Source organism: Acartia tonsa, chromosome 2 (genome assembly GCF_053477335.1).
Source record: "Acartia tonsa isolate MP-2025a chromosome 2, ASM5347733v1, whole genome shotgun sequence".
Lineage (NCBI taxonomy): Eukaryota > Metazoa > Arthropoda > Copepoda > Calanoida > Acartiidae > Acartia > Acartia tonsa.
In genome coordinates this window covers 18,518,776-18,662,954 of record NC_137261.1, presented here as the reverse complement: position 1 = coordinate 18,662,954, position 144,179 = coordinate 18,518,776, and the positions used below count along the sequence as shown (strand labels likewise).

Genomic DNA, 144,179 nt, shown 5'->3' with positions numbered 1-144,179 from the left:
AGATTACCTCAGAGTGTCTTCAACCTTATTTTGATATCTTTTTTGACCACCTATCACATTTAATACTAATACATTTAGTTTGTAGACTTTATTGGTAAAAGGCAGGAATCTAAAGGGATAAGACAATGGCCGATAAATTGATGTACATCACCAATAACGATACACAAAATTCCCTCTTTCTTAGATTACAATTTGTGGTTAAATCAACCAATCAAAATTTATGAAAAGTCCCCAAAGTTGTTAAGCCAACGAATAAGTAACGTTATTTAAAACTTTGGGGACTAATGTAATAAACGGCCCATTGTTCCTTCCTTCCTGGGAAAAAAGGAGAATATTTAGCCCTGTTGAAGATTTTCATGGGTTGAATGTTGATTTAAAACAAAATCGTGTTGGTTGATGTTATGGTCAATTTGATATAAAATAAAGGTTGCCCTTAATAACCCTAGGTATATCTATCTATAATAGTCCAGGGAGGGAGGGACAATGGTCTGATTAATACACTATAGAGTTATAATAATGTTTGCTTATTAGTTGGCTTAATACCCTTGGGGACTTTTATTGAATTTTTATTTCATTTAGTGGAGTGTCCAATCGTTTTGACCACCAATTGTAATCTACAAAAGTAGTATTTTTGTGTATCTTCATTAGGAATGTACATAAATTTATCGGTTATTGTCTTATCCCTTTAGATACCTGAAAATAGCCTCTTTAGTACTATAGTACTTTTGCTTTCTTTTTCTATATTTTGGGTAAAACTTTTTTGTTAACTTGGCACAAACAAGACTTTAAACGGTCATAAACGCAAAGATTTATATATAATTTATATCTCATTATATAAAGTAGTAAGGTTTTTTGTTAGCTGAAGATTAAGAAAATTAAAATCTAAAATTAAGACTTAGATTTGATTAATTTTAGCTATTTTAAAAATATAAGAATAATAGGTACTTCTTTCATGTTTGCTTTTAAGAAAGGATGACAAAATCCATGAAAGCGAAGCTCTGAAATTGTAGGACATTAACTCTAGTAGAATTTCAGGACATACTTACATTTTTAGGACTTGATTATGATTAAAGACTAGCTTCGCTTATAAAATTGTATTGAGTTATCCTATGGATCAGTATTCTAAAAAAATCACAGCAAAAATAACATGAAAAATTGTCGTCAAAACAAGGATGACAACATTCATAAAACAAACAAACAAAGAACAAACGAACATTATCAATTGTAGAGTGTCAGAACTGAATAATCAGAATATAAATGTTTAGAAGTCGAAACAAATTTTAGGTAAATTTGTTGAAAAACTTCTTAAATACAGGATACTGTTTAAGGACATACTTACATTTTTAGGACTTAATTACCTAACTATTATAGGAATCATCATGCATAGTTTGAAATCGAAAGGACTATTCTAACATGTCTAAATTAACTAAAAGTGCTAACCGTTACAAGAAAAGGTATATTACCAACATATTGATGTACAGTAGATTTGCTTTTGAATCATAATGGCAGTGTTGAAAATATGAAATGTATATTTCAATAATCTCTAGAAAACAAAAAGTGTTTAATTGCTATTGAATGAGGGTGTTAAAAGATTGTTTATGCTTTGATGTTCTAAACTTCAAAATAAAAAGTGTAATTGCTGTAAGTAGTTTTAAGACGTTTCTGTTTAATTTTAAAAGTTTGTATATCCTATCATATGAAGTAGTAAGTTTTTTTGTCTGGAGCAAATGATATGGTTCTCATTTACAGTCAAGGGAAGGTTTATGCCTATTTTCAAGAATGATATCTCCACCTTCCCAAACAAAAAAGCCCATAGAAAAAAAAATACCGTTTAAAAAAGAATTTTAATTTTTTTTACTTTAATTAATTGAAAATAGTGAGGCGGGTTGATTCCTTCAACCCCCCCTCCCCCTCCCTTCCACTTCAAGTGCCCCTAGAGGTTTATATGGGCGAATCCACTATATTTCATAATTCTCTTTGAACTTCAATTTGGAGAAAGAAATTTCAGTAGAGCAAAAAGGGAACTAATTACAAAAAGAAAAGAAAAAAGGACAAAATAAAATATGAAAAAAATAACAATATAATTAAGATATTGAAAAGATCATTAAAAGAAAACTAAGTAGCTAGTTTTGTCGTATTTTCACAGTAGCTTTTTTCACATTTCCAATCCCTCCGGGGAGCTCTACCGTTCGGGGCAATCACCAACATTTACCTATCCGAAACTAACCTATCAAAAACGTAACCCATTATCGTTTCCCTCCAATGATCCAAAAATGAGAAAGAAGTGTGTATCAGCGTGGTTTGCAAACGCCTGTGCACGCCACTTCTTAAGAGGCGTAAATTTAAAACCTATAAAAAATACCTAGTAGTTGGACTGTTTTGTTATGTGTCCATTTAAATCTTTATATCACCTTTACCGGTCATATAAAGGTTTTGATTTGTACAATATTAAGTGACACTTTAAATGATCTAATTTAAGACCAATAAAATAGAAATAGAAAGTTTTTCAGCATTCAGATTAACGTAAAACAAGGCTGAAAACATACATTATACTCAGGGTTCGAATGGGATAAGACAATGACCGATAAATTGTTGTGCAACCCAAATGATGAAATACATAATTAACCCTTCTTTAGATCAAAATTAGTGGTTGAAACGTTAGGACACTCGACTTTATAAACAAACAAATCAAAGTCCCCAAAATTGTTAAGCCAACAAGTAAGAAAACGTTATTGTACAACTTTTGGAAAATTGTAATAAACAGCCATTATACCCCCCACCCCCATGCTTCTTAAAATGTCTGGATCACTATTGATTTATTTGTATATCTAATGATCATTCATTTGGAAAACATTATTGAGCAACGCTTTCCTTAAAATAATGAAATACTAAAAGTTTAATTCTCAAAATTTTTATTAGAGTATCTGCGTGACATACAGACAGACTAATATAATGTAGAGTGGCCACATTTCTCTAAAAATAATGTTAGTAGGGACCAATAAAGTAGATCACTAATGATTTTCTTAGGATAACGAGCCATTTAAGCTGGCCATATCAGTGCTTCAAAAATCCTACTAAATTTAATAATTCTTAAAAAGCTAAATTAAACTAAAAAGAAAATTACAAAAAGTTTTGAAGAAAATAAAAATATTAGAACAAGAGATAAAATACTAAAGAAATAAACCAATTTTAAATTTCTTAGGTAAATAAAAACATTTTTTGAGGCTAATAAAAACATCCAACATTTTGTAACGTGAAAACTAGCGGCTACGCCCCTAGAGGCATCTAGGGGCACTTGAGGAGGGGGAAGGTTGAACTTGATAACCAAAATTTTATTTTAGATTTAAAAAGAAAAAGTACAAAAAAAATGGTGGGGGAGTAGTTGTAAACCTTCCCAGGACCTATGAGAAGCTACCCTGTAAAGGAGAACTATATCGGTTCAGCGGTTAGCAATCTCCTTCGGTACAAACAAACAAACAGACATTATTATAATGATTACTGTAAAGTAGAAACACAACCGGCTAAATGTCCTTCAATTTTCTTTTGGATTTGTACAAGTGAAAATTTTTACAACATTTAAAGTTTCCATTCTAGTTTGAGTTTTGTAAAACAAAGTATAGCCAATAGCGCAGCAACTAAAAGGAGGTAAATTCAATAGATTGAAAAGAAAAGTATACTGTAAAACATAAACAATCTAAATTATGGTGATCACTGGGATTTTCGAACGCATAGAAATTTCGTACGAAAGTTTTTTCGTCGTGATCTATTCATGATAGTTCAAATAATATGATACGCAAATTGATCAGAAATATTGAAATAAATTACTACAGTAAATTTCAATTTTAATTAAAGAATAAATCTGTTATTTAAAGGTAATTTTAAGGTTTTTTAATGTTTAATCTATACATATATATTTTAAAAGTCTTAAAAAAGGTGAAAGTATCTCAGAGTACATTAAACAAGTATATGCCAACAAATGGTAACATAATCACAACAAATAATAACATAAAATTAACATTTTCTTTACTATGCAAATTTCTATGTTTAAAGCTTGAAATCAATTTTTAAGAAATTTTTTTTTACATTACCTTATCCCTGAACTCTGTGAGTATGGTAGAATTACAAACAGCTGCATATATAAATTTTTTAAGGATTAATACTAACAGGTATAAAATTTAATACAACACCTTTTTTAAAGTGCAACTTAATTGGATTAAATGAAAAGATAAAAAAGCCAAAAGTTTGGGTTCTTTAACTCATACCTACATATCTCATCATTCACCATTGTTTCTTATTTGGGAAGATAAAAAATAATTTCTAGCACTTGCAAGAGGCTTTTATCCTACAGTTTTCTATTCCCATAATGTACTATCCCTGTGAAACTCCTCTAACACTAAATTTGCCTAACCTAAGAGAATATTATGTAAGTGTGTGTGTGTGTGTGTTTATGAAAAGAATTATGTATTTTGTTGACTTTTACATTGGTATCCTTGATTAAACCTTTATAAAAATAGGGTAATAAACTAAGTCTGTGACTACATCCTTTATCTATATATGAGTGTTTATATATTTTAGCAAATTAAATTATTGTTATTTTATGATTATGACATATACTAATTTATTATTAAGGGTTGATATGGTATATCCACAAATCTAATATAGAAACAATATAAGAGTCTACATTTTTCTACAATAAGTGCTGATCCAATTGAGTTCTTCATTTTAAGGAAGCTTTACATAAGTCCAGGGAAGGTTTTAGGGTTAACATCCCCAAACATACCCTAGAGGCTAAAAAAGAAGCAGCTAGTATGTTAATATAATAGATACATTTCTTAACTTTTTATATTATGTTTTCAATACTAAGATACATAAATATTTGCTATGTAATTAATTTGCAGAAATGTATGAAAGACTTATACTCATATTTCAATACTACATTTGACATTTGAGGTTTATACATTACAGATAAAAAAATAAATTGTATTCTCAGTTCAGAGGAGACTTTTTTTGTCCAAATAATTGAAACTTTTCACAAGATGTATTTGAATAAGAAATGAAAATATGGAAAATAAAACTTTGCCTCTAGCTTTTAGTTTTTTAGTCCCTAAATTGTTGTAATACCCCAAAATATTGTTAACTTAATTATAAGAGATTTTATTTTCTGAACAGGATTATTGAATGTTATAAGATAATTTAGCCTTTCCCCCACAATTCTATTATTAATTAATTATTATTTTCCTTTTTATTTTAATTGTAAATGTATGAACACCACAATTTGCACTTCCTTTCACTCCAAAAGAGCGTTCACATAGGGGGGATAAGGGGAACAGACCCCACCTTTTTAAAATTCAGGAGTGGACCAAAACTCCAAAATTATTTTAAAATCATAAAACTCAAAAAGAAGGAGAATAAATAAAAACCAAAATTTTGAAGTTTGAATGTTTAACCCCCCTAAAAATCAAAAAGCTTGGAGGTCCTTACCTATATGATATAAAGATTACCCCCTCCCCCCCCCCCCAAAAAAAAAAAGAAAATTAAATTAGGGGTGCCGTACGCCCCCCAAAAAGTTTTGAATTTTGAAATTCCCGCCCCCCCTCAAATGAAAAAGACTCGGACGCCCTTGAAACAACCCCACTTTATTAGGATTATGAATACGAATTTCCTGTACGATTTTTCCAAATTTATGTTCTCTACGCAGAATCTCTCACGAAAATGATACCTTCAATCTAAATTATACATGATTAAATTTAGTCTTAAGGTTTTAGTGGTTAAAGAAAAAAAATAGTAACTCTTGGATACTTTTGTAGCGATTAAAACTTGTATTCTTCGTATCCTTGTCTTTGATAAAAAAAAGGATAAGACAATGGCCGGAAAATTAATGTACGTCCCTAATGAAGACACACAAAATTACCCCTTCTGTATATAAAAATTAGTTGCTGCAAGTTTGAAACGTTTAAACACACAACTTAATAAACCAACTAATTAAAATTCAGTATAAGTCCCCAAAGTTGTTAAGCCAACGAATAAGAAAACGTTATTGAAATACTTTGGGGACTAGTGTACTAAAAAGACCATTGTTCCAACTTCCCTCTCTCTCTGTAATAAAAGTGTGCTAATTAACATTAACAATCTAAAAACAATGGGCGGAGCCCTCTTAACACCATTTTTGGACACGAATTACGACCAGCGTTTATTCAGATATACCGACCAAAAATAACCCCTTCAAAAGTTGCCTAATTTAGGAGAAGCTTAAAATTGATAGGTCAGATGGTGGTTGTGGTATAAGGCTATCTTGTATCTTATTTCTAATTTAATTCTTGGGATTAATTCAGTTATTATCTGCCTCTTACCTTAGACGCTAGGGTCGCAACCACTTTATTTGAGACAAAATAAATAAATTCTGCACTATTTTCAAGTTTTGACTTGCAGAAAAATAAAAGAAAAAACTTCTTTCTACAGTTAATACCTACTTAAAATGTCAGGAATCTAAAGGGATAAGACAGTGGCAGATAAATTGATTAACATCCCCGTTGATGATACACAAATTTATCCCTTTTGTAGATTCAATTAGTGGTTAAAACGTTAGGACACTCAACTTCATGAACCAACCAATCAAAATTCAACGAAACGAATATGAAAACGTGATACTAAAACTTTCATCTCTGTAAATCTGCCTTAGTTACAACAAAAAAATAGGATATAACGACAAAAAGTACCAATTTAATTTGGCTAACGATAAAAAATACTTATGCACACCCTGCCTTAACCATATAAAGGATAAACAAAAATTACCATGAAAACGGACAATGCAGCGTTCAAACAGAACCTAGTGCCAAGTAGAATCCATTGAGAATGAAATCCTAGCTGTTCCTTCTTGGCAGATATTTCAATTTTAAGATTTAAGGTGAAAATCACTAAATTTGCCTAATATACAAGGCAAATCTACCTACAATACAGGGAGATTAGATGCATTTTTTCTTTAAATCGCGCTTATGAGGACACTTTTTAAATCAAATAATATCTTAGCCATGTAAAATCAATGAAGCAGTTGTGATTTGACTTGAATCTGGTTAACTTGTCTATGTGTTTTACTTGTTTTCTTAATAATCTCCAATATTAGGGCATAGAATTCTTTACACAATGTATATACACTTAGAATAGAGATGTCTAGAGAACACCTCTGTCATTCAGCCAATAGGATAACACTGGAAGAACAATCTGGCTATGTTTTGGTAGAGATGTGTACAGATTTTGGCTCAAAAGAGCAAAAAGTTTTCATTTTGTTTGCATTATGAGTCAGCTATAAAAAGTTGCATATCTTAGGATAAAGCTTTGCTTGGTAAAATCATATCCTGTAAAATGTATTCCCGCATATAATGTAAAATATAGACAAAGGATATATAATAAAAAGTCATCTATGAATATTGTATTATTGTTGTATTTCTTAGGATAGATAATTCAGATTATGGGTTTAGTTTGACAATCTAGATATACTTATGTTTGGTACAAACCCCTCTTCCTAATCCTTGCTTATAGGGAAGCTTAGGATTTGGCAATATTTAGCTTGAGATCTTCAATATAACAGACCAAAAGTTCTTGGCTTATATTCATCAAACTTAAGGAGTTAATGTTCAAAATCTCTAATTGGTACCAAACAGTTAGAACAGGGAAATGGATTTTGTATGTCTGAAGAACTAAGATAAGAAGAATCCTTCTCCTCCATCAATAGTTATAATCATATTCACACTCAGCACAAATCTTAGGTTCCACCAAGGCAGCAAGTTTTTATTGAGTATAAAGCTTTACAACAGCCAAAAGCAGAAGAGAAAATGAAAAAAGAAACATTAACTTGAAGGACACCTCACCACAACAGAGTAGTAGACATACTTTAATTCATAGTGAGCAAAGGTACATTTGGTACAATTAGAAATAGACTTCCATTGTATTAAAAATATTTAATTAAGAAAAGCTTCTAAAAGAAACAGATTGATTACAAATTATCAATTAGCAATTTTGAAATACTTCAAAACACAATATTAAATCAATGAAGCCTGGATTATAATACAGACAAGGAATCAAATAACCTGTATTATCATATCTTAGACTGATAGATATAGTATATCTAGATGGTCAAACTGGACCCATAATCTTTCAAACTAAAAAAAATCCTAACATACAAACACAAGGTTTTTTTTGTTATGTACAGTCAAATCATATAATACAGCAATGAAATATTTATTTCCACAAAATAATTTATAGAAAGCTAACTTTATTCAAAGAAATTCAACTATTCATTGTTGACTTACTATATATGTTTTATCATATGTTTCACATTATATAAGACTAGCGGCTTCGCCCCTAGCCTCTAGGGGCTTTGCCCCAAGAGGTGATAAAAAAAATTATTGCGAAAATCGTAAAGGACCATGGAAATCTCCTTCAAAAAAAAAAAAAAAAAAATGGGGGGGGGATTTTTTGGTTTTTGGGAGGGTTGGGGGTGTCCCACCCCCCGAGAAAATAGCTTAAAACCACCACAGGACCAATAGGTAGATACCCTGAAGAGTAGAATCCGATCGGTTCAGTGGTTACCGAGATCTTAAGGGACAGACAGACAGACGGACAGACGGTCAGACGGACAGACAGACATCGTTCTACTTTGTATTATAGATAATACATTTTTACAAGATATGTTTTTCTCCAAGCAAAGCTTTGTCCTATAAAATGCTACTATTTATAGGTGACTCATTATGCAAACAGAATGAAAACATTTTGCCTTTTTGAGCCAAAATCTGTACACAATTCTATCAATAACAAAGCCAGATTGTTCTTCCAGTATTATCCTATTGGCTGATTTACAGAGGTGTTCTCAAGATATCTCTATTCTAAGTGTATACACATTGTGTAAAGAATTCAATGCCCTAATGTTTGAGATGATTAAGAAAACAAGTAAAACACATAGACAAGTTAACCAGATTCAAGTCAAATCACAACTGCTTCATTGATTTTACATGACTAAGATATTATTTGATTTAAAAAGTGTCCTCATAAGCGCGATTTAAAGAAAAAATGTATCTAATCTCCCTGTATTGTAGGTAGATTTGCCTTGTATATTAGGCAAATTTAGTGATTTTCACCTTAAATCTTAAAATTGAAATATCTGCCAAGAAGGAACAGCTAGGATTTCATTCTCAATGGATTCTACTTGGCACTAGGTTCTATTTGAACGCTGCATTGTCCGTTTTCATGGTAATTTTTGTTTATCCTTTATATGGTTAAGGCAGGGTGTGTATGTGCAGACAAAAACAAATATGATTGTTAGGTATGTTATTTTCCATGGGTAAGAAAAACAGAAATAAGTGTACCTATAATACAAGGATCATAACAACCATTAATAGCAGAGAGAGAGAGGGGATAATGGGCTGTTTATTACACTAATAAAAGTCCCCAAAGTTTTAAAACACGTTTTCTTATTCGTTGGCTTAACAACTTTGGGGACTTTAAGTGAATTTTGATTGGTTGGATCATTAAGTTGAGTGTCCAAATGTTCTAACCCCTAATTGTAATCTACAGAGGGGTAATTTTATATATCATCATTGTCTTCACATCCCTGGCTTTAATGCATTCTAGTGGATCATATCTAACTCACTGTAATATTACATTATGCTACTAATAGTACCTAATCATTTTGTGCTATTTGTACCTATTTACTTTTTTGTTTGTTAAATGTGCGTATTTTTCTTATTATATATGTATTCCGTAATAAACACACACAAAAATTGAAGAGCAGATGTTAATTGGTCGTAAATCAAGAATATTGGAGGGAGAAAATCACGAAACCTTTCACATTGGATTCTATCTATATATTTATATGATTGTACCATAACCTACTCATTGGCATAGGTAATCTTGAATAGCGGCCGAGAAAATTATATTTCCCCAATAGCGTTACGGACGAATAGACGTACGTACAGACAAAGTAAATTATAGAATAGCTTCGCATCTGAAAATCTACCAGATAAAAAACCCAGAAACAACAATAATACAATAATTTTATTTTCTTCCCAAAAAAAAAGTCTGGAAAAACTTAGGTAATTAAGAAATGGACAAATAAAAGGAAGCAATAGTAGTTCATGGCAGATAATCTTTCAAATACAGATTCAAATGCAAGGTAAGGTAAAAAAAGGGCTTTAAAAACAGGGTGTACTGTATAGGCGGGAATAGTCCCTTTCGTGACATCGCACCTTAAAGGGCGATTTGTCGTATTTTTAAAATGGCTTTTTATAGGTTATTTTAGGTTATATTGGGTTAGGTGATTGCCCCACAGGGTTAGGTAATTGGCCCCGCAGGGTTAGAGCTCCCCGCAGGGGCTAGAAATAGGAGAAAACCTACTGTGAAAAATACGTAGAAAGGTGCGATGTCACGAAAGGGACTATACCCGTATAGGCTAAGTCTTAGGAGAGAGATAATATGTTATTCGGCAAAGTTTACTTTTAGAATGTATTTTCTCTATATTTAAACAAAATTTTGGATTTGGATTCTGGGTGGTCTCAGTTTGTTTTAAGAGTTAGAGTTCAACTTATATAACAAAATAATTTTTTTTGATTATTTGTCCTTTCTATGTTCTCCAAGGAAGGGAGGGGACATTGGACTGTACAACTTTAGGGACTTCAGTGAAGTTTGATTGGATGTTTCATTAAGTTGAGTGTTTAAATGTTTCAACTAATTTTAATCACTTGAAAGGGGTATTTTTTGTATCGTCATAGGGGATGTTCATCAATTTATCGGCCATTGTCTTATTCCTTTAGATCCCTGTCTCCTTTCACCTACCTCTATATCTCTAAAATAGTTTTCATGTCAGCAAATTATCGAGTAAAAGAAAATTAAAATCTTTTTCTTTTTTTTATTAATTTTTGTAATAAAAAAATCAGCTACTTCAGCGTTTCTTAAAAACTTAGATAACTACTTATCGTTTTTTTTTATAAAAACAAGAATGCCGAATTGTTTATTTCAATGTTTTATATTTTTATTTTGAAAGCTCTAAACATTAACTTTGAATGCAGCGAATAATAAGTTCTATCCCATTATATAAAGTAGTACCTAAGCTTTTTTATCAAGGATCTCGCTAACCACTGAACCTATATGGTTCACCTTTACAATTAAGCTTCTTACAGGTCCTTGAAATCCCCTCCCTTAAAATATTCACTAGTTTTATCATATATTATACAGGCCAGACTTGTATAGTAGCTTCATTAATAACTTGTATTAATATTTTAAAATAATAAAATCACGAAACCTATCAAATAAAATTTCTCTAAATCAAAACATTAATAGGCTTTCAGATTTCTGACATTTCTCTTAATAAATTTTCATTTGTGAAAATGTATCTTTCAGAAACATTACAAATTTTGTTAAATTTTGACATTATTTAAATCTATATTTTTAATAATACCTAAACTTATTATTCGCTGAATGAGCGAGAGTACCAAAGTACATCTAACCAGAGATCTTAAGGGATAAGACAATGGCCGATATATTGAAGTACATCCCCAATGATGATACACAAAGTATCCCTTCTGTGAACCAACCAATCAAAATTAAATTAAAGTATTCCTGAAATTAAAGTCCTCAAAGTTGGTTCACAGAGCCTTCGAAGGTGCTTTGACTTTAGTGTCAGAACCTAAATTGGGACATAGTGCATTTCATTACCCTAGGTTAGGTAACTCCTTTTTACTTTTCAATAAAATCTAAAATGCAGCGGTTTTTGAGAAAATTAGATTTAAAAATTTCAAGTTCAATTTTCACCCACTAGGAGTTACCGCATAATCATGACAAGAAAAGCAAAGATTATTTATTTAAAATTTTGAACAACTTTGCTTTTATAAAGTCAGTCATAAAACCTCTCTATATATGATTTATTTAAGGCTGAATTTCCGTGACCTTAGCAAAGCAATTGATAAAAATGGCTATTAATTAACTCATTTCAGGAGTGGTTTTATGAAGATGATTATGCGGTATCTCCTAGTGGGTGAAAATTGAACTTAAAATTTTTAAATTTAATTTTCTCAAAAACCGCTGCATTTTAGATTTTATTGAAAAGGGTAATGAAATGCACTATGTCCCAATTTCGGTTCTGACACTAAAGTCAAAGCACCTTCGAAGGCACTGTGGGTTAGCCAACGAATAAGAAAACGTTATTATAAAACTTTGGGAACAGCTCATTGTCCCATCACTCTCTGATAACTCCTGAGATAGATTAAAGACATCTTGTTTGAAATAATCATTTTTGAATCCTAGTTCCTATACCTGTAAAGTATTTTAAACCTCGTCTAATCCAAACTTATTTTGCTAAAAAGTGGAGAACATTGAGAGAGGACAAATAATCCAAATAAAATTGAAAAGAAGCTAAAAACCTGCCTTAAAGCAGTCCGACCACAATGCATGTTTAATATCTAATTATGCTCAATATTAATGGGAATGTTGAAAAAAAGTTTCAGTCTTCAATCTTTTATAAGAGCCGAGAAAATCAGGTTTCCCCAGACAGAAACGCTTCAGACAGACACACAAACAGACGGACATTTTTAATTATAGAGTAGCTTAGATGCTAAAAATTGTTAATGTGAAGATATGGCAGTAAATGTAGAATTGCACCAATTCCAGCGAACCCTCTTCAATTGAATTAATTGCCCATTGTCCCCTCCCTTACTCCCTGACAATATGTATTTTTTTAGAACAGATGATTATAGTTTGAATGAAGGTAGGGGGGAAAAAGGATTTTAAAATAAGAAAATTGGGTAAAGAATAGATGAATATACATTATACATACCTCCCCCCTTTTCTTATGACCCTTTTCGTCTGCTACCAAATTGTTTTCTGCTACTTGGCTGTATTAATATTCCCGACACCATTGGTTGATTTTCAAAGACCCATTGAGAATCGGCACAAGTGTTTTACTCTAATATGCTAAGAAAGAGAGAGAGGTGGAGGGGAAAAATAAACTTGAAAAATTTTTAGAAGACTATATCAATCATCCCCAAAATAGAAAAAAAAGACTTATGGGGAAAAAAAGCATAACCTACTGTTAATACCTGTTCATCTATTTATTTTTCTTCTAATCTTTATCCCTCATCCTGGATCAGAGTTTTCAATTTTATGTAAAGTTGGCTCGGGATAAACTACAAACTTTTAGGGATAGTTTGATACTACATTTTTATACACGAGGCTTTTCTATATTTCAATCGGTACGTAAAGGTTAGCTCTGCGTGATTGGTATAAACAATAAAAATATTTTATGATTTGTTCTGGAACAATAAGGTACAAAAGCTTGTGTCCATTACATTCTAAACATGTTGATTGTTTTTTGAGATTTTGATAACAATGATACACATCATATTTTGGGATTTTAAAATAGTATTTAAATAGTAATGTTTTAAGCAGAATGTTTTATAACAATGGGTATAGAATATACGAGGATATTATGACAGGGGAATAAATGTTGTTAATTTAGGTTGCTAACATGGACATCATTAATTGGTTAATTCTTTCATCCAGTAGGAGGGGAGGGGATAAGGCGAGGTCGTTATTTAAGCCAGCAACAAGTTTCACATTATTAGAGCACATGATAATCTAGTGTAAGATCCAAGATAAATCCATTTCATATGGCATAACAAGCAACCTTTCCTACCAGGGTTTCGGATCCGCAAGGATCCGCATATTTTTGAGTCCAAGGATCCGGATCCGCCAAAAAATGCAGATCCGGATCCTTGGACTCAAAAAAATGCGGAAAAAATGGAAAAATCTACCTAAATTTATATAAAATCTCAGACATTCTCTTGATGAGAGCCAATCTTTAAGGTTTAGGGTCAGACTTGAAAATTAAAAGTATTTTTGACTTCGAATTAAAGAATAAATATTTTTGAAAAATTTTGTGATTCTATTTTTATTGTCAAGGATCCAGAACGGATCCGTTCTGACCAAATTTGGAGGATCCGGATCCGGATCCGCAAAAAATAAATGAGGATCCGAAACCCTGTTTCCTACATATCCAAAAGCCCTTTAACTTTAATTTGTTCATCGTTGTCTAATTTATTGAACTTCGTTTTTATGGATTTTGTCATCTTTGTTAGATAGATAGTTTGATAGGTACAGTCTCTATTTTTAGAACTAAATTACATATAGCTAATCTATATATTATTCACTTCTTTTATTGGCTTCACCCCAAGCCACACTAGAGGCCTTGCAATCTGAGAGAGAGGGGGGTGATAATGCGCTGTTTATTACACTAGTCCCAAAGTTTTATTATGACGATTTCTTATTCGTTGGCTTATCAACTGTGTGGACTATAGTGAATTTTGATTCGTTGGCTCATTAAGTTGAGTGTTCAAAAGTTGTAATCACTAATTCTAATCAATTTGAAGGAGTAATTTTGTGTATTATCATTAGGGATGTACATCAATTTATCGGCTTTTGTCTTATTAAAAAAAATAAATTATTAATTTAACTAAAACTTAGATAACATTTCAATTTAATATATTTTAACTTTCTATTTAAGTTTCAATTTAGATTAGACAGGAAAATCTTAATAAGATACTTAATTTTTTTAATAAGTATTATAATATCATTTTCTGTTGAAGTACTAGAGTCTAGATCATTGAAGTGGTTTAACTCCATTTTTTACTAGTTAAGAATAAATAATCTTTGCTTTTCTTGACATGATTATGCTGTAACTCAGTCCTAGGGGCTAAAAATTAAACTTGAAATTTTCAAATCTAATCTTCTCAAAAAACCCTCATTAGAATATTTTGAAAATTTCAGGATTTAATTTTGATTTAAATGTCTAAAACTTTTGGTTTCTTCTTATAGGGCAGACATTTCTTGTTTTCCATTTACACTTCAAGAAAGATGTGGGGGGGGGGGGGGGAATCGATCCCCGATTTTTAATTGTAGTTTTAAAAAGAAAACATAAATAAGAAAATTCTTGTTTGGAGTTCATTTTTTCTAAAGGTTATTTCTCTTTGGAGATTGGTGGTGACCTCCCCAAAAATAGTTGTAAACCTTTTAAAGGGCGAATATAGGTTTGATATGATATGAGCTTATATGAAAGGTGCCATTTCATACTTTTAGAATATCTATGCCAAATTTAAAAATTCAAAAAAATCCTTAAGTAGATTTTGCAATTTTCTGTTTCAATTGAACATATGATAAATGAGATTGACGACAAACGGTTTATTTTAGCCCTTTACAAGACCTTTTTTTGACTATTTTGCTTAAGTTTGATTGACTATTACAATTGCACGCATCATAAATGATAATTTAAATGTTTATTATTTTAGATTATATACTCTTTAATTCAATTTTTAAAAAGCATAAAAATAATTTGCGTAAAAGTGCACCAATAGTTTTGACTAGGGTAAATAATACGTCTTAAAGTTTATTTTCTGTACAAAGATCATTGGCTAATTCTGGAAAATATATAAACCCTGAAGTACGCAATTTTAACACACACACACACGAACCTTAAAAAAACAGGGATTTGAAGTCATTCTTCCTCCAAGAAAATTTTATCGATTATTTTTTTACTTTTTACATTATTTGATGTTTTTTTAAACTTTTAAATATTTTACTTTATAGAATTTGTATGAAGGTAGAAGATGGGTATATTTACCCCTGATTAATTGGTTTCCACGTTATTACGACTATCCTTTAACGAAAGCTTTTTAATTCAACCTTGCTACGAAGCCTTGTGTGATGCTAGGGTGTTTGAGTTCTTAGGGAACCACACTAATTACATAATATTATCTTGAGTTAGACAGGTTTTAAGCTATAAACAGACTTATACAATTAGATATGTCAATATCTTTAAGTTATTTATGATCTAAATAATGGCACCTTTGAAATAAGCTCATATTATATCAAACCTATATTCGCCCTTTAAGAACCTATGGGAACCTTCCAAGTAAAGGAGAATTACAGACTGGCCAGTCAATTTTGAAAATAAAAAACGTACATAACGTACACAAAAAAAATACGTTACGTACATAAAAAAAACAAAAAACGTACAAAAAAACGTACATAATACAAACACATAATGTATATTTTCTTCTAGTTATCTATATTAATACATTAATATCTATATGTTGTGTACTAAAGGTATGTTTAGTGAGATGTTAAGTAAATAAACAATAGGTACACTCTTATTATAATTTTAATAATAAAAGTTAGTATAATACAGAATTTAAGGTGTAACACTTACTACTACCCTAACAAACTTCAACTGATTTTCTAAATCATTTTTGAATTATAATAAAATTTATAGATTATCTAATATTTCCATCTGAAAAAAATAACAAATGAATTTTCAAACATGTTATTACAAAAACAAGTGTAGCTAAACGATTTTGTCCAAAGTAATATACTAAAATTTTCTGACAAGAAGTGATAAGCTCTAGTTAGAATTTTAAGAAAGATCGAAAAATTAACGAAAATTAAATAAATAATATCATATTACAGAACTTTTGATGAGATTACACAAGGATGTTATTACAAAAAACAGTATAGCAAAAAGATTTTTCCAAAGTAATTTACTAAAATTTTCATTCTAATGTCCTCTTTGTCATCTGACATGTTTAGAGGTTAAAATTAAAGTCTGAAAATGCATCTCCAAGTTTCAAATCTAAATAAGAGAAAAAAATTAAATACATAGAGCGTGAAACTAAAAATAACCATTTTAAGATATATTTAAATAATACTTTGAAAATACACTCATTAATCTAAATGTTTAAAAAGAAGTAAGTTTTTTCTTCTGCCCATTAAGATCTCACTAACTACTTCATAGGTCAAAGTCTTCATTGTAGGAAAGCTTCAAATACACTGCAGCATGATGAGTTTTAAGGCCTTGAAATGGTTCAAAGCTGTTTTTTCTGATCTCTTTTCCCTCTTAGAATACAGAGCCAAGTTACCAAAAAATATGACTTCTAAATCCTGAACTGAACACCGTATGATATCTCGGAATATTTACCTAGGAATATAAAGAATTTTGAAAAAAAATAATGTAAAATCCATAAATTTAAACTATAAGTTATAGTAACATATGTATATGCATAATTTACCTACATATTTTTGTTCTATGAAAATTTAAGATAATATTGAATTTATTTAATATAATACACCTATAGGGTAAGGGGGGGGAAGTTTCGGTAAGGGGCTATTCTCGGTAATTTCGACCTACCTTCATTAAATGACCTTTTTCTCCATGTTCCTTTCAAATGACAGAAAAAAACATAAAAGCAAATTTGTTCCTTATTAAATTGCCTACAAAAAAGTATAAAATGAATTTTTTTGTGAGATGAATATTAAGGGTACTTATTGGGTCTCAAAGTCGGACGAAAATTTTTTTTTTTCCAAAAATTTTTTAGTAGGTGTGTAAAGATCGACCTACACAAAAATTGGTAAGACCTAGAGCTGATCTGAAAAACTTTTTGAACTAGAAATTGCCCGCTTTTTCCAAATCCGTTGAGAGCTTTAAAATCGGGTTAATATTTTTTTCAAAAATGACCAAAGTTGGCGCCGGGGGAAAAATCGGTAATTTCAAAAGAAATTAAAATTCAACTTTTAAGGTCATGTTTTCATGTTTTCTTTTGTCAAATCTATTATTCCATATGGACTTTTTAAGAATTAGGCCTAAAAATGAATAGAACAGATAAAAAACAAAAAAAAAATTAATTTTATTTTTTGAATCAAAATTTTGCGAGGAAAAAATCAAAATTTCTGGTCCTTTGAAAAAAAAATATTTTTGACATAGGAGGAATAGTCCGATCTTTATGAATTTTTTTGTGGTTAATCCCAATCACCTATACTAATTATGATTTATTACGCTTGTTTGGTCGTTTGGCCTTTTTTCATCGATTTTTTTAAGGTTAAAATGTTGTCAAGATTTTTTGCAAAGATGACACTTTTGCTTCAAATTCAATTTTTGAGGTTAATTTTTAATCAATTTTCATGTTTTTTGGGCTAAATCTATAGTTCAATGTGAGCTTTTTTAGGATCAGGCCTAAAAAGTAATAAAATACGTTTTTTTCTTATATTAATTTTAAGTTTTTAAAAAAAAAATTTTCGAAAAAAAAAATCGAAAATTCGCGTCTTTCAAAAAAATTCATTTTTAACATAGAAGGAATAGTCCGATCATTATGAAACTTTTTGTGGATAATCCCTACAACCTATACTAATTATGATTATTTATGTTCGACTGGCCGTTTGGCCGTTTTTCATCGATTTTTTTTAGGTTGAAAAAAATTACCGATATTTCCCCCGGTGGTGGGGAAATATCGGTAACTTTTTTGCGGTCAATTTCGGCCAACTTCTAAAAGTCCTAGGATAATGTCCTTTTAGGACCTGATAGTCCTTTCAATAAGCTTTCTACTGGTCTTGGTTTCATTTGAAAATATTAATATTTACCCCATTTTTTTTCAAAAAAAACGAAAAAAAACCGAAATTTCCCCCCCCTTACCCTAGTCATTGTTAAAATTTTCGTACAAAACATACAAATTACTTTTCTGCTAATATTTGATTCTTATTATTTAAAAAAAAACGTAAAACGTACAAAAATACAAATTTCAAAATACGTTACGTACACATATCAAAATAACGTCCAGAACGTACACAGATTCGATCCGTAACGTACAAAACGTACACTCTGGCCAGTCTGGAATTATATCGGTTCAGCGGTTACCAAGATCCTTCGGTACAGACAGACAGACAGAGATCCTTTTATGGTTTTAAAATGATGTTCGAAGAGGAAAATCACATTCTTATTTAATTGAAACACTTAAGAATCAACATCGTTGCAGAATATAAAAATTTGCTCATTCATTTCCCAATTATTGTGTAACAATTTAATATTTCAAGGAGTTCATTTGACACTATATTTGTCTCATGTATTTGAAGTTATTTATACTTTCAAGGTTTCATAATCGTACAAATCATAAACCATTGTAGTTCTATAGAGGAGGATATACTTAATATAAGAGTTGGGCCGGGTATCTGGCCAACGTTCGATCTCCGTCAAATTAACGGATATCCGGCCTGATAGCCGAATATCCGGCATTAAAAATCAGCCGGGTATCCGGCCAAACTCTACATAAAATGAATAATTTTGCATGTAATAAACATCCAACAACCTTACTCACATTTTACATCATAGCTCCTAAACCAAAAATGGAATAAGAATATTGTTTAGGTATATGTTTTAAAAGTAAAGCTTATTGCCAATCCAATTGTATGCTCATCATTTTTCACTTCTTCTGCAAGTTGACTATTTTTAATTCCAAAAATGATGCACTTTTTGGCATATCCTTTTTAACAGGTAAAAATAATTTCCTTGATTAATCAAAATCTTTTAATGGAACTATCCCTTTCAGTTAAAAACCATAATATCTCAAATATATTTGTATTCTTTCTATACCTTACCTATCATAAAGAAATGAGAGAGATAAAATATAACAGTCAATGTAATCTTTTGATTTATTGGGTCAGTAGCTTTCTGCAGGTGTTAGGGATAGGTTAATAGAAGAATAAGAGATGGAGGATATTGTATATAGTATCTGAAGAAAAACTGTTTTGACTTTTCAGTTTCGTAATATCTTATTACAACAAAATGTGCACAAACATTCAAGAATAAAACAATTTATCTAAATAAAATTTTGAGGTCGAAAATTTTCTTCTGTTATTTTTGGAGGATTTGTATACTTTTATTTTCCATTTATCTATTCCTGTATGATGTAACCTAAAGTGTATTGTCAGTCAGGTATCTAAAGGGATAAGACAATGGCCGATAAATTGATGTACATCCCCAATGATGATACACAAAATTACCCTTTCTGTAGATTACATTTGGTGGCTGAAACGTTTGGACACTCAACTTCATAAATCATCCAATCAAAATTCATTTAAAGTCCCCAAAGTTGTTAAACCAAAAAATAAGAAACGTATTATATAACTTTGAGGACTAGTGTAACCCCTCCCTCCCTGATTGTCAGTATAGTTCCTTAACTTTAGCTGTTACAAAAGCAACATTACAGCACAATAGTTGGCTTGCACTAACAATTATTTTCCTATTTACTAAGTAAAACATATCTCTAGAAAGCTTCCTGTATTTGCTTTTCTCATTGTAGATCCCTTACACATATCAGCAAAGAGCAATATATCCAATGGAATTCTGATCAACAAAAGCTGAAAAGATGCAAAAAAAAGAAGAAGCTAATCTTATTTTTTTTCTCCTTGGGACAACGCTGCGTAGTAACGACGACTTTTTATCTGCCACTTAAATATTATTCATTTCCTGAATAATGAATCTTTGATGCATCTATCTAAAGAATAGCTTCTCAACTAAATAAGTTGATAAAATATTAAAGCCTATACAAAGTAACTATAATGTAAATATTTAATGTAAGTTACATTAATAAAGAAAAAGTACATATGTATTATTAAGTTACTGTCTATATTTAGGAATAAAGAGATAGACAAATTGATGTTATATTAATCTTCCCTATTTAAATCAGGCTATTAAAGGAATTGACTATTCTTATGTTACAAAACATCGTCATAACTGCTGCTATGACAGACGTGTCAGTGTTTAACAAAACTGGTTTTAGTCTTATATTTGTACATTTTTATATCCGCGGAATGCTGTTTATAATACGATGCAATAAATAACTATCCCTACATCCCTGTTATACCTCAAGTTAATTAACAGACATTTATCAAGGTTAGATACAATTATTCTTAAAATAAAAATAAAGAGGACAAGTAATGTATAGATATATAATCCAGATAACTTCCTGGAATTGCTTCTTGTGACTTAACTGTGTTAATATTCACAACTCTATTCAAAGACTCTTTTTAAATCGGCACAGTGTCCAAGGGGTATTTACATACAGTTATTTAACTCCTTCCCACTCTACTGTTTTACTTTCATATCCAATGATAACAATGAAGAATATACAAAATAGGTTCAAATGATAATTTCTTTATTATGAATTGATGCTTTATTTTCTACTAGCGGCCACGCCCCCCAGAGGCCTCTAGGGGCACATAAAAAGTTTTCTTTTCAATCTATGTTAAGATCAGCTGTTTACCAAACAATACATGGGGTTATTTTTTTTCTTTGTGGTTTCTCTTGGGAGGGTTGGACAAACAGGCAGACAGACAATGACCCTGTTACTTTTATATTGGGATTAATATTATTCTTATTACATACTTTGTTATATAAAAAGTAATTGCGTATATATTGTATCTGGAACTTGGACAAAGTAGCTTCGGACAAAGTAGCTTCGGACAAAGTAGCTTCAGGACAAAGTAGCTTCGGGACAAAGTAGCTTCAGGACATTTACTTAAGAAAAGTAGCTTCTTAAGAAAAATTATTCTCCAATAGTAATAAAGGTCATGGCCGCAGCGCTCGGCCCTCTGGCCTGCCTAGCCGCGGGCGCTCGGCGCCCTAGCCTATAACCTAACCTAACCTAATCTATGTTAGCCTCAGGACATTTATTTAAGTAAAATATCCTCAACTGTTAATACATAAATGGTTTGGAATTTCGTTGATTTTACAAAAAGTGGTTGGTAGATTTTTACAATTTTTAATACCTATTGTTTTCAGCTTTTTAAAATTTTTAAAATGTTTTTACAAATTTTAGGTTAGGTTAGGTTATAGGCTAGGGGGCCAATCGCCCGCGGCTAGGCAGGCCAGGGGGCCAAGCGCTGCGGCCATGACCTTTATTACGAGTGGAGGCTACTTTGCCCGAAGCTACTTTGCCCGAAGCTACTTTGTCCGAAGCTACTTTGTCCTGAAGCTACTTTGTCCTGAAGCTACTTTGTCCTGAAGCTACTTTGTCCGAAGCTACTTTGTCCGAAGCTACTTTGTCCAAGATCCTTGTATCTTTTATTAATGTTACCTAATATCAAAGAAAGATAAATAGTGGGTATGTAATAAAAGTACGAGATACATTTTCTATAATGGCTTTGGTTTGCTATGTCTGTTAAACCCTCTAATTATTTGCCCTTCTCTAGCATGAAGAATAAGGTAATAATGCCTTATTAGTAGCGAAGCCACTCTATAATTACCTATTCTGTCGGTCCGTCAGTCAGACTGTAACGCTATTGGGGAAATGTGATATTCCTGGCTGCTATTTAAAATAGACGGATGAAACTTCTTGTCGACATTCTCTCACACTAAACTTAATGAACCAACAAATCATAATTCAATAAAACTTGTTAAGCCAATGAATAAGAAAACGTAATCATAAAACTTTGGGGACTAGTGGAATAAATAGCCCAATGTCCCCTCCATCCCTGGCCTATCATACATTAGTACAAAAGTATCATTTTACTTCACCATTATCTCATCCTTTCTTTATGTATAAAAATGTGATATAAAATAAATCTTTATACAAATGAAAGATAATATATTATTCAGAAGAACATATAGGTAATATAAAACTCTCACTCAAACACTAGAGATGTTTATTCTAGCAGGGATTTAAAGGGATAAGACAATGGCTGATGAATTGATGTACATCCCCCAATGAGGACACACAAAATTACCCCTTCTGTAGATTATAATAAGTGGTTAAAACGTTTGGATACCCAATTTAATGAATCAACCAATCAATATTCAGGAAAAGTCCCCAAAGTTGTTAAGCTAACGAATAAGAAAACGTTATTATAAAACTTTGGGGACAAGTGTAATAAACAGCCAATTTTCCCCCCTCTCTCTGATTTTTATTCTCTATATTTAAATTCTCTATATTTAAACTCTTACTATCTATCTGTACCGAAGATACCCGAAGGTAGTAGATATTATAATTAATACCTATTTTTTAAAAAATTAAAAATTTTAGAAGATTTTTTTCTGAAGAAATATTCCAATCTTGAAAGATCCTGGGGAGGGAGGAGAGGGACCTGGGGTGTTTATTACATTAGTCCCCAAAGTTTTATAATGACATTTTCTTATATGTTGGCTTTACAATTTTGTGGATTTTTAAAATTTTGATTGGTTGATTCATTCAGTTGAGTGTCCAAACGTTTCAACCACTATCTTTAATCTACATAAGGGGTAATAAGTGTATCTTCATCAGGGGCCCTTACATCAATTAAACGGCCATTGTCATATCCCTTTATATCTCTGAATATTCCAATCCGAAAAGCAAACTTAAAAGATCCTACCTCATCCATCTTAGAAACTCCCTTCTCTCCTCTAAAGTATTCTCGATCAAAGTTTTCACATTTTTTCTCACACAAACAGTTAACCTATTTTAGTCACTTCTTATTATAACTTTATTTTGTCTTTTTTCTTTTCTGAAATAGTTTTTATATTGATGGTTAGGTTACTCTGGAATGGATGTAGAATCAGGAAGGAAGGGGACAAACAATGGACTGTTTATTACACTAGTCCCCAAAGTTTTTAATAACATTTTCTACTTCGTTGGCTTAACAACTTTGGGGACTTTTAATGAATTTTGATTGCTTGATTCATTAAGTTGAGTGTCCAAACGTGTCAACCAATAATTGTTATCTACAGAAGAGGGAATTTTGTGTATCGTCATTGGGGATGTACATCAATTTATCGGCCATTGTCTTATTTCTTTATATCCCTGATGTAGAATATTATATACATGGATATTATGACAAGGGAAAAATTGTCGTCATTTTAGCTTGCTAACATGGAACTCGTTTATTGGTCAGTTCGTTTGTCTAGCAGGAAGGAAGAGAATAGGTTAAAATAATTGGAAGGGGGAATCGTTATTTTAGCCCGCTGCAAGTTTCACTTTATAAGAGAGCATGAAAATCTGGTATAAGATCCAGGTAATAATATATCCATTGTAATAAGGTAGAACTAGCTATAAACTAAACATTACATTACGATTGTTTTTTCAATATATAAAAAAGGATCTTTCCATTAAAGAAACTACAAAATTCGTGTTTTAAAGTAAGGAAATCTTGCTTTTTTTATAAATTGGATTAAGTCAATAACATTAAAATGTAGAACTGAAAGGTTAATGGAAAATAAATCTTCATATTCCCATAAAATATCTTTTTGGAAAATTCCGAGTTTAAGATTAACTTAAAATCAACTGTCACTTTGATTGTTACGGACATTCGGACTAGCCCTAAGTGTAGCAAGTGTAGTACCGCATTTTAAAATGTAGAAAAGCGTCACTTTTAAAGTAAGGTTACAACTTGAATTTACTTCAATTTTTGTATGATATAAAAAAAAATTATAACGAACTCATTGACTTAAATATCCGCGATTTCATCAAATAGAATTGAGTATCCACAAATATATTCCCCAAGTGAAATTGAATATCTTCACTTATTCAAATGTAGTTAAATATCCCATGAATCTAAAGGGATAAGACAATGACTAATAAATTGATGTATGTCCCCAATATAAATTACCCAAAGAAGATATCTTCTTTGAATTTACCTCTTCTTTAGATTGCGATTAGTGGTTGAAACGTTTGAACACTTAATTTAATAAACCAACCAAAAGTTGTTGGGCAACGAATAAGAAAAGATTATTGTAAAACTTTGGGGAATAGTGTAATAAACAGCCCAATGTGCCCTCCCTCCCTGGATTTCAATTATCTTCATTTGTTAACATATGCATTAATCTTTTTATGACTAACGCAGCTTCTCAGTAATTCATAAATAATACATAACTAAATAAGTCTTATGATAAGTAACACAAGACTACACAACTAACTCTTTAAATGTTAGAGCTGATCCTAGAAGTTCTACATCTATTTTGAAAAACAAGCCTCAATTTTTACTATAAATGTCAGGTGACTAAAAAAACAGGAGAAATTAAGTAAATGTCTTAATTTTATTGATGTGAGATAAATTCAGAAATAGAGGGGACAATGAGCTTTTTATTACACAAACAATAGTTTTATAATAACGATTTCTTATCCGATAGTTGTCAACTTTAAGGACTTTACAGCAATAAGTCATCCATAGTCTTATCCCTTTAGATCCCTGAATAAATCCCTATCAACATATAATCCCTTTTATTCCTATACTCTTTTAAAGGTAAATCTTTTGACAAAAAAAGCTAATTGAGTAAAGTAAATGTTCTTGTTGAGCAAAAACTGTGTAAAATCATTAAAAGCATATGAATCAAATATCCCCTACCCTAATATATGCAGGGAGGGACATTAAGCTCTTTATTATACTAGTCCTCAAACTTTTATGATAACGATTTCTTTATAGTTTGACAACTTTGAGGACTGTTGGTTGGTTCATTAAGTAGAGTGTCAATACGTTTCAACCCCTAATAGCAACCTACAGAAGGGGTAATTTGTGTATCATCATCAGGGATATAAATCAATTTATCGGCCATTGCCTTATTCCTTTAGATCCTTGCAAATATTCCCCATCCTTATGTCAATTTTGTGACATTAATACGATCATATTTTTGACAATTTCATCTTGAAATGATAGAAACTTTAAAGTTATGTAAAATTGAAAAGTTTCTTTAGTTTGGTCTTAACTTAGGATATGGGGATAGGACAATGAAAGATAATCTAAGCAAGATTTAATCAGGCTTAAACAGTTGGATGTTTACCTCATTCGGGCAAGGCTGCTGTCCATGACACTCTGGCGTCAGGTCCAACTGTTATGGAACAAGGCATTCCCCCTACTCTTACTATTAATGTCGTGCACCTGACATAGCAGCAGTAGGAACCATTTTAACGTCATTGGTGTTGAAAGACTAAAATATTAAAACTAGCGGCTACAAAGTCAACCTTCCACCACTAATTGTAGTTTTTAAAAGAAAAAGGAAATGTTTTAGGGAGGGGATCATTTTTTTCTAGGGCCTATTTCTCATGGGAGGGTGGTGAAAACCTCCCCAAAAAGGTTGTAAACCTTATCAGGACTTATGAGAAGCTACCCTGTAAAGAAGAACCAAATAGGTTCATTGTTTACCGAGAGCATTCGATACAAACATACAGATAGACATCCTGCTACTTTAATATAAGGATTAAAGGGAAATAGTTTTATTTCTCTGACTTCACATGTATTTGTTGTAATTACAGTGCGTAATGATAACAAACAAGTCAAAACATTGATAGCGAATATTACAGTGGGTACTATAAACAATTAATAATCTAAAATAACAGTTGACTGTGAGATCTAACCAGGGAAGAAGGGGACAATGGACTGTTTATTACGCTAGTCCATAAAGGTTAATGAGAAAGTTTTCTTATTCGTTGACTTGACAACTTTGGGGACTTTTTCTAAATTTTCATTGATTGTTTTTTTAAGTTGAGTGTCTATACGTTTTAACCACTAAATGTGATCTATAGAAGGGGGTAAATAAGTATTTGGATCTACTGCAGTTCACGGTAAAATATTGCTGGTAATGAATATTGCCAAAAATCTATGAATTTTAAATGCTGCTAGCTGCCGAACGGCTGAATGTACAGATCATACCCGCACACCATTTTAAGCGGCATAAGAAGGCCTACAAATAATCTGGAATAGCCAAGATCCAATGATGCACAGGGAAAGCTTCACTGAAGAAAAAACGTGTAAAATAGACCTTTTTCGCGCATTTCTCTGCACTGCAAGATAATTATGCATTATTGATTTATGGCTATTCCAGATTATTTGTAGGCCTTCTTATGCCGCTTAAAACAGCGTGCGGGCATGATCTGTACGTTCAGTCGTTTGGCAGATAACAGCCTTTAAAATTCATAGATTTTTGGCAATATTCGTTACCAGCAATATTTTACCGTGAACTGCAGTAGATCCAAGTATTTTAACATTGGGTATGTACATCAATTTATCTGCCGTTGTCTTATCCCTTTAGATCCCTGCACACGTACTTACATGAAAAAGACTATAGACCCCGCTGACTAATATATAGAGGTGTCAATATCAAATTACACAAAATATGTAACAAAGAGTAAAAGTAATAGACGTAAATTAGACTATTATTTGTATGATATCATTCATGGGTAGACTCAATTGTCCGCGGATAGGAAAAGATAAAAATATAGGATTTATATCTGCTTTGTGATTGGTTGTCTTATTACCATGATTTTTGAATACTGATTCCCATAGCGGTTGAGCTTACATGTCATAAGCTATCTATATCTACATAATCAAGTCTAAAAAGTGAGTATGGGGATATTAAATATCCTGTTTTAATGATATACACTGCATGTCAATGTCAATCGGATTTCTTAAGCGTAGCCTTTTTGGATGATGTCATCCTTGTTATCTTATGTTGTCCATTTTGTGATTACTCTCAGGGACCTTAAGACAATGGCCCATAAAACAGAAAAAGTATAGCAATTTCAATTGTCAAAAGTTTTGCAATGTGAAAGCTTGCAGAATAATAATTTATAATATTATTTCAGTATATTGTATTGTACTCAGGGATCTAAAGGGATAAGACAATGGTCGATAAATTGATGTACATCCCCAATGATAATACACAAAATCACTCCTTCTCTAGATTACAATTAGTGGTTGAAACGTTTGGACACTCAACATAATGAACAAACAAAAAAATCGATAACAGACCCTAAAGTTTTAAAGCCAACTAATAAGAAAACGCTATAATAAAACTATGGGGACTACTGTAATAAACAGCACAATGTTCCCTTCCTCCCTTGGTTACTCTGCTATTTGTCTAATGCTAATTCAGATCAAGCCCTTTCCTCCAACCCCCGGTGTTCATTTGTTTGTTTATCTTAATTGGTGGACCCTAGGAAAGGAATAAATACTCTTTAAAACATAAAAACATTCGTATTATTAAAAGCGAAGTGTTTCTATAATTATGGTTCGGAACGCGACGGTTAGGTAGCTCTTTTCGTTAATTCAAACATTTTAGAATTGTCCTATCGATTTCAAACTTTACATGTTGATTCCTATAACTATGATTTAGCAAGCGTAGCAACTATATAATAGTTACAAGGAAGTACGTACGCTTATTAAAACTAGTTCCAGAGATTCGCTTTTATGGATGTTGTCATCCTTGTTAGTTAAGTAAGTACATCACGTTCCAAATTCAATCACCTGTCACTAAAGAAATCGTTTTAAAAATGATAATAAATATAAACCTAGATATTCTTATCATATTTTACACCTTTAACTTAAGATTAATATTATACATTTCAAGCCAGGATGACAACATCCAAAAAAGCGAATCTCTAAAATCAGAAGAAAAGGCAAACGAACAATAACTATTTTAGAGTGTCAAAACTTAATGCAGAACCCCCTAACAAAATGGATTAAAACCACCACAGCTGTGCACAGGACCAATATATACATTCCCTGAGGAGTAAAACCTAATCAGTTCAGTGGTTACTGAGATCTTAAGCTTCAGACAGACAGACGGACGGACAGATATCGTTCTAATTTGTATTACAGATAGCTAGGTTACGCAGTTAGAGGACATTCCCCATTTAAAAATAAGCTAAGTTTAATTAAAATTAGATAATTCTTTCAGCCTTAAATTGTGCAAACCGTATACATGTAAAACCATGAAAGGTATAGGACATTGGCCTGTTTTTTACACTAGACCCCAAAGTTTTTTAATCACTTTTTCTTATTTAGTGGCTTAACAACCTTGGGGACTTTAATTGAATTTTGATTGGTTCATTCAGTTTATTGTCCGAACATTTCAACCACTGAATGTAATCTACAGAAGGGAGTAATTTTGTTTATCATCATTGGGAATCTTCAACTTATCGGCCATTGTCTTATCCCTTTAGATATCTGTACGTAGAATGACATACAGAGGCAAATCAAAGAAAAGATTTTCTTGTAAAAGGAAAAATAGTAGAAAATAAGATGATATTATTAAGTCATTAAGATAATTTTTAATCTGAATATCAAGAACCTTTCCAACTTTATTAATAAGCTAATTTAATGTTTTATATATGCACTAGCGGCTACCCCTAGCATCTAGAGGCCGGAAGGGGCTGTATTCAAAGGAGCAGAGGGGCTCTTAAAATAGCTTAAAACCATTCCAATATTGAAACCTGAAAACAACATAGCCTAAAACCATTACATATAAATTTTTCCTAAAATAGAGAATCCAATCGGTTCAATATATAGTTATTGAGATCCAAAACTTCAGACAAAAAAAAATCTACTGCTTTAAATGCTAGAAAGGATTTGAAGCATGATAGTCGATATAATACAACCACAGTTTTTTGGGTTTCAAGCAGGATTAATGCTATTTTTGATAGTTTGATATTAAATCTGAAACAAATACTATCATCAACTCCATGTAAAGGGCTGAAGCTTTTTCCAATCCTACAAAAAGTTATTTATAATATGAAACAAATAAATTATAAGTCACGAAATGTTGCTGTTCATATGTGTACTTTCGGGATGCAGTTTAGTTAGTTTTGATAAAAAATTTACATCTCTTTTACAATTCTATAAACTTAGATTAAAATAAAATGATCTTCGTTAGATTTGGAGTAAGGAAAATAGAAATATCCTAAAACCATCCGTGGATCTATAGGAAGCTTTCATAAAATGCAGAACGCAATCAGTTCATTAGTTATCAAAATACAGACATAAAAACCTTCTTCATTGACTTTAATTCATATTTATTATTATTAATAATAGATTTACGTTATTCGCAAATACAATTGCATTTATTGCTCACAGAAAAGAAACACGTTAAGCTTTTACAGTATGGCTTCGTAACCGATTCATATCCGATTGATTAGAAACGGTTCTAAGCCGTTCTGAAAAATCATGTATCGTATCGTATTAAATCCAGTTTTCTACGAATATTAAAATAAAAATCATAAAAATGAATACCAGCGGGACTAACAAAACTAATTTTTCAATTTATTATCTGCAGAAAGCTGTCTATTATACTAAGAGATAAATAACTATTCTAAATCACTTTCAACTTGACGAATATTAACTTCTCTATGTTGCACCTAGCCCGTGGGGCGGCCACACACGTTCTGAAGGGTTCTACTAAACATCAATCTTCCGAGAGAAAGTTTGGGAGACAGAGCTAGTGTAGAGTAGAGCTGTATTTCTCCGTCGGAGACGAGAGTAAGAGGGAAACAACAAATAGAATTCTTTTTGCAGAATTTGATTGGATTCGAGTTATAGGAAGGGATTTGCTATTATACAGTGTTTTTTTTATGAGATATTTTTTGAAAGCAATTTTACACCACTTATAGTTATCAGAATTTAATGATTGATGGCTTATTTTCTTCGTTTTTTAATGCAATTAATAGAACAACAAAAAAATATTTCAGTTTTTATTTAAAAGTACAGTAAAATCAAAAATTTAAAACTTACGTGTCAACATCTAAAAATGGTTTTAGCGCATTTTTCTCATGCCTAAATCTTCTACCCTTTGCAAGAAAAAAATTGGAATTTATGTAGTCGACTTTGGGGGGATAGTACACCCTCCCTGGTTGAGATATGACCTTCAAACTTTTATATGTTCTTGCAAAATGTTGAATATTTGAGCATAAGAAAAATGCGCTAAAACCATTTTTAGACGTTGACACTTATGTTTTGAATTTTAGATTTTACTGTACTTTTTAAATAAAAACTGAAATATTTTTTTGGTGTTCTATTAATTGAATTTATAAAAAACGAAGAAAATAAGCCATTAATCATTAAATTCTGATAACTATAAGTGGGGTAAAATTGCTTTCAAAAAAGTTCTAATAAAAAAAAACACTGTATAAAGTATTTAGGTGTTTTTAGTCTGAAGCTTACGAACTCAAATTTAATTCAACTAATTGAGTTATCCTCTTTCGGGAAGCTTCACTTAAGTCCTGGGATGGTTTTAAGCTATTTAATTTTCATATTAAAGTCTTACGATGGGTTTATGCTTTTTTCTTCCCCATCCCTTGAATACCGAGCCCCTAGATGCTAGTCAATAATTAAATAAAGATAATTATTGATATTAATTACTTTAAAGTCAATAATGCAGTTAGCAGAGATCTAAAGGGATAAGAGAATGGCCGTTAAATTGATGTACATCTCCAATGCTAATACACAAAATTACCCTTTCTGTAGATTACAATTAGTAGTTGAAACGTTTAGACACTTAACTTAATGAGCCTACAAATCAAAATTCACTAAAGTCCCCAAAGTTGTTAAGCCAACAAATAAAAGAAAACGTTATTATAAAACTTTGGGGACTTGTGTAAAAAACAGTACATTGTTCCCAGCTAGTGTTCCTTATAGTTTCAGCTAAATGATATAATAGACCAATTTATCTGTAAGACAGATGCATTGCATATTCATAAGACTCTGTGTAAAACAAAAATCAGATATCTAACTTTAATTTCAGCTGAAAAAAAAACAAGATTAGTTTTAATGAAAACTGATGCTTTTTATAAATGAATTAAGATAAGATGCTGTCCTTTCATGTAAAGACATATAAACCTTAAACATCTAGTAATTGTTTTCTGAAACTTACAGGCTAAGCATGTTTAATTCAAATCAAATTCATATATTTATTGAGAAAAACAACAAATACATTTAATATCAACATTTATTATCATAAGTTATTTTTTTCCCTCATTCCGATTAATTTATAAGGAGTTTGGTAATAAACACCAAAAAAAAAGACTAAACTAGACTGTACCAGTAACAATGTTATATATCTAATTACGTGAAGAAAGCACAGTGAAACCTGTGCAGTTAGTTAACCCAAGTAACTGGGCCAAACAAGCAGGAGGGTGTCATCTAGGTTCAACTAACACACATTCAATTATAGCAGGATAGACTACGTAATTGGAAGTCATTTTAAGGTCCAAGGGCACAAGGGGGCATGTACCTGGTTTTCACTGTTCTTCTTTTCTATTGATTTAAAATAAAGATTTGCTTGTTTGGGTCATTCAATATTCCTATAACAGTTAGGGAGTTGAATCCATTTTTATAGAAGCAGAAATATAATCTATGATTATGGTTTGGACCCTCTAAAACTGTAATCTACCTTTCCACTTTCCCCTCTCTTGGTAAAGAAATCTTCAACGCCGATACGATTTTTGAAATGTAAGATTCTACTTTCCCTTCTCTTGGTGAAGATATCTTCAACGCCGATACGATTTTTGAAATGTAAGATTCCACTTTCCCCTCTCTTGGTGAAGATATCTTCAACGCCGATACGATTTTTGAAATTTAAGATTCCACTTTTGCCTCTCTTGGTGAAGATATCTTCAACAAGAGAGACAAAAGTGGAATCTTATATTTCAAAAATCGTATTGGCGTTGAAGATATCTTCACCAAGAGAGGGGAAAGTGGAAGGGTAGATTACAGATTTAGAGGGTCCAAACCATAATCATAGATTATATTTCTGCTTCTATAAAAATGGATTCAACTCCCTAACTGTATAACTTTAAATAATTCTAGAAGGGAGGAGTAATCTGAAACTCATCCAGCCGTACTAATAGCTCTTATCCCGGTCAGCCTGTGATGACCGCTGCTTGATTAAAATAAAACTTCCCTGAAGTCCTTCTTTTATAATTGATTTCAGTCTGATAAAATTTTCAATAATTCAAATATAGTAGCAATAGAATATATGTATTAATTGAATAAAAGTTAGATGTTCACAAGTAAAATCCACGTATGCCCCCATCAGATCGAAACGACTTCAGAGGTGAATTCTTAAAAAACTTTTGCCCCACTAAAATCAGTGAGGCAAACTAAAAATTTAGAGGGGATAATTTTGTCTCACTAAAATTTTAGTGGGGCAAAAGTTTTTTTTTAGAATTCGCCTCAGGTCCTTCCAAAACCGCCAGCATACAAGATAATGAAATAGTGCCAATTGAAGAAATTAGAAAAAAACAGAACCTTGAATACTACATGCTAGAGAAAAGCTAATATTTTTGTAAATTTGAATATGCTCTTATCAAAATAGTTGCATGTACAAATTTCTAATAAGTGATCACTGTAAGTGGTCGTTTGTAAAGAACATCCAACCCAAAATATTTTTCAACTTTCCAAAATTGAAGAACAACCCAGGAAATATGACATGCTCAATTTTTTCCCAACATCTCCTTTGATTTTCAAGGTTACACCCCAGGTATAGTGACACCCTTTACAGTCCGCCCATTTCATTCCGCAGATCAAAGATGTAACTTCAAAAAACATAAGTCACAGCTAATGTTTTTATTTCTTACTAATTTTCTACTAAAACATCTATAACTACTGTTTTAAAATATATCTTAAAACAATTTAAACAATAAAAAAAAACGCATTTGAATCATCATTCGTACAAGTGTACGAAAATAAACATGTCCTTATTCCAGTATTTTGGTTATTGATTGATTAAAACATAAATGTCGTCGTTATGTTTTCCATAGTTGCCAACTCTTTAAAAAAAAAATCCTCATAGAGGAATTTAATTTTTGAAACTAGTTTTTATTCGGTTTTTGATTAAGTATGACTTTATTTTTATGTTCAAATTCAAATTTCAAGTTTATAAATCCTTTATGTTTGAACCACAGAACCGAGTGCATTCTCCATATTTGAGAATCTTTATTTAGGTCTAGAGTTGGTTTCAGTGTATTTTATTTCTAAATTTAAACCTTGGGATAGCTTTAAGATATTTTTCTTGTCCCTTGTCTCCCCTCTCGAATACAGATACCCTGTATATATATCTAAGAAATGCATTTCAGAAATATAATAGAATTTAATATATTTGGCAACTATGAATCCTGAAGAAGAAAAAAATCAGCGGCATTCCCAGAAATTGTGCGCTCCACTGTCTGACAGCTATTCCACAAACAAAAAATATAAATAAACCCTAAAATATTCATGTTTAGCCTATGTTTATTGTCTAAATGTGAAAATTAATTGTTAATATATTAAAATGTGACATTTTTGTTTTGTTTTGTGATAAATTAATGTCTTTTTTCAGAGTGAAAATTTTAAGTTATGTCAAAGAAAAAATTTTAGACTGAAATAAGTTTTGAGGTAATAATTTACTTTTTTGTTTTGTTGAGGTAGAAATACATTTTTGTATTCGTCATTTGAAGGATTTGAATCTTTAGGCCCAATTTTATCGACCTAATCTAACATTATATGATTTGATTTCAATTTAGAAATTTTCAAAGAAATATACAGAAAAGTAACTATTATTGCTGTACACTCCTTGCATCTCAGTATGTGGCACATTTCAAAACAATTTTTAACAGGTTCCATATACGTACAAATACTTTGAACGAAATATTACTCAATGTGTCATTACTATATATTTGTAACGTCGTTACAGTCTTCATCTACGCTCCAAATTTGTCTCTATTTTACCCGTTGAGCTAGCTTTGTCGTCAGGCGGCTTAAACATAATTTATAATTCTATTTAAAATGTACAACTTTCGGAGACTTTTAATTTTAACTCCCGTAGAGTCTCCTGCACACATTGTAAACCCCGAACCACTTCATTATGCAATCTATATTTTCCTGGATATTTTGTCTATGTAGGGTTGGGCCGGATACTTTTTTGGCCGGATACCGGATATCCGGCTGATTTTAAATGCCAAATTAAATTTAAATTACCGGATATCCGGCTGGATAACCGGCCAAATTACCGGATATTAAAGTAGTAAAAAAAAAATTTCTTCAGAAATCTTATATAAATTTACATAAAGTTAAACTTATTCAGAAAAATGTTCTTCTAGCTTCAATAATAAGAAAATTATAGCCATTTAAGATTTTTAAAAGCAGAGATTTTTGGTGTAAAGTATAAAAAATTATAGAGCCGGATATCCGGTATCCGGTCGGATATTGAAAATGACCGGATATCCGGCCACACCGGATATCCGGCCCAACCCTAGTCTATGGTAGTCCATAAGTATACAGTGTTACAGTACATTGTTTCTATTTGTTAAAGCAACACGTATGATACAAGAAAAAGATTCTTTTTAAAGTAAAATGCTTATATATCAATTGAAATCTATATTTTTTGATTTTCTACTGATCCACTTAATTATGCAAATCAAAATAAAATCAATGGAAAAACGTTTGTTTTGCACTTTTCTCCACTTTTCAAAATTGATTATGATAAAATAACAATTTTTTAAGGGATTTATGCATTAATTATAATGAAAAACAGTTTAAAGTAGATTTTAATGATTTTTCTAACTAATAGATAATTTTAAATATGAAATTCAATCCCTATCACTTTAGAGGACAGCTGCTGACCCCCAGTCTTATGGATGAAGCTAAATACATGTTAAAGATAAAAATAACCCTCAAATGTACACAAAAATGTTTTTTGAAGTGTTAAAAAAATCCATTTTAAAATCTTTATTTTGAGGATGATGGCCTTAAAGATGTTCTTACTGGTGGTGATGGTGAGCCAAATGTTATCTAAGTACATGACCATTACAACAACTTGTCTATTAACCTATGTACCATTTTTTGTAGTCATAGCAGCCTCCAATAGAGCCTCACGACATGAAACATAACCATTATCAAAAAACTACATTATTTAGGTACTTTATGAATTTTTGTAATTAAAATTGTATTATTTTCTTTTTTAATATTGCTTGGCTGGAGGCTGCTATGACTACAAAAATTGGACCATAGTTCAATATATAAGTATTCATCATGGGCATGCACTTTGATAACATTTAGCTCACCATCCCCACCAGTAAGAGCATCTTAAAGGCCATCGTCCTCAAAATCAAGATTTTAAAATGGATTTTTTTTACACTTAAAAAAACATTTTTGTATATTTTTGAGGAATATTTTTATTTTTAACATGTATTTAGCTTCATCCATAAGACTGGGGGTCAGCAGCTGTCCTCTAAAGTGATAGGAATAGAATTTCTTTTTTAAAATTATTTATTAGTTAGAAAAATTATTAAAATCTACCTTAAACTGTTTTTCATTATAATTAATGCATAAATCCCTTAAAAAATTGTTATTTTATCATAATCAATTTTGAAAAGTGGAGAAAAGTGCAAAACAAACGTTTTCCCATTGATTTTATTTTGATTTGCATAATGAAGTGGATCAGTAAAAAATAAAAAAAATATAGATTTCAATTGATATATAAGCATTTTATTTTAAAAAGAATCTTTTTCTTTTATCATACGTGTTGCTTTAACAAATAGAAACAATGTACTGTAAAGCTGTACACTTATGGACTACCATAGACATAATATCCAGCAAAATATAGATTGCATAATGAAGTGGTTCAGGGTTTATACAAAATAAAGCTGCATGCAGTACGTGCAATGTTACAATAAATAGGTATCCTACATTAGGTACTTATATCATATTGCTACAAAACACTCTTGGTTGTAAATTGAATTAATTGTAATTTTAAGGTCCTCAGGATGGTTCTAGAGGTTGCCAAGCTTCCAGATAATATTCTGGAACTTGTATTTTCATATCTTCAACTAACAGATCTTCAAAATTGTTCTTTAGGTTAGTAATTGCTATTTAAGTTTATCCTTATGATTGAGTAAAGAATCTCTGTTTGTCTGTACTGAAGGATCTCGCTAACTGTAGAACCGGTATGGTTCTCCTTCACAGTCTGGCTTTTTACAGGCCTTGGGAAGGTTTCTAGCTATTTGGTTTGAGATTGAAAAGATTTCCTAAAATTTTAACAAGGTATATTCAGATAGGTACTATACATATTCAATACCTTTCAGCTAATTTTTTTTCAATCTCACTGACTCGGTATTGAACATTTGATTAACTATATCCCTTATCTTTTTGCGACATTGACGAACCACATTTAGCTAGCTTAACCAATCAAGACTATCTATATAAAATCTAATTGGACTACATATCCTAATAACTTTTCTAATATGGCTCATGTGTTGTTGGTGTTATTATGTTAATTCTATGTTCACTTATTTGTTGAAACTTATGAGGATATTATTTATTGTTTAACAATCAATTCTTTTCTGCTATTAACAAACCCTATATCAGGAACTATTTTTTTCTATGTTCAAATCCATCTCAAATGTGTATTTGGTAGACATTGATTTTTCTGTTTTAGTTTGTAAAAACTGGTACCGCTACCTTAACCTTGAAAACAATGACGTCTGGCGGATGCATTGCATCCGCAAACTGGCGGACGAAGCGCTCAGAAGTGAACTCCTATCCTCCGTTCCCACATACAAAGCCAAACTCCGCGCATTTTACCACGCCTGGAACCCCAACGACTGTTCAAAAAATATCTACGTCAAGCCCAATGGCTTCACCCTGCATCGGAACCCGGTGGCACAGAGCACGGACGGAGCGCGGGGGAAGATTGGGTTCCGCAGCGGCCGACACGCTTGGGAGGTCATCTGGGAGGGACCCTTGGGGACAGTAGCCGTTATAGGCATTGCAACTAAGGTAACATCAATAGTTCAAGGCAAAGTAAGAAATAAAAACTTGTGGAAGTTTAATTTTACTTCAATAACTATGCAAGATTGTTATTTTATCTCAGATAGTTTATAATGGTTTTTCAAAAACTCACTCTTTCACCAATTTAAAAAAATTGCTGCTTTCTGTTTAATTGTATGTCTTGTTTTTAAAATATTTTCCCTAATCTATTTTATCATTGCAAGAAAAAGATATCTGCCCTTTTCTTAGTCTTTTAATTCTTGTTTCGATACCTCGATGGTTGCTGTCATCCTTAGTTTTGTTGTCAATATTACAATTATATATATTAATACTTTTGATTTTGATTATACCAAAGATAGGTTTTTGACACATATACATACACTACTTATTTGTAGGCCTTCTTATGCCGCTTAAAACAGCGTGCGGGCATGATCTGTACGTTCAGTCGTTTGGCAGATAACAGCCTTTAAAATTCATAGATTTTTGGCAATATTCGTTACCAGCAATATTTTACCGTGAACTGCAGTAGATCCAAGTATTTTAACATTGGGTATGTACATCAATTTATCTGCCGTTGTCTTATCCCTTTAGATCCCTGCACACGTACTTACATGAAAAAGACTATAGACCCCGCTGACTAATATATAGAGGTGTCAATATCAAATTACACAAAATATGTAACAAAGAGTAAAAGTAATAGACGTAAATTAGACTATTATTTGTATGATATCATTCATGGGTAGACTCAATTGTCCGCGGATAGGAAAAGATAAAAATATAGGATTTATATCTGCTTTGTGATTGGTTGTCTTATTACCATGATTTTTGAATACTGATTCCCATAGCGGTTGAGCTTACATGTCATAAGCTATCTATATCTACATAATCAAGTCTAAAAAGTGAGTATGGGGATATTAAATATCCTGTTTTAATGATATACACTGCATGTCAATGTCAATCGGATTTCTTAAGCGTAGCCTTTTTGGATGATGTCATCCTTGTTATCTTATGTTGTCCATTTTGTGATTACTCTCAGGGACCTTAAGACAATGGCCCATAAAACAGAAAAAGTATAGCAATTTCAATTGTCAAAAGTTTTGCAATGTGAAAGCTTGCAGAATAATAATTTATAATATTATTTCAGTATATTGTATTGTACTCAGGGATCTAAAGGGATAAGACAATGGTCGATAAATTGATGTACATCCCCAATGATAATACACAAAATCACTCCTTCTCTAGATTACAATTAGTGGTTGAAACGTTTGGACACTCAACATAATGAACAAACAAAAAAATCGATAACAGACCCTAAAGTTTTAAAGCCAACTAATAAGAAAACGCTATAATAAAACTATGGGGACTACTGTAATAAACAGCACAATGTTCCCTTCCTCCCTTGGTTACTCTGCTATTTGTCTAATGCTAATTCAGATCAAGCCCTTTCCTCCAACCCCCGGTGTTCATTTGTTTGTTTATCTTAATTGGTGGACCCTAGGAAAGGAATAAATACTCTTTAAAACATAAAAACATTCGTATTATTAAAAGCGAAGTGTTTCTATAATTATGGTTCGGAACGCGACGGTTAGGTAGCTCTTTTCGTTAATTCAAACATTTTAGAATTGTCCTATCGATTTCAAACTTTACATGTTGATTCCTATAACTATGATTTAGCAAGCGTAGCAACTATATAATAGTTACAAGGAAGTACGTACGCTTATTAAAACTAGTTCCAGAGATTCGCTTTTATGGATGTTGTCATCCTTGTTAGTTAAGTAAGTACATCACGTTCCAAATTCAATCACCTGTCACTAAAGAAATCGTTTTAAAAATGATAATAAATATAAACCTAGATATTCTTATCATATTTTACACCTTTAACTTAAGATTAATATTATACATTTCAAGCCAGGATGACAACATCCAAAAAAGCGAATCTCTAAAATCAGAAGAAAAGGCAAACGAACAATAACTATTTTAGAGTGTCAAAACTTAATGCAGAACCCCCTAACAAAATGGATTAAAACCACCACAGCTGTGCACAGGACCAATATATACATTCCCTGAGGAGTAAAACCTAATCAGTTCAGTGGTTACTGAGATCTTAAGCTTCAGACAGACAGACGGACGGACAGATATCGTTCTAATTTGTATTACAGATAGCTAGGTTACGCAGTTAGAGGACATTCCCCATTTAAAAATAAGCTAAGTTTAATTAAAATTAGATAATTCTTTCAGCCTTAAATTGTGCAAACCGTATACATGTAAAACCATGAAAGGTATAGGACATTGGCCTGTTTTTTACACTAGACCCCAAAGTTTTTTAATCACTTTTTCTTATTTAGTGGCTTAACAACCTTGGGGACTTTAATTGAATTTTGATTGGTTCATTCAGTTTATTGTCCGAACATTTCAACCACTGAATGTAATCTACAGAAGGGAGTAATTTTGTTTATCATCATTGGGAATCTTCAACTTATCGGCCATTGTCTTATCCCTTTAGATATCTGTACGTAGAATGACATACAGAGGCAAATCAAAGAAAAGATTTTCTTGTAAAAGGAAAAATAGTAGAAAATAAGATGATATTATTAAGTCATTAAGATAATTTTTAATCTGAATATCAAGAACCTTTCCAACTTTATTAATAAGCTAATTTAATGTTTTATATATGCACTAGCGGCTACCCCTAGCATCTAGAGGCCGGAAGGGGCTGTATTCAAAGGAGCAGAGGGGCTCTTAAAATAGCTTAAAACCATTCCAATATTGAAACCTGAAAACAACATAGCCTAAAACCATTACATATAAATTTTTCCTAAAATAGAGAATCCAATCGGTTCAATATATAGTTATTGAGATCCAAAACTTCAGACAAAAAAAAATCTACTGCTTTAAATGCTAGAAAGGATTTGAAGCATGATAGTCGATATAATACAACCACAGTTTTTTGGGTTTCAAGCAGGATTAATGCTATTTTTGATAGTTTGATATTAAATCTGAAACAAATACTATCATCAACTCCATGTAAAGGGCTGAAGCTTTTTCCAATCCTACAAAAAGTTATTTATAATATGAAACAAATAAATTATAAGTCACGAAATGTTGCTGTTCATATGTGTACTTTCGGGATGCAGTTTAGTTAGTTTTGATAAAAAATTTACATCTCTTTTACAATTCTATAAACTTAGATTAAAATAAAATGATCTTCGTTAGATTTGGAGTAAGGAAAATAGAAATATCCTAAAACCATCCGTGGATCTATAGGAAGCTTTCATAAAATGCAGAACGCAATCAGTTCATTAGTTATCAAAATACAGACATAAAAACCTTCTTCATTGACTTTAATTCATATTTATTATTATTAATAATAGATTTACGTTATTCGCAAATACAATTGCATTTATTGCTCACAGAAAAGAAACACGTTAAGCTTTTACAGTATGGCTTCGTAACCGATTCATATCCGATTGATTAGAAACGGTTCTAAGCCGTTCTGAAAAATCATGTATCGTATCGTATTAAATCCAGTTTTCTACGAATATTAAAATAAAAATCATAAAAATGAATACCAGCGGGACTAACAAAACTAATTTTTCAATTTATTATCTGCAGAAAGCTGTCTATTATACTAAGAGATAAATAACTATTCTAAATCACTTTCAACTTGACGAATATTAACTTCTCTATGTTGCACCTAGCCCGTGGGGCGGCCACACACGTTCTGAAGGGTTCTACTAAACATCAATCTTCCGAGAGAAAGTTTGGGAGACAGAGCTAGTGTAGAGTAGAGCTGTATTTCTCCGTCGGAGACGAGAGTAAGAGGGAAACAACAAATAGAATTCTTTTTGCAGAATTTGATTGGATTCGAGTTATAGGAAGGGATTTGCTATTATACAGTGTTTTTTTTATGAGATATTTTTTGAAAGCAATTTTACACCACTTATAGTTATCAGAATTTAATGATTGATGGCTTATTTTCTTCGTTTTTTAATGCAATTAATAGAACAACAAAAAAATATTTCAGTTTTTATTTAAAAGTACAGTAAAATCAAAAATTTAAAACTTACGTGTCAACATCTAAAAATGGTTTTAGCGCATTTTTCTCATGCCTAAATCTTCTACCCTTTGCAAGAAAAAAATTGGAATTTATGTAGTCGACTTTGGGGGGATAGTACACCCTCCCTGGTTGAGATATGACCTTCAAACTTTTATATGTTCTTGCAAAATGTTGAATATTTGAGCATAAGAAAAATGCGCTAAAACCATTTTTAGACGTTGACACTTATGTTTTGAATTTTAGATTTTACTGTACTTTTTAAATAAAAACTGAAATATTTTTTTGGTGTTCTATTAATTGAATTTATAAAAAACGAAGAAAATAAGCCATTAATCATTAAATTCTGATAACTATAAGTGGGGTAAAATTGCTTTCAAAAAAGTTCTAATAAAAAAAAACACTGTATAAAGTATTTAGGTGTTTTTAGTCTGAAGCTTACGAACTCAAATTTAATTCAACTAATTGAGTTATCCTCTTTCGGGAAGCTTCACTTAAGTCCTGGGATGGTTTTAAGCTATTTAATTTTCATATTAAAGTCTTACGATGGGTTTATGCTTTTTTCTTCCCCATCCCTTGAATACCGAGCCCCTAGATGCTAGTCAATAATTAAATAAAGATAATTATTGATATTAATTACTTTAAAGTCAATAATGCAGTTAGCAGAGATCTAAAGGGATAAGAGAATGGCCGTTAAATTGATGTACATCTCCAATGCTAATACACAAAATTACCCTTTCTGTAGATTACAATTAGTAGTTGAAACGTTTAGACACTTAACTTAATGAGCCTACAAATCAAAATTCACTAAAGTCCCCAAAGTTGTTAAGCCAACAAATAAAAGAAAACGTTATTATAAAACTTTGGGGACTTGTGTAAAAAACAGTACATTGTTCCCAGCTAGTGTTCCTTATAGTTTCAGCTAAATGATATAATAGACCAATTTATCTGTAAGACAGATGCATTGCATATTCATAAGACTCTGTGTAAAACAAAAATCAGATATCTAACTTTAATTTCAGCTGAAAAAAAAACAAGATTAGTTTTAATGAAAACTGATGCTTTTTATAAATGAATTAAGATAAGATGCTGTCCTTTCATGTAAAGACATATAAACCTTAAACATCTAGTAATTGTTTTCTGAAACTTACAGGCTAAGCATGTTTAATTCAAATCAAATTCATATATTTATTGAGAAAAACAACAAATACATTTAATATCAACATTTATTATCATAAGTTATTTTTTTCCCTCATTCCGATTAATTTATAAGGAGTTTGGTAATAAACACCAAAAAAAAAGACTAAACTAGACTGTACCAGTAACAATGTTATATATCTAATTACGTGAAGAAAGCACAGTGAAACCTGTGCAGTTAGTTAACCCAAGTAACTGGGCCAAACAAGCAGGAGGGTGTCATCTAGGTTCAACTAACACACATTCAATTATAGCAGGATAGACTACGTAATTGGAAGTCATTTTAAGGTCCAAGGGCACAAGGGGGCATGTACCTGGTTTTCACTGTTCTTCTTTTCTATTGATTTAAAATAAAGATTTGCTTGTTTGGGTCATTCAATATTCCTATAACAGTTAGGGAGTTGAATCCATTTTTATAGAAGCAGAAATATAATCTATGATTATGGTTTGGACCCTCTAAAACTGTAATCTACCTTTCCACTTTCCCCTCTCTTGGTAAAGAAATCTTCAACGCCGATACGATTTTTGAAATGTAAGATTCTACTTTCCCTTCTCTTGGTGAAGATATCTTCAACGCCGATACGATTTTTGAAATGTAAGATTCCACTTTCCCCTCTCTTGGTGAAGATATCTTCAACGCCGATACGATTTTTGAAATTTAAGATTCCACTTTTGCCTCTCTTGGTGAAGATATCTTCAACAAGAGAGACAAAAGTGGAATCTTATATTTCAAAAATCGTATTGGCGTTGAAGATATCTTCACCAAGAGAGGGGAAAGTGGAAGGGTAGATTACAGATTTAGAGGGTCCAAACCATAATCATAGATTATATTTCTGCTTCTATAAAAATGGATTCAACTCCCTAACTGTATAACTTTAAATAATTCTAGAAGGGAGGAGTAATCTGAAACTCATCCAGCCGTACTAATAGCTCTTATCCCGGTCAGCCTGTGATGACCGCTGCTTGATTAAAATAAAACTTCCCTGAAGTCCTTCTTTTATAATTGATTTCAGTCTGATAAAATTTTCAATAATTCAAATATAGTAGCAATAGAATATATGTATTAATTGAATAAAAGTTAGATGTTCACAAGTAAAATCCACGTATGCCCCCATCAGATCGAAACGACTTCAGAGGTGAATTCTTAAAAAACTTTTGCCCCACTAAAATCAGTGAGGCAAACTAAAAATTTAGAGGGGATAATTTTGTCTCACTAAAATTTTAGTGGGGCAAAAGTTTTTTTTTAGAATTCGCCTCAGGTCCTTCCAAAACCGCCAGCATACAAGATAATGAAATAGTGCCAATTGAAGAAATTAGAAAAAAACAGAACCTTGAATACTACATGCTAGAGAAAAGCTAATATTTTTGTAAATTTGAATATGCTCTTATCAAAATAGTTGCATGTACAAATTTCTAATAAGTGATCACTGTAAGTGGTCGTTTGTAAAGAACATCCAACCCAAAATATTTTTCAACTTTCCAAAATTGAAGAACAACCCAGGAAATATGACATGCTCAATTTTTTCCCAACATCTCCTTTGATTTTCAAGGTTACACCCCAGGTATAGTGACACCCTTTACAGTCCGCCCATTTCATTCCGCAGATCAAAGATGTAACTTCAAAAAACATAAGTCACAGCTAATGTTTTTATTTCTTACTAATTTTCTACTAAAACATCTATAACTACTGTTTTAAAATATATCTTAAAACAATTTAAACAATAAAAAAAAACGCATTTGAATCATCATTCGTACAAGTGTACGAAAATAAACATGTCCTTATTCCAGTATTTTGGTTATTGATTGATTAAAACATAAATGTCGTCGTTATGTTTTCCATAGTTGCCAACTCTTTAAAAAAAAAATCCTCATAGAGGAATTTAATTTTTGAAACTAGTTTTTATTCGGTTTTTGATTAAGTATGACTTTATTTTTATGTTCAAATTCAAATTTCAAGTTTATAAATCCTTTATGTTTGAACCACAGAACCGAGTGCATTCTCCATATTTGAGAATCTTTATTTAGGTCTAGAGTTGGTTTCAGTGTATTTTATTTCTAAATTTAAACCTTGGGATAGCTTTAAGATATTTTTCTTGTCCCTTGTCTCCCCTCTCGAATACAGATACCCTGTATATATATCTAAGAAATGCATTTCAGAAATATAATAGAATTTAATATATTTGGCAACTATGAATCCTGAAGAAGAAAAAAATCAGCGGCATTCCCAGAAATTGTGCGCTCCACTGTCTGACAGCTATTCCACAAACAAAAAATATAAATAAACCCTAAAATATTCATGTTTAGCCTATGTTTATTGTCTAAATGTGAAAATTAATTGTTAATATATTAAAATGTGACATTTTTGTTTTGTTTTGTGATAAATTAATGTCTTTTTTCAGAGTGAAAATTTTAAGTTATGTCAAAGAAAAAATTTTAGACTGAAATAAGTTTTGAGGTAATAATTTACTTTTTTGTTTTGTTGAGGTAGAAATACATTTTTGTATTCGTCATTTGAAGGATTTGAATCTTTAGGCCCAATTTTATCGACCTAATCTAACATTATATGATTTGATTTCAATTTAGAAATTTTCAAAGAAATATACAGAAAAGTAACTATTATTGCTGTACACTCCTTGCATCTCAGTATGTGGCACATTTCAAAACAATTTTTAACAGGTTCCATATACGTACAAATACTTTGAACGAAATATTACTCAATGTGTCATTACTATATATTTGTAACGTCGTTACAGTCTTCATCTACGCTCCAAATTTGTCTCTATTTTACCCGTTGAGCTAGCTTTGTCGTCAGGCGGCTTAAACATAATTTATAATTCTATTTAAAATGTACAACTTTCGGAGACTTTTAATTTTAACTCCCGTAGAGTCTCCTGCACACATTGTAAACCCCGAACCACTTCATTATGCAATCTATATTTTCCTGGATATTTTGTCTATGTAGGGTTGGGCCGGATACTTTTTTGGCCGGATACCGGATATCCGGCTGATTTTAAATGCCAAATTAAATTTAAATTACCGGATATCCGGCTGGATAACCGGCCAAATTACCGGATATTAAAGTAGTAAAAAAAAAATTTCTTCAGAAATCTTATATAAATTTACATAAAGTTAAACTTATTCAGAAAAATGTTCTTCTAGCTTCAATAATAAGAAAATTATAGCCATTTAAGATTTTTAAAAGCAGAGATTTTTGGTGTAAAGTATAAAAAATTATAGAGCCGGATATCCGGTATCCGGTCGGATATTGAAAATGACCGGATATCCGGCCACACCGGATATCCGGCCCAACCCTAGTCTATGGTAGTCCATAAGTATACAGTGTTACAGTACATTGTTTCTATTTGTTAAAGCAACACGTATGATACAAGAAAAAGATTCTTTTTAAAGTAAAATGCTTATATATCAATTGAAATCTATATTTTTTGATTTTCTACTGATCCACTTAATTATGCAAATCAAAATAAAATCAATGGAAAAACGTTTGTTTTGCACTTTTCTCCACTTTTCAAAATTGATTATGATAAAATAACAATTTTTTAAGGGATTTATGCATTAATTATAATGAAAAACAGTTTAAAGTAGATTTTAATGATTTTTCTAACTAATAGATAATTTTAAATATGAAATTCAATCCCTATCACTTTAGAGGACAGCTGCTGACCCCCAGTCTTATGGATGAAGCTAAATACATGTTAAAGATAAAAATAACCCTCAAATGTACACAAAAATGTTTTTTGAAGTGTTAAAAAAATCCATTTTAAAATCTTTATTTTGAGGATGATGGCCTTAAAGATGTTCTTACTGGTGGTGATGGTGAGCCAAATGTTATCTAAGTACATGACCATTACAACAACTTGTCTATTAACCTATGTACCATTTTTTGTAGTCATAGCAGCCTCCAATAGAGCCTCACGACATGAAACATAACCATTATCAAAAAACTACATTATTTAGGTACTTTATGAATTTTTGTAATTAAAATTGTATTATTTTCTTTTTTAATATTGCTTGGCTGGAGGCTGCTATGACTACAAAAATTGGACCATAGTTCAATATATAAGTATTCATCATGGGCATGCACTTTGATAACATTTAGCTCACCATCCCCACCAGTAAGAGCATCTTAAAGGCCATCGTCCTCAAAATCAAGATTTTAAAATGGATTTTTTTTACACTTAAAAAAACATTTTTGTATATTTTTGAGGAATATTTTTATTTTTAACATGTATTTAGCTTCATCCATAAGACTGGGGGTCAGCAGCTGTCCTCTAAAGTGATAGGAATAGAATTTCTTTTTTAAAATTATTTATTAGTTAGAAAAATTATTAAAATCTACCTTAAACTGTTTTTCATTATAATTAATGCATAAATCCCTTAAAAAATTGTTATTTTATCATAATCAATTTTGAAAAGTGGAGAAAAGTGCAAAACAAACGTTTTCCCATTGATTTTATTTTGATTTGCATAATGAAGTGGATCAGTAAAAAATAAAAAAAATATAGATTTCAATTGATATATAAGCATTTTATTTTAAAAAGAATCTTTTTCTTTTATCATACGTGTTGCTTTAACAAATAGAAACAATGTACTGTAAAGCTGTACACTTATGGACTACCATAGACATAATATCCAGCAAAATATAGATTGCATAATGAAGTGGTTCAGGGTTTATACAAAATAAAGCTGCATGCAGTACGTGCAATGTTACAATAAATAGGTATCCTACATTAGGTACTTATATCATATTGCTACAAAACACTCTTGGTTGTAAATTGAATTAATTGTAATTTTAAGGTCCTCAGGATGGTTCTAGAGGTTGCCAAGCTTCCAGATAATATTCTGGAACTTGTATTTTCATATCTTCAACTAACAGATCTTCAAAATTGTTCTTTAGGTTAGTAATTGCTATTTAAGTTTATCCTTATGATTGAGTAAAGAATCTCTGTTTGTCTGTACTGAAGGATCTCGCTAACTGTAGAACCGGTATGGTTCTCCTTCACAGTCTGGCTTTTTACAGGCCTTGGGAAGGTTTCTAGCTATTTGGTTTGAGATTGAAAAGATTTCCTAAAATTTTAACAAGGTATATTCAGATAGGTACTATACATATTCAATACCTTTCAGCTAATTTTTTTTCAATCTCACTGACTCGGTATTGAACATTTGATTAACTATATCCCTTATCTTTTTGCGACATTGACGAACCACATTTAGCTAGCTTAACCAATCAAGACTATCTATATAAAATCTAATTGGACTACATATCCTAATAACTTTTCTAATATGGCTCATGTGTTGTTGGTGTTATTATGTTAATTCTATGTTCACTTATTTGTTGAAACTTATGAGGATATTATTTATTGTTTAACAATCAATTCTTTTCTGCTATTAACAAACCCTATATCAGGAACTATTTTTTTCTATGTTCAAATCCATCTCAAATGTGTATTTGGTAGACATTGATTTTTCTGTTTTAGTTTGTAAAAACTGGTACCGCTACCTTAACCTTGAAAACAATGACGTCTGGCGGATGCATTGCATCCGCAAACTGGCGGACGAAGCGCTCAGAAGTGAACTCCTATCCTCCGTTCCCACATACAAAGCCAAACTCCGCGCATTTTACCACGCCTGGAACCCCAACGACTGTTCAAAAAATATCTACGTCAAGCCCAATGGCTTCACCCTGCATCGGAACCCGGTGGCACAGAGCACGGACGGAGCGCGGGGGAAGATTGGGTTCCGCAGCGGCCGACACGCTTGGGAGGTCATCTGGGAGGGACCCTTGGGGACAGTAGCCGTTATAGGCATTGCAACTAAGGTAACATCAATAGTTCAAGGCAAAGTAAGAAATAAAAACTTGTGGAAGTTTAATTTTACTTCAATAACTATGCAAGATTGTTATTTTATCTCAGATAGTTTATAATGGTTTTTCAAAAACTCACTCTTTCACCAATTTAAAAAAATTGCTGCTTTCTGTTTAATTGTATGTCTTGTTTTTAAAATATTTTCCCTAATCTATTTTATCATTGCAAGAAAAAGATATCTGCCCTTTTCTTAGTCTTTTAATTCTTGTTTCGATACCTCGATGGTTGCTGTCATCCTTAGTTTTGTTGTCAATATTACAATTATATATATTAATACTTTTGATTTTGATTATACCAAAGATAGGTTTTTGACACATATACATACACTACTTTAATTTATTTAGCAGGATACTATTGCTTTTTATTGAATCTTTAATGTAATTTCTAATGGGGATGGCAATCCGTAAAATTTTTGGACCGGATCCGGAGTCGGATTCTTTCAAGAATCCGTCCAAAAAAGGCGGATTCCCGCGGATTCCGGATTCTTATTTTTGGCGGATTCGGATTCCGGATTCTAGCAATATTTTAATAGGCTTTTTTTAAATTAAAAAAATTAAGTGCTACATATGTCTTAAAAATTAATGTTCTTGGTGTTATCTTCACTTCACTGAGAAAATGGAACCAAACTTTAAAAGATATTATATATAATGATGATAATCTTTGCCTTCAAAAAGGCGGAGTTGAAAGAAAAAACTCGAGACGATAATTTTAACGTACCAATTAAGAATCCGAATCCGCTATTAAAAAAAACGGATTCCGGATTCGGATTCCAAAATTGGCTAAAAATTGAGCGGGTTCCGGATTCGGATTGCCAACCCTACCCTAATTTCTATTATTAAAGGGATAGTTTCACGAAGTGCATTTAAAAAAAAAATAGTGAACTGTAAGTTTTTTCTATTTTAAATAATGTAGTAGTGCATAATATAAAGTTATTGATTAAAATTAAGAGATTTTACCAGGAATTTTCCTTAAAAAATGAGTTTTTCATTTTTATTTTCAACTTCGTTGCGTGTTATATATGGCAAAAACTTTTTTGTCATAAATACAACCTTAGATAGCATTTACTAGTTAATAGAACTTAAAACTTTTTATACAACAAAATACACATAACAACAAAGAATGACCAATAAAATATTCAGTATGGTACTTAGAGTAGTGATCTTTTTATATGTCTTAGTAGAATATATTAGGCATTTTATAGATATGATTGTGATAAAGAATTTTAACATTGACCTGACCAAACTTTTTTTATTTGACAATATCTAAAAGAGTTGCAACATAAATTACATGAGAATGGTCTTTTTATATATATATATATGTTGTATGGTTAGTTGGTATTTCCGCGTGAGATAATGTGTATATTGTAAGTAAACCGGACGGTTTTCTTTATTTTTTTAAAAAGAATCTATATAAAACCTGTCCTATAGTGAACCGGACGTTATTTTTTATGTTTTTTAAGTAACTTGTCCCAAGGGGAACCCCTGTTCAATTTTTTTATAACTCTTGTGAAATATGTGGAAAAAAATTATCTAAAATTGGTGTTTTGGCTATACATATTTGGAAAAAAATAGACCATTCTCATGTAATTTATGTGGCAAATCTCTTTAACTTTTTTTGATATTGTCAAATAAAAAAAGTTTGGTCTGGTCAATGTTAAAAATTCTTTAACATATAATCATATCTATCCAATGCCTAATATATTCTACTAAGACATATAAAAGTTCACTACTCTAAGTACCTTAACTCTTTAAATACACTTCATAGAACTATCCCTTTAGATTATTAATTGTAAGATGTATGAAGTTTGAATAATGTTTTATTTGTAAAGGACGCGCCAAACCAAAGTCATGGGTATCTAGCACTGTTGGGCAGCGATGATCAGTCTTGGGGATGGAATTTAGTGGATAATCACTTACTGCACAATGGAGACTGCCAGGGAAATTATCCACAACTAAATAATGCTCCTAAATATGAGGTAATAATTCATATATTATTTATTTGCTCTTTATAAGTCGCGGAGTCATATATTATCACACAACTTATTAAAATGTTACACAAGTTAAGTCATTGGTAACTTTGATTATTTTTTACAAGTAAAGCATTTTTTTATGTCCTAATTTTCTTTTTATATTACATTTTTTTTTATTTTTTAATAAAGCAATTTGGGGATAAGAGAATAAGATTGAAAGCGCTCTAAACATAATTCAAGGAGCTCTCTTTTTAAATGATTTCAAATACTCTCAATTTATGTTTTTACTAGAGGTTGCGCCCCTAGCATCTAGAGGCTCCATATAGGAAGGGGATATGGAAGGGGAAAAAGTAGCCCAAAACCATACTCAGAATTATTTATAAAATAAAATAGCCTATAACCATCTCGGGATCTATAAGATGTTTCACTGTAAAGGAGAACCATATATTGGTTGAGGGGTTAGCAAGATCCTTCGCTACAGACAAAAAAGCTTATTACTTTATTTATGTTTTAATTTAGGTTGGTGAGAGAATAAGAGTGATTTTAGATTGCGATGATAACACACTTGCTTTTGAGAGAAATTGCGAATTTCTTGGCGTCGCTTTTAGAGGTGAGTGAATAATTCTAGTATTTCAATCCATTCTTGTTTAATGTTTCATGTTTTTTTTTTTACAGTTTATGTTTATGAACACAAACCAAATGAATATCTTATAAACAATTCAGGATAAGGGATAACTTGAAGTTCATCCCTTTTCCCCAATGATGATACACCCAAATTACCCCTTATATAGATTAAAATTAGTGGTTAAAACTTTTGAACACTCAAGTTAGATTAGATTAGATTTATTATTCTTGGGTGTACATACATAGAAAAAAAAAAACAAAATAATAAATGAATTAAATGAATATTATATATTTATATATAGTCAAATTTTATTGATATGGTTAATTCAATAAAAAAAATTTCCCAAATGGCAGTTTCATAAAAACTAGGAAGTATGCAGTAATGTGTATTCACACATTGTTTTCATACAGGCCATATAAATAAGACAAAAAAATAGAAAAAAAGATAATAAGCAATAAATAAAATCATTTTGAAGAGGAAAGAATGATAATAGGAAGGATTGATTAGAGCATACAAGTCTCACACCATTATTGCAATAGTAGAAATTAAAAAAAAAATTTCAACAAATAGATTTTGATTGATTTATAAGATTTCAAACATTATTGAAAAGAAATATAAATTTATCCACATTCTTGACATAATGGGTTGTTACACACTAGTGTTAAGCTTGATAACAAAGATTCTTTTAGATTTTTAATAAATTTTTTTCTTGATTGATTGTGGGTTAATAAATCATTATTACAATGGTTATTCCATAATTCTTAGAAATGATACTTAAATATCTTTCAATAGATATAAACTTCAGTTTTTAACATCAAACATATTAAAGTTTCTAAGATTTCTGGTATTACGGCGAAGCCATGTACCTTGAAAGGAACTTGGTAGCTTACTGTTTATAAAATCATACATAAATAATAATTTCAAATAATTTGCTGATTAATGTAAAGGAAGGACATTCATTTAATGAGCCAACCAATCAAAAATCAAGTCTCCAAAGTCGTTAAGCTTCTATAGATTAAAATTAGTGGTTTGAAGAACACTCAACTTAGTAAACAAACCAATCAAAATATAGTAAAAATCCCTAAAGTTGTTAAGTTGTTAAGCCAACGAAAAAGAAAACGTTATTATAAAACTTTTGGGGACTAGTGTAATAAATAGCCCATTGTCCCCTCTCGCTCTCTTTTTCTCAAATTGCAGTATCTTAGTTCTTTACTCTTAGAAAATTACATCACGCACATGATAGCAGCAGTAGGAGAAAAATCATGGATCTAAAGGAATAAGATAATGGCCGATAAATCCCCAATCATGATACACAAAATTACCTCTTCTGTAGATTACAATTGGTGGTTGAAACGTTCGGACACTGAACTAAATGGACCAACCGATCAAAATTAAATTAAAGTTCCCAAACGAACAAAAAGAAAACTTTATTATATGACTTTGGGGACAAGTTTGATGAACAGCCAAATGTCCCCTCCATCCCTGAAAAAAATTCAATATGTACTATATTCAGGGTTACCAGATAAGCAGCTGTACCCGTCAGTGTCGGCAGTGTACGGGAATACAGAAGTTTCTATGGTCTACCTTGGCCCACCGTTAGATGGGTAATATTCATTTCAGGTAAACCATTCTATCAACCAATAAACAGGGAAATTAATGTCCATATTAGCGTGTGTTGACTACTTAAGCATTTTAGAAAGTCATAGTACAGCTAAGTTATTAAAAAATATATTTTATTTTGCAATTATAATAATTATTTTAAACTTAAAATATACCTATTGTGTTTATTCTGCAAAAATTTAGGTACTAATGCAAAAATTGTTTATTGTTATGCAACTAGCAAAACAAAAAAAATATACATTTAAAACTACGGGGTGAATAGCAGCGTCTTATAACCAGGGATCTTAAGGGATAAGACAATGGCTGATAAATTGATGTACATCCCTAATGATACCACACAAAATTACCCCCTCTGTAGATTAGAAATAGTGGTTGAAACTAGGGTTTGGACAATTTTGGAATCCATAATCCGAATTCGTAATCCGTTATTTTAATAGCGGATTCGGATTGTTAATTGTTAGGCTAAAATTACAGTCGATCTTGAGTTTTTTTGGTCCGAATATTTATTTTAATTTGTAACAAAGTCATTGTGGCTGCTGTAGAATCTAGAAAAAGGAGAAAAGCTACTGTGAAAATATGAAACAGCTTTAGATTCTTCCCAGTACCCGGTAAAATTTAATCCCCTACTTTATTTTAATCAAAGGTCTTTTAAAATCTTTCTAGAATCCGGAATCCACGGATTAATTCGTTTTATTTTTAGGCGGATTTTGTAAAAATCCGAATTCGTAAAGAAATTGTTCCCTTCCCCTCCCCCTTTTTCCTTTCTCTCCCCCTCTCTCAACCCCCATTCCCTATGAAAACACTTCTGATGCATTCCCCTTAAGATTACCATGGCAGAGATACATCTCTGCCAGCTCCTCTCCCCCCTCTAGTACACTGGATTTATTTGGTTGCCCTCACTCGGCTTTCTGGCTCTTTGTCCAGTGAATAAACTACCCTCCCCCCTTTTTTTTGATTTTTTAAAAATTAAAGGTGGGTTAAAATTAAGCCTCCCCCCCCCCCCTCCTCTTTTTCGATTTATTTTTTTAAATTAAGCGGTGGGGGGAAGGAGGGTTCGGTGCTCCAGTCTTGACATGTAGGCAAGAACCAAAATTTGCGTGTGTCAGGAAGTTGTAATGGATAAGCAATAATTATCTAATTTGGTATATTCAGGCGTTAATTTTATAATTGCTTATACAATAGGGCGGGTCGATTTGCAATTTTTTTTGATTTTTAGATTAGTAGACATTGGTAGGGGTTACTGGGCCAATATAAAACCCTGTGTAACTTGAAAATATTTTTTAGTATTATCCTCTTAGAATTTTTTTTTCAATATTGAAAATTTGAGTACCCCCCCGGGCTCCCTAGCCTGCCTAGCCGCAGCGCTCGGCCCCCTTGCCTGCCTAGCCGCAGCGCTTGGGCCCCCTTGCCTGCCTAGCCGCAGCGCTCGGCCCCCTTGCCTGCCTAGCCGCAGCGCTCAGCTTCCTAGCCTAAAACCTAACCTAACCTAAAATAGTTGTTCGTCAGTAGTTGGGGTTTCTATCAAACGCTTTGATTTGCTCTAAGTGACATAAATTAACCCTAAAAATGAACCTAACCTTAATTTTCTCAGAAACCATTTGATTAATAGAGTTGATTTTTTGAACTTAAGCTTTTATGAGTATGAACATCTCATGGTTTCAAAGTCAACCTCCTATCCCCACTCCCTAGGCCTCCGGGGCTCAAAAAAAACCTGGAAATGAACCTAACCCTAATTTTAGGGTTTTTTTGAGCTCCGGAGGGCTAGGGGTTGGTGGCAGGGGGATGAATTCTAAACTAGAAGTCAGTTTATAACCATCAAAGCTTAAGTTTAAGAAATCATCTCTATTGATCAAATGGTTTCTGAGAAAATTAAGGTTAGGTTAATTTTTAGGGTTAATTTGAGCACCGGAGGGCTAGGGTTTGGCAGCAGGAGGGTAACTTCAAAACTATAAGTAAGTTAATAGGCATAAAAATTTAAGTTTAAGAAATCATCTCAATTGATCAAATGGTTTCTAAGAAAATTAAGGTTAGGTTCATTTCCAGGGTTTTTTTGAGCCTCGGAGGGCTAGGGGGTGGGGATAGGGGGTTGACTTTGAAACCATGAGATGTTCATACTCATAAAAGCTGAAGTTTAAGAAATCATCTCTATAGAACAAATGGTTTTTGAGATAATTAAGGTTAGGTTCATTTCCAGGATTTTTTTGAGCCCCAGAGGGCTAGAGTTGGTGGCAGGAGGGTAACTTCAAAACTATTAGTAAGTTTATAAGCATAAAAACTTAAGTTTAAGAAATCATCTCTATAGATCAAATGGTTTCTGAGATAAATAAGGTTAGGTTCATTTCCAGGTTTTTTTTGGAGCCCCAGAGGGCTAGGGGTTGGTGGCAGGAGGGTAACTTCAAAACTATAAGTAAGTTTATAAGCTTAAAAACTTAAGTTTAAGAAATCATCTCTATAGATCAAATGGTTTCTGAGATAATTAAGGTTAGGTTCATTTCCAGGTTTTTTTTTGAGCCCCAGAGGGCTAGGGGTTGGTAACAGGAGGGTAACTTCGAAACTATAAGTAAGTTTTTAAGCTTAAAAACTTAAGTTTAAGAAATCATCTCTATTGATCAAATGGTTTCTGAGATAATTAGGGTTAGGTTCATTTTCAGGGTTTTTTTAGCCCTGGAGGGCTAGGGGGTGGGGGTAGAGAGTTGACTTCGAAACCATGAGATGTTCATACTCATAAAAGCTTAAGTTCAAGAAATCAACTCTATTAATCAAATGGTTTCTGAGAAAATTAAGGTTAGGTTCATTTTTAGGGTTAATTTATGTCACTTTGAGCAAATCAAAGCGTTTGATAGAAATTTCGTATTTTTTAAAGAATTTTCAGGTACGGTAATCAAAAAAAAATTTATTTTTCCCTATTGTTCTATTTAATAGGGAATACATATATCTAGAGCACCTTAGCGTTCTACTACTATTTTTAGGCCTTAAAACACACACCTTTACGGAATTTACTAGAAAATGACCTCCCCCTTTTCTAAGAGGATAACGCCGTTTTTTTTTATCCAAAAACAACGGGCGTGCCCACCCCCTTATAAAACCAAAAATTAGAATTCCTTCAAACACAGGCATGTTGCATATCAAAATGACCGCATAGAAATGCTGATTACGAATCTGAAAACCGTATTGAAAAATATTGCTCCTAGTTCGAATAAGATCGCATTAAGAACCTAAACACAGCTGATTTAGTCAAAATTGTTTATTTTGGTAGGTTATTTGAAAATCATTTCAGACTGAATCAATAATTTTCAAAACGGTTTTCAGATCTGTAATCAGCATTTCAATGCGGTCATTTTGATATTCAACATGCCTGTGTTTGAAGGAACTTCAATTTTTGGTTTTATTAGGGGGCGGGCACATATAATACCCACCCGCGCGCCCGTTGTTTTTGGATTAAAAAACCTCTTTTAAGTTTCACAGGGTTTTATATTGGCCCAGTAACCCTTACCAATCTATCTTTTAAAATCTTGTTCGATTCTCGGAAGTGAATTATAGAGAACACCAAGAACATTGATATGTAGCACTTAATTTTAAATTCGACGGATTGCCATCACTACCCATTATACACAACCTTGACAACTACGTTGAAGTACTAAATGATGACATTGCTGGAAAACTAGATATTATATAGCTAAAGCGCAAATAGAAAGGGATAGGGAAGCTAGGCTTAAATATGTGAATAGAAAAAGAATACACAAAAAATTTGAGGAGGGAGACATTGCATTAGTTCGTAATCATTCCCATACGCCAGTGCAGGGGTAAGTCGAACCCTAACACCCATTTATCATATTTCTCTCTTCGGTGTCCTAACTGTGGGACCAGAAAGTTGTGTTTTGACAAGGATTTCCGATGACGTGACCAACCGTTTCAAATATGCGTTTAATGATATAAATCCAGAATTTGACACCTTACCACCGGAAATTAGATATATAATAACTAAGCCTTAAGAGCAATTATAACAAATTATCATAACAACTTGATTTGATGAGCTGTAATTAGATCCCCCATGATCTGATACAATTTTACTTTTCTAATCTGTAATTATAATTTTCCCACTCATAGTAATATATTACGGTGGTAAAATTAAGAACTTTTCACACACCTCGAGGGGGACACCACACATATGCAGCATTACTTAGTATCAACTTTAAAGTCGACCACTGCAAAAAAAATTTAAAAACATTAATATTTAATATAATGGACCGAAAATAACTGTATATGTATAGGTTTTAATTACTTATAGGCTAATTATTAAACAAAGCAACTAAGCGTAAATAGTAAACCTTAATACGCAACCTTGATATATTAAAACTAAGCTCAGTTTGCCTTCATGAATATGTCAAAATCTGATTAGAGGAAACTCCTCCTACCCAGCATCAGTAGCAAATAACGACGTCAATAACTTTGTCTAAAATTCAAAAAGTTATCAGTTACCAGCCAGCTCTTCTGGTGATAACACTTTTGTAAGTTATTCATTTTTCATAAGTTTAGATAGAATGTATGTAAATATTATTATACTTTTCTATGTACTTACCATACAAAAAATAATGTGTATAATTTCTGTTTTAGGACTGACTGACTGGTTGAAATCTAAACCACGAAGCCAAAATAAATTTGTACTCCACCTCTCCTTACACAAAATGACACAATAAAACAGCCACCCCATTGTCAGATGTTAAAATAAACAAAAACAAAATGTAAATAAAATATTGATAACATCTTACAACTAAACAGCAACGATTGGTTAGTGATTTATCCATAGTCAGCAGAGTATGTCAGTGCTGTGCATGCAGTGTGTCAGCTGTTAAGTCATGGAGGTGTTGTTTGTTTGCTCGGTGCAAAGTGAATGCAAATTGTCAAATGATTTTTACAGTGTATAGTTTGAAATAAGACTCCTATTTGCTTGTGCAAATAATCTAATATTTTTTTTCCATTATGGCTTCCGATTAATATCTGGTAGATAACCGGTTTTCAGTCATACTGTAAAATCCTGCATTGTATCGTATATCCATTTTTCTACCAATATATAAAAATTTACAATTATAATGTTAAAACAAGTTTTGTTAGCCCGTGCCTTCGTCATATCGGGGCTAACAAAACTAATTTTGATCTTTTAATTGTACGTTTTTATATCCGGGAAAAGCTGTTTATAATACGAAGCGATAAATTATTCCTTACATCGGTAGAATATAGAGGGCGATAAAAAAATGACACGTTAAAATTTTTAAAATGCAGTTTTAATGTTTAATTTTTTATCGTAAAAAAACCTTATCTTACTACCTCTGCATTATTATATTGAATGCAAAAAAACCCGCCAATTTACTCGCAAATAAACAGATGAAATGAGTAATCAATTTAAAGCTTGAAGGAAAAATATATTTTTCATAATTATGAAATTAGAATCATATCATAGTTCTGCAAGTGATAAAAAGTGATTTATATACACAAGAGAATTGTAGATTATTCACAGAAGTAAGTAGGAGTCCATGTAAATTACACTCTGTTTTAGGTTTGTGATTGTTATGTTCTATTCTATATTATATACCTAGGATCCCAATTAATAATGTTCTATTTATTAATTATCTAATAAGTTCAGTTATAATAATTCAAAATACACAAAGGGTTAATATAAATCAAGTGGTGTTTATTCTGAGCTTGATCTTTAAATCATTTTAGTGGCGATTCAGATCGGGGCGCGCCAAAATTTCAGCAAATCACAGCGCTGCATTTTGAAAATGCAGCGCTGTGATTGGCTGAAAGTTTGGCGCGCCCCGATCCAAATCACCCCTAAAATGATTTAAAGATCAAGCTCTGCACAAGATTCATTTTTTCTCTCTGCTAAAACAGTATTAAATCCCCCACCCCAACCCTTTGTTTTTCCCCCAAGAAAGGGAAAATTTAAAAAGTATATTAAGTAGCCCTCTCTTCCTTTAAATTCATTCAGTTTAATTAAGTTTTCTTCTTTATTTGATTAAATACATTACAATTAAATATGGCTCAATTCACTATTTGTTTTTTCATTTTTTTCTTCTCCCCCCACATATTTTTTAATCTCCCCCCCCCCCCCCTCCCACCTTAGCAGAGGATCCCATGCAGAATGCAGAATATACACACCTAAGTAACTTGTTGGTTGCAGCAATTATTGAATCTCAATAAGATCTGTCTTATTTGTCATAATTTCGTTGTATTTTTCAACAATTGCTGTAATCAGTTCTTTAATTCCCTGTAAAATCATTGCCAACAGCCAAACGGTTGAACGTATAGATTAAGCTTGCACAAAATTTTTACTGACAAAAAGAAGTCCAAACAGTCATTACTCAGTAATGCACGGTTATGTCGCAGTGCACATGAATGCGCGAAAAAGACTTATTTTATGTGTTTTTTCTTCAGTGAAGCTATTCCAGCTCCTATAAAGTTGTGCGGGTATAATATGTACGTTCAGCCCTTTGACAACTAGCAGCCTTTAAAGTTCATAGATTTTTGAGATAATCGTTACCAGGAACATTTTACCGTGAACTGCACTAGATCCCATTTATAAGGAGGTATGCAATATCATCAAATGTACCTACACAGTACACACAAACCTACTTCATGTGCATTTCTTAATAAAAAAAAACATGCCAGAAAATTTTTTATGTTAATGAATGGCAGTCAATTTTTTTTACAACAAGATATGATGTTCATATGTAATTTAATATGTAATAGTTAAAACTTATTAGGGTTTAGGCCTGATACTGGATACCGGATATACGGCTAATTTCTAATGCCGGATATCCGATACACGTTATTAGGATTCAGCCGGATATCCGGTATCCGGACAGTTTCAATATCTGGTATGCGGCCGGGTATAGAAAATGGCCGGATATCCGGCCCAACGCTAATACTTATGAACACATTGTAGATAGGTGCAAAGCATCTCTAGTACAGTTAATCCTCCTGACAGAACAGTTAATTTTTATGATTCCATAAACATTTGTTTTAGAGAGAGAATATAAGAATATCTTTTCCAGTATGAATTCGAAACCGATTCATATATTCGCTGGATTAAAATCGGTCCTCAGCCATACTAAAAATAATGTATGACATCGTATTACAGACAATTTTCCACGAATGTTAAAACAAAAATCATGAAATTAATACCTATTTTTTGTTTTCCTATCCACAGAAATCTGTCTATAATACGATGTGATAAAGTAAATGGTAAAATTAAACAAAACAACTTTATTTTGTCTCTATTACAATAATTTTTATTTTTAAAGAAGTCCATAGAAATTAAATGTTTTGCCAGAGGGGAAAAACAGATTTATTTACGTGCTAGTTTGATAGTTATTATAATAGATTGATAAAATAATTAAAAATATTTGTAACTACTGTGTTATATCTTATTTAACCTAACTTAGTCTAGAAAATACAGTAACAAAAATAAGGTCGGTCATCGACCAAATGAGAAAGAAAGTAATTTTGATTTTTTTTGGAATAATATTATTATAGGCATTTACCAATTTGAAAATTATTTAAAATGATAAGGAAATTAGGGATAATTTTTCATAACATTTTTACAAGTGTTAGGTATTTCTTAAATATAATAAAAATGAAAATACATTCCATGAATATTTTGAAGAAAAAAAACTATTTTACTAGGGTCATGCATTAATTTTAGAAGATAAATTGGAAAGATACACAAAAACATTTCCAGTATGGCCTCGAAACCGATTCACATCCGCTGGATTATAACTGGTTTTCAGCCATACTGAAAAATGATTTATAGCATCGTATTATATTGAGTTTTCTACGAATGTAAAAATTTAATATATATAAGATTAAAACCAGTTAAATCTTAGGTATTAGTTATACATTTTTATATCCGCGGAAAGCTGTTTATGATACGATGTACATAAATAAATAGGTACATGTTACATTCGTTTATTTGAATGGTTGTTTTTGGATAAACTATGTAGTGTCTGTTTAAGAAATTGTATACATTTATTTTAATAAGGCAAAAAAGATAATTTTTGAACTTTTTACATTAATAAGTATCTTTTAATATTTCTAAAGAATTCAAAATTCCGTAAGTTGTGAGTAAGATTCCAGCAAAATGTGCTTATTAGGTCAAATTGTTTTTGAATATGTGTTAAATTTTACTATGCGTTTGGTCAACATTAAGAACAGTTAGACTTAATAATCGCATTTGACTGGAAGCTTGCTCACAACGAATATTGCGAAAGCTAATATTCCCTTTCTTAACATTAAAATACTGGTTAAATAATATTTTTTTTCAAGCTGTCTTAATTTTAGAGAACTACCTAATGTATGCAATTTTTTAAACAGGTTTAGAAATCATATCATAATTACCGTTTGTACAATATAATATTTTTTAGATACTATCTTACAAGTATTTTATTCCTATCGTATTAGGAATGACTACCTATAGTAAATGATTTGGATCATGGAAAGAAAACAAAGTAGCGGGTTTCTTGGTATTTTTTCAGTAGTTTTTTTCCCATTTCTAGCCCCTGCGGGGCAATCATTAACATTTACCTAACCATACCTAAGATGACCTATCAAAAGCTACTGTGAAAATATTACGAAACGCGCTACTTCGTTTTCTTTCCATGATCCAATTATTTTTAGTCAGTAGAGCTGTTGCTTTTCATGCTTTTACTTGTTTAATTAGGGCCTGTTTTATGTTTATTAAGATCTTAAGTGATTATAAAAATTCATTTCAGTTTAAAGATAGGGCAATTTAACTTATTTTTGTTGTATTTTTTTTATGTTTGTCTGGTTTGATTTTCTCAATTAATGCCTAGTGTTTTTTTGTTTTTAGAGTATTTAAAAACAACAAAAAAATGCATGTAATATCATTGTTTTAAATGGATAATCAAATGAGTTATGTTATTATTTGTTGCTTTTTGCCAGTGTTTGTAATGTTATAAGTTAGGAAAATAATATTAGAAATAGGTAGGTAAAAAACACAAAATAATGAAAAAATATTAGTCAATGATTTTATGGTTTAAAACTGAAGAAGCATCTTACTTAGAGCATCGAACAATAGAAATCCTGTAGATTTCAGTAAATTTTTCTGAAGTTAATAGGTATATCATACAGTAGGTACCTAAGTAAAATTGCTAAAATATAATTTTCCTTTATTTTGTGAAGCTTACTTATTTCTGAATTGAAACTTATTTAACACTGAAAATTTAGAAGCCATTATATATTGTTATTTAGTTTTTATAATTTGTACATTATGTTGCACACACTAATCTTGAGATTTGGGGGGGGGGGGAAGAGTATTTCTCACTATTTTTGTCAAAATTACAAATGCTTTAAAATGCAGGGAGTGAGGGGAAATTGGGCTTTTTAGTTGGTGTCCAAACGTGTTTCAACCACTTATTGTAATATATACAAAAGGGGTAATTTTATGTATCATCATCTGGGCAATTTATCGGCAATTGTCTTATCCCTTTAGATCCTTGGAAAATAGAGGTCAAGACCAAATTGTTTCTAGCTATTATTAAATAGCCTACAAGAAATGTAATTTATATTGATCAAATTTAATTTTTACAAAGATAGTGAAAAATTCTACTCCATCCCCTCCTCCTTTTTAGAAAAAAATCCGTTGATTCATAAACGGACTTAAGAACTTATTGTTAAAAAAATACCATTATTATTATTATAACTACATTATCAACTTGTAATTGATTATTATGAAAATAACAAAACCGTTTTGTTGTTGCTTTACAGAATATTTGAGCTTAATAACAATGAGATGGAGGTTCCACAAGCCTAGGAAAAAGTAGAGAGGTTATTATACAATGGAGACAAATACGGAGTCGGTGGACCCGCCAGGTAGATAGATTATACAGAACAACTTTCATTAGTGTCACGTGAAAATAGAGGGGAAATTTAAAAAAAATCAGTTGTCTCAAATGATTTAAAACAAGCAAAAAGAAAAATTCGATGGTTTTCGGCATGAGCGGCGGTTCGGCCGCAGTACATCATTAAAGCAATTGCCATGCAAATATTTAGAGTTCTACTCCTCTTTTAAACACACATCTTTACAGATAATACGCGTAATAAATGTCTTCCTTAGTCGGAAAGATTGATATATCTTCCATTTACATGGAACTGAAGATCACAAGTAAATTGTGATTTATAAAAAATAAGATAGAATCTTTACAGATAATACGCGTAATAAATGTCTTCCTTAGTCGGAAAGATTGATATATCTTCCATTTACATGGAACTGAAGATCACAAGTAAATTGTGATTTATAAAAAATAAGATAGAAAAAAAAGTTTTCAATAGGACATAAACTTTTTATTTGTCTAAAAAAAGTCAGTATCGTTGAATTTTTTCATGCAAAATAAATACTTAGGTAGCTATAAATATATTTTATTCTAATAAAAGTATTGAAAGACGAAATGTCAAAAGAATCTATATCGCCTCGTATCACAGACAGCTTTCCGCGGATATCAAAATGAAAATTATAAGATTAATTTTTCACTATGGCTGAGAACCGGTTCTTACAAAGTGGATGTTAATCGGTTTCGAAGCCATTCTGTGAAAATATTTCCTGTAATGGTTGAGTTGTAGTGTATAGAATAATCTTAAATATATTATTTAGGTCACTCCTGGACGGGAAAATGTATATTCGGTGACTCTTCTGAAAGGTAATATATTCAGGGGTGTATATTTTCAAATTTGACCCTGCTGTAAAAAATTAAAAATTAAGAGAACTGAAAGCTTTTATTCCATTTTTCTCACCTTTTTGGTGAAAAAAATAAAAGAATATGTGGGAGGGGGGATATAATTTGAATTAAATATAGAGTTTTGAAAATATTTTCCCATTTTATTTCCTTGCTTGCTGGAAAAAACTAGGAGGGGAAAAAAATAAAAAAAATTGCAGCAAGGGAAAAAAATTAATCTTGTGCAGAATATACACCCCTGAATATATTTGAATTTAAAATATTTTCAATAATGAAATGATATCCTCAAGTTTGTGTTTTCTTGATTTTGTTTGAGTCTAGCAAAAATCTCATCCACTAGGAATTTGGCAGAAAATTAACCTAAAAACATCAAATGACTTAATGATAACGGATAAACAAAAAAAGTCCACTGGTTTATATAATGACTAGCTGCTTCGCCCCTAGAGGCCTCTAGTCTAGAGGCACGTAAAATGTTTTCTTTGCAATCTATGTTACTATCAGCTGTTTCTCAAAAATATCCGCCCGGCGGCGTTGTATATTTTGTTTTTGTTTTTGGCGATAATTCTTGGAAGCAGTGTTTCGGAGCCGGAGCTGAGAGCAGCAACATTTTTGGTGGAGCCGGATCCGGAGCCATATTTTTCGTTAAAAACGGCTGCTAAAAATGATTTTTAAAGTAATATTATAATTTGGCAACGGTCTATGTCCATATAATAAACTGAAAAATTATTGTTACTTAACAAATAGACACACATCCTTCTACTTTTATATAGCTTTAATCAAATAAAAGCAAAATATTTTATATTATTTATTTTATTTTATCAAATTCAATAATGAAAAAAAAATGATATATTAATATTAAGGTAGGAGCCGGAGCCGGAGCCGCATCAAAATTATACGGCTCCGTCACCCTGCTTGGAAGGGTGGCGGTACCCTCCACCCAAATACCTATAAACCTTCCCAGGACCCATGAGAAACTTCACTGTAAAGGATAAACATATCAGATCAGCGTTTATCAAAATCCTTCAGTACAAACAGACAGATTGACAGACAGAGATCCTTTTACTTTATTATGATTTAAAAGGATATTAATACTCGAATAATGTTTTTTTATTCTAGCGATGATGCTTTTGAAATTAAAGTGGTTACCACAGAGTCAAGAGAGGACAAACAACCAAGTCCTTTTAATTGGGATACAGGTTTTTATATTCTTTCCAGTATGACTTCGAAACCGATTGATATCCGCTGGATTAGAACCGGTTCTCAGCCATACTGAAAAATCATGTACAATCAGGGTGGGCATACAAAAAACCCACCCAGGGTTTTAAAAAAAAAACCAATAAAACCCCCAAAAAAACCCTTAAAAAAAAGGGTTTTTGGGTTGGGTTTTTGGGTTGGGTTGGGCTGGGCTTTTTAAAAAAACCTTGGGTTTTTCCCCACCCTGTGTACAATGTACATATATAACATCGTATTATAGACAATTTTCACGAATATTACTAAAATAAAGATCATCAGTTGAATACCTACCAAATTTGTAAGCTGGGGTCTTCGTTCCCTTGGGTCTAACAAAACTGGGTTAAATCTTTAATATACGCGGAAAGCTGTCCATAATACGATGCAATAAACAACTATTATATTACAATGGTAAGTCTAACATAAAAGTAGCAAAGTTCAACCGAATTGATTTAAATCATGTAACTCTACATAAAATTATTTCTTTTTATTTTATTTAAAAAGACTTTAGTTTTCATGGAAACTAATCTAGTTCTATTAGGTAGTTGTCATAAAATTCACTAGATTTTTGGGATCATGGAAAGAAAACGAAGTATCGGGTTTCGTCGTATTGTCACAGTAGCTTTTGATAGGTTAGGTTTGATAAATGTTAATTATTGCCCCGCACAGTTAGGAAATTAACCACGCAGTGGCTAGAAGTAGGAGAAAAGCTACATTGAAAATATGACGAAGCCCGCTACTTCGTTTTCTTTCCAGGATCCGGTATTTGTTTTTAAATTAAGTTAATAAAAATAAATTTTAGATGTAACGGAACTGAGGGCATTTATTTACACCAAAAGTATTAAGAAGCCATTCAATCTTTTGATTATGACACAGGTAAATCCATCTATTAACTCGCGACCGTGGCTCAACACGTAGCGCATTCGCTCGTCGTCAGGGAGGTGATTGTTCGAGTCTCGGCCCGACATTGCGTCATAATTGAAGTCGGTAAAAATTGTTCCTACTGCTACTATGTCAGGTGTGCGACATGAATTGTTAGAGAATGTCTTGGCCCACAAACAGGCGCAACACACCACCATGTACAGTTAGGGTTGGTTGTCTGTTAGAAGTTACTTGCATCCCAGTACAAGCGGATGATACCCTTGGGTTCTCTAGATGATCACTTGAAATTGAAGGAGAATCCCGCCACAATTAAGTAATAGGTGCATTTATTAAGATAATCAGACGGACAAGTAATATAGAATAGGGATAAGACAATGACAGATAAATTTATGCACATCCCCAATAATGATACCCTTTCTGAAAATTAACATTAGTTGGACACCCAACTTAATTATAGATTCAATAAAAATTCAGTAAGATCCCTAAAGTTGTTGCGCCAACAAATAAGAAATCGCTATTATAAAACTTTGGGGACTATTGGAATGTTTAGCCTAATGTCTTGTTCCCTCCCTCCTGACAAACTCCCCTCTTCCCTCTAATTTACTTATTATATTTTTTTTCTTCAGCAATCTGAAGTGTTTAGTGTAGAGATTAAAGACGATGTCAAAAAAGAAGAATTTTTTAAGAAACTACCTCGAAAAATGGCCATACTACGGCCTGATCCACAAAAATACTCGGCAATCAGTAAGTTTTTTTATATAATTTACTTTTAGAAGAAGCGAAGCTACTGTATAAATTGATAAAGTTGTCTAATGTAATTTTTTAAGTTTTAAGAAGGTACTGGTACATTTTTCTATATTTTATACTCTCTGGTGGATTTGCCCTAGCCATAAATACATTACATTGATATATATTGTTCTATCTTATTATCAACAAAATTGTTTTTTTTTCTTTAAAATTTTCATTTTAATGTCTATGATATGATGCGAAGAACACTATTCTAACAATAATTTTATTTTCAGTGGTTTTGAGAAGAGAAGATCCACCTTCGTAAGTATTTTATTTACTTTTGTAGGCGTATTATATCAATGGCAGATAAATTATTTCCATCCCAATGTATTAAACCTTGTATTTTGTACATTGTCATATTTATTTTTCATTATCTTTTAGCGTGCTTCTTATCTTTATTTTTCTAAAAGAGTAATTTCGGACACTTAATTCCTTTTGCCAATTCCTTACAGTAAAAAATATCCTAAGTGCTAAAAGGTCACTAAAGTAAATGGAATCACAAATTATGGCTGATTTTTAAAAAGTACAAAATTATACTTTTATGAATAATCATTATTTTGATCATGGAAAGTAAACGAAATAGCCGAGGTTCTTCGTAATTTTAATTTAGCTTTTCTCCTATTTCTAGCCCTTGCGGGGGGCTCTAACCCTGAAGGGCCTATTTCTAACCCCGCGGGGCAATCATTAACATTTACCTTACCTATTAAAAGCTACTGTAAAAATACGATAAAACCCGCTACTTCGTTTTCTTACCATGATCCCAATATTTTAACTTTCTTTAAGGCTGGTTGGCTTTCTCATAGACACTCCGACCAAACAGAATCTCCCTATTATAACAAATCTGATGAAAGATCACGGATTGGAACCCGACACCCCCTGGAGAAAGGTCTTTGAATACGGACTGGAACGAAATCTTACCATGTAAGTATATTAAGACATCTTTTTTAAGTAAATCTTCTCTATAACTGATCCTTTACGAAAATGTTAAAAATGTGTTTTGTAAAATCGTATTTTGGTATTAATTATAAGAATTGTTAGCTCTTAAAAAAGCCTCAGTTATACAAATCAATCTTTAAATTGTAAAAATATTCTAAATTGAAGTTATAATATTATATTGTAAATTTAAAAAAAAAAATATAATATATGTGTTTCCGTTTCCGTAGGTGCATTTTACATTTTACCGAATTCCTAATATCTTAAAATCTATCCCTGTACTTCTAGCTTTTAATAGCAAAGCTACTCTATAATTCACTTTGTCTACCCATTTTTTTATTCAACTAACTGCTGCGCCCCTAGCATCTAGGGGATCTACATTTGATATGGTAGGGCAGAAGAATAGCTTAAGAGTAAGACATCCAGGTTTTTTTTAGCCTAAAACCATCCCGGGACCTATAAGAAGCTTCACTGTAAAGGCATTTAAAAAGGCATCAGTTTTCATATATTGTTTTTTATAAATAATCTCTTTAGTTACATATGTACTCTAATAAGTAACTAGCGCCTTTGTCCCAAGAGGTAATTTTAAAACAAATTAAGTACCTCTGGTGCTGAAACCACTATATTTTTAAATTAACTGCCTAAAAAAATTGAGGGGGATTTTTTTTTTTTTGGGGGGGGTTGGGGGTTGGGGAATGGGATGTCCCACCCCCAAGAAAATAGCTTAAAACCACTGCACCACAGGACCAGTATATATATTCCCTGAAGGGCGTCGTAGCTCAGTGGTAACGCACTGAGTTACGGTGATGAGAGTTCGAGTTCTAGTCCCCATGTGGCAACTCGAATTTCTTAGTTGAATACATTCACGCAACTTCTCCTGGTTGTGTAAGAAGGGGATTATTGAGTAAGTTTGGATACTTAATAGTCAAGTACATAATATCAGTACTACCCTTATCCCAAGCTCCTCTGCAGAGAGCGTCATTCATTACGGTGACTTTATTTGGGACACCTGTCATACTCGGCGAGGGTGAGGTAATAATGAGTAGCTCTCATGAGATAGCGGGTCAGGTCATAATGTGCTTGAACGTGGAGCTTGATAGCCCTAGTGGCTATACAAAAGTGTCTCAGCCTACTCCATGACTACTTAGGTCCAAATCCTAAGAGACTATGGCTAATCAATCAATCAATATTCCCTGAAGAGTAGAATCCAATCGGTTCAGTGGTTACCGAGAACTTAAAGGACAGATGGACGGACAGACATCCAGCTACTTTGTATTATAGATATATTATGTCTATTATATAAATTTGGCCCTGAATTCTTATCATTAATTCTACTTCCTTATTGCTAATTATGCCGCAGGGTAACTTCGGATTGGAAGAAGTGACAAAATTTGGTCTTGCTCTAAATTAAACTTAGACATGCTAGATTGGGAAAATGTTTATTAGCTCTTCGTAGGTCATTTATTGATGACATTTAGCAATAGACAAGATATTTAAATAAAATTAGTTAGAGAAAAGCCTGGATTAAAATAAACCGTAAAAAATCAATTCTATCTCTTAATAAATCTATTTTTTTAAATTAGGTATTAAAGCAACATTTTTTATGTTAGATTGGTACAATATGTTTAAAAATCATTAGGTACCTAGTTTGTTATATTTATTATTTTTCTCGGGATTTTCAAATGTATATAAAAACAAGGATTGACAACATTCATAAAAGAGAAGCTCTGGAACTGTAGGATAAACGAACATTTATACATGAAGAGGGTCAAAAATGAAAAGGCAGAATATAAATGTATGAGTAACAAAATTGTAAGAAAGTCGATTTGTTGCAAAACTGCTTAAATACAAGATACTGTTTAAGTACAAACTTACATTTTAAGGGCTTGATTATAGAGATGCTTTGCTGTTAACATTGTACCTTGCTATTCCACAAATCAGATGTATAGATTTATTACCTATATCACATAAAAATTTTGTTTCCAAAAAGTTAAAAATCAACATATTTTAAATGGACGTACGGATATTCTAGTATCGATAATAGAGTTGCTACGCATCCAAAATAGTAAATTGCACATAATTGTTATAAGATTCATCATAGGATAATTCTACCATGTCTAAATCAACGAAAAGAGCTAACCGTTCCGGACCAAACGACCTTAATTATAGAAATGTTTCACTTTTAAAAATTAAGTGAACATGATTTTAATTTAGTCATTTGTTATCTTTACACATTGCGGAAATTCATTTATTATTTAGCGTGTTTGTTTGTTTTTATGAATTTAGTTTATTCAATATATAATATCTTTATTATTTTTTATTAAACTTTAAAATCAATATACATTTTAAAATTAAAGTATATACCTAGCAATTTTAATTATCATTTTGAATATTATTTAAAAAAATTTTGCGGCTTTTAATATGATTGAACTACGTAAACATTGTTATAAACAGCCCAAAGTCCCCTTCCTCCCTGGATTCATTCCCATGATTTTTTTTTAGGAAAAGAATAAAGGAGGAGAGAGAGCTGAAAGGATTCTGCAAGAAGGAACCAGATGCAGCTACTATCCAGGAATCAGCCAGCAACAAAACAATTCCACCGACCTCCATTGATTTAGAAACAGCTAATACTAGCAATAAACAAACAAGTTCTGTGGATTTTTTGCACAATGTTAGTGAAAATATATCCACGAATGAAGGTGAAAAAGAGGATATAGTTAAAGATAGTGAAGCTACTCCAGAAGCATTAAATGATGAAAATCAAACAACACAAAATATAATAGAGGTAGGTCGCTTTTATCATCGCAGCTACACTAAATTGTCTTTTTCCGACCGTCCGAGGTTTTGTCAACCCAATTTTCTGAGGGAAAGGGGGAAGTCGACCACCACCCATTTTTAAATTTAGTTTTAAGATAAAAATATTTATTTGTTACAATATATAAAAACTAGCGGCTTCGCCCCTATTGCCCCAAGAGGTTTAAACAACATATTTTTTGATTTTAGTTTTAAAAAGAAATTTATTTTGGGGTGGGGGGGGGGGTATTTTTGATTTTTTGGAGGGGTTGGGGGTGTCCCACCCTCCTAGAAAATAGCTTAAAACCATCCCAGGACCAGTAGGTATATTCCCTGAAGAATAGAGCCCAATCGGTTCAGTGGTTACTGAGATCTTAAGCTTAAGACAGACAGACATCTTACTACTTTGTATTACCTATAGAAGATTATAACATACCTGCCTAAAATAAAAATTGTTCATCTTTAGGAAACCTCTGTTCTTCCTTATTCTTCCATAAAACCCGTTGAACCAACCACTTGCCTTACAGAAACTCAAAATTCCAAGTCAACCCAAGAATCTTCCAATCTGCAATCCATTTCCACTGAAAATGTACAGGAGGAGAGCAGTGATACTTTACAAAATGCAGAAAGTAACAGTGATATTATAGCCAATACTTCTGAATCCAGTTTAAATGCTGCAGAAAGCTTAGCTGACCATAGTGATATTTCTAAAGATGCTCAAAAAGATAATTTTATCAATTTTGAATCCAGTTTGAACGTTGCAGAAAGGGATACTTCTAAAGATGCACAGCAAGATAATTTTAATAACATTGAATGTAGTCGTGATGATATTGAAAATAATGTAACTAATGATGATGTTATAACTTCCACAGAAGCAAGCAGTGAAAATATTGGAAACAGCAGCAATACTAGTTGTGGTAACCTACCCCAAGATCTGCACACAACTGACTCATACATGGGCAATGATTCCCCTGCTTTGAGAAAGGAGTTTGAAGAATTTTCTCGGTCATCGTTTCAATCTCACACTCTGTTTGATGATATTGACAATGTTTTGAAAGATTCTGACGACTTACTAAATCAGGTAGGTACCTATTGTTATATTTGTTGTGTAGGTATTCCTACTATGTAAAGTAGTAAGATTTTTGTCTGTTTCTCGATAATTAAATTACTAAATTGATTTAGTTCTTCATTTTTGTGAAGGTTCTTAAAGGTTTTAGGGTTTTAGGCTATTTGATTTTTATATCTGAGTTCGTTTTTAGGTTATTTTCCTACTTTATTTTTTCCTTCAAATACAGAGCTTCTAGATGCTATAAGCGAAGCCGCTAGTTTGTTTTCTAGATAAATAATAATAACTTAAAGCTAATACCTCCTCTGGCCTGCCGACGCACACTACAAACAGGAAAGGGGCTGGCTAAATATATTATATATTGTAATCGCCCATCATCTTTATAGATTGTATATTATTTGCCTTTTCTCGTCATATTAGACAATTTTCAATCATTTGAGACAAACTTTTTTTTCAATAAAACAAAATTGCTAATATTTGCATTTTTTTAATATGTTGAAAATGTTTTAATATGGAGAAAAAAGTGTCAAAAGAAAATTGTATATGAGAAATTTTATGGGAAAAAATAAGTTTGTCTCAGATGATTCCAAGTTGTTTAATTTGGCGAAAAAAGGCAAAAAAAATTTCGGCGGGAAATGGCGGTTTTCGGCGAGAGCTGCTGTTCCGCCACCGTTTTTTCACAGTTCCATTTTGTACCTCTTTAAAGCAACTGCCATACCAAACCTCAGAGCTGTAACCCTTTATTTATTAGAGTTCCTTTAAGTTTTAGTTTTGGTTTCAAAAAGTGTCACTTCCCCCCCTTCCCTTACCTACTTTTCAAATTGCCTAATTCGCCTAGGAAAGGATTTTTTTGTTGATGTTTTTTTATGTAAAATACCAAAACTTTGGGTAATTATTGATTCATCCAAAAACTTTACCCAATTGTCTCTACAAAATAAAGGAGTAGAAGAACCCAAAATATTATTGGTGGTATGTCGTTACACGATAAGCCACAATCTCTACGCCCCCCGTTACCTATAGCTAAACTCAATTAGTCATTTTTAAAAATATTTTTATGCTAATAACTATTTTTTTTAGAGTCTAGAAAAATCTTCAAATGAAAAAGACACACACATTGAAGATAAATCCGCTAACGAAAACTGTTCTGGAAATCTTAATGATGAAGAAAATGAACGAGTAGTAACTCCAGATCTAAGTGTACCTGTCGATATAATGCCGCCTCCCTCAGTACAAATTATTAAAGGGACATTCTTTGGTTTTAAAAAATTTACAATATTTTATTATTAAGAGAAAGTCAAAAGGAATTTTTTCTGTTCAGTTTTAATTTTTTTACGCTAAAAAGTATCAGAAATTAAATTCCAATCGTTATATATAGTACCTAATTAGATGTCTTTTTGCCAATGTAGTAGGATTAGTCCATCCATAAATGAAAATTTGCATATCTTTGTCTTTTTTCTGATTTTCAATTATTTAGCTTACAAGTTTCAGGAAAATTTTTAGATGTCTACACAAAAGGTCATTAATTTTTATGTTATTTAAAGGCATCAGTTTTTACGAAGTAACGTATGCTCTTATATATTAATCTCAAAATGGAATTTTTTTATACATATTCGTGGAAAATTGTCTGTAATACGATGCTATACATGATTTTTCAGGATTGCAGAGAACTGGTTCTAATCCAGCGGATGTTAATCGGTTTCGAAGCCATACTTAAAAAAGAATTTCTTAAATATTCAATAAATTGAATGGAAAATCAAAGATTGTCTATCTATCCACTATAGAAAAGGCTGCGCCACCACAAAAACGGAAACATGGCGGTAGTAATGAAGATGTCACTCCGTTTATTTGCGGCGGCAACCTAGTCGCCAAAACTGAATCTCAGCCTGTAACTGTGGCTGAAATGGAGGACTACCCGGCTCCGCCCAGTGTTCAGATGGTTGGGGATTATGCCCCGCCCCCCAGCGTCATGATGGTTGGTAAGTACAAAATACATTTTAATGGGCTAGGATAGGATAATGGGCTGTTTATTACACTAGTCCCTAAAGTTTTATGATACTGTTTTCTTATTCGTTGACTGAACAACTAAATGGACTTTAATTTTTCAACGTTTCAACTACTAATTGTAATTTACAGAAGGGGAAATTTTTGTATCATCCTTTGGGATGTACATCAATTTATCGGCCATTGTCTTATCCCTTTAGATCCCTGGGGGAGGATAGCAAGTACAGGATTGTTTTGGGGTGAGGATTAATTTATGTTAAGGGTTCCATCTAAATATTAGGTAATGCTTAGGTAATGCTTAGGTAATGCTTAGCTTTGAAAGAAATATATTCGTTATCCTATTATATAACGTAGTAAGCTTTTTTTTGTCTGTAGTGAAGGATCTTGCTAACCAATAAACCGATATGGTTCTCATGTACAGTGAAGCTACTAATAGGTTCAGGGAAGGTTTAGAACTAATTGATGGGAGGGTACCTCATTCTCCACCCTCCCTAGAAAAATTTACCGTAAAAAATTAACCGCTCAAAATAACATTTTTTTTATTACCTACCTTTACAATTAAGTTATAAATTTAAGGGGTGTCAGCTCTTTAAATCGATTTTTTCCGCACTATAAATTTTACACAGCTATTTATTTTTTAGGTGAATATGACAGAGAAGGAGCTGTTTCTCCTCCTAGCAACCCCCTCAATGTTGTACAGAACTCTGATGGCGTCCTTGTACCTTCTACCAACAATTTAGATCCTTCCATTGAAAGTTTAAGGCAGTTAACTGATGGTCTTTCGTCTATAGGAAATAATGTTGCAGCCAGCCAAGCGCAATTTCAAAGATCTTATAATCAAGCTCAAACTGTCACGCATCAAGCACAGTCTAATGCAATACCTGGACAACAAAATTATACCGCAGAAGAGCAAAGACAATGGGTGCTACAGCAGCGGCAAAGTTACCAAGCAAAACAAATTGCTGCACAGCAATCTCAAGTTCAGCATGGAGATCAAAATATTCAACAGCGTCAAGCGTTTCATGCTCAATATCAACATCAACTACAAGGTCCTCAACAATATCCTGTTCCTCTAGGTCAACAGCAGGGGGCACAAAATTTTCCTAATGCACAAATGAATAGTGGACATTATTGTCACATACAACAAGATGTAGGACAGCAAGTTATGCAGAACAGGCCACTTAATGCAATGGCAGGTCATCATCCTACTGTGCATAACAGAACAGCAAACGTCCATTCTGCAATGAATGATCATCAATATTCGCAGCAACATTTAAATCCTCAATTTGTACACCAACAACAACAGAGACAAGTGCAGCACCAGGCAAATCAAAATTATCCTGCTCAGCAGCAACAAATACTACAGCACCGCCACGTGCAACATCCTCAAGGTCAACAACCTCAAGTTCAACATCATATAAATCAACAGCCAACTAATATACAACAAGTTCAACAACATTATCCTTATCAACAACATGCAAACGTTCAACAGATGCAGCAATATAGGCTAATGAGGCCTAAGGTGGCAACCCAAAGGCCTATGTTGCCAAATGCAATGGTATCTCCCCAAACAAATGCACCAATGAACCCTCAAATAAGACCACAAATGCCACCAGGTACAATGTTACCACCAAGAAACAATGGTCCCATGAATACATATAATTCTGCTAACTTAAGACATTCGCAAATGCAATTTCCTGGCCAGCAAAATAATATAGCAACAGGAGGACGTAATCTTATGCAGATTGAATATGCAAATAGAATTAGACATGGACATACACATTCAAATGTCCAAGCACAAAAATCTATTCCACAGCAACAAATTGCCCTGAACAATCATAATTCAGCTCTGCAAAATCATCAAGTTCCAGCCCAACATATAGCTCAATCAGCTCAACAGATAGCTCAATCAAATCAGCTGCAGACAGGTAATTATCATCAACAGCACCTGAATGCTGCTAGCCAGCAACTTGTAAATCAGCCACAGGTTGTTAGTGTTGCTAATCAAAATCAACTGTTTGCAAGACCTAATGAGGTAGTTTCGTCACACCAACAGAATTTTCAAGGAGTTACAAATGTTCCACAAAATTTAGGTCATCAGCCACAGCAACAACCACATGTGCGTCAATTGTACCCTCGTCAACAAGCTCTAATTAATCAACATAATCAAGTAGCACACCAGGAGTTGGTACAACATCAACCTTTGAATAGTCACCAAAATCAACAGCAAGTACCTAGTCATCAACAACAGCAAAATTTAAGGTTGTTGCTTCAAAGACCTCCACAAAATATAAGTTATCAGCAATCACAACAGCAACAACAATACACGCAATCACAGGTTCAACAGCAATCACATTTAGCGCATTCTCAATTTCAACAGCAAAATCAAATTGTTCATCCTCAGCACTCAGTTCCAAGCATTCAACAAGCCCAACAGCCACAACAATTAGCTCACCAGCAAAATCAACAACAGTCAAATCCGCATTGGGCAACACAGCAAGAACATATGCAACAACAAAATCAACAACCTAAAATACCACAGGACTTTCTTTTGCCGCCTTACAGCCAAGCTGTTGCAGGTCGTTCAACCTCAAGTGCTGGAAACATCAGTTCTCATGTGCAACCTACAATAACTTCAGCTCATTCTTCAACAACCAATCAAATTACAACTGAACGCTCAACAACATGTAAAAAATTGGAAAATATCTATACAGAGGGTTCATTGACAAATGTATTACTAGAAAATCGGTCCAAAACAGTTGAGATTCTAATGCCTATGATTGAAGAACTTCATATGTATGAAATGAGTGACGAAGAGGTTCTAAGGCAAGCTCAATTTGCTATAGCTGTACTTCAAACGTGGTTCAAGGTAAGGTTTTTTATATAGTCATAAATAGTTGGACATAATGCCTTTTTATAGAGGTATGTAAATGTAATACACCTTAATATTTGATTGTGCAGCTTTTTAAAAAACAACGGGGGGGGGGGAGTTCTGACACATTTGCGTAAATCTGGTATATAGGCTTTATCTTTGGACTGAGAGGATAGGTTATTAGGAATAAAATCATTCTTATATGATGAATTTTCCCAAGTTTTAATATTTTTAGGATAGGCCTCCAGGTTCCGGAGCTCCAGGCCTCCATGTGGTCTCTGTACAGGTAGAAATGAAAAAAAAAAATTTTTTAAGAGTTAGAGGTCAACTTATAAAACAAAATATGCTTCTTTTTGAATGTTATTTACAAATTTGAAGAAAAAAACATGCCTATTTTGTTTCATAAGCTGACCTCTAACTCTTCAAAAAAAAAAATTTCATTTTTACCTGTACAGAGACCACCTGTAGGCGTGGAGCTCCGGAACCTGGAGGCCTATTCGAAAAATCTTAAAACTTGGGAAAATTCATCATATAAGAATGATTTTATCCCTAATAACCTATCCTCTCAGTCCAAAGATAAAGCCTATATACCAGGTTTACGCAAATGTGTCAGAACTCCCCCTCCCCCCCCCCCCCTTATTGAAAATTATCTTAACATTTTTTCTCGTATTCATTCGAATCCGGTGGATAGGAACCCGTTCTCATCTATACGAAAAAAATTTAGCATCGTATTATATCCAGTTTTCTACAAATATAGAAATGTACAATCATAAGATTAAAACCAGTTTTTTTAGCCCGTGCCTTCGGCATCTCGGGGCTAAAAAAACTGGTTTTAATCTTATAATTGTACATTCTATATCCGCGGAAAGCCGTTTATAATACGATGAAAGAAATAACTATTATTCCACCAATTCGCAATACAACCAGTAAGATATTATTTTCTTGACATTTCAAATTTTTATATAAGTCACCTATCCGATTTATTTTTTAGGAATTCTCTGAAGAAAAAAGAAAACTGGTTTCTGATTTGTTTTTGAGCTATATGTCTGGCAAAATCGGCTGCAAAAAGTTTTTTGGAGATTTTAAGAAACAGATTTCGTTTGCTTACAGCGTATTCCATTTGAAAATAGCAATAAAAAGAAAACTAACTTCTCTTGATTCAATCCATCCCTGCTTTAAAGGGATAGATATAAAATTTAGCAAATTTCCTTCATATATTGATGTAGAACCCGCTTATCAACCTTTCCTCACTTATCTTACAGAAATGTACGATGAAGACAACAAAAAGTCATTTTACCGCGGAGTTTTTCTCCTTTGTAGCTGGTCTTTTAATCTTGAAGATTTTCTCAAGTACATTGAAGTAATAGATGCTTATAACCATGTAATTGAACAAGCTTTTTTTAAGTTCGCCAAAGCCTTATCTACACAAAAAGATGGATATTCAAAAGTAGTAGCGTATCTTAATCAATTCAAGGAAGTGTCACAAAAGGAGTCCCTGCAATCGCCAGAATCCTGCCATGATGCTAATGCTTATGATAATGATTCCAAATCAGAAGAGGATAAAACTGAATCTAGTCCTTCATTGAAAGCTAAAATCAATAATTCAGAAAACCTTCTCGTCCAAGATGCTTCCAGCAGCCGTGATACTTCAGAAACTGGACTGAGGTCAATTGAAACACCTTCGCCGCCCACTGTTTCACATGACTCGAACTTATCACCCATAGATCCACTAGACCAACAGGGAGACAATAATGCCTCCTTTGAAGAAGAATCCAATTCTATGCCAAACTTATCAGTATCACCCATACCACTGGACCAACAGGGTGATATTAATGCTTCCTTTGAGAAAGAATCCAATTCTATGCCAAAACCTGCCAACGAATCAACAAGCAATGTAGATTTTTCTATAGAAGTTTTGCGAGATCCATCTACAAATGAACTTAATATAACTCCGCCTATTGATAAGATTGTAGAGAATGAATTTTATAACCAAAATATTTGTAAAAATTATGATGAAAATGAAACATCTTCTGAGAACAACACAAATGCTCGCGATGACCATACTACATCTCCAACTGTCAAAGTTCCAAAAATGAATATAAAGCCAGCAAATGCTAAATATAATAGTAGAAGTGACCCGCGTTTGTCTGCTGTGCCCCTGACTAATTCTCCAAAGAAACCTACCTCACAGCCACATAAAAGTAAGTTAGATATTAATTTTCCGATTCATAGTTTTTAAGCATTTAAAAAGTACAGCTATTTTAGAACTGCGATATTTTAGCCTATTACATTATCGTATATGAAAATTGCTCATTTATGTCTTAAATGGTTTATTTGAATCTAATTCGACAAAAAAAGATTTGGGAAATCTGCTTGTTACAAAAATTAATACACCTAGGTAGCAAACATCCTTATATAAAAGTAACAGGATCTCTGTCTGTCTCTTTGTTTGTCTGTCTGTCTGTCTGTCTGTTAGTGTGTACCGAAGGATCTTGCTAACCGCTGAACCAATATGGTTGGAAATCCTATTAGTTCAAAAGCACCATATTTCAGAAAGAGAGGGGACAATGGGCTGTTTATTACACTAGTCCCCAAAGTTTAATAATAAAGTTTCCTTATTCGTTTGCTTAACAACTCTGGGGACTTTTTCTAAATTTTGATTGGTTGGTTTATTAAGTTGAGTCTTCAAACGTTTCAACCACTAATTTTAATCCACAAAAAGGGTTAATTTTGTGTCTCACCATTGGGAATGTACATCAATTTATCGGCCATTGTCTTATCCCTGACCATATTTTATTTTTTTAGTTGCAGAGAAAGAAGACAAACAACGACAAGACGTGGCTTTCATCATGAGACAAATTAATAATTATACCATGAAGGTAAATACATTTCCAGCATAGTTTCGAAACCGATTTTAATCCGCTGGATTAGAACCGGTTCTAAGCCATACTGAAAAAGCATACATCGCATTATTTTCAGTTTTCTACGACTATAAAAAATTAAATGTATAATCATAATATTAAAACAGTTTTGTTAGCCAGTGACTTCGGCATCTCGGGTCTAACAAAACTGGTTTTAATCTTTTAGTTATACTTTTATATCCACGGAAAGCTGTTTATAATACGATGCGATAAATAACTAATCAAATAGCAAATCTTGTCCATAGATAGATTGTTTAATCCGTACGTCTGGCCGCCTTAAAATGAATTCACTTAGACATAACGTAACTTTCACGATGAGACTCACAAGTTTTAATTGTCTACTTTTTGATGGAAATCAAAACTTATACCTATATAAACAGCAGTGCTATTTAAAAAAAAATGTCTAATAATAATAATCCTAAAATTCAATATTTTCTATTTTCAAACTTTAACTCATAAAAGGGGGCGTGTGTGATGTACCCCTTTAGGTGTCACCCTTCTACATACCCTAATGCAACCCCCAAAACTTCCTAGGGGGTGTACTGTAAAGGTGTCAAAAAATTGCTGTGCCCGTGTAAAGGGGGGGGGGGGGGGGTTTAATGCAACCATCTCGTAATCAGTGAGCAAATGGCACTTAGAATTCGAATTTCCATCTATAATTTTGCATGAGTAATTCTTGGTAGATCTATTTTCCCTAAATCGAACAAAAAGTTGGAAAAGTAACGGCTAACGGCTGGCGGCTCATCTGTTTTGCCATTTCTTTGATATCTATATTGCAAATTAGTCACGAAACCTCTCTGAACATAATACTCTTTTCTACTCCAAAACGCTATCAAACGGTTCTAGACGGTAGCTGTTGGTACTAGAAGTTTTAAAATTGGTTATTGCTATCATTTAACATGAATTAAACCAAAAATATGTTTTAAAAAGTTGATTCCTACGTAATTGATGATGGATTTACCCTGAAAATAGGCAAAAAACGGCTGAACGGCTGAGCCGATAGCCGTTACTTTTCCAACTTTTTGTTCGATTTAGGGAAAATAGACCTACCAAGGATTACTCATGCAAAAGTTCAGATCGAAATTCGAATTCTAAGTGTCATTTGCTCACTGATTACGAGATGGTTGCATTAAACCCCCCCCCCCCCCTTAATAATTAAAGACGCTTTATTTGATTTTGAGTAATTTTGATTATGTGAGGGTCTGGACACCTAAATGGGTGTATATTTACCCCCACGACATTAAAATAGCACCCCTCTTGTTGTATTCAACACACCCCCCTGGCAAAACCCTGTGTACACAACTGAGGGTTTAAATAATGACCTATTGTTATGTTTTTAGAAAGACAACTTGAATGAAGAACAAAAGATTGAATTCCTGTTAGACCTAGTTTCTTGCATTAACAATGAAATAACAACCCAACAATTAATCCAAAAACATCCAAATTGGAACGTTACCAACTATTCCCTATCAACAAAATTACCCTCCCTTCTTTGGGCTCTGTTTGACAAGGAAGCCTATATAACACCCAAGAAGATTAGCAAAGAGTTGTCTTACTATATTGTCGACTCAGTTAATAGAAAACTGTTGCCCCCTAAAGAAAAATATCAACCAACAGGTAAAAATGTGCCAACTGCAAGAGTCAAAAATCCTCCAAAATTTACAAATCCGCCAACCAATCAAAATCCTCCAAATGTCAGCCCTCAATCCAACCTACTAGGAGAAAATACACATGAAGTTATTTTTGTATTTCAGTTGAAAATATGTCTGAATTCAACCGTCTATTTTGTGACCTGTATAGAACTTAAAATTGGACTTTTTTTCGTGCAAGGCCTGAAAGAAATTATTAACAACTCAAAAGTGACTGTTCAAATGTCTACCTCTAGCAAAAATAAGCTCAAGTTTGTTGCCAGAAACAGTAAAGGTTTCTCGGCCATGGAAGAGACTTCATTTAAGCTGGCGTTTAATTTTGATGTGTTCAAAGATGATTTTTTCAAAAGCCCCGGCGGCATCAATATTTTTACCTTAACCCCCTCTTTTGTAAACTTTACTAAAAGATTCAAAACAGAAATAAATCCTGTCCTGAAGATGAACTTTATCACTCCCTCGCCAGAAACGATAAGATTTCAGTGGAATGATATTATTCCCGCGTTTGATACGGATATTGTGGACAATTGTATCAAAACAGGCAGGAAAATCCATTATTTTGTCAGTAAACTAATCGTAAAAGCGCAGCAACTTTGTGATTATAATTAGGGTATGTCTGTAGACTGTGAGTCCAAACGACCTCCGACTTCACTATTTTCACCATTAATGTATTATAATTTCCTGTTATTATTTATCAATAGTAATATTATCAAGGGAGGGAGCGTACATTGGGCTGTTTATTATACTAGTCCCCAAAGTTTTATAATTCCGTTCGTTTTCTTATTCTTTGGATAAATAGTTTTGTGGACTTTTAATGAATATTGATTGGTTGATTTATTAAGTTGAGTGTCCAAACGTATCAAGCACTAACTGTAATCTACAGATAGGGTAATTTTGTTATATTCATTGGAGATGTACTTCAATTTATCGGCCAATGTCTTATCTCTTTACCTTGATACCTGCTTTTATTATTATAATCATGGGTCTAGATTAAATAATAATGCTTGATTACTGACAAAACAAGGTTTTATCCATAGATAAACATGTTGTCCTGGTGTTACAGTCAAGACTTGTATTTGTCAGCCTGGATAATCCACAAAATGCTGAGATATTCACTAATCTTGGCTATGGAGAAAAAATAGGGATCAAAATGCAAACTACACTAACTAAAATCAGCTGTTCCTTTTCATTTGATAATTTTACAACTGGCTATGAGTCGGTTTCCATGTTTGTTGGGATGCAAAGACGACTGCAGTGTTTCACGGTGGATAGAGATCTGTTGTTTGTGGAGTCTGACAAACATATGATAAGCGCATGGCAAGGCAATACAAAGTCTCTCAGATTCATGCATAGAAGGAACGGATACTTATTAAAGATTTTTATTTGATCTATTTTCATTTAAAAAGACATAAGTTTTCATAAAAACTAGTCTTGTTATAAAATAAATTGAATTTAAGGGGAGGGGAAATTTTTCTTAGTTAGTGTTTTACCTTATGTTATGTTTTGTTACATTAGGTACAGGGTAGCCCCACAAGGCATAGGCCCTGCAGGGTTAGGGCATCGCAGGTTTAGGCACCTCAACGCTCCTTTCAAAAGTAAGGTAGGGAGGGTTTCTGTGCTCGCTAGATACTTTAAAGGAAGAACTTTCTACATTCCACATATTGCGTCCTAAAAGATGGAAACTTATTTAAACATGTGACCAAATCTATCATCCACTAATTGTAATCTACAGAAGGGGTCTTTTCTTTCGTATCTTCATTGGGGATGTACTTTAATTCATCGGCCATTGTCTTATCCCTTAGATCCCTGATTATTATGCCTGTGGTATTGTTGTACAGATATTTGATCTTTGATTAAAATTAGTTAAATAACTATCTGTAAAAAAGAATAAAATGTGTGGCAACTGCAAGAATAGATCTTGGAAATGCCATCGTCCCCGTTCAGATTATTTATTTTCAACAACAACATAGCCAGAGAAATGTACAGGTAAAGTTACATCGTATTATAAACAGCTTTCCGCGGATATGAAAACGTACAATTATGGATTAAAACCAGTTTTGTTAGCCACGAGAGGCACGGCTAAAAAAATAAGGTTTCTTATAATTGTACATTTTTATTCATAGAAAACTGCATCTAATACGATGCTATACATAATTTTTCAGTATGGCTGAGAACTGGTTCTAATAACAGTTTTTTTTTCAATCACCCAATCGAAATGTTATTTTTATTATTACTAGCGGTAACGCCCCCTAGAGGCCTCTAGAGGCACTTTAGGAAGGGGGATGTTGAATTTGTCTTTTATTTTAGATTTCAAAAGAAAAAGAAAAATTATTCGGGGGGGGGGTTAATTTTTTCCTAGGAGCGATTTCTCTTGGGAGCGTGGTACCCTCCCCCAAAATAGTTCTAAACCTTTCCAGGACCTATGAGAAGCTACACTGTAAAGGAGAACCATAAGGGTTCAGCGTTCAAACATCCCGTCACTTTATCATAAGGATTGAACTAAAAGTTTTTAGTGCTTAAAGGCACCGGCTAAAAAAAAACTGGTTTTAATCTTATGATTGTACATTTTTATATTCGTAGAAAGCTGGATATAATTCGGTGCTAGACATAGTTTTTTTCATATGGATGAGAACCGGTTCCTATCCACCGGATTCGAATGAATACGAGAATATTTTATTCAGGTGTTCAAGATCAACGCTGTGCACAAGAACCTGAAGCGAGACATTGGACTTGTATCTAATGTGAATGATATGAATTATCTGGAATCTCATGCTGGTGATGTGATTGATAAGGATGTCAAATTTGTCTACTCTCCTTCGAACAGAGAAGGTAACTCAATTTTAGGACGTATTCATTTCAGGAATAATCCAACAAGTGAAATAAATCTAAAATAATAATTGGAGGCAGATAAAAAGGTCGTCTTTACTACGATGTGTTGCCCCCAAAAATCACGGAATTAAATCTGTTGTTGGTTAAAGCCACAAGGAAAAAGGATAAGAGGATGAATACTCACCACCTTTTCATGGTAAAATACTACTTCCCCATCCCTAAATTTTTAAAGACGAAAATCAAAAGCCGCCCAGGGCTTTTTGTATGTCAATCATAAATAATAATGTGAATAAAAAGAAAAGCGATATTTAGCAAACAGCCGTGGGCGGTCAGAATCAGCTGAATGTTTATTATGAAAAAAATTCTCCCATTTTAGAAATGAAAGGATTCATCTTTCATGCACAAATTTTTATAAAAAAAAATAAATTCTTTGTAATTTTTAATTAAAACGACAATTTCTAAAAGTAAAAAGTAAAAAAAATATTTTTTAGATGTTGTTATTTTAGTATTTTTTTTTATTTTTAATAACAAAATTTTCTTTTTATTTTTAATTTAAATATTATATTCTAATTATTAAAACTTTACATATTAATTTTGTAATCCTCCCATTGGAAAAGTGGTAGAATAGCAATAAAATTTAGCGCGGCAACAGCGCTAATTAGGCCCCTGGGCCCACTGCCTATTTTCGTCTTCTAGTTGCTTCGATTCCTCTCTTTTATTTTTTTCTCTATGGTTAAAGCTGATTAGTTAGATGTTTTCCTGGGGTTATAATCCTTGGTATTTTTGACCCACCCTCACCACAAAATAGATTTATACCTTCTAATGTCCAATACAAAGCTTATCTGATCAGAATATATCATTGAATGAGAACCTAGTGGACTCCAGGGAGGGAGGGGACATTGGACTGTTTATTACACTAGTCCTCAAAGTTGTATAATACGTTTTCTTATTTGTTGCCTCAAAAACTTTGGGCGCTATTTTAAATTTTGATTGGTTGTTAAATTAAGCTGAGTGTCAAATCGTTTCAACAACTACTTGTAATCTACAGAAGGTGTAATGTTTTGTATCATCATTGGGGACGTTCATCAATTAATCTGCATTGTCTTATCCCTTTAGATCCCTAAATATTTCTTCCACCATTGATATCCATCTGCTTAAATTTACAATTTATTTAGGTATTAAAATGTTACATTTTTTCAGAATCGTTTAAGCTGATATTATCAGATGAGAAATTCATCTATCTGTCCTGCTATCCTGTGTTCAAGACAACTGTGCTCAAGTATTGTAACGTGCTCACTAGTCTTGTAGACTTTGACAAGGGTAACCCCCTGCGTACCTGGAAACCTATGGCAGGTAGGTTTATACCTGAGAGGGAGGGGACATTAGGCTGTTTATTACACTAGTCCCCACCCAAAGTCTTAAAATAACGTTTTCTTATGTGTTTGCTTAACCATCATTTTCTTGAATTTTGATTTGTTTGTTCATTTAGTTCAGTGTCTAAACGTTTCAAACACTAATTGTGATATAAAGAAGGGGTAATTTTGTGTTTCGTCATCGGGGATTTATCAATTTGTCTTATCCCCTTAGATCCCTGGGTTTATACATTTTAGCAATATAATCTTTGAAATAACCTAAAGGAATCATTTGATTTACCTACCTGTTACCCAGGGGTAGCTATTCTAACAATCAATTCTACAAAAAAAATTACGAAACCTTTAAAAGTAAGGTGGAAGTATATTTTGTTTTTTCATGTAATTGAAGAGGGGTGGGTAAGAAGGGGAAGGGAAAGGGGGCCGTGGGGAAATTTTCCTTTAGAATTGTTTGTTAGAATCCCATTCCCTTTTCCCTGCCTGTTACCTAATTGGGGCAGAATTCTCTTTCGATTTCGATCATATATAAAACCTAATCAGCTTGTAATTGGATGGAATAGTCAAACGCCCACTGTTAGATATTACTTTAAGTAACATTCAACAGACAAACAACTTTTGATTGAGTGTTGTACCACCGTTGCGGGTTTTACAGGAAACATACTAAACACTGACTTGTTCTGTTGATTATCTTATAAATACTCATTATAGAACTACCTATGTACTAATTGTAGGTGACTGTCCCATTCAACACAAACAGCTCAATATTCCGGAGGATTTACCAGATGAACTGCTGGCCCGCTGTGCTGAATCCGCGGCTGACGCCGGAAATTCTTCATCTACAGGTACGGTTTTTAATTCTAGTTCCTTTTCTCTTGCGGTTAGGGTAGTGTGGGGGTTGTTGTATTCCAGCAAATGGCATTGGCTTTAGAATAGGTTCAAGTTTACGTAGATATTGATATTTATTCAAATTATCTTAAGCCTAAGTTTTAATTAAAGTAAAATAATAACTGCCTTAATCACTACCTAAGTGTTGAATATTTTGTAGTCATCAAAACTACAAAAATATCAAGGATAAATAGATTTTTCATAATTTGAAAAACCTGTTTTTGTGTTGCTTAAACATTTATTTATCGCATCGTATTACAGACAGCTTTCCGCGGATATTAAAACACATTTTTGGGATTTCATTTTTTTAAAGTTTGTCTTTGAATAAAATACTAAATTTTTAACTTTATGAATATTATTACTTATCTTTTTAATGTTAATAATTTTTACAGGAAATCAAACCCCGGGTAGTAGTAGCAACATGTCATCACCTGCACTGTCCCCAAGAAAAAGAATTTCTGATTCTTCCCTTTCCCCTGGTGGACTATCCCCCACAAAGAAAGTATACTCCCACCAGTTTCCCAAGAAGAGAAAGCGGGAGGTAACCTCCCAACTGTTACCCCAGCAAGTTAAGAGACTCAAATCAATGCCACCCTCCCCCAGTAAGAGGGTTCTTGAGGAAGGAGAAGTGGAAAAAACACTGTCTGATATTTCTGACGCAGAATTGGAAACTGGTGGGACAGGTAGCTTAACACCAGCTGTCAGTTTAGATAATGTTTCTGATACCTCTTTCGAGGGCAGAAGTTTGTCTTTGGTGGATAAACCAGTCAATGATCCGTTGCTTGAACTACTTGAAGATGTAACCAATGACACTTCTACCAATGAGAATAACACTAATGAAAATGACTTAGAAACATCGCATGACACAAGCATATTTGATATTGAAACTGTTACAGATAAGACCGACAATGGAAGCAAAAATACTCTACAAACAGCTGATTTTGCTGAGAAGGAAGACGATTCAAAGGATAATTCTACAGAAAAGACTGACAATGGAAGCAAAGATACTCTACAAACAGCTGATTTTACAGAGAAAGAAGACGATTCAAAGGATGATTCTGATTCTGAAATTAACAAAGCAACTAGTATTCCTACAAATGATGATAACACTACTCAAGCCTCTAATACAAATTTGCTAGAAGTTGACAAAGAAAATATTGTAAATGAAAAATCTTTGGGCGAATCTGAAGAATGTTCCAATGAAAATTTACTAAAATCCGCGAAACTGAAGCCATGTAGAATAACTTTGACCCCTTTGCCAGCTTCTGCATGTAAAAATTCAGATACAGATTCAAGTTCTGATGAAGCAAGTGATAAGCAATCAAATGAACCTAGCAAAAACAGAAATCAAAATCGGCCAAAACCGTTTGAAACCCAGAAAAGTCATGATTCCTATTTCAATGACAAAAGAAAAGAGCTGCCTAAAACTTTACAAAGTCAAAAAAGTCATGAGCCAAACATTGGAAAAGAAAACAAAGGCCATCAGTCAAACAGTGGAAGTAGCAAGCAAAAAAGACCATCTTTCCATCGTCAACAAAGTAAAACATTACCCTCAAAACCTGTAATACAAACACAAAAAAGCATAGATATAAAATCTCAATCAAAAGCCCCCACAGACTATCTCTCTCATATACTCAATACAAGCAACATTAACCAGCCAATTAAACCAGGAGAAAAAGGTGTTAGCAATGAATCATCTAAAAACAGAAATAACCCCTTAACAAACACATCTAAAAAATCAACAAGCTCCACCAAAAAATCTCCTAATAATGACAGCACTAAAAATGATAAAGATTTAGAAGATAAATGCGGGAAACCAAACAAAAATCCGCCATCTTGCCTTGACAATGAGGAGATGATAGATCTTGCATATGATGATATAGAGCGGCTACAAGATATCCCGGGAGTTAATGAAGAACAAGCACAGAAGATTATTGATTACAGGGAGAGAAAATCTATCAAAGATTTCTTTGATTTTTCGACAAGGTAAAATAATTCGTTGGGGCACAGTGTGCAGCCACTCTATAATGAAAGGGTATGTCCGTAATTTTCAAATCTGTACAAATGCCGACTCTAAAGATTTGAAGCAGAAATGAATTGTAGTTAAAAATTCCATTATTACCTTTATAACTTAAAAACCTTGTTATATAAAGTAGTAAGTAAGGTTTTTTTTGTCTGAAGCTGAAGATTTCGAGAACTATTGAACTAAGTAGATTCTACATGTTAGGGAAGCTTCATATAGGTAACGGGATGGTTTTAGGCTATTTTAGATAAAGAAGTAATCCTTGGGATGGTATTAGGCTATTTTTCTGTTCCCTTTGGATACAAAAGCCTCCTAGATGCTAGGGGCGCAGCGGCTGGTAATTCATAAATGAAACGATAATCTTCGGATAAAATTAATATAATATGACCCCCTTACAACTTTTTGACATAATTCATTTATCCTAGACTATTCTTCCTGAAGCTGTTCGTCAACATAATCCAATTTGATGTCGGAGCTTTGAGGAGGGGAAATTTGATCCTAGCTTTCAACGGGAAACGGCTGGATACAACGTCCATGGATGAAACGCTGCGTTGTTTCAAGCTGGCGACTCCGGATATGGCGAATATAGCAGTACCTCAAATTATTGTTATAGCAGGTAATATCATAATATTTGTTGTTGAAGCCGAGCTACTTTATGATTAGTTTGTACTTTGTACTAGTTCATTTGTTATCAACTAAACTCATAAATACGCCTTTTTTCCCCCATAGTTTTTTCCCCATTGAGGAGGGGGAAATGTTTTCAGTACTCTTTTTTTTTGTAATTTTAATGGTTAATGGAAAACAAATTAATAACTGTAATTTTGTCATCCTTGTATTTATGTTATGCTTTATTTTGTATTGTTAGGTCTTTCGTAATCTAGGCCTTTTGTTGGATTATGTCTTTTGTATGATTAGATTTTATGTAATTTAGGTCCTTTGTAATTTTGGTCTTTTGTAATTTTGACCTATGTAGGAATATGTCATTTGTAAGATTAGGTCTTATGTAATTTATGTCTTATGTAATTAGGTTTTTTTGTAGCAACACCTTTTTAATTCTTAAAAAAGACCTAACTGTCATTTTTGCCATACTTTTATTTTAAAGCCTCCTGTAGGGTCAGGTCTTTTGTAGTTTGTTTTTTTGTAGCAACACCTTTTCAATGCAGGTTGTACCAGCAATTCCGATATAAAAGATGAGTTTAGAAGAGCTAGAAGAAAGACTGGAGTCAAGTGGGTCCAGCTTGTGGAACAGTGGATCAAACAATCAGGTAAAACATTTCCAGATTACTTCGTCATTTACCTCATATGGGCGAGGCTGCTGTCCATGACACTTTAACGTCAGGTCCAACAACCCTGGAAATTTGTCTGGAAGTCCTAACTTTGTATGGTTATGAGTTGCGCTTGTTTTGGACCAAGGCATTCCCTCTACTCTTAACTATCAATGTTAAATTTGAAAAGAACGTGTCCTAACTTTTGTGATTTTTTAAAAATAGCTAGTCGGCGCTTTTAGTAAGTAGTAGATGTAAAATGATCCTTAGAATTTATACATGCAATCGTTTTTTTTTTTGTAGACCTCTTATTTTTAAAATAATTTAAGTTTTAAAAAAATAAGTTGGTTTTAAGGTAATAAAACGCAACAAGAAAAAGAAAATTGCCATTATGAACAAATATACTAAAATCTATTATAATTTGACACCTTACTTTTTCAATTGAAAAAAAATCTATTTTGTATAACCCCGGCGAATCAAAACTTTGAACTTTAGAAGCTTGTAGCGAATAGGTAAACAAAAATCACAAAAGTTTTGACACGTTCTTTAAAACATTACTCAAGAACTTTTTAGCTTATCATCAAATACACTAATCCAATAACTGAACTCAGTGATAAAAGATAAAGCAATATTACTTGCAGTTTTAGTTTTTGGGAGGTTTTACATTATTTTTATTTGGTATGCTCTTCCAGAAGGAAAGTTGCAAAAAATTTCAAAGTTTCAACACTTTCATATTTAAGATTTTATGAAAAGAATTAGAATGATTTCTTTAGTAGGAAAAGCCCGTTATCCCAGTTATTAGATTTACTCCTTATTAAGATTTCCTTTCCTATAATTGTATAACTTCGACCCCCCCCCCCCCCTCTTCCCTCCCATTACATACCTAAATTAACATTCAAAGCTATCTGTGATGTCCAGACCAAGCTTAAATTTGGAAAATCTTTAGCTAACCCAATTCATAGGAATCATGAATTCATGGCCGGTTTTGGCCGGATCCGGCTCAAATTTTGCATGGAGTCATCCTTTGATATTCCCAACAGTTGATACTTGACTCAGCAAGATCCCAGAAAAGTGTGGTATATCTACCCTTGCCAATGTCTACTAATGTGAAATTCCAAAATCGACCCACCCTAGTGTGTGGGTGATTTTTTTTCAAGGAGGAGAGGAGGGTTGCATTACGCAATACTTAAGAAATTATTTTTTAACAATATTATATTTTATCCTAGCAATTTTTTCTCTCCTATTCTAAGTAATAATTTGGGGGGGGGGGGTTGGGGTGGAGTATATAGATATTCAGAAAAGTGTCTACTCCCTTCCTGCAGGGGTGTATATTTTCAAATTTGACCCTGCTGAGGGGGGGGGGGGAATAAAAATTATGTGGTGGGGGGGGGGAATGTAAACATTTGGAGGACTGATAGCATTTTTTTTTCTATTTTTCTCCTCTCTTTGGTGAAAAAAAAAAATATGTGGAAGGGGGCATAATATGAATATAATAAAGAGTTCTGAAAATAGTTTTCCATTCTATCCCCTTCCTTGCTGGAAAAAACTAAGAGGGGAAAAAAATAAAAAATTTGCAGCTGGGGAAAAAATATGAATTTTGTGAAGAATAGCCTTCCTGTTAAAAAAATTTGTTCAGTTTGTGAAATACATTCGTCAACAAATATTAAATTGTAAAGATAACGAAAAAAAAAATAATTATCAAGTGTAAAACAAAATAAATTCTAGTTGTTAACAAGTGTTTAAAAGTGCAATTTGATCCTATTCATCTGAATTTTGGAATACTGATTCCTTAAACAACAAGGTATAATGTTATATATGTTCTCTATAATCAAGTTCCATAAATATATATTTATGTATATAAGTATGTCTTTTAAGCAGCGTTTCGGAGCCGGAGCCGTATTTTTCGTTAAAAACGGCTCTGGCTCCAGATTAGCTAAAAATGATTTTTAAAAGTAATATTATAATTTGGCAACGGTCTATTTCTATATAATAAACTGAAAAACTATTGTTACTTAACAAATAGACACACATCCTTCTACTTTTATATAGCTTCAATCAAATAAAAGCAAAATATTTTATATTATTTATTTTTTTTTATCAAATTCAATAATGAAAAAAAATTTATATATTAATTTTAAGGTAGGAGCCGAAGCTGGAGCCGTATTTCCAGATACGGCTCCGAAACGCTGCTTTTAGGAGTATACTGTATTTAAGCAGTATTACAACAAATTTCCTTACAATTATGTTTAGACTTATACATTTATATTCTACTTTTTCAGTTCTAACACTCTTCAAGTGTTAATGTTCGTTTGTCCTACCGTTTAAGAGCTTCGCTTGTATGAATGGCATCCTTGTTCTTTCAATCCTACAAAAACAAATATTCAGTTCTTATACCTTTTGAAAATGAATTATACCTAAATACTTTGATTTAGGAAGTGTTAGGTATATCACCTAAAGAAAAACTAATATCGATTATTTTAAATCCAATTTTAGTTTTCATTGATACGAATTAAAGATTAGTTGATGCAATAAAAAGCAGAAAACCGAGAAAGAGAGAGGGGACAATGGGCTATTTATTACACTAATCCACCAAGTTTTATAAGGGGGGGGGGGGGGCGTAATGACATCTATTCTTAAACCGTGAGCAAAATGGTCTAAATATTGAGCTAGACCCTTCAAACTTGGTATATAAGCTAGGGTTGGGCCGGATACCGGATATTGAAACTATCCGGCCGGATATCCGGCAATATAATCTTTTATATTTTACAACAAAAATCTGTTTTTTTATCTTAAATGGCTGTAATTTTCTTATAATTGAAGCTAGAAGAAAAAAATTTTCTGAATATGTTTATCTTAATGTAAATTTTATATTAGAAATCTCAAAACATAAATTTTGGCGGTGGCAGCAGTACTTGGCAGCTGCCAGCCGCAAACGGACGGTTGGCAGGTAAACGGCAACGGATTTTATGAAATTGTAATATGTCATGAAGATATATAAAAAAGCCTAAGTTTAAAATTTGAAATCTTCAAGTAAAAATTTGCGGTCACAGGAATCGTGTAAAGATTTCTGGAGACCTGGAGGTTCAGGACTTGCAGGATTATACCTGGAACCTGAAATCGACTTGAACACATATATTACATATGAGGATGTACGACTATAGGATATTTTAGTATTAGATAACATGAAATGCTTTGTTTAAATAATAAAAATTTCAACTCTTAGTTATGTGTCGTACCCATATTTCGAAAGTTACTCAGTTATAGCCCTCTACCTTTTATACACAGAAAATAGGATAGAAAAAAAACAAGAGGAAGGGGTCAGGCATTCAACGCCACCTCCCCGCCAATCCTCCAACCATTAGAGGTTGATATTACAGATTGAGGGTTGTAATAGTTAATTAGATTTATTTGCTAAGAAGAAAGATTATTTAATAGTTACTTAATTTTTCAGTTTTAACCTTAATTTTATCCTATTATATAAAGTAGTAAGCTTTTTTTGTCTGTAGCGAAGGATCTCGCTAACCACTGAACCGATATGGTTCTCCTTTAGAGTAAAGCTTCTTATAGGTCCCAGGGTGGTCTAAGGCTGTTTATTTTTTATAAAAAAAATCGTTGTAAGGTTTTAAGTTAATTTTCTGCACTTTCATGTCCCTTCTAATATCTATAGATACTAGGGACGCAGCCGCTAGTATAATATAAAACACCAGTTTATGAAGAAATATTTTGCAGTAGTCCCTTTTGTGGTAACGCCCCTTAAGGAGCGATTATTCGTATTTTCACAGTAGCTTTCCCCCTATTTCTAGCCCCTCGCGGGGTACTCTAACCTTGCGGGGCCAATTGCCTAACCCTGCGGGGCAATCACCTAACCAAATATAACCTAACCTAACCTAAAATAACCTATTAAAAGCAATTTCAAAAAGTCAACGAATCGCCCCTTAAGGTGCGTTGCCACGAAAGGAACTATATCCTTTTTAGATTCTTTAATATGTAGTAATTTGGCCGGATATCCGGTAATTTGGCCGGTTATCCGGCCGGGTATCCGGTAATTTGGCCGGTTATCCGGCCGGATATCCGGTAATTTGGCCGGATAACTGGATATTTACCGGATATCCGGCATTTGAAATCAGCTGGATATCCGGTATCCGGCCAAAAAAATATCCGGCCCAACCCTAATATAAGCCTAGTCCTGTAGGTATTACATCTAAATGGCAAAAAAATCCAAATTTTTTTATTTTTAGGTTAGGTTAGGTAAGAAAAACCCTGCGGAAATGGGGTTTTTAGGCTTTTTTTGGTCTATATTGATGTGGAAACTTACCCTAAATTGTGTTTTCTTAAGGTTTTAACCTAAATACACTGTGTCTATTCATAAGGACATTATTTAAGATGATTCATGATTAAGTTGGGGACCTCCCCAGGGGGCTAGGTGGGTGGCCCGCTGGGGTTAAGTGCATTTTTCCCAATATACATGTTGTGACACATCAAATTATATGTTTTTTAGGTCAAGGAACTCAAATTCAGAACTAAAATAAGCATTAGACTAATCTGAAGCTAGCCACAGCGGGCTAGGTTGGTGGCCCGCAGGGGTTAAGTGCATTTTTTTCCAATATATATCTTGTTATATATCAAAATATAGGTTTTTTAGGTCAAGGAACTCAAATTCTGAGCGAAAATTAGCATTAGACTAACCTGAAGCTAACCCCCCCCCCCCCCGGGCTAGGTTGGTTTTCTGCAGGGCTTAAGAGCATTTACCTAACCTAGAAACTTACTTATATTTTTACAGGTTTTTTTCTTGAATAAACTGTGTCTATTAATGAAGACTTTATTTCAGATGATCCAGCTAGTCGGGGACCGACCCCAGCGGGCTAGGTGGGTGACCCACAGGGGTTAAGTGCATTTTTTCCAATATATATGTTGTGATACATCAAATTATAAGTTTTTTAGGTCAGTAACTCAAATGCAGAGCTAGAATTAGCATAAGACTAATCTGAATCTAGCCCCAGCGGGCTAGGTCGGTGGCCCGCAGGGGTTAAATGCATTATTTTTAATATATATCTTGTTATATATCAAAATATAATATCAAAATATAGGGTGCAAGCTTTTCCGCAGTGGACCTATCCGGGGAGGAGGAGAAGAAGATGTACACCCCCGGGCAAACCTGCACCAAACCACCTGTTCTGACAGCCATGTCTCCCGTCCGGGTTTCCCCCACGGGGCTGGCCTAAAGGGCTTTTAAGTCAGCCCCTGTCAGCTCTGGAGGCCTTGGAGGCCTTTCAACTCCAACCCTCCATAACCACATCCAACATCACCCCCCCTCCTCCCCTCATCCTCTCTGGCGACATCCATCCAAATCCTGGTCCCAAATACCCTTGCTCTACCTGCTCCCGCAACATAACCCGCTCCTCTGGTGCCTTCCTCTGTAACTCCTGCCAACTTTGGGTTCATCCTAAATGTTCCCTCCTCTCATCCAAATCTGAATACAATTCTAACTGGTCCTGTCCACCCTGCATCTCTGCCTCCCCTGCCCCCTTCTCACCTATTTCCCCCCAACAACCTACACCCCCACCTAAATCCCGTAGCCCCAAATTTCCATGTCCTATCTGTTCCTTAGGTGTTACAAAATCCACTGGCTCCTTCCAATGTAACTCCTGCCTCCAATGGGTCCACCCCAAATGCTCCCTCCTTCCATCCTCCACCCACTACTCTCCCTTCTGGATATGCCCCTCCTGTTCCCCCCAAAATTCCCCCCCTCCCTCACCCTCCACACCCAACTCCCTGTCCCCCCCACCTTCCCCAACAGCACCTCCATCACCACCACACCCTCAAACACCCCCGCCCCCTCCTCCCCCCATCCCTGCCCTCCGCAAACCTCCTGGTAAACCTTTCATCCTCCAATTCAACTGTAATGGTCTCCTTACCACCCAAGATGAACTCCACAATCTTATTTCAACCCTTAACATCCCAATTACCTGCCTCCAAGAAACTAAACTCTCCTGCAAATCCAATCCTAAACCTCTCCCTGGCTATAACTTCATCAGGAAGGATCAACAAGACCGACCTGGTGGAGGAATAGCCTTCCTCATCGCCAAAGACATCCCCTTCACACACCTTAACCTTAACCACCTCTCCAATAGCCCCCTTGAGGTTGATGGCATGCAAATTTCCCGCAATGGCTCCCATCTACAAATCATCAACCTTTACCTCCCCCCACACTCCTCCTGCCCCCCACAATACACCCCTGACTTTAACCTCCTTTTTGAAAATCCAAATGACCTTATCCTAGTCGGTGACTTCAATGCCCACAACCCCGCCTGGAACTCCATCACCCTTGACCAATCTGCCATGAATCGTGGGGAGGCTCTGCTGGAAGCTCTCAATGAGAGCAGCCTCTGCCTCCTCAACGAGGATTCCCCTACCCGCCTTCCCCCCAACGGCCAACCCACATCCCCTGACCTTTCCCTATGCTCTGCCCACCTTGCCCTTGATTTCTCCTGGCACACCCTCACCACCCTCCGCTCTGATCACCTCCCCATTCTCCTCTCCCTCCCTGAAATCACCAGAACCCCCCGCCCTGTTAAAACCTTCCACAACTTCCATAAAGCAGACTGGGACACCTTTACCCTTGAAACCGAAACCCTCTTTGAAGACCTTCCTGACCCTTCCTCCTGCTCCCAAGGTGAAGCCACTTTTCGCCAAATCCTTCAAACTGCCTCCAAACACACTGTCCCTGCCGGCTTCATCAAAAACCAAAACCCCTCCCTCCCTCAGTCTGCTAAACCCCTCATCCAGCAAAGAGACTTCTTAAGAGAAACCAACCCCCATGATCCTCAAATCCAAATCCTTAATGACCAAATCTCCTCAATAGTTAACCAACATTCCAACAAAAAATGGCAAGAAACCCTTTCTAAATCCGACCATAGAACAAACCCTTCCAAATTCTGGTCCCTTCTCAAATCCCTTTCCGGCAAAAACAACTCCCCTCCCTCCAACCAACCCATTTCCTTCAACAACAACAAAGTCCACACCTCCCACCTCCACATTGCTGAATCCTTCACCAGTCAATTCACCTCTGTCTCCCGCCACACTTCAAACCCTTTCTCCAGAAAAATCATCCGAAAAATTCGCCGCCGTAACCACCTTAACAGAGACTTCCAACCTTTCACCCCTGCCCTTGTCCTTGAAGCAATTAAAAATTCCTCCAATTCCTCTGCACTTGGCCCAGACAACCTTAACATCCTTCACCTCAAACACCTTGGTCCAAATGGCATTTCCTACCTCACTAAACTTTTCAACCTCTCCATCTCCGCTGCTAACATCCCTGCCATTTGGAAACTATCCAAAATCATTGCCCTCCTCAAACCTGGTAAACCCCCTGACCTCTCCACCTCCTACCGCCCAATCTCCCTCCTCTGTCCTGCTGCAAAAGTCCTTGAACGCCTACTCCTTCCCTACCTAAAACAATCCCTTTCCACCCACCCCTCACAACATGGATTTAAACCCCTCCACTCCACCACCTCCTCCCTTCTCAACCTTTCCACCACCATTGCCAATGGCTTCAACCAAAACCTCCCTCCCAGCCGCACAACTGTTGCCTCCATCGACCTTTCCAAAGCATTTGACTGCATCCCCATCCACCTCCTTCTCCAAAAAATCTCCTCCTCCAACCTTCATCCTAACATCATCAGATGGCTGTCCTGCTACTTGCGTGGCAGGATGGCTTTCTGTTCCTACCAAAACACCAATGCCTCTCCTAAAATCGTCCACACTGGTGTCCCCCAAGGCTCTGTTATCTCCCCTGTCCTCTTCAACTTCTACATAGCAGATGCCCCCCACATTCCCCCTGCCCTCACCTCCTCCTATGCCGACGACCTTAACTCCTTCCACTCCTCTCCTGACATCCCCCAGTCAGTTGAATCCATCAACTCCCACCTCTCCTCAATCGCTGACTGGGCCTCCTCCAACGGCCTCTCCATCGCCCCCAACAAATCCACTGTCACCCTCTTCACCCCCGACCGCAAACACCAATCTAACCTCCATCCTCAAGTCCAAATTAATGGCTCCACCCTTCCCCTTGAGAAAACCCCTAAAATCCTTGGAGTTACCTTTGACACCTTCTTCAATTTCAGTTCCCATGTCTCCACCATTTCCTCAAAAATTTTCTCCCGCCTTAGAATCCTCAAATGTCTGGCTGGCACCAAATGGGGCCACCAGAAGGAGACCCTCCTCACCACCTACAACACCCTCCTCCGCCCCATCACCACCTATGCCTGTCCTGTTTGGTTCCCTAACACCTCCAAAAACAACATTGACAAACTCCAAGTCCTCCAAAACCAAGCCCTCCGCATCTGTACTGGTTCCACTAAAAAATCTCCTATCAGCCACCTCCACCAAGAAACCAAAATCCTACCAGTACGGAACCACCTTTCCCTTTTATGTTCCCAGTACCTGGCCTCCTCCCTCCGTCCCTCCCATCCATCCTTCCACAACGTCACAACCCCCCCTGGCCCTAGATCCAAAAAATCCACCCTTCAATCCATGTTCCTTCCTACCCTACAACCTTTTCTTTCACCCGACAACACCCTCCTTCCCACAAACTACAAATCCACAATCTCCAGACTCCACACCTCTGCTGTTACCCAAGCCATAAATTCCTACCCCCCAAATCCTGTCCTCAACCACGCCCCCCCTGACATCAACCCTTCCGAGACCCAACTTCCCAGGCACTACAGAACCATCCTCTCCCAATTAAGATCCAACTATTGTCCTAAACTACAAAGCTACCTCCATTCCATCAACGCTTCTCTTACCCCCAACTGCCCATCCTGTCCCGCCAATCCTACCCCAGAAACTGTCCAACATCTCTTTTCCTGCCCAAATAATCCCACTAATCTCACTCCTATGGACCTTTGGCAAAACCCCTCCCATGTAGCTGCCTTCCTCTCCACCCATCCAAGTTTCACTAGTCTTCCTCCCCTCCTCCGCCCACCTCCAGAGCCCCCACCATAAGCCCCCCCCCCCCCACCATCCTTCTGATGACAACCCGGACCGGAAACGGACCAAGAACAGCCAATACAACAACAACAACATCAAAATATAGGTTTTAAGGTCAAGAAACTCAAATTCAGAGCTAAAATTAGCATAAGACTTACCTGAAGCTAACCCCCACGGGCTAGGTAGATTTTCCGCAGGGATTATGTACATTTTACCTAACCTAACCTAGAAACTTACTTATTCTTTTTGTTTTTTTTTCCTTAAATAAACTTTGTCTATTAATGAGGACATTATTTTAGATAATCCAGCAAGTTGGGGCCCGCCCCCAGCGGGCTAGGTGGGTGGCCCAGAGTTGTAGTGCATTTTTTCTAAAGTATGTGTTGTCATACAATTATACAATTAAAGGTTTTTTAGGTCAAGAAACTTAAATTCAGAGCTATTTAAAGCATTAGACTGACCTAAGGCTAACCCCTGCGGATTATATTATATCATCCTTATACTAAAGTAACAGGATGTCTGTGTGTTAGTGTTAACAGGGTAGCTTCTCATAGGTCCCGGGAAGGTTTATAACTATTTTGGGGGAGGGTACCACCACCCTCCCAAGAGAAATCGCCCCTAGAAAAATTTCCCCTCCCCCCCAAAAAAAAATAAAAATTCCCCCCTAAATTTTTTTTAAAATTTTTCTTTTAAAATCTAAAATAATAAAATTGGGTTATAAAATTCGACTCTCCTCAAGTGCCCCTAGAGGCCTCTAGGGGCGTAGCCGCTAGTCCTTATACTAAAGTAACAGGATTTCTGTGTGTTTGTACCGAAGGGACTTGCTAACCGCTGAATCGATCGGGTTCTCCTTAACAGGGTAGCTACTCAGAGGTTCTGGGAAGGTTTATAACTATTTTCTTGGGGGGTTCTACACCCCTAACTCCCCAAAAAAATAAAAATCCTCCCCCCCCCCAAATTTTTTTTTTATTTTTCTATTTTTTTAACTAAAATAAAAAAGGAGGGGGAAGGGCACCCCCCCCCAAAAAAAAGAATTTTCACCCCCCTAAATTTTTTTTTACTTTTTCTTTAAAATCTTATATAAAAAATTGGGTTATCAAATTCGACTCCCCCCTTCTCAAGTGCCCCTAGAGGCCTCTAGGGGCGTAGCCGCTAGTTTTAAATAAAGTCCTCATTAATAGACACAGTTTATTAAAAAACCTATAAAAATATAAGTAAGTTTCTAGGTTAGGTTAGGTAAATACTCTTAAGCCCTGCAGAAATCCAACCTAGCCCGGGGGTGTTAGCTTCAGGTTAGTCTAATGCTAATTTTCGCTCAGAATTTGAATTCCTTGACCTAAAAAACCTATATTTTGATATATAACAAGATATATATTGGAAAAAAATGCACTTAACCCATGCGGGCCACCAACCTAGCCCGCTGGGGCTAGCTTCAGATTAGTCTTATGCTAATTCTAGCTCTGAATTTGAGATACTGACCTAAAAACTTTGATTGATGATTTGATGTATCACAACATATATATTGAGAAAAATACACTTAACCCCTGCGGGCCACCTACCTAGCCCCCTGGGGTCGGTCCCCAACTTGCTGGATCATCTTAAATAAAGTCCTCATTAATAGACACAGTTTATTCAAGAAAAAAACCTGTAAAAATATGAGGAAGTTTCTAGGTTAGGTTAGGTAAATGGTCTTACGCCCTGCAGAAAACCAACCTAGTCTGGGGGGTTAGCTTCAGGTTAGTCTAATGCTAATTTTCGCTCAGAATTTGAGTTCCTTGACCTAAAAAACCTATATTTTGATATATAACAAGATATATATTGGAAAAAATCCACTTAACCCCTGCGGGCCACCAACCTAGCCCGCTGGGCTAGCTTCAGATTAGTCTAATGCTTATCTTAGCCCTGAATTTGAGTTCCTTGACCTAAAAAACATATAATTTAATGTGTCACAACATGTATATTGGAAAAAATGCACTTAACCCTTGCGGGCCAAAACGTTTCAACCACAAATTTTAGTCTACTAAGGGGTAATTCGTGTATCATCATCGGGGATGTATAGCACATCAATATATCGGCTATAGTCTTATCCCTTAAATCCCTGCAGAAAACCCCATAATTTGTCTTTTCTAAGTACAAAATTAAATTTCATTTATTTTTTAGGCGTCGATAAGAGTGAATTCTTTAAAATGAAAAGCGAAATCAAAAAGAATAAATCCAAAGAAAAGAACAGAAGAAGCAGCAGAACCGAAGAGTCACTAATACCTAGAACAAGCTCCCCTGACAGAAACAGCAGAGATAGAGCACCTGCAGATAAAAATGACAAAAAGAAAGAGGAAGGGTTAGATGCTATATCGGATTTTATAAACTCTACTGAACCCCTTCCAAAAGAAGATAATGAAAGCAACAAAGAAAATCTACAAAAATCATCCAATCAAAAAGATAATACTAAAAAATCTACCAATAAAAATGATGAAAATGAAAAATTTTCTAAAGACAACTCTAATGACAAAGTATCAGCTGATTTAAGAGACTATATTGGTGAAGATGCTCCCGTGATAAATCTGAACAACAGAATCACTCTTGAGAGAAAGACAGAATCCAGTGATTCTTCAGAAAGTGACAATGATGATCTTAATGAAGACACAACTGAGAAAGTAAATGAGCTTGTTGAGAAGAAGGGAAGAGCGACGCCGAATTCTGTTATTTTGAGTATGACTTCAACTAAAAGTTCTTCTTATAACAGGTTGCTTTTTTATTTATTTTTTCTGTTAATTTTTTCCAACAAACAATACTATAAATAATATTTCAGTATGGCTTCGAAATTGATTAATATCCGGTGGATAAGAACCAGTTCTCGGCTCCACTGAAAAATCATATATAGCATTTAATTACAAAAAATTGTATTAAAATTTTAAAAATCATAAGATTAATGTCAGTTTTCTTAGCTAGGGCCTTTGACCCCAAGGGGCTAACAAAACCTTTATTTTATAGTTTTGCTAACCGCGGAAAGCTGTCTATAATACGATGTGATAAATAACTTGCCTTTTTTACTTAATTTCTAATAATTTTTATATTTTTTAGAATGGAATCAGTATCTGAAAACGTTCAAGAAGAAAGTAATTCTTGCAGCTTAAAGATTAGGCTTAAAATTCCTCAGGTAAAAATAGTTACTTACATAACAATAGTCAAAGAAAAGCTCAGCTTTCAAAAGATTTTTTTTATGTGTAATAAAAGTTTGATAAAATAAAGACGTATAGTAACTAGCCTGCTGTAGACGGACAATATCTCTTTCCAGTATGGCTTCGAAACCGATTAATATCCGAAGGATTAGAACCGGTTCTCAGTCATACTGAAATATCATGTATGGCGTTGTATTATAAAGATTTTTCATGAATAATTTATAATTTTTTATCTTACTATCCGCGAAAAGTTGTCTATAATACTATGCTATTGATTACTATTACAATCTGCAGTTTTACGTATAATAATAAGCCTGTTCTGGATAAATTAATAAAAGACGGATATTATCCAAGGATCTAAAGGAATAAAACAATGGTCGAAAAATTAGTATACATCCCCGATGTTAATACACAAAATTTCTCCTGTAGAAGATTACAATTAGCGGTTGAATCGTTTGGACTTTCAACTCAATAAACCAACCAATCAAAATCCATTTAAAGTCCCCAAAGTTGTTAATCCAATGAATAAGAAAATTTAAAAACTTTGGGGACTAGTGTAATCAACAGCTAATTGTCTCCTCTTTCTTTCTCTGGATAATATCTCTTTATTTTAGAATGTAAGACCTGAGAGAAAGCGAAAGCGCAGTGGACGTAGTAGTCTCCGCAAGCGCAACTCAAGCGGTCAAACTGTAGAAGCTTCAGACAGAGAAAGTGTAGAGAGTAATGTCCAGAGACACACAAGGGCAGCTTCTAAGCGTCTTAGAACGGTCAGTACATCCGACCACTCGCCCACAACCCCGCGGGAAGATACACCAGATAATAATACGTCTACTCAAGATATACCCGATGTCCCACTTCGAGGAAACGCTGATTCAGAGCATTTAACCGACAATAACACCGAAAATAATAATGAGGAGGCACCTGCCCAGACATCAAGTCAAAAATCTGATGATGACATACGATCAATTTCATTGGAGGAAAAGTGTAAATTGTGGCTTAAAGATTCGGCAACGTTTTTCAGCAGGTAATTGTTTACTCAATAAATACCCTTCTGTAGATTACAATAAGCGGTTGAAACGTTTGGACACTCACCTGAATGAACTAACCAATCAAAATTAAATAAAAGTCCCTAAAGTTGTTAGGCCAATGAATAGTAATCGTTATTATAAAACTTTTGGGACTAATGCAATAAACAGCCCAGGAGTATTATATAATGATAAAAAGCAAACAATATCTAGATGAAACTTTTGCATGTAATACCCAAGTATAATAATCTTATTGCCTTTTATAATTTTAGGCCATCACAGTGTAGATATTCAGTTAAGATTCAACTTTCAAGAATATTACTGGAAGGATCCAGTGGCAACCAGAACAGCAAAACTGAACGGCAGAATACCTGGAGTTTGGAACCAATAACTGAGGAACAGGAAAATGTGGATAGTGATGATTGTTGGTTTCATTTTCCTGATAAAAAGGTTAGTAGAAATTTTTTTATGGTCAGAACAGTATCAGTTGTAGCGAAGGCAATAAATGCAATTGTTATTATTTAATTTTATATTATAATATTAGAGTAGAATAATATTTGGAGAAGGGATTTAATAAGTGTATGTCCCCACTCCGTGAACCCTGTGCCGACTTTCAATTGGATCTTTGAATATCAGCCAATAGAATCGTAAATATTAACACAGCCAAGTCTCTACAAAAGAGCAGTAAACAAAATGATTGCAGAAGAAAAAGGTCCCCAAGTCTAGGGCCAGGTCGTTGTCTTGGTTATTCATTATAATAATTAATTTTCAGGATGCAGAGCGGTATGTTGGCCCAGTATTTAGTCCGCTCAACTGGAACTACTGTTCCCTCTGTAACAAAGAATATACTGACATGTCTAAACACGTGCAACTTGTGCACAGCACAGAAACTGGCGCCAAAAATGAGGAGCAACGACGACATTTGAAAGGAACAGAAAAAAGGCGGGAAAATAGAGCGCCAACTCCCAGTCAACATGTTTACATATGTAAAAAGTGTGAACTAAACTTTAGAACTTTGGATAAGTTAAATTCACATATTATCAAAAAGCATTAAATAATCATAAGATTTAAATTAAATAATTCTAAGTTTATAAAATTAAATGAAAATTTTGTTTGTGCCGGCCGCAATGCCAACAAAACAGTGATAAATTTTTTTTTCTGAAAATTTTTATATATTTTCCACAAATACTAAAGGAATAAAAAAGATGAAAATATTATGATATTAGAGAAATATTAAGGTTTATGTGATGTACCTATATAATTTTTTTTTAAATTATCGATTGGCTTAAAAATGTATTTAATTTTTCAGTTCACTTAAAAATGCCTTTAAGTTTAGTCTTATATATATCTAGTTGTCGTTTAAAGATTTATTTAATACTTAACAAATAATTATGTAAAATTTATTTTTTTCCAATAAATATATAAGAACACAATAATAAAAAATTTTCTCGCATCGGATATTTAAACAATGTACAATGATAAGATTAAAACCAGTTTTTTAGCCCCGAGATGCCGAAGGAACGCGATAAAAAGCCGGTTTTAATCTTATGATTGTACATTTTTATATTCGTAGAAAACTGGATATTATTCGATGCTAGACTTAGTTTTTTTCGTATTGATGAGAACCTGAACCGGTTTTGAATATATACGAGAAAGTATTTTCTTTTTAGTAGAGAAGTAACTCTATAATTCGAAATGTTCGTCTGTATGTCTGTAAGAAACGGCATGTATTTTGTTGCAGGACTAACTTATAAAGTAATATGTAATCTGGATGCTTTTTGGAACAACGTATCTTTTTTTTTTAATCAGCCAACTATCTAACACCAGTGATTAGAATGTATGTCATTTGATTATAGAGATGCTACGCTTATAACCAGTGTTTCGGAGCCGTTTGATTTTGGTGTGGCTCCGGCTCCGCGGAGCCATCTGTGATGATAGCGGCTCCGGCTCCGACCTAAAATCAAGAAAAACTCGACATATTTTTCCCCCCATAAAAAAAAATATTTTTTATTTTTGACTTTTAAAGGTTTTAAAAGTCTAATTTTTGATAAAAATAGACTTTAAAAACTTAAAAAGGGCATTTGCACATGACAAAACAGAGTCACCAAATTATAATTTATAAAAAAATCTCTTTATTTATCTAGTCCGGAGCCGTTTTTTAACGAAAATTACGGCTCCGGCTCCAGCAAAATATGGTGGCTCCGTAACACTGCTTATAACATTATACCTGGTTGTAATAGGATTAAGTATTTTGAGATAGTCGTTTTTTGAGATGACCCTATAAAAAGATCAAAGAAGAAATTTTGTCAAAAAGGTTAAAATTCGACATGTTTTAAATGGACTTTCAAGTAATAATTATAGAGTTGCTTTTTAAATTCAACAAAATTGTTTTAAGAATCATCATGCAAAATTTGTATTCGATAGAACAAATCTAATTCTATGTATAAATAAACGAAAAAGGTTGACCGTTACATGAAAAAAAAATGCTTACCGTTACGGACGGACCGAAACTGATCAAAGAAAAGCTTCGACGATAAAAAAAACTTCACTGTTTTTAAATATTTTATTATCATTTACATACATTTCAATACATAGACTTATATATTTATTTTGTTTATATTTTACCTAAGGATCTCGATAGCTTCTCATAGTTCCTAGAGAAATCGCCCTTAGAAAAAATTCCCCCCCCCCCCTCCTAATTTTTTTCCCTTTTTCTAGGAAGGTTTGTATGGGGGAGGGTACCACTAAAATTACCCCCTAAAAAAGCTGAAATGAAAAATTGGATTATCAACTTAAACTCCCCCCTTCTCAAGTGCCACTAGGGGGCGTAGCCGCTAGTTTTTACATAAAACACAATTTGGTACACTTTATGAATAATGATAGAAAATCATCGGTTTAATATGGATGTGAAAAAAATGCAACATTTGTTTAAAAAGCTCCTCCCGCCGCCGAGAATGTGGAGTCGGCGGCCGAATACCCTCAGGCAGCATTAACGGTAAACCCGCCTCTAGCGCCGTCTCTTTGACGGCGGCCAAACCGGTTGTGCTTTTAGCCCGCATTGTGTGCCGTTTATTTTGCCACCAGATTTTGACCTGCTGCCGCGTGAGGCCGGTCAGCTGGCCGACCTGTGACATCTCGCCGGTGGTCAGGTATTGGAAATGTTTGAACCACCAGCCCAGGATGATTGTGCATGTCCGCGAGTACGGCCGTCTCCCCTGCCAGCCCTGCTTCTGCTTTTGCGTCCAGTTTGGGAATTGCTTGGATTTGTCTTCATTTTGACACAATGATACATCCTCAAAACGGTCATTTTCTTTGTCAAGACCTTCAATATTTCGGTCATCTTGATGGCAGTCATCAGTCGTGGATGATGGCTGTTCTTGCGGCTCTTCAACTGGATGCAATTTTTGTCTTCGTTTCAACAAATTTTGTTTATCAATTGAAAGGATATCATCTTCATTTGGATTTTGAATCTCAGAATAATCAATTATATCATCTTGAATACCAGTTGGTGAGTTGGTTGTTTGAAGGCTACGCACATATCTAACCGGTGGCAGGGCATAATTTTGTGGCCCATTAGTAAATTGTGAGGATCCAATCAAATCTTGAGTAATTTCAGCCGGTTCAGTTTTTATTTGAAATGCACTTTCATCAACGAAAGTTTGTCCGCTAGCTAGGAGTTCTAGTGAGTGGAGATGGGGATTAAGCTGCGACGAAAATTGTGCAAAAAATCCACTAAAATTATTATGAGTAAATCCTCGGAAACTATAATTTGCAAATCCGCCAAAATCTTGATTGTTCACATTTGTCGAGGTGGATGACAATATTGTATCTATAGAGAAATTAGAAGCATGACCTTCCATGTTGACCGACGGATATCAACTGAGTAATTTTGATTTATCTCCGTGAAGACATGAGATGAAATATTAATACGGCCGGCCGGTCAACACGGAAATGATCGTAAAAATTAGGGTGTTTATCCAAAACAGAAAAAAAACAGTGGTGTGGGGTAAGGGGATATAACAGGGTTCTAAACGGATAAGACAATGACCGTTAAATTGATGTACATCCCCAATTATGATAAACAAAATTACCCCTTTTCTAGGTTACAATTAGTTGTTGAAACGTATGGACACTCAACCAAATAAACCAACCAATCAAATTGAATAAAAGTCCCCAAAGTTGTTGAGCAACCGAATAAGATTATATTGTTATTTGAGGACTAGTGTAATAAACAGACCAATTTTCTCCCCCCCCCCCCTCTGTTGGTTTTAATCTTAAATTTTTTTATTTTAATATCCGTGGAAAGCTGTCTATAAAACGATGTAATAAATAACTATAATTCACCTTACACTTACTTAGGGCTTTAAATCTGCTATATCATTATGTCAATATATTGTCGGCTTTATAAAACACTACATATGTAAAAAGGGTTTCGGATTAATAATTTAGCGAATAAATACAAGGCTGATAACAATTATAAATAGCGTAGAGAAATCAATTTAAAGGAATATAATATTCCTACTGCTGTTATGTCAGGCGCGTGACATCAATAGTAAGAATGCTATGGCACATAAATAGGCGCATCTCACTACCATGCACAGCTAGGACTTCTACACAAATGTCGTGTAATCAAAGGGTTGGTTGTCTATCTAACACTAGTCCTCAAAGTTTATAATAACGTTTTTATGTTATTTGGCTTAATGAATGTGGGTACATTTATTGAATTTTGATAGGTAAGTTCATTTCGTTGAGTGTCCTAACGTTTCAACCACTAATTGTAAAACAGCAAGGTAGTTTGTCAATCATTGGGGATGTACATCTGTTTATCACCCAATGTCTTATCCCTTTAGATCCCTGAATAAATCATATCGTTTTTTTTAACAGACAGACATCAAACATAGAGAAGCTTCGCTACAAAAGGATTTATTTGCAGGGATCATAAAGGACAATGGCCGATAAATTGATGTAGATCCCCAATAATTAACAATATTGTAGATTACAATTAGTGGTTGAAACGTTTGAACATTCGATTAATGAACCAACCAATCAAAATTTAAAAGTCTCCAAAATTGTTGACCCAACGAATAAGAAAACGTTATTATTATACTTTGGGGACTAGTGAAATAAACAGCCCAATGTCTCCCCCCTCCCTTATTTATTGGAGGGGGAGGAGGGCGGAGATTTTATAACTTGTAAACAAATATGAATGAGGAGACAAAAATTAGAAAAATAATATGATAATAAAAGGACTTTACTGTACGAGTTTTTTTTTGTAATATTACTTATATTCTAAATATTAATAATTTGACAATAAAAACATTAGGTATATGTACTATTTCAAGGGCTGTAGGGAGTTTTAATAACATTACTGTAGAAAATTTCTCTTCCGGCCGTGGGGTGAAATAACCCACCCTTAAATTGGATTTGGGGTTATTTTTCTACTCCCCTCCTCCATGGGATCTAAAAGTATAAGATAATGGCCGATAATTGATGGACATCCCCAATGACTACACACAAAATTACCCCATCTGTAGATTAAAATTAGTGGTTAAAACCAGCTCATACCAATAACGAAATTAATTCGGAAGAAAATCACGAAACCTATACGCTGTCGTTGGGGGGCAACACATCGTAAAATTGACGACCTCTCCATTTGCCCCCCAAATATTATTTTAGATTTATTTTGCTTGTTGGTTATACCTTATTCCTGGGTTAAAACGTTTGAACACTCAACTTAATAAACCAACAAATTAAAATTTAGTTAAAGTCTCAAAGATTAATAAGCCAACGAATAAGAAAACTTTGGGGACTAAAAATCAAGTACACAATTCCAATCATAAGTAGGTACTCAATTTCGTATTAAGCCAATTTGGAACGAGTCAAAAAAGTGATTAATCAAAATAGAAGATTAACCCATTTAAAAATTATTGCGGACAGTTCGTTTTAATGACTGATTTATTGGATCTTCAAGATTCATTTAGCGAGATGCCATGGTAATAGCTTAATGTTCTTACAATGAAATAGGATTGTTTTAGCTTGAATTATAGTTAGTTGTTGATACAAAACCACTTCTCAGCCAAACTGAAAAATCCTGTAGAGCATTGTATCTAGTGGCACTTTAAATTTTTTTTTTCAAATATGTACCTAATTATTTTCTATGTTGCGTTGAAGTCTCTACGTAAAAATTTTGTTTCCCGATTTTTTTGTGATATCTCTTTGGAGGGTGGTGGTAACCTCCCCCAAAATAGCTTTAAACCTTCTCGGGACCTATCAGAAGCTATCCTGTTAAGGAAAACCCGATCGGTCTAGCAGTTAGCGAGATCATTCGGTACAAACAGACAGATAGACATCGTTCTACTTTGTAATATAGATTACACGAATATTAAAGTAAAAATCCTCTAGGGTCTAACAAAACTGGTTTTACTCCTATAATTTGTCATTTAAATATCCGCGGAAATATATCATATATAAATATTTTAGTATTTATTAATACTACTAATTTTGTATAAACACTTCTCAAAGGTACACTCTGACCGGAAACCTGAGCTAGCCCGAGCAAGTAATATTAATCCTGACTAATAAATGATTTATAGCGAGGGAGGCGGATACTAGGGATCTAAAGGGATAAGACAATGGCCGATAAATGTATGTACATCCCCAATGATGATACAAAAATTACCCCTATAATAACGTTTTCTTATTTGTTGAAAGGGGAGTTTTATTGTACTTTGTTTGGTTGGTTTCAAAGTTTCAACCACTAATTATAATCTACAGAAGGAGTAATTTTGTGTATCATCATCGGGGATGCACATAAATATATTGTTCATTGTCTTATCCTTTTTATATCACTAAAGGTTAGTAGTAATATAGTGTAAGTCAGAAAATTACAATTCCTTAAGATCAGAAGTCAAGGATGACAACATCCATAAAACCGAAGCTCTGAAATGGTAAGATAAAAGATCAAAATCACTTATTAGTATAAACAAAACTGTAAGTAAATTTGTTGCAAAATTGCCTAAATAGAGGATACTGTTAAAGGACATAACTTTTTTTACTTGATTATAGAGATGCTTCACTAATAACATTGTAACATAGCAAAAATTTTATGAATAACATAATTATAACACATAAATATTTGTTTAGAAAAGGTTAAAAAACAAAATTAAAAAGATAGACGTACGGACTTGCTGATAACGATTATAGTGTTGCTAGGATTCCTAAACCGTAACCATCATGGAAAGTTTGAAATAGTAAGGAAAATTTTAACGTGTCTTAATAAACGAAGAGTTCGGTCGGACAGACCCTAATTATAGAAAACCTCGCTTTTAGAAAGATTCAAATAAAATTCACATATATTTTTATGACTGCTAACTCCCCATTTTGAAATCAGTTTGACCGGAAAGACCATAAATTATCCGATTAACAAGTTATAAACAAATTAAGATTAATGTATTCAACCCAGGGAGGGAGGGGACATCGGGCAGTTTATTACACTAGTCCCCAAAGTCTTGTAATAACGTTTTCTTATTCGATGGCTCAACAACTTTGGAACTTTCATTAAATTTTATTTGGTTGGTTAATTAAATTGAGTGTCCAAATGTTTCAACCAGTAAATGTAATCTACAGAATAGATATTTTGTGTATCATTATTGGAAATGTACATCAATTTATCAACCATTGTCTTACCCCTTAAAATCCCTGCATTCAACCCCTCTTAAAAGAAAAGCTACTCTTAAAGTTAATGATTAATTTCTCGTTTTTGAAAAGCTACATTGTAAAGAATCATATCGGTTCAGCGGTTATCAAGATACTTCTAAATAAAATTGTAAGTACAGGATGCAGTTTTCAGGATTTGATTATAGTGAAGCCTCGCTTATTAAATTCTACCTTGTTGTTTTCCTATACCACTGTCGAAAGACATACGGTCAAACGAACAAAATAAGTTTAAGAATGCATTTTTATTAGAGAAACTACTCAAGAAACATTAAAAGATTATTTCATATATCAGCAGAGTAAAATCAATTTATTCAGACAATAAATCTATAAATATAGATGTATAACCAGACAATTATCTGGTTCAAATGGTGTGGACCTTTTTCATCTGCTAGTAAATTGCTTTTTGTTCCTTTGTAGTGACTTGGCTGTGTTAATAATATTCCCGATGCTATTGGTTGATTTTTAAAGACCCAATCGAAAGTCGGCACAGGAACATACAGTTATTTAACCCCTTCCCTCTCCAATGTTTTACTCTAATCTCCAGACGAACACAGCTTTGTAAGTTAAAGAATAGCATGTCTACTAAACCAAAGTTTTATAATAACGTTTTATTATTCGTTGGCTTAAGAACTTCGGGGAATAAAGTGAATTTTGATTGTTTGGCTAATTAAGTTGAGTGTCCAAACGTTTCAACCACTAATTCTTATCTACAGATAGGGTAAATTTGTGTTTCATTAATGGGTTTGTGCATCAATTTAACCGCCATTGTCTTATCCCTTTAGATTTCTGACTAAAACACAGATATTATTTCAAGTTCTTTTATTGCATAAAACTTTAATAAAAATCCAGAATAAAATTTTAAAATCTAATAAAACTGTCTCCTGAACTGCATATATCTGTCTGCCATCATAGCTTTTGTCCTCTTGGGGTTAGGGCCGTAGAACATCACTGGTCGGTCAACCTCTCTACCAACTCTGCAATAAATAACACAAAGTTCAGGCATCTAAAGAAATAAGCCTAATATACCTTGTTATAATAGGAATCAGTATTTTAAAAAATCTTAATCAGCATGTTTAAAATGGACGTACAAACATTCTGGTAACGATTATATAGTTGCCAAGCTTCCTAAATCGTACCTAATTGTTATAGGAACCACCATAAAAGTTTGAAATTGATAAAAAAATTCTAACACGTTAAAACCAAGGATGACAACACATTTATAAAAGGTAAGCTGCCTTTAAGCTCTCACTACAAATCATACAGTAGACAAAAAATATTACTTATTGAGCAAAGGATGTTTTAAAACAATAGACATATAATTCTGGCTTTATCAATGAACTGCGTTACTTACCAAGGATATAAAGTAATAAGACAATGGCCGATTAATTGATATAGATCCCCAATGATGGTACACAAAATTACTCCTTCTGTAAATTAAAATTTGTGGTTAAAACCTTTGAACACTCTACCTAATGAAGGAACCAATCAAAATTCACAAAATTTCCCAAGTTTGTTAAGCTAACGAATACGAAAACGTTATTATAAAACTTTAGGGACTTGTGTAATAAACAGCTCATTGTCCCCTCCCCCCCCCCCCCCTGGTTACTACTTACCCATTCCAGATAGGTCTCCCCTCATACGTGGCGTCCTTGATGAAGGGGTTGGTGATAATGTTGTAGGCTATGGCGTTGTCCTTCACGGGGTTGAACTCCTCTCCCAACCAATTGGTCCATTTATATCTATATCAAATGATTATTCTATAGTAATTGTATGACGGAAAAGGATAAGACAATGGCCAAAAAAATTGTGTATCCCTAACGATAATACACAAAATTACCCCTTCCCTAGATTAAATTTAGTGGTTGAATCGTTTGGACACTTATCTGAATGAACCAACCAATAAAGATGCAATAAAAGTCCCCAAAGATGATAACCTGCGAACAGTAAAACGTTATAGGAAAACTTTGGGGACTAAGTAATAAACAGACCAATGTCCCCTCCATTTAGTATGTTTTCTATAAAAATATTTTTAGAGGGTCAAAAAATAACATTATGCTGGAGGATTCATTTTAAAATGAATAAACCTCCCCCCCCCCCCTAAAAAACCTCAGATTTTAATGGAAAATTTTTCCAATAATTTGAAACGGTCGAATTCAGCAAAAAAATTAGTTTTTCGACGGGTCTACAAAAAAAAATAACTTACTTATCTAATCCATCAGTATCAACCGGAATATAAGACTTGGCCAGCATAGACCTCATGTTCATATTTGGATGATACCTAAAACAATATGGTATCAGTATCAACTGGAATATAAGACTTGGCCAGCATAGACCTCATGTTCATGTTTGGATGATACCTAAAACAATATGGTATCAGTATCAACTGGAATATAAGACTTGGCCAGCATAGACCTCATGTTCATGTTTGGATGATACCTAAAACAATATGGTATCAGTATCAACTGGAATATAAGACTTGGCCAGCATAGACCTCATGTTCATATTTGGGTGATACCTAAAACAATATGGCATCAGTATCAACTGGAATATAAGACTTGGCCAGCATAGACCTCATGTTCATATTTGGATGATACCTAAAACAATATGGTATCAGTATCAACTGGAATATAAGACTTGGCCAGCATAGACCTCATGTTCATGTTTGGATGATACCTAAAACAATATGGTATCAGTATCAACTGGAATATAAGACTTGGCTAGCATAGACCTCATGTTCATATTTGGGTGATACCTAAAACAGTATGGTATCAGTATCAACCAGAATACAAGACTTGGCCAGCATTAACCTAATGTTCATGTTTGGGTGATACCTAAAACAATATGGTATCAGTATCAACCAGAATATAAGACTTGGCCAGCATAGACCTCATGTTCATATTTGGATGATACCTAAAACAATATGGTATCAGTATCAACTGGAATATAAGACTTGGCCAGCATAGACCTCATGTTCATATTTGGATGATACCTAAAACAATATGGTATCAGTATCAACTGGAATATAAGACTTGGCCAGCATAGACCTCATGTTCATGTTTGGATGATACCTAAAACAATATGGTATCAGTATCAACCGGAATATAAGACTTGGCCAGCATAGACCTCATGTTCATATTTGGATGATACCTAAAACAATATGGTATCAGTATCAACTGGAATATAAGACTTGGCCAGCATAGACCTCATGTTCATGTTTGGATGATACCTAAAACAATATGGTATCAGTATCAACTGGAATATAAGACTTGGCCAGCATAGACCTCATGTTCATATTTGGATGATACCTAAAACAATATGGTATCAGTATCAACTGGAATATAAGACTTGGCCAGCATAGACCTCATGTTCATGTTTGGATGATACCTAAAACAATATGGCATCAGTATCAACTGGAATATAAGACTTGGCCAGCATAGACCTCATGTTCATGTTTGGATGATACCTAAAACAATATGGTATCAGTATCAACTGGAATATAAGACTTGGCCAGCATAGACCTCATGTTCATATTTGGATGATACCTAAAACATCAGAGTATAACAATTAAGGGGGAAGGGGGTTAAATAACTGTCCCACCCCGAGGACCCTGTGCCGACTTTCAATTGGGTCGGAAATTTTAACACACCCAAGCAAACGAAAAATATTATACAAAATTACTAGGGAAAAAAGAGTACTTTTGATAAAAAAAAATCACTAAACCTTTCATTTCAAACTTGTCTTACAGTTTTTTGGCAATTAAGGTTAAACCCAAGGGTAAAAAAAATATGTTATTTTTAATGCTTTTCATTTTCTTCTATCTTGCTAATAGCTGAACCCACATGGATCTGCTTTTCAGGGTAACATCTCATAGCATGGAAAGGTTTTTAAGAACTAAAATTATAACTTGGGGGATGATAATCTCCCCCCCCCCCCCATAAAAAAGGCACCCACCAAAATTTTTTTAATAACTTTTTACTTTGAAAATAAAAGACAGGTTATCGAATTTAATCCCCCAGAGTGCCTCAATGTATAACTTACTTCATAGTGTTGCTGTAGTAATTCATGAAGTTGTACTGTCTCATTCTAAAAATAAACAAGTTTTGGGTTCATAATTTTAAAAATTTCAAAAGTGGGAGGCGGAAGTGACACTTTTTGAAACCAAAAACTAAAAGTCAAAGGAAATCAACTAAATAAAGGGTAACAGCTCTGAGATTTGGCATGGTAGTTGCTTTAAAGAGGTACAATATGGAACTGTGAAGAAACGACAAAGGGAATTGTCGGTCCCGCCGAAAACCGCCGTTCACGCCGAATTTTTTTTTGCCTTTTCTCGCTAAATTCGAAAATGTTATTGTTCAATCATCTGAGATAAACTTTTTAAAAAAAAAGTTTCCTTACTTGACACTTGTACTATTGCAAACATGACAATCTCAGAGCTGTAACTTTTTATTTAGTAAAGTTCCTTCTACTTTTAGTTTTGGTTTCAAAAAGTGTCACTTCCGCCAACTTCCTATCGTATGATGATTCCTGTCACAGCTAGGTACGATTTAGGTAGCAAATCTATAGTCGAATATTTTGTATGATATAATTATCCTTTTCATCTGATTTTTTTGATAATTATTCCTAAAACAACAAGGTACGATATTATGAATGAGGCATCTCTATATTCAAATCATAAATATAAAAGTACTGCCTTTTACTGCATCCTGTATTCTGCAAAAATTTTAAGTAAAATTTTTATTAGACTTACAAATTAATGTTCTGCTTATTAAGTTCTGATACTCTAAAAGAGTTTTTTTCTCAGTTTTTCCTGTCTTTTTGTGATTTACAGCTTCGCTTTTATGGATGTTGTCATCCTTGTTTTAAGATGATAACATTGTCCATAGGTAGCGAGGCGTAGTAAAATATGTAAATTATTGGGTCAAAAAAAGGGCAGACATTATTACCTTCCTTAGATTTGACCTCAGACGGGCTAGGGATTGGCTAGGTATGAGCTAGAATCGATTTTAAGGTGTCTATAGAATAGTCTTGGCATGCTTTACAAATAACTTGACACAACCAAGGTATATCTTTGATATTTCAAGTACTTTGCACTTTGTACACGTAAAACTTCTGGATTTTGTTTTAAGCAAACAAAGTACATGATTTGTAATACCTGGATCCAACATCAAAAGCACTGATCATTGGTTGTTCATTCAGATACAACTTTGTAGGGCCTCCGTTGCCATAATCTGGGTCATCCGGCTCCTCATGGTCCCATACAGCCCCTGCAGGGTCACAGGTTAGGTAAACAGCAGCCACAAGTACAGCCAGACTAAAATTGAAAATTCATACAATAGCAGAAAAAAAATTATTTTCTTTTTCAACTTATATCTACAACATAACACATTATAACATTAATACCTAAGTTTTTCATATCCGAAAGTATTATCTTATACATTAAATATCCTTATATAAAAGTAACGTGATCTGTGTCTGTGTGTCTGTACCGAAGGATCTTGCTAACCGCTGAACCAATATGGTTTCTTTTTTACAATACAGCTTTATCTCGGCTAAAACTAAAATTTAAAAGGCCAGGGACTTCACCTCCCCCCCCCCCACCCCCAGAAACCCCCAAACACTAATTTAATTTTACTTTATAAAATGAAATAATTAAAAAAGGAGATAGTGGAATTCAACCCTCTTCCCACCTCAAGTGCCCCTAGAAGCCTCTAAAGCAAAAGAATTTTAGGACAATTTTGATGGGAGGAGGTACTTCTACCCCAACAGCAAAAAAGTAAGTTAGAGTCCACGGAGGTTTCAGGCTATATTTAACGCTACCACCCAAGAAAAAATTAACCTATTTCCAGTATGGCCTCAAAACTTATTGATATCCGTTGGATTAGAACCTGTTCTTAGCAATACTGAAAAATCATGCATAGCATACTATTACAGATAATTTTCCACGAATATTAAATAAAACTCATAAAAATAATACAAGTTTAAAAATATTTTTCATTTTAATATCCGTAGAAAGCTGTTTGTAATACGATGCGATAAATAACTATAATTATATTATAATTAAAATTCTATTTCAAACATTTACTATAGAATAAAAAAATTACTAAGTATAAACAATAATTTAAATATACCTCTTCATTTTTATTCTTTATAACGTTTAATAAAAATAACTTGTACAGTGCGTACGCATCAGATGACTGCCGAGAAATATGTAAACAAAATCATATGATTATAGTATAGTACCAGGGATCTAAAGGGATAAGATATTGGCCAAAAAATTTATATACATCCCCAATGATGATACACAAAATTACAACTTTTAAAGATTACTATTAGTGGTTGAAACGTTTAGAACTCAACTTAATAAACCAACAAATCATAATATAAGCCCAAAATTTGTTAAGCCAGCGAATAAGAAAACGTTGTTTTAAAACTTTAGGGACTAGTGTAATAAACAGCCCAATGTCCCCTCCATCCCTGAGTAAAGTACCCATGGATTTGGTTCATGTTTTATATTAAAAAGAATCCGGAATATGAATGATTGTTAATTATCGACCTTCCTGATTTTCTCATTTAAAGCAAAATAACAATTATTTATGCATTTGCTTAAAAGTTCTAAAAATTACATATTTTTTCAGTAAATATTCTTTAAATCCTATTTCGGGACAGTGGGGGATGGGGTCTAATTAAGCTCACCCCCCCCCTCCATATTTTTGGATCTTTAAGTATTTCTGACTGTTCAAAACTACACAGCTTTTCATTCATCCTGACGGCTTCAAACACAAAGTAACATTTGAAAATAGTTATTGCCACTTTTTTAAACTTAGAATAATGGTAAGATCATTCTAAATCTATATTTTGATTTGATTTTTTCTCTAGCTTTTGAAATAGTATGGGGGGGGGGGGTATATTAGAGCAACCACCCACATGAAATATGGATTCATCCCATGAAACATTGTAATAATAATTGCATATTAATATAATTCAAACCAACCTATTTAATATGATAAATTCACTGAGTGAAAAAGTCTTTGATACTTCTTATTTTTATTGAAATATATTTTGGTGGACATTGCACCCTCTTCAGTCTAAATGATATAAATCATATTAATTTAATTTACATATTAAAAGATAGGTAAAAATAAAGAAACTTCTAGAACTATAAAGGCAGAAAATGTTGCTTAAAAAAGAAGAAAATAATATGATCAACATTGAGTTTAGTTGGATGTTAAAAATTTTAATATTTAACATTTTTATATGAAAAAAACTATTTTCTTTTTTATTAAATTATCATTCAAAATTAAAGTTTACTTTTATTGATAAAGTATTTAGAACTAGGTTATGCTGCATAGATACTGTAGAATAAAATTAATATTTAGAAGTCAAGCGGTTTAATTATACATTATTTAAATTTAAATTGTTACATGGGCAAGTTCATTGGTACCCCCTCAAAAAATAATAATACCACGGGACAGAGATAATAATCATATTCAACTATTTAAAATATTTCTTTCCGCTTATACCCTCAACGAAATTAATTCTAAAAAAATCACAAAACCTATACGTAAAACTGAGATGTCGTTGGGGGACAACACATAGTAGAATTGACAACCTTTATATCTGCCCCAAATATTATTAAAAGCGAAGCTTTTCTATAATTAGGGTCGGTTCGTCCGTCCAGCACAGTAAGCTCTTTTCGTCAATTGAAACAGGTTAGAATTGTCCTATCGATTCCAAACTTTGCATGATGATTCCTGTAGTAGTTCGGTAAAATTTAGAAAGTGTAGCAACTCTATAATCAATACCAGAATGTCCGTATGTTCATTTTAAACATATCGATTTTTAAGTTAAAATTATCCGATTCTTCTGATTTTTGAAAACTCATACCTATTACAACAAGGTACAATGTTATAAGCGAAGCATCTCTATAAACAAGTCCCAAAAATGCAAATATGTCATTGAACAGTATCATCAATTTATGCAGTTTTGCAACAAATTTACTTACAATATTGTTTGTACTGATGCATTAATATTCTGCTAATTCAGTTCTGACAATCTACAAGTGTTAATGTTCGTTTGTCCTTCCATTTCAGAGCTTCGCTTGTATGGTGTTGTCATCCTTGTTTTAGATTTACAATTTACCAGCTTATTGACTATTTGTTATTCCTAGGACAGTGATTATAATTCTAACAATTATTCATAATATTTCTTCCTATACAAATTTGTCTTGTTTTCTGCAGTGGTATGCACAGTGTTTCGGCCAGGACGTTGCACTTGGCTATATTAGAGGGGGGTAAACCCTTACCAAGGGGAGTGTAAACACCTAGGGGGATGTATTTAATTAATTTGGGATACATCCTCTTCTGCACGCCTTTGATTTTCTGCATATCTATACAAAATTGTGAATATTTGTTATAAACAACTATTAATATTATAACTGGCGGAAAAAATCCTGGCAGGATGGTTGTTGTTTAGAGGTAATGATTCATCCTGAAAAACAGGTTTTTTCTCAAAATTAGTAATTTGTAAAAATAATGTTTTCTATTAAAAATGCTCTTTTCTTATTTTTTCTAATCTAAGAATACCAGAGAGTGAGTGAGAGAGAGAGAGAGAGAGAGAGGTGTATAATAACGTTTTCTTATTAGTTGGCTTAAAAACTGTGGTGAATTTTGAATTTTGATTGGTTGGTTTATTAAGTTAAGTGTCCAAAGTTTTAAATGGGGTAATTTTGTGTATCAATATTGGGGATGTATTTCATTTTATCGGCCATTGTCTTATCCCTGAAGATTACCCTGTTTTTTTTTAAATGTGTAATTTTGTGTATCATTATTGGAATTGTATATTAATTCTTTGACCATTGTCTTATCCTTTTACATCCCTGAAAAGATTACCCCTTCTTTTTCCAGAAGACTTTACAGGGTGGAATTTGTTTCACTGGCAAGAAATTTTGGTCTTTTGATAACTCGTTTACCCCATCCCTTATCCTCCTTCCCCACTTTCGATTTCATTACAAAATTCTTCCATCCAATCTTAACAAGGCTACTCAATAATATAGCTCACCAAATTTAAACATGAGCTGACGTTAAAATCGGAAATACATATCATTCATTATGAAAATAATATATCCAAGTGCGTCTGTCGATAAAAAGAGAAAGACGCAGTCACTCATTTAGCTCTATATCTTAAATTTTAAGTATAAAAATATCGTTTTCTGCTATTCCTTGTCCGATTTAGGCTTTTAATTATATCCTGTCCGAGACAAATTTAGATCCGTTGACTAATCAAAAATCGTTTCAGTTAGAGGTGTACCCAACGTCTCATTTTATTGCTACCCAAAGTCTTATAACTACGTTGCAATTATATAAGAAACCCTAAATTAAGTTTAACAAAAGGAGTATACTACACATTTAAATCACGCCCCCACCGCGTGGTTTAGTTTGGCACTAGTTTGTCAGCGACCCTTTACAGAAGCAGAAGAGTGTAGTTCATGGTTGTAAATTACCAAATTAATTCAGTCTCTTCCGCAGATAAGCCAAAGCACCCCCACATCACTTGCTTCTCTCTCCTGGTAACCCCCCTCTCCCCCACGGCGTCGTGTAATATTGTTGCGGGTTAGTTGGATGTCAAATTACCGGCTAATTTCATTCCACGAACATTTTCTCCGATAACCCCTCTTTTTTTTCAACGGATTTTTTGTATCTTTATTAAAGCTGACTTCAATCATTTTTCATTTTTTAAATTTAAAACATTAAATTTTACAGTTATAACAATTTTAGTATTCAAAGTCTACTATATTCAATTTCTATTTAAATGAAAAAAAAACTTTGAAAAATAAGACAGAAAAATATGTATTCTAATATATTATTTAATTTCTACTTTATTACATACTTGCGGGTTCGCCACTAGCCTCAAGGGGTAATTAATAAAAAAAATTGTAGATGCACCCACTTCTTTCAAACTACTTAAAATTTTTAAAAAATTGAGGGGGAATTTTTGGTTTTTTGGAGTGTTGGGGGTGTCCAACCCCCTAAGAAAATAGCCTAAAACCCCCCACAGGACCGTTAGATTTCTTCCCTGAAGAGCTACTTTATATTATAGATATTTTGTATCAAAATTTACGTTCAAAAAAACAATTTATTGAAAAAAGCAGGATGAAATAAAAATATATAATTCAAAAAGATAGAAACTGGGATAATTACTACTTTAACAATTCATACAGACAGTCATAGATGATTTGTAGATAAACTTTGCTAAACCTTGATTCATTTGACTAGGAACTACTCACCCCCCCCCCCCCCCCTCCTAGAAGCCTCTAGGAGCACTTAAGTAAGAAGGGAGAAAATTCAACCTTCACCCCCCCCCCCCACCATTTACAATTTCAAGTTTTAAAAGAAAAAGTAAAAAAAAATATTTTTTGGGGTCATTATTTATTGGGAAAGTGGAGATACCCACCAACCGGGACCTTTGAGAATCTTCCCTGTAAAGGAGAACCATATCAGTTCAGTGGTTACCTAGATCCATCACAACATACAAAAAAGCTTACTAATTTAGGATTACTTAAAACTTTTAAATAAATCAATTAAAGAGTCAGCTTTAATATAAAAAACAAAGACTTCAGTGAATGAGAAAAATCCCCCTCTATAAGTCTCACTGGTGTCTCATATTCTCATATTTCTAAAGCTTCCCATTGGTCACAACACTAAAACTTATGCTAATGGTTGTCACCAAAAAAAAGTGACTTCACTTCACTCACACACACGGAGTACTACAGTTTGAGTCCCCTCCTCTCCAACTTGAGAAATGTAACACAGTCAAGTTGAAGCAGTCATACTTACAACTTTAAATGTAATTATAATGTGATTAATATTAAAAAGTAAAAAAATAATTGATATTTAAAAAAAATTATTTAAAATGGATTCAACGACCTCACCCCAAGAAAGAAAATCGAGTAGCAGGGTAAGACATTCCCAGTAACGCTTCCAAACCGATTAATATCCGTTGGTTAAAAACCGGTCCTCTGCCATACTGAAAAATTATGCATAGCATTATATCCAGTTTTCTACGAATATTAAAATGTACAATCATAAGATTCAAACTAGTTTTATTAGCCCGTACCTTAGGCATTTTGGAGCTAGCAAAACTAGTTTTAATCTTATAATTGTACCTTTTCAAATCCGCGGAAAGCTGTTTGTAATATGATAATACATATAAGAATAATAAAATTTTAAACTTTAAGAAATTTTCCTAAAAAATATAAACTTTGAATTATTTTATATCATTCAAATCTATTATCTATTTAAAACAACCAATAATATTTAATTGTTTTCTGTATTGACTACTATAACAGCATAATGATAAAATTTTCATTTAAATAAACTTTAAATTTAATTAGCGAAAAAGTTGAAAGCAAAATAGTTTTATATTTAAAAAAAAGTTTTATTCTTAAACTCAATGCTATTATTTCCATGTTAATTTCATATCAACTGTGAAACAGAGATATGTTTATGGAAAATAAAGAAGAATCTCTAAATTATTTATTTACCTCTATGACATTCAAAATCTTTCATATTAACAAGATTTTAAACGATATCTTAATTTTCAGCTTATAAATTAGATAGTTTGTTAAAATGTTTTGGAATACTTCAATTATAGGTTGACAGACAATTCTTTAATTCTAATATAAACTTGAATTTAAATTCTTATATGAAATGAATGAAATTGAGATTTAGAAAGAATATTTATTTATCGCATCCTATTATAGACAGCTTAAGGCGGATATCATAATGCAAAATTATAAGATTAAAACCAGTTTTGTTTGCCTCGAGAGCCAAAGGCCCTGAATAACAAAACCTCTATCTATATTAAGATTTTTATTATAATAATCATGGAAAGTTGTCTGTAATACGATGCTATACATAATTTATCAGTATGACCGAGAACCGGTTCTAATCCAGCGGATATCAATCGGTTTAGGAGCCATACTGGAAAAGAAAATTTGTTGTAATATCCATGAACCAACATTCTCATTACTATTTTACAGGGAGGGAGGGGTTTTTGGGCTGTTTATTACACTAGTCCCCAAACTTCTATAATAACGCTTTCCTATTCGTTGGCTCAACAAATTTGGGGACTATTATTGAATTTTGATTGGTCAAGTTGAGTGTCATACGTTTCAACCAATAATTGTAACCTCCAAATGGGAGATGTACATTTATTTATCAGCCATTGTCTTATCCCTTTAAATCCCTGACTTTTTTAACTTTACCCATTCTCAAATATCTTATAAAATACGACCACATTGTTCAGGGATCTAAAGGGATAAGACAATAGCCGATAAATTGATGTACATCCCCAATGATGATACACAAAATTACACCATCATTAAAACTTTTGGACACTCAACTTAATAAACCAAACAATCAAAATTCACCGAAGTCCCTAAAGTTGTTAAGCAAACGAATAAGAAAACTTTATTATAAAACTTTGGGGACTAGTGTAATAAACATCCCAATGTCCTCTCCCTCCCTGATATATTCTAACTATATAGAGTTATAAATAAAGTTAAACCCAACTTTTTCTTACATGAACAATGAAAATAGGTTAGATCAAACAGATATTCTTATCATTTTAGAATGCCAACATTTATGACGGTAAGATATGCTTCACGATTATACCTTATTGGTTAAGGACTCTTTATGCAAGATTTGAGACATACTATTTTTATTACTTGATCCGTGAGTTTTTATTACTTTTTTAAAATCACGAAACCCCAGCACTTAGTAATTATTTATCAAAGAAATTTATCATCCTGCAATGTATTAAATATAATCAGTAAAGGTTTTATAATCCATTTACATAAGAGGTTAGGGGCGCAGAAAAGTAAAGTAACTTATTCTGTAAATAAGTAAGATTTTTTAATTTGTCTAACTATATACCGTTTAATTTTTCATTTTAAAGTTTCACAATTATAGGTTGGTTTTAGGCTAATATTTTCTAAATTAAAGTTTTGGGCTGGTTTTTGACTATTTCTCTGCCATTTTTACCCCTTTGAATGCAGAGCCCAAAGTTGCTGAACATAAAAGGAGCCAAGTGTATTAAGTGTATTAAAAGTAACTCTTATTTAATATAAATGTATAGTGGCCTATCATTAGTCTATGTACCGTATGACGTCATTTTTATTAGGCAACATAAGCTGCATCTACAATCTGCTCTACAAGCTCGAATTTATTTGGATGTCTATTTTTTTATATAAGCCTGTGCAATTTCTTCTGATAGTGACTTTATTTCCATTGGTATATCATTAAAAATACAAATATTCATAAATAAACAAGTACATTTAGCGGACAAACTGTTTTTGAGATCCTGCTGGACACATACATATACAACTATTTATACTTCTCTAAATAGGATAACTTTGTAGTACTTATCAGGAAAGGAGGGGACTTTGTGCTGTTTATTACACTAGTCCCCAAAGGTTTAAAATAACGTTTTCTTTTTTGTTGGCCTAAAATTTTTGGGGACTTTTATTGATTTTAGTTGGTTGGTGGATTATGTTGAGTGTCCACACGTTTCAACCTCTAATTAGTATACACAGAAGGATTAACTTTGTGTAGACTCATTGATGATATACATTGATTTATCGACCATTGTCTTATCCCTTTAGATCCTTGAGTACAATACAATATACTGAAATAATATTATAAATTATTATTCTGCAAGCTTTCACATTGCAAAACTTTTGCCAATTGAAATTGCTTTACTTTTTCTGTTTTCGCAAAACAATTTTGTTCATGTAAGAAACGCAGCAATAACAATTCAATTCAAATTTCAAATAATAAGGATGACAACATCCATTCAAGCAAAAAAAATCTACATATCTGACTTTCTGATAACGATTATATAGTTGCTACGCTTTCTAAAGCATACCTAACTGTTATTAGGAATCATTACGCAAAGTTTAAAATAGGTAAGACAATTCTAACATGTCTAAATGAATGAAACAAGCTAACCATTACGAACTGGCGGACGGACGGACCGACCCTGATCATAGAAAAGTGTCGCTTTTAAAAAGAATATTATAATAGAATTAATTAAACACTTCAACCTTTTTCTTAACAACATTTTCATACTTTCCCTGCAAAGCTCTTGTAACTTTTACTTACTTAACCTAACCTTTCGTAAAATATAAAAAAGATTGGTGTTTGAAAGTATCAACTTATCTTCAATTTACATATCCTTTCACCTACAATAAAAATGGTTTATGAATTATTAACAATAGTTATTATAGGTTATCGATTTTGCTTTCAAAGTACATAATTTTCAAAGACTTAAAAACAAGGATGACAACATCCATAAAAGCAAAGCTCTGGAACAAGCATTATCATTTGTAGAGTGTCAGAACTGAATAAGCAGAAGATGAAAGCATGAGTCTAAAAAAATTGCAAGTAATTTTTTTTTGCAGAATTGCCTAAGTACAGGATATTGTTTAAGGACATACTTACATTTCAAACGTGTTCACCACTAATTTTATTCTACAGAAGGGGTAACTTTGTGTATCATCATTGGGGTTGTACATCAATTCATATGCCATTGTCTTATCCCTTTAGATCCCTAGATACAATTCACAGAAAGAGCTTAAATTAAAAAATTGCAGCTAGACTTGTTTCCATTCAATGTAATTCTAGATTTCTGGCATTCTCTTATATACACAGAATAATTTCCTAGTAGTATGCATTGGATCCAGTGATTCAACCCTCCTAAATTTTCTTACACATAGAATAATTTCCTAGTTATATGCATTTGACCCCCAGGAAGGGAGGGAGGGGACATTAGGCTGTTTATTCTAGATATTGGCATTCTCTTATATACACATAAACTTCCTTGTAATATGCATTGCATCTAGTGATTCAACCCTCTTAAAATGAAGCCTAAAATCCCGAGAAAGAGACGGGACAATTGGCTGTTTATTACACTAGTCCCTAAAGTTTTATAATAATGTTTTCTTATTCGTTAGATTATCAACTTTGGGGACTTTAGTAAATTTTGATTGGTTGATCATTAAGTTGAGTGTTCAAGCGTTTCAACCACTAGCTTTAATCTAAAGAAGGGGTAATTTTGTGTATCATCACTGGGGATGTATACATCAATTGATCGGCCATTGTCTTATCCCTTTTGATTACTGATTGAATTCAGTAATACAACCATCCTGAAAAGTAGCCTAAAATCAGCTTAGGAACAAAAAGTTTAGATGTGTCGCTTTGTCTTTAAAATCTCTATAAAATGTTTTTTTCAATTTTATTATTTTAGTACAAACAATTGAGTCTTTGATGTTTTTTTATGCCTCGAATCAATTAATTTGAGTACCTTAAGAATGAATCAATTGATTAAAGACAGTGATCTAAAGGGATAAAACAATGGCCGACTAATTGTTAATACATAAAATTACCCCTTTTGTAGATTACAATTTGTGGTTGAAACTTATGGACACTCAATTTAATAAACCAACCAATGAAAATTTATTAATAGTCCCCAAAGTTGTTAAGTTATTATAAAACTTTGGGGACTTGTGCAATAAACAACCCATTGTCCTATCTCTCTCTATTAAGACTGACTCAAAATTGATTACTATTAAAGAGGTCCTTTTTAAAAAGTTTGGAAGTTGTGGACAATTTTGTTTCAAAGTAGCCAATTAATTTTTGGTCATTGCAAGCTGAAGCAACAGTTTCATATTAGATGCATTGCACGGAGGGATGGGACAATAACCTGTTTATTACACTAGTCTTGAATTAAAATAATGTTTTCTCATTCGTTAGATTAACAACTTTGGAGACTTTAGTATATGTTGATTGGTTGATCAGTGAGTTCAAACGTTTCAACAACTAATTCTAATCTTCTGAAAGGGTAATTTTGTGTTTCATCATTGGGGTTGTGCATTAAATATCGTGTTTTCCCTTTAAATCTCTGAGATGCATTGGCTCATAGGGTTGTCAGAAGGGGTGTGCGAAGCTTACTACTCCCTTCCTTACGGTTTTTGATTAGATGCATATTGCAGGGATCTAAAGGGATAAGACAATGTCCGATAAATGGATGTAAATTACCCCTTATTTAAATTGAAATTAGTAGTTGAAACGTTTGAACACTCAACTTTATGAACCAACCAATGAAAATTAATTGAAGTCTCCAGAGTTGTTGAGTCAACGAATAAGACATTATTATAAAACTTTGGAGACTAGTGTAATATTTAGCCTATTGTCCCATTTCTCTCTAGATGCATTGGCGTCCACAGGGATTTGTCGAGAGGGTGCGCGAAGCTCACTTAAAAATGTTGGCTCCCTCCTTACGCTTTTTGACACCCCCACGCCGATAATGTTAACATCCTGATAGTCAAACAATTGTCTTTTACTGGTAAATTGACATAAAGCTTTATATAGTGCCTAAAAAAAGAACGTTATTCTGGCCTATAATTGGCCATTTAAAATATATACTGGCCTGCCATTTGTAATTTAGTCTTTAGTCTATTGGCTTATCATTGGTCAAATGTATTGTCTGACGTCATTTTTGCAGCTTACTTTTATTTACTCATTCTTCTTTATAAATATGCTTAAATATTTTCAAAATTTACACGATAAATAACATTTATAATTTCCCGTAATTTTAATGCTCAGTAAAAAAAATATGTAATTAAAAATGTTTAATGCTAAACATAGACAAATGCATATTTTCCATACTAAATGAAAAAATTATTTCAGAAATAATAATCTAAAGAGATAAGACAATGGCCTATAAATTTATGTACATCCCCAATGATGATACACAAAATTAACCCCTCTTTGGATTAGAATTAGTGTTTGAACTTTTGAACATTCAACCTAAGGAATGTCCACTCCCTCCCTGGAAATATTTACAATATTTTTAAACATTAAAAAAAAACTAATAATAATGACAGAAAAGTGAAATTTGAAATTGATTGTTTGCCAAAATATTTTTTGCACTAATCACCAATCCATCAAATTCATTGTCGATGCACGCTAAGATAGGCTGGCCACATTTTTCCCTTTTCTTCAATTTACGTTTTTTTTTTCGCAAGACTACAGGGATATGGCAATGAATGGACTTATCATAATAATATCTAGAGGGCCTTGAGGATTGGTGGAGTGATATCGACAGACTGCACTTTCAATGTAGTTTTAAAAAGAAAAATTAGAAGTTTTTTTTATTAGGGGGGTCATATTTTCTTTACGTGATTTCTCTTGGAAGGGTGGTACCCTCTCCCAAAATAGCTATAAACCTTCCCGGGACCTATGATAAGCTACCAACTAAAGGAAAACCATAACGGTTCAGTGGTTAAAAAAGATAATGGATTGACAAACGGACAAAGTAAATTGTGACCATAGCAAAGACAACAACATCTGTAAAAGCTAAGCTCTGAAAGGTAGGAAAAAAGAATATTAACTCTTGTAGAGTGTCAGATCTGAATGAGCAAATGTATATAATGTATATTATTAAATCGTGTCCATTCGTTTCAACAACTAATTGTAATCTACAGAAGGGTTATTTTTGTGTATAATTATTGGGGATGTACAGTGTACACCTACTTATCGGTCATTGTCTTATCCCTTTAGATCCCTGCAAAAAAAATGTGCCCACCCTAACGAAGAGAACCAAAAAAAAAGTTTGTGTTCAGGAGCATAAAAGCAATTAATATAATAATGACTCTAGCATGGACTAGCGGGCGCACCACCACCACCACCGGGTAAAAACTCATCTAATTACCTTTAATAGGCCATTAAAAGGCCATACAGACAAATATTAAAGACATTAACAAATGACATAAAAATATTTAGCGACTTATGCGCATTTTGTGTGTGTGTGTGTGTGTGTGTGTGTGTGCATGTGTGTGTGAGTGTGTGTGTATGTGTGTGAGCGGGGTATGTATCTAAAGGGATAAGTTAATGGCCGATAAATTGATGTACATCCCCAATGATAAATTATCCCTTTTTCAGATTACAATTAGTAGTTGAAATGTTTGGACACTTAACTTAATAAAATAACCAATCAAATTCATAAAGTTGTCAATCAAGCAAACAAATAAGATAAAGTTATTATAAAACTTTGGGGACTAGTTATAATAAACAGCCCATTGTCCCCTCCTTCCCTGGTGGTTGGCGGCAATTTAGGGGAAAGTAAATTTTTTGCAAGTTTTTCTACTTTTAATAAATTATTGCTTTAATGTATAATTTTTAAAAGCAAAAATTTTCTATATTAAGGGTCGGTCATAATTGATCATATTTGTTTTTTTTCAAAAGCAGCTTTAAGCTACTAATAGCTTAGTAGAGCAAGGAAAGTTTTTCCATTTTGGCTTCGATACCTATTAATATCTGGTGGATAAGATCCGGGTCTCAATCACACTGAAAAATCATGTATCGTACGTTTTTATCCAGTTTTCTATGAATATAAAAATTTAAAATCATAATAAAAGAGGCCTTAAAAATGTGTATCTTTTTTAAGCTCTTTTTTTGCAAAAAAAGATGTACTACTATAAATGTTTTAAGTTTTTTGTCTGAATGTCTGACTTTTTGAGCTTCGCTTTTATGGATATTGTCATCCTTGTTATAAAATATATTTACATGACTTTCTTAATTTGGATTTAATAATATAGCGAAATTATGATTAATGCTTTGTTCAAATTATTTAACTCCTAAAACAGTAAACTTTTTCTTTATATGAAATTTAGCGGCTTCGCCCTGAGCCTCTAGGGGCTATGCCCCAAGAGGTTTGATCAACCCAATTTTTTGTATTTTGAATTTAAAAAGAAAAAGCAAGAAAAATATTTCTTTCTACTTTTTTGAAGGGACGGTTACTCAATCCCCCTTTTTATTTATAGTTTTAAAAAGAATTTTTTTGGACGGGTATTTTTTTTTTTTTGGGGGGGGGGGGTTGGAGGTTTGGTGTGTCCCATCCCCCAAGAAAAAAGCTTAAAATTATCCCAGGACCAGTAGGTATATCCCCTGAAGAGTAGAGCCCAATCGGTTCAGTGGTTACTTAAGATTTAGACGGACAGACAGACATCGTACTTTGTGATTATGAAAATATATTTTTTCCATGTTCAATGCAAAAATAAGCAATTAATCTTAATAGTTGCGTTTTTATAAGCATTCTTATATTCATAATTTCAAATAATTGATTGTTTTTCAAGACATCATTAATATCTCATTCTAGTTAAAATCTATCTATATTTAACAAGGATAACAACATCCAAAAAAAAGCGAAGCTCTGAAATGGTAGTACAAACGAACAGAAACACTTGTAGAGTTTCAGAACTAAATAAGTAGAATAAAATGTAAAATAAAAGTAAATTTGTTGCAAAACTTATTTAATGCAACACATACTTACATTTTTAGGACTTATAGAGATGCTTCGATTAAAACTTTGTACCTTATTGTAATAGGAATCAATATTTCAAAAATCAGATGAAAAGGATAAATAGACCCTATACAAAATTTTTGTCAAAAAGGTTAAAAATCAACATGTTTTAAAGAAATGCACAGACTTTCTAATGGACGTTATGCAAAGTTTGAAATCGATAGAACAAGAACAATTCTAACAGGTCTAAATTGAGGAAAAGAGACAGACAGACCGACCCTAATTATGGAAAAACTAAAACTTAAAAAAGATATTAAATAGCATTGTTTAGGTTTAATTAAAAATCATAATTTTAAGGTTCCTCCGCTGGAAGGTGGATCACCCCTGAAAACAGAACTTCCATCAACAGCTGTTTATGGCTCATCAATTCATCCAACCCAGGTATTAGAGCTACATTAGATTAGAGTAAAACAATAGAGAGGGAAGGGTTAAATAACTGTATGTCCCCTTCCCGAGGACCATGTGCCGGCTTTATATTGGGCTTTTGAAAATCAACCAATAAAGTCGGGAATATTAGCACAGCCAAGTCAATACAAAAGAGTAGAAAACAATTTGCCAGCAGACGATAAAGGTCCCAAACAGGGAGATTTAGGAAGTTGTTTGGTTATACATCTGTATACTATAAATTTATTAGAGTAACAGCATTTTTGCAAGCCGCTTCGCGCAACATCCTCTAATTTATTCAGACATTTTAATAAAAAAAGAAGAAAAAGACTTATATACAGGGTGCGCCACATAAATCCGGACTTTTTCTTATTTTTAAAAAAATGAACATAAAATCGTCAATTTTAAAGATTTTATTGAATTTTAAAAACTGGGAAGCAAACTAGCTATATGACTATTAGATTATTCAATAAAATCGCCGCCAGCCTCAATCACCGCCTCTACCCGCCCCCTGAACCGCCCCCAGACCCTGGTCACCATGTCCCTGTCCAAGCTGGCGAAGTTCTCCTTCATAGTGGCAATGAGGGAGGTCTTTGTGGTATGGGCGCGTCTATTGGTTCATGCTTTAATGGCGCTCCAGGCCCAAAAGTCAATTGGATGAAGATCGGGGCTGCTGAGAGGCCATATCTCCTTAGGGACGTGAGTAACTGCAGGATCCAAATTCACCCATCTTTCAAGCTACTCTTCGACACGGCAGCTCTCATTTGGGCCACAATTAAGCTAGAACAACGTTTAATACTTTTTTGGAAATGGCATGAAGATTAAGCTAGGGTTATCATCGCAACACATAGTCTAAAACGAGTTTTAAGGTTACAAATGGGCCCATGTAGTCGAGAACCGAGAAATTTTCACGAATTTTCACGATTTTTGACGTTTTTGACATCTCAAAATCTGCCACGTTTCACTTTGATGGAGTACTACGGCCAAGCCATTTCAGATAAAATGCTCTAGTCTTTTCTAGTGTCTTACTTGTGAATCTAACAGTATCCCCAGCAAGTTGCATAACTCTACCTCACCTACAGATGGGCTGAGGTCACATTTAGTGGGCCCTAGTCAAGAATCCAGGGTAAACTATCTGCGCGTTTCGTTTCTGCCATGTTGAACATAAGCGCTGCCAGCTCGGAGAACACGTCCTCCATAGTCTAAAAATTTTTATGGGCAAAAAGGTAATTACCCAAGCTTTTTATAGTGTGGTCAAACGTCATGATTGGTCAAGTAGTTTTGGTGCTATGGCCGTTTGAAAAAAGTCCGGATTTATGTGGCGCACCCTGTATAGATGTTTAACAGGGATCTAAAGGGATAAGACAATAGCCGATAAATTGATGTACATCCCCAATGATGATACACAAAATTATCCTCCTGCAGATTACAATTAGTGGTTGTAACTATTGGACAATCAACTTAATAAACTAATCAATCAAAATTCACTAAAGTTCCCAATGTTTTTCCGCCACCGTATAAGAAAAAACTTTGGAGACTCTCTCTCTAGGTTACACCAAGCATGATGTTGTGAAAATATTTTAGGATGTCCAATCTCAGCATCAGTTTATCCAGCACCAACCAGATCCCAGAATCAATCATACAGAACAATCAAGATCTAAACTAGAACAGGTACAATACTCAGAGAAGGGGTAATTTTGTGTATCATCATTGGTTATGTAAATCCATTTATCGGCCAATGTCTTATCCCTTTATTTCATACAGAATAATCAAGATCTAAACTAGAACAGGTACAATACTCAGAGAAGGGGTAATTTTGTGTGTCATCATTGGTTATGTAAATCAATTTATCGGCCATTGTCTTATCCCTTTATATCATACTAGCGGCTACGCCCCTAGAGGCCTCTAGGGGCACTTGAGGAGGAGAGAGTCGAATTTGATAATTCAATTTCTTATTTTAGATTTTAAAAGAAAAAGTTAAAAAATATTACGTTTGATGTTTATTTTTCGTTGAACTCTCTTTCTAAAATCGGTAATTTTTTAAAAAATTTAATTTCTCTAGGGAGGGTGGTGGTACCCTCCCCCAAAATAGTTATAAACCTTCCCGGGACATATGAGAATCTACCCTGTTAAGGAGAACCCAATCGGTTCAGCGGTTAGCGAGATCCTTCGGTACACACAGACAGACACACAGACAGACACACAGACATCCTGTTACTTTAGTATAAGGATAGAACAATCAAGATCTAAACTAGAACAGGTACAATACTCAGAGAAGGGGTAATTTTGTGTGTCATCATTGGCTATGTAAATCAATTTATCGGCCATTGTCTTATCCCTTTATATCATACTAGCGGCTACGCCCCTAGAGGCCTCTAGTGGCACTTTAAATGTTTTTGTTTGATAAAGTTTCTACTATAATTTTTTACGTACGATACCTCTTCATTTGACGTTGAAGTCTCCTAAACGTTTTTTTAAATTTCGATTTTTTTGTCATTTCTCTTGGGAGGGTGGTGGTACCCTCCCCCAAAATAGTTATAAACCTTCCCGGGACTTATGAGAAGCTACCCTGTTAAGGAGAACCCGATCGGTTCAGCGGTTAGCGAGATCCTTCGGTACACACAGACAGACAGACACACAGACAGACACACAGACAGACACACAGACAGACAAACATCCTGTTACTTTAGTATAAGGATAGAACAATCAAGATCTAAACTAGAACAGGTACAATACTCAGAGAAGGGGTAATTTTGTGTGTCATCATTGGTTATGTAAATCCATTTATCGGCCATTGTCTTATCCCTTTATAACATACAGAACAATCAAGATCTAAACTAGAACAGGTATAATACTCAAAGATCTAATGGGATAAGACAATGGCCAATAAATTTATGTACATCCCCAATAATATTAATTATGACTGCATTAAGACTTATTCTCAGCCATACTGAAAAATCATGCATAACATTGTATTACAGACTATTTTCCACGAATATTAAGATAAAAATCAGACAAGTCTTAAAAATGTCAGTATGTCCTTAAACAGAATTCTGTATTTAAGAAGTTTTGCAACAAATTTGCGTATAATTTTGTCAAAACTTATATTTTCATATTTTGTATTTCAGTTCTGACACTATACAAGTGTTAATGTTCGTTTGTCCTTCCGTTTCAGAGCTGCGCTTTTATGGATGTTGTCATCCTTGTTTAATATTTATTTAATTTCAGGATAAGCGTAGCATCTACAAACATCCGTTATTCCCCCTGTTGGCTCTGTTATTTGAGCGGTGTGAGCTGGCCACCCAGTCACCTGACAACCAAGCTAGCGAGTCTTTCAACATAGGCATTAATACCAATTAATCCTTATAATTAGGTAACAGGATGTTTGTCTGTCTGTGTGTACCGAAAGATCTCGCTAACCGTTGAACTGATATGGTTCTCCTTTAGAGGGTAGGTTCTCATAGGCACTAATACCAATTGATATTTAACACTAAATTTCAGGGCTCGGCAGCCGCGCGTAAGCCTCAGTGAAATCACCATTAAAATTATTTTCTAGCCAATCCTAGACATGTTACTTTTTAATGGTACAATAAGTAAACCCAGGGATCTAAAGGGATAAGACAATGGCCGATAAATCAATGTACATCCCCAATAATAATACACAAAACTAACCTTCTGTAGATTACAATTAGTGATTGAATCAACTTAATAAATTAAACAATTAAAATTCATTAAAAGTCCTAAAGTTGTGAAGTCAACGAATAAGAAAACATTATTTTAAAACTTTGTGGACTAGTGTAATAAACAGCCCATAGTCTCCTCTCTCTCTGAGAGCAAAGTAAACCCCCAAAGAAAGAATATTATTACATAATTAATCCATAATAAGTCTGCACGGCACCAAATTTTACTTAAAAAGTGTTAAAATAAAGGTTTTTGTGAGTTTTTTAAAACCTGCATATTCAAGGCTTCACTAAGATTTATAAGAGGGGACTTTGGGCTGTTTATTACACTAGTCCCTAAAGTTTTATTTACTCTTTTCTTGTTGGTTGGCCCAACAACTTTGGAGACTTTTATTAAATTTCGATTGGTTGGTTCATTTTGTTGAGTGTCTAAATACGTCAACTACTAATTTAATTTATGTATCATAATTGGGTATGTACATCAATTAAACGGCTATTGTCTTATTCCTTTAGATCCTTGCCTATTAATGCAACTGCTTTAAGATATTTACTATAAAACACACACACTTTCTAGGTAGATTGAAAGGTATTGTAACTAAAGCAGTAACTTTTCACAACCTTATGTATATAAAATCCTTACAATTTCTGTGCATGACGATTCACATTTTATCCCTAGCAAAAAAATCAGTGCTAAATTATAGTATGTGGGTTTGGGATAGCATGATAAAAATTAGCACAATTCTATGTTTGTTCTATCTATAACCGATATTTTGATTTTTGTCTGCCGTGCTAATCATTCTGACAACTTAATTGTTGTATTCCTAAAAAAATTATAGTTAAACTATAGAGGATTTCCCCACCCCGAGGACCCTTTGAAATTTTCAATTGGGTCTTTGAAAATCAACCAATAGCGTCGGGAACAACCAAATCCCTACAAAAAGAACAAAGCAATTTGCAAGCAGTCCCCTACAGAAGGATCTAGGTAGTTGTTTGGTTATACATCTATATCTATACATTTATTCTTATATGTTCTTTTAATCTTGCTTCAATACATTTTGCTGTATTGAAACCAGACTAAATTACAGGGCTTGCTTTTCCTTGCTTTATTTACTTTTCGCTTTTTATTTCCATCATTAGGAAGGTGCGATTTCCTTGATTTTTGTACAGAGGGATTTATTTAAATTATTTCTGTAGATTTTTATGTGTTAAGAAACAAGGGATCTAAAGGGATAAGACAATGAACGATATATTGATGTACATTAAGATATATAAGTTTTCCGGAATTTTAATGTTAGGGGGAGATTTGAAATCTGCATCAAATTTTAAGGATTTTTTATAAAATTCGTTTTTTGTATAATTCTTTATCTAAAAGCGGAAATGCATTTTAAGTTAATTAATTTTGACCAATAGGATAGGTGGATTTTAAACTACCTGCGCTCTAATTGGTTGAATGATGTACGCCATCCAATCAGAGCGCAGATTATTTAAATCCACCAATCACAGATGCCAAAATCAATTAACTTAAATTGCATTTCCGCTTTTAGATAAAGAATTATAGAAAAAACGAATTTCATAAATAATCCTAAAAATTTGATGCAGATTTCAAATCTCCCCCTAACTTTAAAATTCCGGAAAACTTATATATCTTAATGTACATCCCCCATGATGATACACAAAATAACTCCTTCTGTAGTTTAAAATTAGTGGTTAAAATGTTTGAACACTCAACTTAATAAACCAACATTCAGTATAAGCCACCAAAGTTGTTAAACCAACTAATAAGAAAACGTTATTATAAAACTTTGGGGACTAGTGTAATACAGAGCCCATTGTCCCCTCTCTCCCTCTGAGTTTACACAGAAGTTATTCTAATTTTCAAAAAATTATTTGTTTTAAAAATCAATGAAAATCGACTTTGCCTAATATTTAAAGTCTCCTCAATTGGTTTTGAATATCACCTTTCGGTTGTTCAGGTGTATCATGCAACATCAATCATGCAGTATTTATTACTTGCCACGCCACAGCCTCTAGGAGCATGCAGTATTTTTTACTTGCGGATACGACGCCACAGCCTCTAGGGGCATACAATATTGATTACTTGCGGCTACCACCACGCCACAGCCTCTAGGGGCATGCAGTATTTATTACTTGCAGATACCACGCCACAGCCTCTAGGGTAATCAGGGAGGGAGGGGACATTATTCTGTTTATTACACTAGTCCCCAAAGTTTTCTTATTTGTTGACTTTTGAAACTTTAATAGAACTTCGTTTGGCTGGTTTATTAAGTTGAGTTTCAGACGTTTCAACCACTAATTGTAATCTACATAAGGAATAATTTTATGTATCATCATTTGGGATGTACACCAATTTATCCGACATTGTTTTATCCTAAAACTAATTAAAAATAGAAGATAATTGGTATTAATTTCGTGTAGACATTCAAACGTTTATAAATCACCAGCAACGAGACAAGAAACCTTTCCTTACAGCAGATGAAGAAGTTAATGATTTGGTAAGACAATTTTTTGGAAGCTTTTTTATAGTGCCTATATAAAATGACGTCATACTGGCCTACCATTAGTCAATTTAAATGTATACTGGACTGCCATTGGAGAAGCAGCTGATAGTGCCTAATAAAAAGGACGCCATACAATACAAATGACAAATGATAGGCTAGTATACATTTTAATATACTAGCCTATCATTCCCCAATCTTTAACAATAACGTTTTCTTCAAAACTTTAATGGACTTTTGATTGGTTTATTCATTAACTTGAGTGTCTAAACGTTTCGACCACTAATTGTAATCTACAGAAGGGGTAATATATCGGCCATTGTCTTATCCCTTTAGATCCCTTCTAATTTCTGGTAATTTACTTATTCTTTATCCCTGAATATTTTGCGCATTCTTTTATTGGAATTGTCCAGATTTTTGTTGTGTTTAGTATGCATAACAATTCTTTTCTTCTCTCTGCAGTTAAAGCCATCCAATTTTTTCACACATATTCCCAAATATAAAAAAAGTCACATTTCACTGGTTATATACCTAAATAAGTATAAATAATAAGATATTCTCAAGGGGCTCTACATTCTAAGGGGCTGGAAAGTGCCGAAAATAGTCTAAAACCATTCAAAGACCTAAATTTAAAAATTAAACAGCCTTAAACCATCTGTGACCTTTATGAAGCTTTCCTGAAATGGAGAACTCTTCCGGTTCAGTAGTTATCTTATGTTACAGACAAAAAATGTTTGAACATAAATTTTTAGGTACTTTTATTAAATCTGGATTCTAAGGTAAAAACTTGTTGTGTCTGAACTTTTTCACCAATAATTTAAATTCTTCAATGTTTCATTTTAAGTTCTTTTTTGTTTAGATGATCAGAGGAATCCAAGTTCTGAGGATACATTTACTGGAACTAGAAAAGGTAAAATCAATGAACCAGCTTTAAGTTCCCAATAAGAAATTACGTCATACAATACAAATTACCAATTATAGGCAAGTTTATATTTTACCATTGGTCAATTACAATGTATTCTGGCCCATCATTGGTCATTTGTATTGTATGAGGAAATTTTCTATTAGGCACTAAAAGCTGCTTTTTCATCTTTTTTAGATTTTAATCATCTTTTGATTTCAAGCAACTTTGCTTTTAGGTTCAAGAACTGTGTAAAGACTTCTGTAACAGATATATAACCTGTCTTAAAGGAAAAATGATTATTAAAGAGTATAAGAATCTAATATAGATCTGCTTTTAGGTTCAGGAACTTTGCAAAAACTTCTGTAACAGATATATAACCTGTCTTATAGGAAAAATTATTATCAAAGAGTATAGGAAGCTAATATAGATTTGCTTTAAGGTTCAGGAACTGTGTAAAGACTTCTGTAACAGATATATAACCTGTCTTAAAGGAAAAATGATTATTAAAGAGTATAAGAATCTAATACAGATCTGCTTTTAGGTTCAGGAACTTTGCAAAAACTTCTGTAACAGATATATAACCTGTCTTATAGGAAAAATTATTATCAAAGAGTATAGGAAGCTAATATAGATTTGCTTTTAGGTTCAGGAACTGTGTAAAGACTTCTGTAACAGATATATAACTTGTCTTAAAGGAAAAATGCAGAGTGAAAACCTACTCAGGTAATCTTGTGATTCAAATTATACCAACGGAGACAATTGTGTGCATTAGAAGCTCAGCAATAACAAGCTAATTTTTTTAAACATGAAAAAGAACAATATATAGAGTTGCTTTTTATTACATTTGATTTAAACCTTATTGTTTTTCAATAATATTTCATTATTGACCATGTCTTTAAGATTGTAGTCATAATGAGGCAATTATTATCATATTTAACTAAGAAGAGGGTATGGGGCACTCTACAATTACTCTGTTACTAATTATCATATTTAAGAAGTGATTGTGGTGGCTACGAGAGTGACGATGGTGTGGGTACCAGCTCCCAACGACAATACTATCATCCCTATCATCATGTAAGTCATTTTTTGTCATCAGCTAGTTGCCAGAGATGGATGAGACATTGGGCTGTTTATTACAATAGTCTCAAAGTTTATATTAACGTTTCCTTATTCGTTGGCTTAAAATTTTGAAGATGTTTATTAAATTTTGATTGGTTTGTTATAAAGTTGAATGTCCAAACGTTTCCACCATAAAATGTAATCTACAAAAGGGGTATTTTGTGTATCATCAAAGGGGATGTAAATCAATTTATCGGCCATTGTCCTATCCCTTTAGAACCCCTGATTCTGTATAGAATTTTAAAAATTGAATGACATAAATAACCAGCTTAGAATTGTATAAACACGAATGAAAATATCCCTATAAGCATAGCTAAAAAAACAATAGACATACTATATCTAGATTACTCTTCTCATAGGCGTCCAAGGGGGGGGGTAATGGGCCATTTGGCACCCCCAAACGATTTTGGGGGTGCCGTAGGCCCTCCCAAAATTTTGTGAACAATACCCCCCCCCCAAAAAAAAAATTACCCCTACCTTGGGGGTGCCGTAGGCACCCCCAACGATTTTGGGGGGGGTATTTACCCCCCCCAAACCATTTTGGGGGGGTAAATACTCCCCCCAAAATAGAAAATCTTTAACAAAAAATTTAAATTACCCCCCCCAAAAATTTTACCCCGAGGGTAAATTTTGGGGGGGGTAAACAAATTTTACCCCTGCCAACAGATTTCAGGGGGGGTAATTACCCCCCCCAAGCAAATTTTACCCCCGGGGTAAAAATTTTGGGGGGGGTAAAAAAAATTTGCGGCGCGCTTCGCGCGCCATTTTACCCCCCCCAAAACCAAATTACCCCCCCCTTAAAAAAATTTTACCCCCCCCAAAATAAAAAGCTTGGACGCCCCTGACTCTTCTGACCCGATTTTTTGTCAAATCTTAAAAGGAACATTATGAGCAGACGATAGTATTGTTTACTTTCGACTCAAGCTGAGGTGGATTCCTTAAAAAAAAAACTTGCTACTCAATTTTGCGGCAATATTATTTTTATAAAAATCATCCAAAAGCTTATTTAAAATCTACAAAAATTTAAGAAATCATATGTTAATAACCATTTAATGATTTTATTTAATTTTTGTAGATTTTTTATGCGATTTTGAGGATTTTTCACAAAAATAATTTTGCCTCACCAGCGAGTAGCAAGCCTATTTTTTTAGAATTCACCTCTGTTCGAAGCTTTCTCATTTATGACGAAATTTTTGAGCAAGTAAGTTTAATTTAGTAAAGCTTTGTACTAAGTAATGATATTGTTTACAGCTGACTTTTATCTATGTATGAAATGAAAAAAAAAACATGCGTTCGTAATGAAATGTGTACACAATTTCAACCAATGAGATTTAATGTAGGTTCCAATGGGATTCTCCTATTGGCTCAATCAGACATTATCTCTCTTGTCTTACTACCTTTATTAAAAAAACATACATGAGACAATTGAGATATTCTAAAGACATACTCTCTAAATTAGCCAATAGGAGAACAATGGAAGAATATTACAGACATGTTATTGGTTGAAATAGTGTACATTTTTTCGTAGTTTTATTTGTTTCACATAATGGGTCAACTTTAAATGGTCGCATTTTTAAAGAAAAAGCTTTTCGTGAGTAAATCATATCGTGTATGAAGTTATTTTCCAATTTAGCATGAAGCAAAACCTATAATAAGTTAGCAATGGATAGTTGAATTCCTTAGGATAAAGTTAGCTTTCTAGATATTATATCCTCGAAAAATTTAGTAACTTGTATAACTAGAATACATAAAAAATAACAAAGGTGTTTGTCTGCTATATTTAAATTTGACGAGTTTTGGGGTCAGATGGACCATCTACCAAATCTATTTATGAGACAAACATTAAAAGTAGATTTTAATAACAATATATTTTTACTTTGAAACTACAAATACTTCATAATAGTTATTTCTCGCATCGTATTATGAACAGCTTTCCGCGGATATAAGATGTACAATTTTAAGATAAAACTAGTTTTTTAGCCCCGATGTGCCGATGGCGCCGGCTAAATAAACTGGTTTTAATCTTATGATTGTACATTTTTATAATCGTAGAAAACTGGATATAATTCGATGCTAGACATAGTTTTTACGTATGGATGAGAACCGGATTAGAATCGGTTTCGAATGAATACGAGAAAAAATATTATTTTCCTTACAGAATTATCTGTTTAATTCAAAAGTAAGTACAGACAGATACCGACAATATTGAAATGTAGTGTAGCTTTGCTTTTGAATAATTTTGAAATTTTCTCAAAGTCTAGTCTGTGTCAGGGATGGAGGGGACATTGGGCTGTTTATTACACCAGTCCCCAAAGTTTTGTAACAACATTTTCTCATTCGTGGGCTTAACAACCATGGAGAATTTTGTATAATTTTGATTGGTTCGTTCATTTAGTTGAGTGTCTAAATGTTTCCTTTAATTGTAATCACTAGAGGGGATAATTTTGTGTATTATAATTTGGAATGTAAATTTGTTTATCGACCATTGTCTTATCCCTTTAGATCCCTGAGTCTATGTATTACTAAGTATAGTAACAAAATAATTTCGAAGAAGTAATTATCAATCCCGGAAAGGGGTTGAAAGTTGGCAGTAACTACTAGTAGGACTTTAAAAATTGGTCAATATTTAAAATTCATGAATTAATAGTTCAACAAAAACTGCGCCTAGAGGCCTTTATGTGCACTTGAAGGAGGGAAGGGAGGGGGGGGGGGGATGGGGTAATTTCAAAAAAAAAGTTTTTTGAAATAAAAATCTGAATCTTTGAAAGAAAACGAAGTAGCCGGTTTTATCGCCTTTTCACAGTAGCTTTTCTCCTATTTCTAGCACCTGCGGGGGGCGCTAACCGTGCTGGGCAATCATTAACATTTACCTAACCTAACCTAAAATAATCTATCAAAAGCTAATGTGAAAAAACTACGAAGTCTGCTACTTCGTTTTCTTTCCATGATATAAAAATCTTAAACTAAATCAAAACAATTCTCTTAACAAGTATTGACGACAAAGTTTGAAAAAGTTGCAAGTGGAAACCCTAACATGATTAATATTGAATACCTTACAATTAGGATTAATTTTACAGCAAAAACTTCAAGATTTATTGTTTTATACAGGGAATTTAATTGAAATTAAAAGTACATAAATTATTGTTGAAAATTGTATGGTTAAGTATCCGCTATACTTTTAGTATGGTTCAAAGCTTTTCTATAATTAGTGTCGGTCCTTACTTTCGGAATGGTTAGCTTTTTCGATAATTTGACATGTTAGACTTTTTATATCGGTTTCAAACTTGCTTGATGATTCTTATAATAGTTCGGTATGATTCAGGAAGCATAGTAACTCTATAATGGTTACCAGAAAGTCCGTACATTCATTTAAAACATGATGCTATTTAACCGTACTATCAAAAAAAATATGTGATATATTTATCCTATTCATCTGAGCTGGATCTTTAAATCATTTTAGTGGTGAGCCAGATCGGGGTGAGCCAACTTTTCACCAATGAGAGCACTGAATTTTATGAAATGCCGCGCTGTGATTGGCTGAAATTCGGCTCACCCCGATCTGGCTCACCACTAAAATGATTTAAAGATCCAGCTCTGATAACATACCAATAAATGATAATAATAAATTTAGATAAGAAAATTAACCTTTTCCAAAATATCATTATATCATTTTTTAGGCCCCGTACTAACAAGTTCCTAGACAACCAAATCCGACCAAAGAATCGACCAATCATGTGTGTGATATCAATAGTCAACCAATCAGGTAATAGAATATAGATTTTGAATATTAATATGAACCAATCAGATAATAGAATATAGATATTGAATATTAATATTAACCAATCAGGTAATAGAATATAGATATTGAATATTAATATGAACCAATCAGGTAATAGAATATAGATATTCAATATTGATATGAACCAATCAGGTAACTGAATATAGATTTTGAATATTAATATTAACCAATCAGATAATAGAATATAGATTTTGAATATTAATATTAACCAATCAGGTAATAGAATATAGATATTGAATACTAATATTAACCAATCAGGTAAGAGAATATAGATATTGAATATTAATATGAACCAATCAGGTAAGAGAATATAGATATTGAATATTAATATGAACCAATCAACTGAAGAATTATTAATAATTCATCAATTAATTATTAGAATGTTAATAATATGTAGTGGCATAAAAAATTGATTTCAGTAGAATTACAAATATAATGAAATAAATAATTTAAAAACTTAAAATGTACCCCTCCTTATGAAAAAATCTATAAAATAAGATATTGCTGTTCACATAAATACCAAAATTTTCTTAAAATTGTAATATTGCTTTTTAACAAAAAATGTGTAAAATGGTTCGGGGAATAGAATAATTCTTAAGAATGAAAAAAATACTTGGATCTTACAGCAAATTTTCATGTTCTCTTTATGAACCGTCTAGCGGGCTAAAATAATTATCTCCATCATCCCCCTCCCTCCCCCACTATTGGATGAACGGCCCAACCAATATATGACAGGGGAAATAGCAAGCTAATTTTTTTTCCAATATGACTATATTTACTAATGTCAACAACATTGCTTTTTAAACAGAGATTAAATCAGTAAGGAAGGGGACAATGGGCTGTTTATTACTCTAGTCTCCAAAGTTTTTAATAAAGTTTTCTTATTCGTTGGCTTCACAACGTTGGGGACTTTTAATGAATTTAATTGATTCATTGAGTGTCCAAACGTTTCAACCAAGACCTGTAAACTACAGGAGAGGGAATTTTGTGTATCATCATTGGGGATGTACATCAATTTATCAGCCATTGTCTTATCTCTTTAGATCTCTAAAGGTTAAATAGTCTAAACTAACATTTTATATAAATAAATCTTTGTCGACCCTATTCTGAAATTTTTCTTACAATTATCATTCTCTCTCAGAACGGGTTTGGGATATATCTAGAGATACAGGGATAGGTAAATACAAGAAAATTCAATTTTTCTATGTAAAAAGCATACAATATTCTGTCTTACCCAACATGAATATCCCTGTTTTTTAGCATATATCGAATATTGCTAGCTCACACTGTCTTATACAGTATTTACACAAAATAGACATGGAAATTTGAAAAAAAATAGCAAATTTACTGTTATTTTCTGAATGAAAATTGATTTTTTTGTGGATTCTCCCCCTTTACCCAGCACGAGGTGGTTGGAAGGTGGCCTGTGTTAGCTTGGTTCCCCTTATAACACGTTATGCTTGATCTATGGGCCCTTTTTTCTTCCTAGCTTTCCTTCTGGCATATCTGGAGATAATATGCCTCGCTTCGCTCTCAATTATATCAAAATAATATTCCCCTCGATTTTTATTTGAAAGGAATCCAAAATTGTAAAGGGTGTCAAAATTTTCGCGCCATCTTCGCCCAATACCTGAAAAATCTATGCATGGCATAATTCTTATTGAAAATATCAGTCTGTAATGTTCTAACTGTAAAAAATGCAATATTTAGATTGGACTAATACTTTTACTGACGGTGAATATTTAAGGTTTTTGATTATTTAGCTGAATTTATTTTTGCTGATTTGTATGTGCATTGTATGTAATAATGCTCGCTTCAGCAAGAATTTAGATTGAACATGCTTTGAATAAAATGACAATAAAGAGGTTTAATCAAAATATTTTACACTAAAAATGGGCTCACAATAGTGATTTATGGATTATCTAACAGCAAAACATCTCTAAAATTATTCTAATAGTATTTCAAGAGCTGAATCTGAATAAACGACGACAAAAAGTGATGTTTTACAAAATTAAATGACAATATTTAGTTTAATCTAATCTGGCCTGAATGTCTGTCCTTATCAGATATTAAATGAATTGTTTATGAATAGATAAGTCTAAAAGAAAAAGATAGATAAATAGAATACTAAGAAATGCAAACTTTTGATTTTATCTTATTTCAGGAAACTGTTTAAAGAAAAACCAAATCAATATTTTTATTCAAAATCATATTTTGCTTTAATAATTGTTGAAAATGTAAAATCATTAATTTTTAAGTAAAAAAATACATTAAATTACAAATATTTTTTTATTTTCAGAAAAGGATAGGTCAATGAAATATAAATCAATATAAACAAAAAATGATTGATTTATCTTCCGTTTACCTATTCTTGTATCTCTGCTTGAAGCGCTGGAAAGTGTCATGTGTGACGTCATAAAAATATGTCTAAAAAGAATGAATGGGACTGGAAGGAGAAGTGGGAAAGGAAACCACTAAAAAAGAGATGACGTCACACATGACACTT

The 144,179-nt window shown here is 33.3% G+C and overlaps 5 protein-coding genes and 1 pseudogene across 10 annotated transcripts in view; 4 read left to right on the top strand and 2 right to left on the bottom strand.

Moving 5' to 3' along the window:
• The window catches only part of LOC145306091 (rap1 GTPase-activating protein 1-like), a 231,283-nt gene extending 207,941 nt beyond the window's left edge, over positions 1-23,342 (bottom strand). For all 3 annotated transcript variants that reach the window (XR_013874890.1, XM_080148043.1, XM_080148037.1), the window contains exon 1: positions 23,209-23,342. Coding sequence is in view for 2 of the 3 variants with exons in the window: in XM_080148043.1 (XP_080004169.1) it covers positions 23,209-23,217 (9 nt within the window). In the remaining variant the exon portion in view is untranslated. The remainder of the gene's footprint in view (positions 1-23,208) is intronic.
• Positions 23,343-33,906: 10,564 nt separating this feature from the next.
• On the top strand, positions 33,907-38,389 carry LOC145312418 (F-box/SPRY domain-containing protein 1 pseudogene; annotated as a pseudogene). The gene is made up of 4 exons (XR_013877004.1): positions 33,907-33,972; positions 36,333-36,432; positions 37,013-37,353; positions 38,381-38,389. The product of XR_013877004.1 is annotated as an F-box/SPRY domain-containing protein 1 pseudogene (transcript).
• Positions 38,390-44,837: 6,448 nt separating this feature from the next.
• LOC145306111 (F-box/SPRY domain-containing protein 1-like) lies at positions 44,838-58,088 on the top strand. Its single transcript, XM_080148066.1, has 7 exons — positions 44,838-45,050; positions 47,411-47,510; positions 48,091-48,431; positions 50,306-50,452; positions 50,966-51,056; positions 52,585-52,691; positions 57,306-58,088. The coding sequence occupies exons 2-6, from the start codon at positions 47,420-47,422 to the stop codon at positions 52,677-52,679; spliced, it is 765 nt and encodes a 254-aa protein (XP_080004192.1). The 5' UTR covers positions 44,838-45,050; positions 47,411-47,419; the 3' UTR covers positions 52,680-52,691; positions 57,306-58,088.
• LOC145306088 (uncharacterized) lies at positions 57,474-103,575 on the top strand. The gene is made up of 31 exons (XM_080148021.1): positions 57,474-57,610; positions 58,246-58,376; positions 58,856-59,456; positions 59,638-62,582; positions 63,361-63,406; positions 64,559-64,638; positions 65,475-65,548; positions 66,181-66,298; positions 66,577-66,604; positions 67,127-67,264; positions 69,779-70,061; positions 70,536-71,150; positions 72,213-72,378; positions 72,917-73,111; positions 73,778-76,005; positions 77,000-78,209; positions 78,814-78,887; positions 80,270-81,116; positions 81,613-81,931; positions 82,462-82,561; positions 83,257-83,404; positions 84,605-84,757; positions 85,506-85,616; positions 86,052-87,645; positions 88,108-88,298; positions 88,846-88,947; positions 100,093-100,675; positions 101,014-101,089; positions 101,726-102,135; positions 102,409-102,586; positions 102,909-103,575. Exons 4-31 carry the CDS (start codon positions 62,549-62,551, stop codon positions 103,188-103,190), a joined length of 10,383 nt encoding a protein of 3,460 aa, XP_080004147.1. The 5' UTR covers positions 57,474-57,610; positions 58,246-58,376; positions 58,856-59,456; positions 59,638-62,548; the 3' UTR covers positions 103,191-103,575.
• Positions 103,576-110,656: 7,081 nt separating this feature from the next.
• On the bottom strand, positions 110,657-116,084 carry LOC145306072 (uncharacterized). Of its 2 annotated transcripts, none has more exons than XM_080148005.1 (6): positions 115,981-116,084; positions 115,005-115,163; positions 113,891-113,935; positions 112,056-112,130; positions 111,466-111,591; positions 110,657-110,826 (listed from the first exon to the last, which is right to left on the bottom strand). In XM_080148005.1, exons 1-6 carry the CDS (start codon positions 115,986-115,988, stop codon positions 110,718-110,720), a joined length of 522 nt encoding a protein of 173 aa, XP_080004131.1. In that variant the 5' UTR covers positions 115,989-116,084; the 3' UTR covers positions 110,657-110,717. The 2 variants fall into 2 exon arrangements, with proteins under 2 accessions (XP_080004131.1, XP_080004135.1); XM_080148009.1 differs by lacking the exon at positions 110,657-110,826 and adding an exon at positions 111,168-111,279.
• A 4,454-nt stretch (positions 116,085-120,538) lies between these two features.
• LOC145312736 (homeobox protein PKNOX2-like) overlaps positions 120,539-144,179 on the top strand; it is a 24,596-nt gene continuing 955 nt past the window's right edge. Inside the window, exons 1-10 of one of the 2 annotated variants that reach the window (XM_080151986.1) lie at positions 120,539-120,805; positions 129,569-129,652; positions 131,240-131,326; positions 132,884-132,998; positions 135,772-135,848; positions 136,711-136,761; positions 137,399-137,478; positions 137,751-137,829; positions 141,552-141,637; positions 143,838-144,179. The exon at positions 143,838-144,179 is cut by the window's right edge and continues 955 nt beyond it. In XM_080151986.1, coding sequence (XP_080008112.1) covers positions 120,761-120,805; positions 129,569-129,652; positions 131,240-131,326; positions 132,884-132,998; positions 135,772-135,848; positions 136,711-136,761; positions 137,399-137,478; positions 137,751-137,829; positions 141,552-141,563 — 630 coding nt within the window. In that variant the 5' untranslated portion in view covers positions 120,539-120,760 and the 3' untranslated portion in view covers positions 141,564-141,637; positions 143,838-144,179. The remainder of the gene's footprint in view (positions 120,806-129,568; positions 129,653-131,239; positions 131,327-132,883; positions 132,999-135,771; positions 135,849-136,710; positions 136,762-137,398; positions 137,479-137,750; positions 137,830-141,551; positions 141,638-143,837) is intronic. The other variant, XM_080151987.1, reaches the window with a different exon arrangement.

What these genes read in the sequence shown, in the direction of transcription:
- LOC145306111 (XM_080148066.1), top strand. Translation starts at nt 47,420, where the DNA reads ATGGTTCTAGAGGTTGCCAAGCTTCCAGATAATATTCTGGAACTTGTA. An exon ending in TTATAGGCATTGCAACTAAG is followed by an intron (nt 48,432 to 50,305) that starts GTAACATCAATA and finishes TTATTTGTAAAG; the next exon opens with GACGCGCCAAACCAAAGTCA. An exon ending in TCTTGGCGTCGCTTTTAGAG is followed by an intron (nt 51,057 to 52,584) that starts GTGAGTGAATAA and finishes TACTATATTCAG; the next exon opens with GGTTACCAGATAAGCAGCTG.
- LOC145306088 (XM_080148021.1), top strand. Translation starts at nt 62,549, where the DNA reads ATGGAGACAAATACGGAGTCGGTGGACCCGCCAG. An exon ending in CTCAGTACAAATTATTAAAG is followed by an intron (nt 72,379 to 72,916) that starts GGACATTCTTTG and finishes TATCCACTATAG; the next exon opens with AAAAGGCTGCGCCACCACAA. An exon ending in ACAGTGGATCAAACAATCAG is followed by an intron (nt 88,948 to 100,092) that starts GTAAAACATTTC and finishes TTTATTTTTTAG; the next exon opens with GCGTCGATAAGAGTGAATTC.
- LOC145306072 (XM_080148005.1), bottom strand. An exon ending in GCTTTTGATGTTGGATCCAG is followed by an intron (nt 113,936 to 115,004) that starts GTATTACAAATC and finishes GTTTATTTTTAG; the next exon opens with AATGAGACAGTACAACTTCA. An exon ending in GATACTGATGGATTAGATAA is followed by an intron (nt 111,592 to 112,055) that starts GTAAGTTATTTT and finishes CATTTGATATAG; the next exon opens with ATATAAATGGACCAATTGGT.